We start from the raw sequence: 139,394 nt of genomic DNA, 5'->3' as shown, positions 1-139,394 counted from the left end.
GGTGTACAAATCACCACCTCCACAGGTTGAGGGTGACAAAGTCAGTGTCATCCAGGCAGTGTCCTCTTGATCAGAGAAGGGTGTGAACAGATCCCAGAACCATGGCTCTATTTCTTTCCCAAACCTAAGTGAGACTCTGTAGACCTTTCCTGAACCAGCTCTTCTTCAGGAGTTAGGGGAAGCATTTTCTTCACAGGCCAACTCTCCCCTGAACCTGTCCAGATGCACAGGTCTCTGTGCTCAGTATCCCATCTCGAGGGTTCCTAACAGTGAAGGTACATCATCCTCTCCAGAGTCAGAATGACCCAAGAATTGCAGTGTCTTTCAGAGCTGTGGCTTGTGTGTGTGTGTGTGTGTGTGTGTGTGTGTGTGTGTGTTCATGTCCCCATTTCCTCGTCCCTCACTCTTCACTATGTTTTATCAATGTCCTCTAGGTGGTAAGACCCCTCCCAGACCCTTGTCCAACTCTAGTCTGGCAAGTCCTCTGGAAAAGTCTCTGCTCTTGCCTCCCATGGACACTTACCAAGTTGACAGGGAGCTCACAATCTCTGGATATCTCAGGAGATGAGTGATGGAAGTGCCCTGTACCTCAGCCCTTTTATTCTGATCCTGGGCTCTGTCTCAGCCTGTCAGAGAGTGTGTGAATAGGGGTGGATCTGCCTCATGACACCACATTGTCATGTGACTGGTGATGACCAGATGATCCCAACAGCCTTCCTCCATGGGGCCAAGGCATTCTGCATCTATGGTTTAGGCATGAAGGAAGTAGATTCCTGGATCCCTAAACCTGACATACCCACAGAGTACCTCTGGCTTCCTCCTTTTCTCCTGGTTCTTCATGTGATATCTGCAGCTAATAGCCTAATTGACATAATAAAACCTTGAATGTCAGCTTCCATCCATGTAGTTCCCAACTGTGCCTATATGGGTCCAGTTTAGATACCAACATTATTAAAAGGTGCATAATGCATCTGGTTCAGTACCAACTTATACTGAGGTGTGGTTCTGAAAGTCTATCTGTCCTGCTTCATTTCCCACTTAACTATTGTAGTGGAATGTTAAGGAGAATATTTATAGAGTATTGTGAAAATGAATGAAATATTGGAGCAGTAAAAATGTGGCTCACAGAAATAGAGCATCGTGGTGCACAGCTTACAGCAGACAGATGCTCAAATTGCTAAATACAGGGTGAGGACACTGCTCTCTAGAGACAGAAATGGAGAGATGCTCCTCAGTGCAGAGTGCACACTGCTCTTGTAGAGGATCTGAGTTTGGTTCTCAGCATCTACACTGGACAGCTCACAGCTTCCTGCAGCTCCATCTTCAGGGCTTCTAACATCCTTTTCTTACCTCCAAGGTACAAACACAGGCACACACACATACACACACACACACACACACACACACACACACACACATACACACACATCCTTAAAAATAAAAATGTAATCTTTTAAAACAAAGTATATAGAGATGTACAATTAATGATATGCATAAAAATTTCCCAAGTAAATACAAGACTTGAAATATATTATTCATTAATAATAAAAATGCAGTTGTTGTGACCAGAGAGATTTGGCATCCTCACTTGGTCTGTTTTTTTTTTTAATTTGGCATATAACTTTATATTGGGTATTTCTTGAATTTACAAGTAATCCTGCTTTAGGAATGTGCTACTCTTGTCTTTACCATTTCAAAGTTTCTGGAAACTCTTTAGCAGCCAGCATATCCCTTTCTAGGAACCAGTGTGCTGTTACTGGAGAGGTCAGATGGCTTGCTTGTAAGAAGAAAATCAGGAAAAGGGTTCGCATGAGGTAGAATGAATCATGTCCTTCACCTATTAGAAATAGAAAAGAAGAGCCAGTCTACTCCTTCGTGTGAGATAAAGCATTAGCAGGCTATGTCCCTGACTGAAAGAAGATAGGTTATTTTAAATAAAATCATTGATTAGTAGTTCATAAAAATGTGTTTCTGTGGTCATTAGCACTCTGTCTTCTCTGTGTGCCTCTATTTTCATTCATATTCTACATGTCTATAGATTATATGTGAACAATTATTTTGAATATTTTTATTTTCAGTGTTTAATACAAATAGTTGTTATTCATTATGTAGTAATATGTTTCCAGAGAATCATTAAGATTATGCAAATTCAAAGAGATAAAAGTGTCAATACAAAGAAAATACAGACTAAATTGGCAAAAATCTCTTCTCCTTAAATGCTGGTAGGCTCTGGAAGTCTCAGTCCTTGGAAATAAAATGTACCTGGGACACATGAGCATGTTGAGCACAAATAAAATGCAATAGAGAAATATGAGTATTTATTAATGTATAGTTTCATATAGAGAGATATGTGCTTCTCTACCTCATATTATCTAATTTAATGTATCTATAATCTGCCTGCATGTTTGAATATCATATTCTCTTTCAAATACATCTAGTATTTATAAATACTCAAAGTTCTAACTCAAAATATAACCCCTAAAGCCCCTTGGTCTTCCATTTGCTGTGTTGCATCATGAGACGCATAGAAGACCCTAACCCTCTCAATGATAACTACCACAAAGTCGGTAGCTAAGACTTGTTCAGGACTGTATACCAGTTAACACAAGGAGAATCTTAAGATGTGGAGCCCATAGTGTTACTTTATCTGAGGCTTTTCCCAGCTGTTTTCAAATTTGTTCTTAGGTGAATGATGTCAATTTTTATTCTTTGATTATGATTATTTCTAAATTATATGCCACAAACTTTAGCTGCTGTGATAATGCAACTTAGTTCCACATTTTGATATTTTTGTCCATGATGTTTAATGTAGTCATGATGAAATCTTTAACAACCTTTCTTAGAGTTTTTGTTTTAATCTGCAGTATTTCAACACATTAATCCTGTAGCTACTTGGTGATGTTTAATCCTCTCCCTGATATCTTCATGATGTGTAAGTTAAGAAATAGACACTACTAAACTTGGTTCATCCCATTGGAACCTGAAGTCTGAGGCAGAATTGAGGTATGAGTGTCCACATGACCTTGAGAAACCTTTTCCTGTCTTACATGGTTTTATTTTAGTCTCCTCCTCAGTTGTTCCAGAAGGCTTAGCAATTTGGAGAGGTCAGGACATGATCTCTGATTTCCCAATGATTTCCACATAGCTCACCTTAGGATTCTAGGGTTATGTGGCTGCCATGCCACAGTGCAGGGCAACACCCAGGTCGTCTACTCACCTCCTGTGCATAGGTGTGTGTGTGTGTGTGTGTGTGTGTGTGTGTGTGTGTGTGAGTATACTGCTAGCTGGAACAGTAACATCAGCCTTGAATGTGACCTCTGAAGACTGAGTCAACTGCCTCAAGACAATGTGCATATCATGACTAGCAAACTGTTGGCATTCTGAGGGCTAAGAATACTAGATGTTTCTGCTTTTTAAAGGAACTTTCCCCATCTTCTGGAATATAAGAGATCACTAAGAGCTCTAAAGGAATCCAAATGAAAATGGTCTTTGTACTTGAGAGGTTAAATTGAGAAAATATAATGTTGTTTTAGAGGCATCTGTTGCAAGGAGGGATCTGCTTGTTTGTCCCAGTTGCATGGCTAGCTTCCACCTGAAATAACCACACAGACACTGTATTAATTAAAACACGTCTTGGCCCATTAGCTCTAACTTCTTATTGGCTAACTCTGACATCTCAGTTTAACCCGTTTCTATTAATCTTGTATCACCATGTGGCAGTGGCTTACTGGGAAAGATTTGGCATGTCTGTCTCTGGCGGCCCTATTTTGTCTCTTTCCTATTCTGCCTTTCTTCCTCCCAGCATTCAGTTCTGTCTTCCCCACCAACTTAAGTTATGAGTTATCAACTAGGCCAAGGCAGTTTCTTTATTCATTAAGCAATGAAAACAACACATAAACAGAAGGACCTCCTACACCATTTCCCCTTTTCTGTTTAAACAAAAAGGAAGGCCTTAACATAGTAAAATTACACATAATAAAACAGTTATCAACCAAGAATTGAAGTTACAATACTTATATCTAATTTATCTTAACTATATATAAAACTATAACTATAAGTATAAATTCTTCAACTCCATCAAAGACTCCAGAAGGATATAATATTACCTAAGTAAACAGAAAGTGCATTATATACAACTTCTAAAACTCTAGAATTGATAGAGACATCTGGCTGCCTGGACTGACAAGAAAAGTTCTTCTGTATCCTTGGGGCATCCATCTTCAACCTACAGGCCCATAGTAGTGCTTATGTTCCTTCTCTATGCTGGAAACCATCTGTTTTGACCCTGTGCAGGCCTTGTGTCTACTACCACTGTGTCTGTGAATTCATATGAGTCAGGAGTGGGTTGTTTCTTTTACATCTTCTGTCCCCACTGGCTCATGGACTCTTTCCATGTCCTCTTCAGCATAGCTCCCTGAACCCTGGAGGGAGGAGTTTGATAAAGATATCCCATTGAGGACTCTCAGTGACTTGTTCAGTATGGGTCTCTGCATGATGAACTTTCTCCAATGCTGGGTAACTGAGACACTGATCTATGGAGACCCAAGAATGTCTTTGGGAGTGATTTAGTTGCAGTGTTCCTTTAGTAATATAGTAGTATTTGATTCTATCTAGTTCCATGGCCTATTTAGTCTCAGGCTCATGGCTAACAAAGCAGGGTCATGCACTGGAGCTATCTCATGGACTAGGCCTTAAATTCAGTGAATTAGTCCTTGGATATTTCCACAACCTTTGTGCTACTATTCTCTCAGCATATTTTACAAGCAGATCACCTGGTGGATTAGAGGGTACATCACTGGATGGTGTTTACCTTTTCCTCTGTAGCTTGCAGATTACGTTTCAGGACCATGAACACTATTCAGGAGCAGTGAAGGCTCCAGTTAGGCACCACATGATTTCTCCATCTTCAATGAGATATGAAGGTATTGCCTTTAACAAGAGAGCTTCATCATTAGTTTGTAGACAGCAAGCCACAGATAATCTTAGCAAACAGCTGAATTGCTTAGGAGTTTCACAGGGCTTGTAATCCAAATAAATCAATTATGTCAATTATGTTTAGGCCATTCCTGTCACTGTTAGCTCAAGATGTCTTGTTGGGACTTTGTATTCTCCATTATTGGGTGATTCCATTTAGATTCTTTCACATATATATGAGAAGCTTCTACTCGATCACTTGTATATATGTCCCCTCTATGACCCTTTTGTTCACTGTCCCCCTCCCAATTTTCAATTCCATTTCTTCCCATGCTCATAGACTGATAGAATTAATATTGTAAAAATGATCATTTTAACAAAAGCTTTTAAAAGAGTCAAAGCAAACTCAATCAAAGCCTGTGTCTAGTTTCAATGAAAGTAGAGTTCTTTTTTTTTTTTTAAAAAAAATAGTAACATAGAATTCAAAGGGAACCACAAAAGACCCCATACAGCCAAAATAACACTTAACCAGAGAAAATTCTGAGTATCTTACCATTCCAGATCTTCAGACTACAGAATCGTAGTAATAAGGAGACACTGAATTGACACAACAGGAACACCCAACAATGGAGTAAAACAGAGAATTCTGTTGGGTCCAGGGGGGTTGCGTAAAGATGGGGACAGACCACAGATGTCTAATAAATGAGAAGCAAACTTTATTCCAGAAACCAAAAACCAGAAATCAGAAATAAAAATGAAAATAAAATAAAAAAAATCCATTGGCCAGAACTGCTTATCAGCTAGCTGAAACCACAGCCAGAGATGGTGTTTGTAAGGCTGTGGCAAAGACCGGCTTCTGATCACATCTTTTTATAGTAGGGGCACCAAGTGTTAGGTCTGAACAAAGGAATTATTACAATCTTAAGGAAACACTCAGATAAAGATGGTCTTATTTTATAATCTCTATTAACTATTAACAGAGTTTTTTTGAATTTAAGCTAGTAATCTGTTGTCTTTCTTGGTACTTCCAGGTAGTGTTTACTGAATCCCTGTGCTCTCCCTTGAGATGCTGCCAGTTTCATATAGCAGGGATAACGTGTAACCCAGAGGTAATTTATCTATTTCCTAAAAGTTGATTCAGCTCATATCTGTAGGCTGGCTCTCAGTTTTCAGAGAGATGCTTTGGCCTTATAAATAAAGCTATGGGTTGTAAAGCAAAATAACACACTGTTAATAGTTAATCCTCAAGCTGCTGAGAAAGCTGCTGACAGTCTGTTTTCATTTTCCTAGGCTTACAACTTTATATTTCTTTATTTCTACATTCTTATTTTTGGAATCTACATTTTTATATTCTTATTCTTGGACCCTTCAAATTCAGACATGAGTATATCTAACTTTGGCATTTAACATTTAACACAGATGTTAAAGACATAAGCAGGAGGAAAGAAAGCATCTTTAACAAAAAATAAAACTAGACCCATATATATCACCTTGCAGAAAAATGAACTCTAGATCAAAGTTCTAAATTTCAAACATGGAACACTGAAAAAATAAAGAAGAAAACGTACAGTATAGGAGGAGGAACACTTGTTTATCCTGGCCACCCAGCTAGCTTAGCCTGGAAATAATCACACAGAAACTGTATTAATTAAACCACTGCTTGGCCCATTAGCTCTAGTTTCTTATTGGCTAATTCTTACACCTTAATTTAACCCATTTCTATTAATCTGTGTATGGCTATGTGGCAGTGGCTTACCAGGTAAAATTCCCAGCATCTGTCTCTGGTGGATCCATTGCATCTCCCAGAATTCAGTTCTGTCTTCCCTGCCTACCTAAGTCTGCCCTATCAACAGTCCAAAAGCAATTTTTTTATTAACCAATGAAAGCAACACAAAGACAGAAGTACCTCCTACACCATTTCCTCATTTCTGCTTAAACAAAAAGAAAGGCTTTAACTTTAACATAGTAAAATTGCATATAACAAAACAGTTATCAAGCTAGAATTACAGTTACAATATTCATATCTACTTTATCTTTTATCATAAATAAGGAAAACTATAATTATAACTATATATTCTTCAACTCCATCAAAGACTCCAGAAGGATATAATATTACCTATGTAAACTGGAAGTGCATTGTAAGCAACTTCCAAAACACTAGAATTGACAGAGACATCTAGCTGCCTTGACTGTTACTCAAAGTTCTTCTGTACTGTTGTGGCATCCATCTTCAGCTTACAGGCCTATAGTATCCAGCAGACTTTTACATGAAGTAGGAAATTTCAAAGACTGGTCTGCCTATATTAGCAGTTTGCCCGTCACTTTCTTCTGTATCCTGAAGAATGTCTTGCAGTCCCTTTCATGAAGCAGGAACCCCAAAGGATCATCTCATCTTTAGGTAAGTTCAGCAATCATTTCTCTGTGGGTACTGCATGTCCAGTTAAGAAGTCCAGGCAAGAGCAGTTTTTTGCCTGTGTGCTAGGTTCATCTTTGTCAGCAGCTGGGCAAAGTAATTTTTTGAGTGTGTTCACAGCAACCTTTCATGGGGCATGGTCTACCAAACCTAATTGATCTAGAAGCAATCACAGGTTCTCATCTTCTATGAAAACAAAAGAAGAACCTCTTTTCCAAAGCACCATGTTCTTAGACCCAAATTTGGAAGTTATGATACCTTTATAATATACATGCTGGTTTAGCTTAGCAGCCCATACAATGAAATGTCTCTCTGTACTTATCTCCTTTACAGTCAAAAAATTCAAAGAAAGCACAATAATATACATAATCCAGACTCTCTGTGAAATTTCCATCTTTACATGGATTATTTTTCTTTACTCCCTTTAATCTATGATTATCTGTACACTGTCTCTTTAAAGACTTTACTTTTTTTTAAAAAAGCATTAACTTTATTTTATGACTCTCTATATTCTTTTCCTTCTCTCTCCCAAGCGTACATACATTTATTCAACACTGTGACCCATTTAGAGGTCTTTTATATCTGAATCTGTCCTATTGTGTATCTGCAATTATTTACTGTCCAGGAGCACTTCTTAAAATGCTAAGCACGTCTTAAAAACTTAAGTTGTGCTATTAGTAGGGATATTATGGTAACCGGTTTGCCTGCCCAGTCTAAAATTTAAGCTGCAGTGTTATTATGGTTAATACGGTTGTTCCTGTTAGCTCTGCACAATCCAGCATGGCAGAGCTGCTTGTATCTCTGAGCTGCGCACACTGACCAACTTCCAGACACACAGCTGGTCCAAGTTGCCATCAAGCAAGCCACATGCAGCATGATGCTCACAACCCCCATCCAAGTGCTTGGTCTCCTGAAAGAGCCAGAGTTCACACTGGCAGCATAGCGCAGAAAGCTGGCATTTCAAAACCGCTGCAGCTTTTGTACTGCTATGGCTGAATCAGGAAAAATCTCTTGCGGTGGCAAGTAGCCAACAAATAGCAAGAAGTTGTGTTAAACTCTATTTTTTTTCTAGAATTCATTTTTAAGCCCTCTTAGGTTTTACGTGGAGTTAGTTGGCCACGTTGGGCTGCCAATTATAAATGTTAACTTGATTCATGAAATAGCCAGGCCAGCTTGATGATAAACAAATATATTTTTACTTATTATAAGGGGAAACTCATGCCATGAGAATGGGAAGTCCAGCAGCAGAAAGATATTGGGTAATGGAAAAGTCTTCTGAATTAAATCAACCAGTTTATTTCAAGGACGTGCTGACCTCACAATGGAAGCCAGGAGAGGTGCTGCATTGGGTAAGGGGTTTTGCTCTTGTTTCCACAGGAGAAGAAAAATTATGGACACCATCAAAATTAATAAAGATTCGGTTCGAAGAGGAGAAACCTCTTGAAAAGGAGAAATGACAGCTCATCCACAATGATGGTAACCATACCGATAGTAAGAAAAACATATAGGATGGGGTCAGCGTTCTGTTCTTGTCTTTGCAGGAAAACACTCATCTTCAAAAAATTCAAGGGACCCTGAATGTTTGAATACTGACAGTTGGAAAAATAACTACCCAATAAGGATCATCAAGAAAACTGAATATGTTCCGTAAGAATAGATGTTGAGAATATACATTTATATATACATATATATAATGTATGTATTTATATTTCTAAATATATAGAGCTGGTTTTGGAGTTGGAAACTGGCTTGGTCCCTTCCTAATTCCAAGCATGTTGTTAAGAGAAAAGCCCAGAGTTTCTGTCTCATGTCAGGAGCCATGATATGGGGCAGAAAGAAAAAAGAATTAGAAAAAATCTTTACTTTTCTTCATATCTATTTTTGTCTTTATCATACCTTTCATTGACTATATATGTCTGTATATATAGACAATATATTTTGTATATAGACAATAAATATATATATAGTCTATATAAATAATGCTCAAGTTTTCCACAATGAACAATAAATTTTCCTGCAGTAATTTTTGAAGTTTCCAGGAAGAAGATGCGGCCACACAACAACAACTCCACTGAAGGGTAAGCCTAGCCAATCACTTTGTTTTGTAAGGCGTGTCCCCCTTAGGCTAATATTGACTTATAAAATCTTGCGGGCCTGTGGCCCGCCTGCTCTTTATTTTCCTGCGCTCCTCGCTGGAACCTTGGATCTGTAAGTTCCCTTTTCTTTCCTTTATTAAAACTGAATTATATATATTAAAGCTAGTCTGGTGAATCATAACTGCCGATCAACCACGCACCTTCATTTGGCATCCAACTCGGGGCATTTGGGAGCCTTTAGCTCCGGTTCCAGCACTGCGTGGCAGGGATTCAGCCTTGGGCTCTTGATTGCTTCAGCGCAGTTTCCCAGACTAGCCCGTCCCAGCCCTGCTTGTATGGAGCACAGGACGCATGCAGGTAACTCAGTCCGAGCTTGCTAACCCCTCAGGCAGCACCAGTCCCGGCTGAGTTTGGCCTGGGCCCTGACCTGCCAGAGACTAGCGGTTACTGCCTGTGTCCCAGCATTCGAGCTTGTGCAGCCGCTGGTGAACGAGCGTGACCCCGCTGCCATTACAGAGCACACCAGATCAGCTTCCCGGCTTCCCGGCTTCCTCCGCCGGTACTGCGGACTCGGTTTGGCGAGCGGTTACTGCCCCTGCCACCTACTGGCAGGGAACGGTCATTACAGGTAAAATTTCTTTTGATTAAAAAAAAAGTCTGACCATATCACCGTTGAAAGCTTCTGCAGCCTATTTAATTATACTATGGTAGAAATATTGCAGGATACATATGATATTCCCATAACTTGGATATTTATAGGGCTTGCAATTTTTCTCGTATTTGGTTTCTTCCTTACATGGTTTGAAAATAGAAAAATGATAAAGTTCTTACAGAATGAAACCAGGATTCTTAGGACAGGGGTTGAATGCTTAAGAAAGGGCACAACTGTTTTGAGTGACAACTTTAAGTCAGGTGAGGTATTTGCAAAAACAATTCAGACTGACACCAACCTCCTCAAGACAGAGTTTGAAGTTCTCAAGGAAGGGAATAGGTCTTTGTCTGATATGACTCAGTCAAATGAGCAAAATTTAGAAAAAGTACAGTTTGATATTAAGGAGAGATTCATTGCTGCGGAGGAGAGAACAGCTGATTTGGATCGTAAATTTCAGTCCCTGTCTGAAACATTATCAGAGAGAATTAAAACTGCTGAATGTGAAAATCGGACTTTGTCTAAAGGATATGACAGATTGACTGACAGATTGTCAATACAAGAAGGCACAATTCATGCCATGAAAATTCTATCCAAGGATGAGATATTAACTCTCCTGGACAAACTTCATATTTTGGAACCCTCCATGAAGGCCTTGGAGCATAATTCTGGACAGGAGATCCAGGCCTTACAGAAGGCAATAGTAAGCAGATTAGAAAAGATTGAGGAAATTATAGACTCTGATGAACAGGAACAAACGGTAGAAAGGCGAAATTTAACTCCGTCAATAAGTAAAACTCTCCGGGATAATTTCCATAAAGTTCTACCTGCCTTTCCAATAACATCAGAAAAGGTGACTGGTTCCAAAAACCCTAGGGTCATCAAGGAATATACATGGGAACCCGTCCGTATGAGTGATCTCAAAGAAATTAAACAAGCCATTATGAATTTTGGGCTACATTCGTCCTTTTGTTAGAGAGATGCTCAAAACTTGGTCTATAAGCAATAAGGCAACGCCCCACAATTGGGTACAATTAGTATCAGCTGTTTTAGAGAGTGGATCGCAATTAAATTGGAAATGCATGTTCAGACAAGAGGCTAGACCTTTAGAACAGCAGGAAAGAGCAAAGGGAATTGAGATTTCCCTAGATCAAATTCTAGGTGAAGGACTTTTCTCTGATCCTCTAGAACAAGCTAATTATGATGAACACACCTTATCCATATGTACTACAGCAGCCTTAAAGGCTTGGGACAGAGTTCAAGACCCAGGACAGAGACTGGAATCATATATCAGAGTTAAACAGGGTCAGAGAGACCCCTTTAGTGATTTTTTTACAAAGACTAACTAAAGCTGTACAAATAGGGATATCTGACCCAGAAGCAAGACATATAATAATTGAGTCTTTGGCTTATGAGAATGCCAATGGGGAGTGCAAAAGGATCCTGGGGCCTTTAAAGATGAGATCAGCACCCTTGGACGAATGGGTCTTGCATACAATGAATGTTGAATCATTTGACTATGGCACTGAAGCATGGGTAGAAGAAGCAATTTCTAATGCAAAAAGGAGGCATCAAGTTACCAAATGTTTTAATTGTGGCAAAATGGGACATATTAAAAGGAATTGCAGACAACGGATTTTCAGAAATAATAATAATAATAATAATAATAATAATAATAATAATAATAATAATACCTCTTCTAGAAATAACAGACATAGGAGGACTCAGCCTTCAGGTATATGTAGGAGATGTGGAAAAGGCAGACACTGGACGAATGAGTGCAGGTCAACAAGAGATAGACATGGCAACCCGTTGCCACTGGGAAATGCAATGGGGGGCCTCTCGCAGGCCCCCATGGCGAATGTGGTCCAGTCATTTCCAGTTACTGCAGAGAACATGCCTCGTCAGGAAAATTAGAAAGCCCCATGCCTGCTGTTAAAAGCAAAAACGGCCTGAAAGATGAGTTACGTGTATTTTGGCAGACTTTTATAAATGAACAAAGACCAAAGTTAAGAGTGTGTGTAAATGGCGTTTTTATTACTGGCCTACTGGACACAGGTGCAGATGTAAGTATCATTACTCCAGAATCTTGGCATCCGTATTGGCCTCTTCAGGATGTAAATGTTCAGTTCCTGGAAATTGGAACCCTATCTCAAGTAAGGCAGAGCACGAGATGGGTTGAATGCATAGAGCCAGAAGGACAAATAGGAAAATTAAGGCCATATGTAGCCAATATTGCAGTGAATTTATGGAGCCATGACCTGTTGCAGCAATGGAATACCCAAATTAACATTCCTGCTGCTTCTAGAGCCTATATTACTGAGGAAAATATTAAAAGATATTACAGAAGGCGGAGACCGGCTGTTCGGGCTGTACAAGAACACAAAGCAATTGATGGCCCTTCAGAGATATGAACAGCACTGCCTCTAAAATGGTTGACTGAGAAACCAATATGGACAAAGCAATGGCCTTTAGCTGAGAAAAAGTTGCAGGCTTTAGAACAACTGGTACAAGAGCAATTAGATGCTCGACATATAGAAGAATCTACCAGCCCTTGGAATTCTCCTGTATTTGTTGTTAAGAAAAAAATCTGGTAAATGGAGAATGGTGACAGATCTCAGAGCTACCAATAAGGTTATTCAACCTATGGGCTCTCTGCAATCTGGAATTCCTCTGCCCTCTTTATTACCAAAAGGATGGCCTCTCATAGTTATTGATTTAAAGGATTGTTTCTTCACTATACCTTTACAAGAAAAAGACAGAGAAAAGTTTGCCTTCACAGGGCCTACTTACAATAACTCTCAACCTACCAGGAGATACCAGTGGACCATCCTCCCACAGGGCATGTTGAACTCTCCCACCCTGTGCCAATACTTTGTAAATCAACCATTGCAAATAATACGCAAGCAATTTCCCAAGTCTATAATTTATCATTACATGGATGATATTCTGTTATCTGATTCAAACATGGATACTTTAGAAAGACTGTTTGAAGACGTAAAAATACTTTTACCTAAATGGGGATTGCAGATTTCTCCTGAAAAAATTCAGAGAGGAGATTCTGTTAATTATCTAGGTTATAAAATAGGTTTGCAAAAAATTAAGCACAAAAGGCACAAATTAGGAGAGATTGGTTACAGAGTCTCAATGACTTTCAAAGGTTGTTAGGAGACATTTCCAGCTTACGACCGGCTGTTGGGATAACACCTGATATGATAATTCATTTAAATAAAACCTTGGATGGTGAAAAAGACTTAAACAGTCCCAGAGAATTAACAGCTGAAGCAGAAAAGGAGCTGAGAATGATTGAGGAGAAATTACAAGAGACACATGTGGACAGGGTGAATCCAGAGCTCAGTTGTATTCTCGTCATATTGCCTTCAAAAATTTCTCCTACAGGAATTTTAATGCAGAGAGATGATATTATCTTAGAATGGATCTTTTTAACACATAAACCAAGTAAGAAAATAAAAACTTATGTGGAAAAAGTCTCTGAATTAATTATAAAAGGCAAATTGTGACTTTGTCAACTAGCAGGTATAGACCCAGCAGAAATTATAGTGCCTTTCACTGCTGATGAACTGAAAAAGTTGTGGGAAGATAACGAACCATGGCAAAGAGCTTGTGCTAATTTTTTGGGAGAAATCAGTAACAACTATCCGAAAAGCAAGAGGCTTAACTTTATAAAGAGAACTTCTTGGATTCTTCCTTGAATCATCCGTGATGCTCCGATAACTGGAGCACGTACATTTTATACTGATGCTAATAAATCATGGAAGGCAGGTTACAAATCAGAAGATTTGAGTAAGGTGGAACAAAGTCCTTATGATTCTGTCCAGAAGGCAGAATTATATGCCATTCTTATGGTGGTAAGGGATTTTAAAGAACCTCTTAATATAGTTACTGACTCACAATATGCAGAAAGAGTTATCTTACATATTGAAACTGCTGAATTTATACCTGATGATACAGAACTAACCTCATTGTTTATCCAGGTACAAGACATGATCAGGAACAGGCTTTGCCCTATGTATATAACACACATCTGACCCTATACAGGTCTGCCAGGTCCTCTAGCACAAGGTAATGCAGAAATTGATCAATTGTTGATTGGTAGTGTGTTGCAGGCCTCTGAATTTCATAAAAAAACATCATGTCAATAGCAAAGGCTTGAAGAAAGAATTTTCTATTACATGGCAACAAGCTAAGGAGATTGTAAAGAAATGCCCTACTTGTTCTTTTTATAACCAAACACCACTGCCTGCAGGGGCTAATCCAAAGGGCACCCAAAGGAATGAAATATGGCAGATGGATGTGTTTCACTTTGCAGAATTTGGCAAATTAAAATATGTACACCACACCATTGACACTTATTTAGGTTTTCAATGGTCAACTGCTTTAAGCTCAGAAAAAGCTGATTCAGTAATCACTCATTTATTAGAAGTTATGGCCATCATGGGTATACCTACACAAATAAAGACGGATAATGGTCCAGCTTATGTCTCTAGGAAAATGAAATGGTTTTTTGCTTATTACAATATTAAGCATGTTACAGGTATACCCTACAATCCTACAGGTCAAGCAGTCATAGAAAGATCAAATAGAAATATAAAGGATATGTTAAACAAACAGAAAGGGGTGGAAAATACCCCTAGAAATAGATTACATAGTGCTTTATTAACCTTGAATTTTCTCAGCGCTAATGAGAAGGGGACAACGGCTGCAGAAAGACATTGAATAATGGAAAAGTCTGCTGAATTAAATCAACCAGTTTATTTCAAGGATGTGCTGACCTCGCAATGGAAGCCAGGAGATGTTCTGCGTTGGGGAAGGGGTTTTGCTCTTGTCTCCACAGGAGAGGAAAAATTGTGGATACCGTCAAAATTAATAAAGGTTTGGTTTAAAGAGGAGAAGCCCCTTGGAAAAGAAAAATAATTCACTCACAAGGATGATGATCATACTGATGGTAAGAAAAACAAGTAGGTTGGAGGCAGGGTTCTTTTCTTATCTCCACAGAAAACCACTCATCTTCAAAGAACTTAAGGGACCCTGGATATTTAAATACTGATGGATGGACACTAGTTACAACCCAATATGGATTAACACAGAACCCCAAATAGGTTTAGTAAGTATAAAACATTTTTTACATATATATATATATATACACATTGCTGTGCTTTTATTTATACGTATGTAGAGCTGGTTTTGGAGTTGGACTATGGCTCAGTCCCTCTTCAATTCCAAGCCTGTTAATAAGAGATATCTCAGAGTTTCTGTCTCAGGTCAGGAGCCATGAAATGGGACAGAATAATAATAGTAATAATAATAATAATAATAATGATGATGATGATGATGATGATGATGATGATACTTGATAAACTTTCTTTGCCTTTCCTCATATCTGTGTCTGTCTTTATTATACCTTTCATCGAATATATATGTCTGTATATGTCTTTGTAGATAATGTTTACCTTTTCTGTAACAAACAAATTTTCCTTCAGTAATCTTTGAAGTTTCCAGGATGAAGATGGGGCCCTACAACATCAATTTCACCTGGTTACTATGACGTTATGTTTTTAATAGCGCTAAAATTAGACCTTTTTTTTGGTACCAACTACACAAGGCAGTTTCAAATGGTGCACAATTTTGACAACACTCTGGCCAGACCTCCTCAAAACACTCAGAGGCTAGTTACAATTTCCTCAGCCAAATGTTATTCTGGGAATTTTACCATCATTTGCTTTCACGGGACCCCCTGAGAAGAATGTCGCCCCCATGTCAGCTGGAAGCAATCTTAGAGGACAACGCCTCCTCTCCCAACAGAGTTTGCCCTCAGGTTTAGGGACATCATTTAGTAGTTGGTATAGGGTTGAGGGGATGGGGAGGTATTAAATGGACTCAGGGGTGCTTATGAAAAAAAAGGGGGGATTACCTGGTTTGATGGGATGATTGGTATTTGTGAATTATTGTTTTTAGAAAATTGCATTGGTGTTGATTCTTGTATATTGAACATTGTATGTGAGTATGCTTCTACCTCTGTTTAAAACAATTGTTATATTGAAATATTTATCATATTGCAATGTACAATTCTACCTCTGATATTATTTATGTAATGACATTGTTTACATTTGGGGATATTGTCCTCATTTATTGCACAGTTGTTTATTCTCTTAGTCTCCAAGTTAGATAGGTATCGAGAATTATATATTAATAGTCATATATGTTTGTCATATTTATATATAGGATATTCAAGTTTTTTTAGATACATAGAAATTATATTTAGTATAGATGGTATAATCTTCGACCTCTTTGAAGAGCTGTAGAAAATGGTCTTTAATCTAACCTAGAGTTTTGTACTTATGAGACACAATCACTCCTGGCAACACCGCTCTACTCCCAAGAGAATGTTGAGCACCAAAGGCACTCCATTGGGAGCTTGTCTTCTTCTTGGCAGAACTGGCCTTTGGGCAAAGAAAAGCCCATGCCTCAACTACTGACAGAGATACAGAATATCCATAAGTGGATAAAACAGGATTGTCTTATCTTGCCAAGACAGGGTAGGATAGTTCTACAAAAAGTTCCTTGCCTTTGAAAAATGTTATGTCAGTTGTGTTAGGCCTTAGACAAAGTTGGTTGCCTCAACATTGCAAAACGAGACTTTGGGTGATTGCCCAGGTAGTCAGTTGTCTCTGTCATTTGTTGCACATTTTGGAAGTTTCTCATTTGTACTTCCTGGTTGCTTAAGTAATATTACTTCCCTTCTCAGATATTTGATTGGGTCGAAGATTAGATAATTGTAGTTACCCTCTACATTATTTAGACTTCTTGAAATAGAATGTTTAGTAAAACTTTTGTTATATGTTTCTTGCTTAATATTATTTGTTGTTTGTAATTTTATATTTATTATTTGTTCCTATTGAATATAGTTGTATTTGGTTTGGTTCTGTCTTATTTAGACAAAAGGGGGAGATGAAGGGGAAGCCCAGCCAATTACTTTGTTTTGTAAGGCGTGTCCCCCTTAGGCTAATATTGACTCATAAAATCTTGCGGGCCTGCAGCCCGCCTGCTCTTTGTTTTCCTGCACTCCTCGCTGGAACCATGGATCTGTAAGTTCCCTTTTCTTTCCTTTATTAAAACTGAATTATATATATTAAAGCTAGTCTGGTGAATCATAACTGCCGATCAACCATGCACCTTCACTCCACCTGGTTGATATGACATCATGATGCTGATAGCACTACTACAAGACCTGTTTTGGGTACCAGCTGCACAAGATGGTTCCACTTGGTTAGCTGAAATGGTGCACACTTTTACAATGTTCTGGCCAGAACTTCACAAAATACTCAGAGACTATTTTTTGTTCTTAAGGATGTTAGCTGATCAGCTGCCAGCCCAGTGGGCTGGCGTAGCTGCGCGGGAGACTCACGGAACACGTGTGACCAAGGCGGCAGGTGAACAGGCAGTAGCGGGCGAGTGGACAGCCAAGCGGCAACAGGTTAAAGGCAGGCAGTGGAGGTGGTGTCAGCAGCACAGACACAGAAAATAGGCATAAAGCTTTACTAAAGAGAGAGGGGGAGAGAGAGAGAGAGAGAGAGAGAGAGAGAAGGGAGGAAGAGAAAAAGGCACGTGTGCACACACACAGGGACAGTGAGAAGAGAGAGAGGGAAGAAAAAGAATTCAGGATGACTCTGAGAGACCAGAGGTCGCTGGGAGTGGTCGTGGAAAGGGGCGGGGACCAAAAGAATAACATTCCTGGGTATTTCTTACAATAAAAAGCAAAAAACTAGACACCACAGTTTGAAGGAATTGGGGCGGCGAATTCTGAAGACTGCTTCTGGCTGATTGTGGGAGTCATCTTTGGCGGGAACCCGAGAGAAGGCTGGGTGCTGTTCACATCCTGGTATAGCTGGTCTCTTTGCTTCTGACCGGTGTCTGTGGCATGGAAATGTCTGGTGTCCCTTATCCTGTTTAAGGTATTGGCAGAGCAAAGAACAAAGTTAAATTAAGGAAAAAAATTTTAGGACCAGGGAATCGAGCGGGTATCTGACCTGTTTAAGATGGATTCCTTAATTTGGCTCCCTGGAACTCATGAGAACTCCTTGGGTTTGTGAAAACAGAAGGTTTAGACATATAATGACTGTAGCATAAGAGATAAATTTGATTTGAAATTTGTTTGGTGAGGTGACCTGGTAAAACCTCAACCTGGTAAAACCTCTCAGCTGTCAAACTGTCATAGATCTTTGAGAAGGATAAGATTTTACTTGAGTTACCGGTTAAAAAAATGACAGAAAACTTACTTGGTTGGCATCCAGAGCTACTCTTTCTGGGTCCTCCATGGTCGCTGAAGGTTATACTTGACCTTTGTTATTTAGCGCAGGCCTGCCAGGCTCCAGAAGACCCTGTGGGCTGAGAAATCTGTAAAAAGACAGCCCTGACCTGAGAAGCTAGGCTTGTCGCTTCCAGTGATTCTATACACGTCTGGAGGTCTTTAGATGAAAGCCAGTTTTGCCTAATGGTCAGCGCTTGGCAGTCAAAGCAAACTGCAGGACATTGTTCTGTGCACGTCTGTCTTCTTTGGAGGGAGCAGAGAGCTGCTGCTAGGAGCCAACCTATCTCTTTTTGTTATGAAAAGTTTTTAATAATTAAATATTTAAATATCACATTCCCCAGATCTCTGAACAGTTGAGTGCTGGATTAAATATAGCTGCAGTATATTGGCTCTTAACAGGTAAGATCCAGACTTGTAAAAAGGCAGAAAGAAGAAACTGCTGGCAATGGAAGGTTAATGTCAGAATTGATAATGGTAGAGAACAGCTTAAGGCATTTTTATAAGAGACTTAAAAGTACATACCAGTTTAAAATATAAGACTTAGGATTTTGTAATCTGAAATGAGATGTAATGAACAATTATCATACATAGAGTGACCTGGCTCTCAGCCAAGATGGCAACGAGTCACCTGATCCACCTGGCCCTCAGCCAAGATGGTGGCAGCCATGTGTTGCGGGGAAAAAGTTACAATTTTTGAGCTGTAAGGACTTTAAGTTTAATGAGAGGAACCTAAAGGCATGATCTGCTCTGTTGGTGAGCCACCGTGCCATAACACAAGCCTCAGAGGGGAGCGAAAGTCTGGAACTAAAAAAACCGGACCATCCTACGGCTGGAATTGAAAAAAGCATAGCAGAAACGGATGAGTGTGGCTAACTGGATAGTCTTGGACGGCTTGCTTCCCATAGCTGAGGCCGTAAACACACCCGCAAAAACCATGGCACTTCAAGCCTCACAAGGACCGTTCCCCGTTAGGCGAAATGCATGCAGATGGCACGAACATCCAAGATTCGCAACGAGACGTCTCTCTATTACGAATGGGATGGTAGCCGTCGTCCCGTGACGATGATGCCACACTGTTGTGGCTAAGTAAAAAGACAGAGAGAGAAGGAAGGAGAGAGGAAGGAAAGCTGAAGACCCCGGGCCCTCAGACATGGGTGGAGTGAGAGGCTTTTGCCGTCTCAGGCACGGGCTAAGCCAAGAATGCAAGCCGGATTGAACACTGGCGAAGGGGACCAGAGAAGTTCCCCAACCCTAGGAACACCGAGCAAATTGCTGGGAGCTCAGCGGCAATTAGTGGGTTGGCCAGGGCCGTTTGGCCAGCTGGAAGGGGAAAACTCACGATAAGCCGGTGTACGTGGGTCATTGTAGAGAGGATCCTTGGTCCTGACCCTGCCCTGTGAGGGAGGTTGGAGCCCCGGGCGGCGCCAGAAGCCAGAGCTCCAGGGCTGGCAGGTCATCAGTCATTGAGTGAGCCGGGAAGCTGGTGGCAAGAGTGGAAAAGCAACCTGGTTCAGGGGTCATGTGGCACCAATTTTGTTCTTAAGGATGTTAGCTGATCTCATGTCATCCTTGGGCAGGAGCCATGCTATTATTCTCTGTGTGGCTTCAAATGTAGTGTATGTGCTTTGGAAACCTCCACTAAAATTCATACCCTCATTAAATTTCTTCTCTAGAGCTGAAGGGAAGTTTTGCTTTTCCCCATGCAGAGTTTTTCTTCCATTTCCTTCCTTTCCCCTTCTTTCATCTTTCCTCCTACTCCCTTTTTTCTCCTCTTCCATCCTTTCCCTCTCCTCTCCTCTTTTCTTTTCTTTCCTTCTCTTCCCATCTCATTAACTTTCTTTTTCTAAGCCTTCTCACACTAAGTCCCCTTCCCATCCTATCCCATCCTTCTATAATGCATCTGTGTTTTCTGTGCCTATGTACACGCCTAAGCCTTGGACTGATGTGTGTGGACCTTCTCAGTAATGTCACTAACCTCAAGCTCTTCTGACTGACTGCAGAGTAAAGTGAGCATTACTAGTGAGGAGGGGAACTTCAGTATATTTATTCAGTACATTAGTCCCATAATGATGGGAGGTGGCATTTAGCCACATTCCTAAGGGAAACAAGCAGGTAGATGTTCTAAACAACTAAGGCACTTTTCTTATGTGGTTGGAGCAGACTGTCAGGACCAAACAAACAGATCCTTATCTGTTCAGCCTGTAGGTGGCAGTGTTACTTGATGGTCTGTCTTCAGGAGACTATTCCCTGATGTCTTACAGTTTTGAAGATAATCAGTTTTCTGAGTTTCATATAAAGTTATCCAATTAGACCATGTCTGCAACATTCACTGTAACATGTCATTTACATAAAAAAAGCAATCTGTAGTCTAGATTTGATCTTATGGAAGCATTAATTTACCGTGGGTTGAAGCATGTGAACCATTGTTTCAACTTTAGACTTCTAGTTGTAGTAAAGTATATTAATTTATTAAGGTATTTATTTATTTTATACATGGAGATCTGAGAGATCATCTAAGATTTTTTTTAAAAACTTGTGTGATCACGGTGTCCAGAGTCAGTTTGGCTTGGTAGTACAATGGCCACCTTACCTGCCGTCTTACCACTCGGTCACATCCCTTTCCTGCCTTTCACCGACTAATATTTTAAAACTTCAAATCTGATCATGTCGCCTCTCTAGGAAAACACCTTCTTGTTTCTTTGTATGGGATAATAGAGACAAGACTCTGGGGAGTAGTTTTCAGAGCTAATTTTGATCTGGTTTCTGTGTATTCAGAGCTGTATTGGGCGGTGTCACTCACATGCATCTTATATGTTGGCTGTAAGGAATTACTAACAGTTTTTTGTCTTTCTTATCTTTGGGATTTTATACAAGATGCTTAAGCAAACCTCTTGGATACTCTCCTCCCCAAGTTAACACATTTCCAGACATTTGTAGAGACTGACCACATGCTTCCTAAAGTCGGAAGGTTTAGACTATGTCTTCCAAGTTCAGAGGAAGTGGTCTGGACTATTGTTTCCTACCAATAATATGATCAACTGGTCACACTATACTTTATACCACCAAGAATGCTATGTTCGGCAAGTCCTTGAAAGAATGTCTCTCTCTCCAATCTTTATGACTACAATATCTAGAATAGAATAAAATGATTAAATGCTTAATACTGTTCTTCTAAAGAATAGGATGAAACATGTTATATGGTGAGCCACACAACAACCACATTGCCTAGAGTCTGGCCAATATAGCACACATCCTTAGCTTTCTAATGGAAGATGTGTGGGGTGTGTCTGACATATAGCCAGTGCCCATGGTAGGGAGACAATGTAGGATAAGGGGAGGACCTCTGGTCATGGTGAGATAGTGGCACCATGGCCCTTACACACTGACTAGGCTGCCTAATCCTGGGCATCAGTTACTGTGTCTTGTCCATCGTCTTCCTCTGTGGTAGGCTGGAAATGTACTGGGAAGAAGCTATTCATTCTTGAGAGCAATAAAAACCAATGGAGAGTTAGCTTCACAAAGTGCTAAGGATGATTTTGTTTATTTTCTTATGAAGTTATATATGTAAATTATTTGTTAACTTATAAGCCACTAACTTCTTGCTAATATTGGAACCACACTGATAGTAGTGTACAGTATGACTATAATTTATTCACTTTATTCCCAAATCCTCTACTCGCTTCAATATCTTATTTGTAAGTGGTTATCATGTTGTGAGCCTTTGGGACTCAATCCCCTTATTTATACCCATAAATTACATATATGGTGGTGATCATGTCAGATTATAATAGAACTGAAAATTTCCTGTCACCCAGTGACATTGGATCCATCATAATTTTGTAGCACAATGAATCACTCATGTGCCTGTGATTGTACTAGTACAAATGAGCCTACTGTTCTGGCCAGTTATGCAAAGGTATAGCACAAGGGAGTAAAAGGCCTGTTGTACAAACATGAGGATCTTGATTTGGATCCAAACAACCATGTAAAAGCTGACCATGACAGTGTGGATTTGTTATAGCTCAGGGAAGTGGAGACAGGTGGATTCCTGGGGCTCACTAGACAGCAAGTCTAGTTAGTTGGTGAGCTCTAGCTATCTCAAAAAACTAGTCATTGAGGAAGACACTCAACCACCTTTGGCCTCCAAATACATGTGCACATGAGTTCATATATGCATGTGCATATATCTACATAAGCCTGCATGTATACCATACCTCCAAAAAAGCACATACAATTATATACAGTATATAATTCCTCATAATGATAATAAGTGACTATATTTCTAGTGTATGTATTCCACCTATCACATTTTCATTGTTAGTGTAAAACAGTATGACATACAATGTTGGCAACACCTTATACATTTCATGTTTACTTGATCACCTCAGCAGGCCATGTCAAGTGGTCGATCTCTACCTTTTATGTTTGTGTTATGTACTCTGAGATGTTCATGAAATGGCAGCATTTATTAATGAGAAAATTTTCAAAATATATCTTGTTGCTAATGGATTCCTGATTGTATACTCAATGAAATATTAGTCAACCTTAATATTAAGGGTGGTTTGTGATTTGCCACAATATAGGTGAACTTATAGGGCAAAATTCTAAGTCAGACACAGAGAGATAAATATTGCAAGATTCACATATGTGAAATCTAAAAAAAGTCAAACTCATGAAAACGAAGTGAGTAGAATAGTGCTACCAGGGTAGAGAGTGTAGGGAAAAAAATCTGTTGAACAAAAGATTAAATCCTTCTCTTACCAGAGGAGTGATTACTGGAGACAGTGTACAATGTGTTAGCTATAGTTAATAATTATGTGTTGTGTGTTGAAACTTCTTAAGAGGCTAGATCTCAACGTCACCACATACACATCCAGAAAAGTTAACTATGCGAGGTAATTGATCTATTAAACTTAGCTAGGTATAGTGATTATTTCACATTGGATACATATATCAAAACATTGAATGATATACTCAGAACATGTTATTTTAATTTGCTATTTATTCTTTAGAAATCTGGGGAAGGGAGGTCTAGCCTTGAACTTTGGCTTCCCATCATCTGGCCTTTTATTAATTTTCAGAAGGTAGTTCTTGAAAAATATCTACCCTATCCTCATCCCACATATTGGCAGAGGGAAGCACTCTGATGGCTGTGGATTCACACCACAGATCCACACACAGGGCAACACTCTGATGGATGTAGACTCACACCACAGATTCACACAGGCCAGCACTCTGATGGATGTGGATTCACACCACAGCTGCACACAGGCCATCACTATGATAGATGTGGACTCACACCACAGATTCACACAGGCCAGCACTCTGATAGATGTGGATTCATACCACAGCTTCACACAGGCCAGCACTCTGATAGATGTAGACTCACACCACAGCTCCACACAGGCCAGCACTCTGATGGATGTGGATTCACACCACAGCTCCACACAGGCCAGCACTCTGATGGATGTGGATTCACACCACAGCTCCACACAGGCCAGCACTCTGGTAGATGTGAAAAACCTGAATGATTTGCTTAGGTAGTAGCTTTTTTTTTTTTTTTTTTTTTTTTTTTTTGCTTTCTCATAGGAGTCATTTATATTCATTGTGTCTGGTTCATTGGCAGCCATTCATTCCTAACCTTTCCGATAATTTCTGTGTATCCTGCCGCTTTATAGAAATGGCTCTTCCTAGTATCATAGATTTCAAGATACCAAAGCAATGACTATATTTCATTTTTCTCTTTATTTGATTTTTCTGGTCTCTTTGAATGTTGATAATACTTCTTAGTGATAGAACTATGACTTGAAATACAGAATTAGGTTTGGATGTCTTTGTATTATTATTCTTTTTAATTTGAGGCAAGGTATTATTCATGTATATCCCTGATGGTCTGGAGCTTTGAAATATAGTCCAGACTCACCTTGAACACACTGTCTTTGCTTCTGCCTCCAAAGTACTGGAGTTCCAGGCAAGCACCACTGTGCTTAGCACAAAGATATCATCTTCAGATAAATGTATGTTTTCTTTGTTTTTGCTTTTGTTTCCTGTACAGGGGATTAACGTCAGGGTTTCTACATATCAGGAACTACTACCAAACTCCATGTTTCCAGGTTTCAAATCTTGTACCATATGCTTGTTACTTAACTATGGGCAGACCTTTGATGGCCTATTTTCTCAATATTTTATTCTTCATCTCCTTATTTAATTCATGCCCAAAACTTTGACCCAAATAACAGTTATTGAATACCAGGTCCAATTCTGACTGTTTTCCATGAACCTACTAGGTCTTTGTGATCCTGATAATTTTCTTTGAAGAGTTAGTCAACTGAGAAGAGGGACGACATTTCATGAGGACAAGAGGATAAAACTTATGCTTCTGGTGAGCCTTGTTTCATCTTTTTCAGCAAACTGATTTTATGTTTATGGACAAAAAGGATATTCTGGCAATGTAATCCTTCGAGTAGGCAGGAATACAGAAGAAAGCAATTTCAGCTGACTGTGGCTGTGTCAGAAAATTTAGAGTTTATTTTTGTAGAGAACACATATCTCTGTGTCTCTGTTACATTGTCCATCAACACATCTACCTTGGGCAGTCCAGGTCTGGACTGTTAGCTCATAGCTTTTTACTTCTAGCTCCATATGTAGGCCTCACAAAATGCATGGAAGGGCTGCCTGAAGGAACTGGATAAACTCGGTCTTTCTGTGGTATCATTGCTAAGTTATCAGGTCTGGCAACTTGAGGAATATGCAGTTTTATAGTTTTATATGGGGACAGCATTCCAGGCCTTGTGGATCCAATAGAACATGAAGCAAGACTAAATAGAGCACGGCCCTGCTTGCTGCCTTTGATTTAGTACCTGTCTCCACTAAAGATCATTTCAATTTCGACAGTCAGTCTCACTTCAGCATGGCTCATTTCAGTAAAAGTTCAAGAAAGGTAGTTTTTCTGTATACTGTTTATAAAACCACAAGACTCAGAACTTGGGGACTTGATGTCTGCATATTTGTCTTGAAAGGAGTTATTTGTGTGATAAACTCATCTGCAAATTGAATATGAGTATCTATAGATCTCCCCAGTTTGATATTTTGGGATAAAATCCCAGTCCAGTTTTGATGGAAAGATGTAGTTTTTCATGAAAGAATGTTGTGCATATCTTACCCAGTTCTTTACTCTCCCCTGACCCATATCCTGGTAAAAAAAAAATGACCATATTTCCTACCAGGGCAGAGAGCACTTGTTCTCTTCCTTCCCTCTGGAACTGAACACCGGGACCCTGTCTCGACTCCCATTGGAAGGAAGAACCTTGTTTTTTCTTCAAAGATTCCTGTTTGTGATTTTGGTTTGACATAGATAATTATTATATGGGTAAAAGATTTCCTATTAACAATGCTGTTTTGCTTGGAAAGGTGAAAAATACCAACGGAGTAGTGATTCCATGGGGAAATACATGGGTATATTTAATTTTTTTAGTTCACCAATGCAACACAGATATTTCTATATGGTTATCCAACTTTTTCTATAAAGATCAAAATGTAGTTATGACACACAGAAAAGTCTTTGAATTTATGAAAAGAAAGAATTAAAGAGGCAAACTATATTAGATGGCCAATTATTTATTTTTCATTTATCATACAGGTTACTGTGTTGAGTCAATTTGTCCAATGTTATTTAAACAATTGCTTAAGACAGGATAAATCCAAATGGGTAGATATTTTAAATTCTGATTGCAGGCAGAGAATTAGGGCCTCAAATAGACTGCTCTCAGGTTTTGTTATATTTTGCAAGTTATGAGTAAAAATTAATATCCAGATTTAAAGTACATAAAATAAAACAATTTAGGTAAATAAACTTAATCTCACAACAAATATTCATACTACTAAAATTAAATTTTCCATACCATGAATTTTCTAAATAATAAAACCTGAACTACTTTTCAAATTACTCCAAAAATGAAAAGAAAAAAGTACTGATAAAAAAGTCTAAATGCATAAACCAAAAACCCTATAACCAAACCAAACCAAACCAAACCAACCAACAAACCAGCCAACAAAAAAAGAAAAAAGAAAAGAAAAAGAAAATGAAAAAGCAAAAAGAAAAAAGGAGAGAACTAACCCAAAACTACACAAAAGACAGCTATTCAAAAATGAGATGTTATACTTTGTTCCATTGATTCCACGGCATTGGATCTTTAGTGGTAGTAATAATATCTCTGTGAATAATTAAATTCAAGGTGTTTTGTGGAATGACCTGGATTGTCTCCATCTGGGGCGTGGTCTAAGGATACCCTACGATAGCCTGAATTAGATCTGGTACTCCCCTGCTTCACAGAAGGATGCCTAGGCCCAACTGTGACTTCTGAACGGCCTTCGCTGGCACTGGCTTGGCTGGTGCTGTCCCTCTGTTGTCTCTCCCTCCTTGATGTGGAATGCCTGGGTCCATCTGGTGACTGGTGGCCAGCTGGGGACTGCTGTCTTCCTCGGGAACCTGTTCTTGTGGTGCCCCTGGCAGAGTCAGCATGTCTTTGGGAGGACTCGCTTCTCTGACGGGAGCCGGACTGCCTGGACCTGTCTGTAGACTGTTCATGTCCAGTTGGTTGCCTGCTTGATGGGGCCCTGTGGCCTACCTGACCATGGGAGGAATCACTATCAGTGTGGGAGCCTCTCTGGCCTTGTCTGGATCCTGAGCGTCCAGCGCCATCATGACGGTCTTCGTGGCCCCTTCTGGTGCCAGATCCAGAGGTTGTCTGGTGGTGCTCAGAGCTGTCTCTTGCAGCCTCCCGGTGGGAACCCTGACCCTCTCTAGCACTCTGACCGGTTCTTCCTTGGGAAGATCCAGCCTTCTGGCCAGAGGAGGTCTGTCCTTGGTGAGAGCCTCCAGTCCTGGTGCTGTCCCTTCCTTGTTCTTGGTGGGAGCCCTGGGCAGCTCGGCCACTGGAGCGCTGCTGTGTGTGGCCGGACTCGGAGTGGCCGTGTTCTTCCTCAGAGTAGTAGTACAACTGATAGGGTCCAGAGCTTTTGTGGCCTCGGGAGGATGTCTGCTCTTGCGTATGGCTGGCCCCGGAACGACCACGAGCTCCTACTGCCTGTCCTTCTGAGCCTTCAGAATGGCTTTCGCTGTCACTGGCCTGGCTGGTGCTGTCCCTCTGTTGTCTCTCCCTCCTTGATGTGGAATGCCTGGGTCCATCTGGTGACTGGTGGCCAGCTGGGGACTGCTGTCTTCCTCGGGAACCTGTTCTTGTGGTGCCCCTGGCAGAGTCAGCATGTCTTTGGGAGGACTCGCTTCTCTGACGGGAGCCGGACTGCCTGGACCTGTCTGTAGACTGTTCATGTCCAGTTGGTTGCCTGCTTGATGGGGCCCTGTGGCCTACCTGACCATGGGAGGAATCACTATCAGTGTGGGAGCCTCTCTGGCCTTGTCTGGATCCTGAGCGTCCAGCGCCATCATGACGGTCTTCGTGGCCCCTTCTGGTGCCAGATCCAGAGGTTGTCTGGTGATGCTCAGAGCTGTCTCTTGCAGCCTCCTGGTGGGACCCTTGACCCTCTCTAGCACTCTGTCTGGTTCTTCCTTGGGAAGATCCAGCCTGGTGGCCAGAGGAGGTCTGTCCTTGGTGAGAGCCTCCAGTCCTGGTGCTGTCCCTTCCTTGTTCTTGGTGGGAGCCCTGGGCAGCTCGGCCACTGGAGCGCTGCTGTGTGTGGCCGGACTCGGAGTGGCCGTGTTCTTCCTCAGAGTAGTAGTACAACTGATAGGGTCCAGAGCTTTTGTGGCCTCGGGAGGATGTCTGCTCTTGCGTATGGCTGGCCCCGGAACGACCACGAGCTCCTACTGCCTGTCCTTCTGAGCCTTCAGAATGGCTTTCGCTGTCACTGGCCTGGCTGGTGCTGTCCCTCTGTTGTCTCTCCCTCCTTGATGTGGAATGCCTGGGTCCATCCGGTGAATGGTGGCCAGCTGGGGACTGCTGTCTTCCTCGGGAACCTGTTCTTGTGGTGCCCCTGGCAGAGTCAGCATGTCTTTGGGAGGACTCGCTTCTCTGACGGGAGCCGGACTGCCTGGACCTGTCTGTAGACTGTTCATGTCCAGTTGGTTGCCTGCTTGATGGGGCCCTGTGGCCTACCTGACCATGGGAGGAATCACTATCAGTGTGGGAGCCTCTCTGGCCTTGTCTGGATCCTGAGCGTCCAGCGCCATCATGACGGTCTTCGTGGCCCCTTCTGGTGCCAGATCCAGAGGTTGTCTGGTGGTGCTCAGAGCTGTCTCTTGCAGCCTCCCGGTGGAAACCCTGACCCTCTCTAGCACTCTGTCCGGTTCTTCCTTGGGAAGATCCAGCCTTCTGGCCAGAGGAGGTCTGTCCTTGGTGAGAGCCTCCAGTCCTGGTGCTGTCCCTTCCTTGTTCTTGATGAGAGCCCTGGGCAGCTCGGCCACTGGAGCGCTGCTGTGTGTGGCCGGACTCGGAGTGGCCGTGTTCTTCCTCAGAGTAGTAGTACAACTGATAGGGTCCAGAGCCTTTGTGGCCTCGGGAGGATGTCTGCTGTTGCCTATGGCTGGCCCCGGAACGACCACGAGCTCCTACTGCCTGTCCTTCTGAGCCTTCAGAATGGCTTTCGCTGTCACTGGCCTGGCTGGTGCTGTCCCTCTGTTGTCTCTCCCTCCTTGATGTGGAATGCCTGGGTCCATCTTGTGACTGGTGGCCAGTTGGGGACTGCTGTCTTCCTCGGGAACCTGTTCTTGTGGTGCCCCTGGCAGAGTCAGCATGTCTTTGGGAGGACTCGCTTCTCTGACGGGAGCCGGACTGCCTGGACCTGTCTGTAGACTGTTCATGTCCAGTTGGTTGCCTGCTTGATGGGGCTCTGTGGCCTACCTGACCATGGGAGGAATCACTATCAGTGTGGGAGCCTCTCTGGCCTTGTCTGGATCCTGAGCGTCCAGCGCCATCATGACGGTCTTCGTGGCCCCTTCTGGTGCCAGATCCAGAGGTTGTCTGGTGATGCTCAGAGCTGTCTCTTGCAGCCTCCTGGTGGGACCCTTGACCCTCTCTAGCACTCTGTCTGGTTCTTCCTTGGGAAGATCCAGCCTGGTGGCCAGAGGAGGTCTGTCCTTGGTGAGAGCCTCCAGTCCTGGTGCTGTCCCTTCCTTGTTCTTGGTGGGAGCCCTGGGCAGCTCGGCCACTGGAGCGCTGCTGTGTGTGGCCGGACTCGGAGTGGCCGTGTTCTTCCTCAGAGTAGTAGTACAACTGATAGGGTCCAGAGCTTTTGTGGCCTCGGGAGGATGTCTGCTCTTGCGTATGGCTGGCCCCGGAACGACCACGAGCTCCTACTGCCTGTCCTTCTGAGCCTTCAGAATGGCTTTCGCTGTCACTGGCCTGGCTGGTGCTGTCCCTCTGTTGTCTCTCCCTCCTTGATGTGGAATGCCTGGGTCCATCTGGTGACTGGTGGCCAGCTGGGGACTGCTGTCTTCCTCGGGAACCTGTTCTTGTGGTGCCCCTGGCAGAGTCAGCATGTCTTTGGGAGGACTCGCTTCTCTGACGGGAGCCGGACTGCCTGGACCTGTCTGTAGACTGTTCATGTCCAGTTGGTTGCCTGCTTGATGGGGCCCTGTGGCCTACCTGACCATGGGAGGAATCACTATCAGTGTGGGAGCCTCTCTGGCCTTGTCTGGATCCTGAGCGTCCAGCGCCATCATGACGGTCTTCGTGGCCCCTTCTGGTGCCAGATCCAGAGGTTGTCTGGTGGTGCTCAGAGCTGTCTCTTGCAGCCTCCCGGTGGGACCCCTGACCCTCTCTAGCACTCTGTCCGGTTCTTCCTTGGGAAGATCCAGCCTGGCTGGCCAGAGGAGGTCTGTCCTTGGTGAGAGCCTCCAGTCCTGGTGCTGTCCCTTCCTTGTTCTTGATGGGAGCCCTGGGCAGCTCGGCCACTGGAGCGCTGCTGTGTGTGGCCGGACTCGGAGTGGCCGTGTTCTTCCTCAGAGTAGTAGTACAACTGATAGGGTCCAGAGCCTTTGTGGCCTCGGGAGGATGTCTGCTGTTGCCTATGGCTGGCCCCAGAACGACCACGAGCTCCTACTGCCTGTCCTTCTGAGCCTTCAGAATGGCTTTCGCTTTCACTGGCCTGGCTGGTGCTGTCCCTCTGTTGTCTCTCCCTCCTTGATGTGGAATGCCTGGGTCCATCTGGTGACTGGTGGCCAGTTGGGGACTGCTGTCTTCCTCGGGAACCTGTTCTTGTGGTGCCCCTGGCAGAGTCAGCATGTCTTTGGGAGGACTCGCTTCTCTGACGGGAGCCGGACTGCCTGGACCTGTCTGTAGACTGTTCATGTCCAGTTGGTTGCCTGCTTGATGGGGCTCTGTGGCCTACCTGACCATGGGAGGAATCACTATCAGTGTGGGAGCCTCTCTGGCCTTGTCTGGATCCTGAGCGTCCAGCGCCATCATGACGGTCTTCGTGGCCCCTTCTGGTGCCAGATCCAGAGGTTGTCTGGTGATGCTCAGAGCTGTCTCTTGCAGCCTCCTGGTGGGACCCTTGACCCTCTCTAGCACTCTGTCTGGTTCTTCCTTGGGAAGATCCAGCCTTCTGGCCAGAGGAGGTCTGTCCTTGGTGAGAGCCTCCAGTCCTGGTGCTGTCCCTTCCTTGTTCTTGGTGGGAGCCCTGGGCAGCTCGGCCACTGGAGCGCTGCTGTGTGTGGCCGGACTCGGTGTGGCCGTGTTCTTCCTCAGAGTAGTAGTACAACTGATAGGGTCCAGAGCTTTTGTGGCCTCGGGAGGATGTCTGCTCTTGCGTATGGCTGGCCCCGGAACGACCACGAGCTCCTACTGCCTGTCCTTCTGAGCCTTCAGAATGGCTTTCGCTGTCACTGGCCTGGCTGGTGCTGTCCCTCTGTTGTCTCTCCCTCCTTGATGTGGAATGCCTGGGTCCATCTGGTGACTGGTGGCCAGCTGGGGACTGCTGTCTTCCTCGGGAACCTGTTCTTGTGGTGCCCCTGGCAGAGTCAGCATGTCTTTGGGAGGACTCGCTTCTCTGACGGGAGCCGGACTGCCTGGACCTGTCTGTAGACTGTTCATGTCCAGTTGGTTGCCTGCTTGATGGGGCCCTGTGGCCTACCTGACCATGGGAGGAATCACTATCAGTGTGGGAGCCTCTCTGGCCTTGTCTGGATCCTGAGCGTCCAGCGCCATCATGACGGTCTTCGTGGCCCCTTCTGGTGCCAGATCCAGAGGTTGTCTGGTGGTGCTCAGAGCTGTCTCTTGCAGCCTCCCGGTGGGACCCCTGACCCTCTCTAGCACTCTGTCCGGTTCTTCCTTGGGAAGATCCAGCCTTCTGGCCAGAGGAGGTCTGTCCTTGGTGAGAGCCTCCAGTCCTGGTGCTGTCCCTTCCTTGTTCTTGATGAGAGCCCTGGGCAGCTCGGCCACTGGAGCGCTGCTGTGTGTGGCCGGACTCGGAGTGGCTGTGTTCTTCCTCAGAGTAGTAGTACAACTGATAGGGTCCAGAGCCTTTGTGGCCTCGGGAGGATGTCTGCTGTTGCCTATGGCTGGCCCCGGAACGACCACGAGCTCCTACTGCCTGTCCTTCTGAGCCTTCAGAATGGCTTTCGCTGTCACTGGCCTGGCTGGTGCTGTCCCTCTGTTGTCTCTCCCTCCTTGATGTGGAATGCCTGGGTCCATCTGGTGACTGGTGGCCAGTTGGGGACTGCTGTCTTCCTCGGGAACCTGTTCTTGTGGTGCCCCTGGCAGAGTCAGCATGTCTTTGGGAGGACTCGCTTCTCTGACGGGAGCCGGACTGCCTGGACCTGTCTGTAGACTGTTCATGTCCAGTTGGTTGCCTGCTTGATGGGGCTCTATGGCCTACCTGACCATGGGAGGAATCACTATCAGTGTGGGAGCCTCTCTGGCCTTGTCTGGATCCTGAGCGTCCAGCGCCATCATGACGGTCTTCGTGGCCCCTTCTGGTGCCAGATCCAGAGGTTGTCTGGTGATGCTCAGAGCTGTCTCTTGCAGCCTCCTGGTGGGACCCTTGACCCTCTCTAGCACTCTGTCTGGTTCTTCCTTGGGAAGATCCAGCCTTCTGGCCAGAGGAGGTCTGTCCTTGGTGAGAGCCTCCAGTCCTGGTGCTGTCCCTTCCTTGTTCTTGGTGGGAGCCCTGGGCAGCTCGGCCACTGGAGCGCTGCTGTGTGTGGCCGGACTCGGAGTGGCCGTGTTCTTCCTCAGAGTAGTAGTACAACTGATAGGGTCCAGAGCTTTTGTGGCCTCGGGAGGATGTCTGCTCTTGCGTATGGCTGGCCCCGGAACGACCACGAGCTCCTACTGCCTGTCCTTCTGAGCCTTCAGAATGGCTTTCGCTGTCACTGGCCTGGCTGGTGCTGTCTCTCTGTTGTCTCTCCCTCCTTGATGTGGAATGCCTGGGTCCATCTGGTGACTGGTGGCCAGCTGGGGACTGCTGTCTTCCTCGGGAACCTGTTCTTGTGGTGCCCCTGGCAGAGTCAGCATGTCTTTGGGAGGACTCGCTTCTCTGACGGGAGCCGGACTGCCTGGACCTGTCTGTAGACTGTTCATGTCCAGTTGGTTGCCTGCTTGATGGGGCCCTGTGGCCTACCTGACCATGGGAGGAATCACTATCAGTGTGGGAGCCTCTCTGGCCTTGTCTGGATCCTGAGCGTCCAGCGCCATCATGACGGTCTTCGTGGCCCCTTCTGGTGCCAGATCCAGAGGTTGTCTGGTGGTGCTCAGAGCTGTCTCTTGCAGCCTCCCGGTGGGACCCCTGACCCTCTCTAGCACTCTGTCCGGTTCTTCCTTGGGAAGATCCAGCCTGGTGGCCAGAGGAGGTCTGTCCTTGGTGAGAGCCTCCAGTCCTGGTGCTGTCCCTTCCTTGTTCTTGATGGGAGCCCTGGGCAGCTCGGCCACTGGAGCGCTGCTGTGTGTGGCCGGACTCGGAGTGGCCGTGTTCTTCCTCAGAGTAGTAGTACAACTGATAGGGTCCAGAGCCTTTGTGGCCTTGAGAGGATGTCTGTTGTTGCCTATGGCTGGCCCCGGAATTGCCACGAGCTCCTACTGCCTGTCCTTCTGAGCCTTCAGAATGGCTTTCGCTGTCACTGGCCTGGCTGGTGCTGTCCCTCTGTTGTCTCTCCCTCCTTGATGTGGAATGCCTGGGTCCATCTTGTGACTGGTGGCCAGTTGGGGACTGCTGTCTTCCTCGGGAACCTGTTCTTGTGGTGCCCCTGGCAGAGTCAGCATGTCTTTGGGAGGACTCGCTTCTCTGACGGGAGCCGGACTGCCTGGACCTGTCTGTAGACTGTTCATGTCCAGTTGGTTGCCTGCTTGATGGGGCTCTATGGCCTACCTGACCATGGGAGGAATCACTATCAGTGTGGGAGCCTCTCTGGCCTTGTCTGGATCCTGAGCGTCCAGCGCCATCATGACGGTCTTCGTGGCCCCTTCTGGTGCCAGATCCAGAGGTTGTCTGGTGATGCTCAGAGCTGTCTCTTGCAGCCTCCTGGTGGGACCCTGACCCTCTCTAGCACTCTGTCCGGTTCTTCCTTGGGAAGATCCAGCCTGGTGGCCAGAGGAGGTCTGTCCTTGGTGAGAGCCTCCAGTCCTGGTGCTGTCCCTTCCTTGTTCTTGGTGGGAGCCCTGGGCAGCTCGGCCACTGGAGCGCTGCTGTGTGTGGCCGGACTCGGAGTGGCCGTGTTCTTCCTCAGAGTAGTAGTACAACTGATAGGGTCCAGAGCTTTGTGGCCTCTGAGAGGATGTCTGCTTGTTGCGTATGGCTGGCCCCGGAACTACCACGAGCTCCTACTGCCTGTCCTTCTGAGCCTTCAGAATGGCTTTCGCTGTCACTGGCCTGGCTGGTGCTGTCTCTCTGTTGTCTCTCCCTCCTTGATGTGGAATGCCTGGGTCCATCTGGTGACTGGTGGCCAGCTGGGGACTGCTGTCTTCCTCGGGAACCTGTTCTTGTGGTGCCCCTGGCAGAGTCAGCATGTCTTTGGGAGGACTCGCTTCTCTGACGGGAGCCGGACTGCCTGGACCTGTCTGTAGACTGTTCATGTCCAGTTGGTTGCCTGCTTGATGGGGCCCTGTGGCCTACCTGACCATGGGAGGAATCACTATCAGTGTGGGAGCCTCTCTGGCCTTGTCTGGATCCTGAGCGTCCAGCGCCATCATGACGGTCTTCGTGGCCCCTTCTGGTGCCAGATCCAGAGGTTGTCTGGTGGTGCTCAGAGCTGTCTCTTGCAGCCTCCCGGTGGGACCCCTGACCCTCTCTAGCACTCTGTCCGGTTCTTCCTTGGGAAGATCCAGCCTGGTGGCCAGAGGAGGTCTGTCCTTGGTGAGAGCCTCCAGTCCTGGTGCTGTCCCTTCCTTGTTCTTGATGGGAGCCCTGGGCAGCTCGGCCACTGGAGCGCTGCTGTGTGTGGCCGGACTCGGAGTGGCCGTGTTCTTCCTCAGAGTAGTAGTACAACTGATAGGGTCCAGAGCCTTTGTGGCCTTGAGAGGATGTCTGTTGTTGCCTATGGCTGGCCCCGGAATTACCACGAGCTCCTACTGCCTGTCCTTCTGAGCCTTCAGAATGGCTTTCGCTGTCACTGGCCTGGCTGGTGCTGTCCCTCTGTTGTCTCTCCCTCCTTGATGTGGAATGCCTGGGTCCATCTGGTGACTGGTGGCCAGCTGGGGACTGCTGTCTTCCTCGGGAACCTGTTCTTGTGGTGCCCCTGGCAGAGTCAGCATGTCTTTGGGAGGACTCGCTTCTCTGACGGGAGCCGGACTGCCTGGACCTGTCTGTAGACTGTTCATGTCCAGTTGGTTGCCTGCTTGATGGGGCCCTGTGGCCTACCTGACCATGGGAGGAATCACTATCAGTGTGGGAGCCTCTCTGGCCTTGTCTGGATCCTGAGCGTCCAGCGCCATCATGACGGTCTTCGTGGCCCCTTCTGGTGCCAGATCCAGAGGTTGTCTGGTGGTGCTCAGAGCTGTCTCTTGCAGCCTCCCGGTGGGACCCCTGACCCTCTCTAGCACTCTGTCCGGTTCTTCCTTGGGAAGATCCAGCCTGGTGGCCAGAGGAGGTCTGTCCTTGGTGAGAGCCTCCAGTCCTGGTGCTGTCCCTTCCTTGTTCTTGATGGGAGCCCTGGGCAGCTCGGCCACTGGAGCGCTGCTGTGTGTGGCCGGACTCGGAGTGGCCGTGTTCTTCCTCAGAGTAGTAGTACAACTGATAGGGTCCAGAGCTTTTGTGGCCTCGGGAGGATGTCTGCTGTTGCCTATGGCTGGCCCCGGAACGACCACGAGCTCCTACTGCCTGTCCTTCTGAGCCTTCAGAATGGCTTTCGCTGTCACTGGCCTGGCTGGTGCTGTCCCTCTGTTGTCTCTCCCTCCTTGATGTGGAATGCCTGGGTCCATCTTGTGACTGGTGGCCAGTTGGGGACTGCTGTCTTCCTCGGGAACCTGTTCTTGTGGTGCCCCTGGCAGAGTCAGCATGTCTTTGGGAGGACTCGCTTCTCTGACGGGAGCCGGACTGCCTGGACCTGTCTGTAGACTGTTCATGTCCAGTTGGTTGCCTGCTTGATGGGGCTCTGTGGCCTACCTGACCATGGGAGGAATCACTATCAGTGTGGGAGCCTCTCTGGCCTTGTCTGGATCCTGAGCGTCCAGCGCCATCATGACGGTCTTCGTGGCCCCTTCTGGTGCCAGATCCAGAGGTTGTCTGGTGATGCTCAGAGCTGTCTCTTGCAGCCTCCTGGTGGGACCCTTGACCCTCTCTAGCACTCTGTCTGGTTCTTCCTTGGGAAGATCCAGCCTGGTGGCCAGAGGAGGTCTGTCCTTGGTGAGAGCCTCCAGTCCTGGTGCTGTCCCTTCCTTGTTCTTGGTGGGAGCCCTGGGCAGCTCGGCCACTGGAGCGCTGCTGTGTGTGGCCGGACTCGGAGTGGCCGTGTTCTTCCTCAGAGTAGTAGTACAACTGATAGGGTCCAGAGCTTTTGTGGCCTCGGGAGGATGTCTGCTCTTGCGTATGGCTGGCCCCGGAACGACCACGAGCTCCTACTGCCTGTCCTTCTGAGCCTTCAGAATGGCTTTCGCTGTCACTGGCCTGGCTGGTGCTGTCCCTCTGTTGTCTCTCCCTCCTTGATGTGGAATGCCTGGGTCCATCTGGTGACTGGTGGCCAGCTGGGGACTGCTGTCTTCCTCGGGAACCTGTTCTTGTGGTGCCCCTGGCAGAGTCAGCATGTCTTTGGGAGGACTCGCTTCTCTGACGGGAGCCGGACTGCCTGGACCTGTCTGTAGACTGTTCATGTCCAGTTGGTTGCCTGCTTGATGGGGCCCTGTGGCCTACCTGACCATGGGAGGAATCACTATCAGTGTGGGAGCCTCTCTGGCCTTGTCTGGATCCTGAGCGTCCAGCGCCATCATGACGGTCTTCGTGGCCCCTTCTGGTGCCAGATCCAGAGGTTGTCTGGTGGTGCTCAGAGCTGTCTCTTGCAGCCTCCCGGTGGGACCCCTGACCCTCTCTAGCACTCTGTCCGGTTCTTCCTTGGGAAGATCCAGCCTTCTGGCCAGAGGAGGTCTGTCCTTGGTGAGAGCCTCCAGTCCTGGTGCTGTCCCTTCCTTGTTCTTGATGGGAGCCCTGGGCAGCTCGGCCACTGGAGCGCTGCTGTGTGTGGCCGGACTCGGAGTGGCCGTGTTCTTCCTCAGAGTAGTAGTACAACTGATAGGGTCCAGAGCCTTTGTGGCCTCGGGAGGATGTCTGCTGTTGCCTATGGCTGGCCCCAGAACGACCACGAGCTCCTACTGCCTGTCCTTCTGAGCCTTCAGAATGGCTTTCGCTTTCACTGGCCTGGCTGGTGCTGTCCCTCTGTTGTCTCTCCCTCCTTGATGTGGAATGCCTGGGTCCATCTGGTGACTGGTGGCCAGTTGGGGACTGCTGTCTTCCTCGGGAACCTGTTCTTGTGGTGCCCCTGGCAGAGTCAGCATGTCTTTGGGAGGACTCGCTTCTCTGACGGGAGCCGGACTGCCTGGACCTGTCTGTAGACTGTTCATGTCCAGTTGGTTGCCTGCTTGATGGGGCCTCTGTGGCCTACCTGACCATGGGAGGAATCACTATCAGTGTGGGAGCCTCTCTGGCCTTGTCTGGATCCTGAGCGTCCAGCGCCATCATGACGGTCTTCGTGGCCCCTTCTGGTGCCAGATCCAGAGGTTGTCTGGTGATGCTCAGAGCTGTCTCTTGCAGCCTCCTGGTGGGACCCTTGACCCTCTCTAGCACTCTGTCTGGTTCTTCCTTGGGAAGATCCAGCCTTCTGGCCAGAGGAGGTCTGTCCTTGGTGAGAGCCTCCAGTCCTGGTGCTGTCCCTTCCTTGTTCTTGGTGGGAGCCCTGGGCAGCTCGGCCACTGGAGCGCTGCTGTGTGTGGCCGGACTCGGTGTGGCCGTGTTCTTCCTCAGAGTAGTAGTACAACTGATAGGGTCCAGAGCTTTTGTGGCCTCGGGAGGATGTCTGCTCTTGCGTATGGCTGGCCCCGGAACGACCACGAGCTCCTACTGCCTGTCCTTCTGAGCCTTCAGAATGGCTTTCGCTGTCACTGGCCTGGCTGGTGCTGTCCCTCTGTTGTCTCTCCCTCCTTGATGTGGAATGCCTGGGTCCATCTGGTGACTGGTGGCCAGCTGGGGACTGCTGTCTTCCTCGGGAACCTGTTCTTGTGGTGCCCCTGGCAGAGTCAGCATGTCTTTGGGAGGACTCACTTCTCTGACGGGAGCCGGACTGCCTGGACCTGTCTGTAGACTGTTCATGTCCAGTTGGTTGCCTGCTTGATGGGGCCCTGTGGCCTACCTGACCATGGGAGGAATCACTATCAGTGTGGGAGCCTCTCTGGCCTTGTCTGGATCCTGAGCGTCCAGCGCCATCATGACGGTCTTCGTGGCCCCTTCTGGTGCCAGATCCAGAGGTTGTCTGGTGATGCTCAGAGCTGTCTCTTGCAGCCTCCCGGTGGGACCCCTGACCCTCTCTAGCACTCTGTCCGGTTCTTCCTTGGGAAGATCCAGCCTTCTGGCCAGAGGAGGTCTGTCCTTGGTGAGAGCCTCCAGTCCTGGTGCTGTCCCTTCCTTGTTCTTGATGAGAGCCCTGGGCAGCTCGGCCACTGGAGCGCTGCTGTGTGTGGCCGGACTCGGAGTGGCTGTGTTCTTCCTCAGAGTAGTAGTACAACTGATAGGGTCCAGAGCCTTTGTGGCCTCGGGAGGATGTCTGCTGTTGCCTATGGCTGGCCCCGGAACGACCACGAGCTCCTACTGCCTGTCCTTCTGAGCCTTCAGAATGGCTTTCGCTGTCACTGGCCTGGCTGGTGCTGTCCCTCTGTTGTCTCTCCCTCCTTGATGTGGAATGCCTGGGTCCATCTGGTGACTGGTGGCCAGTTGGGGACTGCTGTCTTCCTCGGGAACCTGTTCTTGTGGTGCCCCTGGCAGAGTCAGCATGTCTTTGGGAGGACTCGCTTCTCTGACGGGAGCCGGACTGCCTGGACCTGTCTGTAGACTGTTCATGTCCAGTTGGTTGCCTGCTTGATGGGGCTCTATGGCCTACCTGACCATGGGAGGAATCACTATCAGTGTGGGAGCCTCTCTGGCCTTGTCTGGATCCTGAGCGTCCAGCGCCATCATGACGGTCTTCGTGGCCCCTTCTGGTGCCAGATCCAGAGGTTGTCTGGTGATGCTCAGAGCTGTCTCTTGCAGCCTCCTGGTGGGACCCTTGACCCTCTCTAGCACTCTGTCTGGTTCTTCCTTGGGAAGATCCAGCCTGCTGGCCAGAGGAGGTCTGTCCTTGGTGAGAGCCTCCAGTCCTGGTGCTGTCCCTTCCTTGTTCTTGGTGGGAGCCCTGGGCAGCTCGGCCACTGGAGCGCTGCTGTGTGTGGCCGGACTCGGAGTGGCCGTGTTCTTCCTCAGAGTAGTAGTACAACTGATAGGGTCCAGAGCTTTTGTGGCCTCGGGAGGATGTCTGCTCTTGCGTATGGCTGGCCCCGGAACGACCACGAGCTCCTACTGCCTGTCCTTCTGAGCCTTCAGAATGGCTTTCGCTGTCACTGGCCTGGCTGGTGCTGTCTCTCTGTTGTCTCTCCCTCCTTGATGTGGAATGCCTGGGTCCATCTGGTGACTGGTGGCCAGCTGGGGACTGCTGTCTTCCTCGGGAACCTGTTCTTGTGGTGCCCCTGGCAGAGTCAGCATGTCTTTGGGAGGACTCGCTTCTCTGACGGGAGCCGGACTGCCTGGACCTGTCTGTAGACTGTTCATGTCCAGTTGGTTGCCTGCTTGATGGGGCCCTGTGGCCTACCTGACCATGGGAGGAATCACTATCAGTGTGGGAGCCTCTCTGGCCTTGTCTGGATCCTGAGCGTCCAGCGCCATCATGACGGTCTTCGTGGCCCCTTCTGGTGCCAGATCCAGAGGTTGTCTGGTGATGCTCAGAGCTGTCTCTTGCAGCCTCCTGGTGGGACCCCTTGACCCTCTCTAGCACTCTGTCTGGTTCTTCCTTGGGAAGATCCAGCCTTCTGGCCAGAGGAGGTCTGTCCTTGGTGAGAGCCTCCAGTCCTGGTGCTGTCCCTTCCTTGTTCTTGATGGGAGCCCTGGGCAGCTCGGCCACTGGAGCGCTGCTGTGTGTGGCCGGACTCGGTAGTGGCCGTGTTCTTCCTCAGAGTAGTAGTACAACTGATAGGGTCCAGAGCCTTTGTGGCCTCGGGAGGATGTCTGCTCTTGCCGTATGGCTGGCCCCAGGAACGACCACGAGCTCCTACTGCCTGTCCTTCTGAGCCTTCAGAATGGCTTTCGCTGTCACTGGCCTGGCTGGTGCTGTCCCTCTGTTGTCTCTCCCTCCTTGATGTGGAATGCCTGGGTCCATCTGGTGACTGGTGGCCAGCTTGGGGACTGCTGTCTTCCTCGGGAACCTGTTCTTGTGGTGCCCCTGGCAGAGTCAGCATGTCTTTGGGAGGACTCACTTCTCTGACGGGAGCCGGACTGCCTGGACCTGTCTGTAGACTGTTCATGTCCAGTTGGTTGCCTGCTTGATGGGGCCCTGTGGCCTACCTGACCATGGGAGGAATCACTATCAGTGTGGGAGCCTCTCTGGCCTTGTCTGGATCCTGAGCGTCCAGCGCCATCATGACGGTCTTCGTGGCCCCTTCTGGTGCCAGATCCAGAGGTTGTCTGGTGATGCTCAGAGCTGTCTCTTGCAGCCTCCGGTGGGACCCCTGACCCTCTCTAGCACTCTGTCCTGGTTCTTCCTTGGGAAGATCCAGCCTTCTGGCCAGAGGAGGTCTGTCCTTGGTGAGAGCCTCCAGTCCTGGTGCTGTCCCTTCCTTGTTCTTGATGGAGAGCCCTGGGCAGCTCGGCCACTGGAGCGCTGCTGTGTGTGGCCGGACTCGGAGTGGCCTGTGTTCTTCCTCAGAGTAGTAGTACAACTGATAGGGTCCAGAGCTTTGTGGCCTCGGGAGGATGTCTGCTCTTGCCTATGGCTGGCCCCGGAACGACCACGAGCTCCTACTGCCTGTCCTTCTGAGCCTTCAGAATGGCTTTCGCTGTCACTGGCCTGGCTGGTGCTGTCCCTCTGTTGTCTCTCCCTCCTTGATGTGGAATGCCTGGGTCCATCTGGTGACTGGTGGCCAGCTGGGGACTGCTGTCTTCCTCGGGAACCTGTTCTTGTGGTGCCCCTGGCAGAGTCAGCATGTCTTTGGGAGGACTCGCTTCTCTGACGGGAGCCGGACTGCCTGGACCTGTCTGTAGACTGTTCATGTCCAGTTGGTTGCCTGCTTGATGGGGCCTCTATGGCCTACCTGACCATGGGAGGAATCACTATCAGTGTGGGAGCCTCTCTGGCCTTGTCTGGATCCTGAGCGTCCAGCGCCATCATGACGGTCTTCGTGGCCCCTTCTGGTGCCAGATCCAGAGGTTGTCTGGTGGTGCTCAGAGCTGTCTCTTGCAGCCTCCCGGTGGGACCCCTGACCCTCTCTAGCACTCTGTCCGGTTCTTCCTTGGGAAGATCCAGCCTTCTGGCCAGAGGAGGTCTGTCCTTGGTGAGAGCCTCCAGTCCTGGTGCTGTCCCTTCCTTGTTCTTGATGAGAGCCCTGGGCAGCTCGGCCACTGGAGCGCTGCTGTGTGTGGCCGGACTCGGAGTGGCTGTGTTCTTCCTCAGAGTAGTAGTACAACTGATAGGGTCCAGAGCCTTTTGTGGCCTCGGGAGGATGTCTGCTCTTGCCTATGGCTGGCCCCGGAACGACCACGAGCTCCTACTGCCTGTCCTTCTGAGCCTTCAGAATGGCTTTCGCTGTCACTGGCCTGGCTGGTGCTGTCCCTCTGTTGTCTCTCCCTCCTTGATGTGGAATGCCTGGGTCCATCTGGTGACTGGTGGCCAGCTTGGGGACTGCTGTCTTCCTCGGGAACCTGTTCTTGTGGTGCCCCTGGCAGAGTCAGCATGTCTTTGGGAGGACTCGCTTCTCTGACGGGAGCCGGACTGCCTGGACCTGTCTGTAGACTGTTCATGTCCAGTTGGTTGCCTGCTTGATGGGGCTCTATGGCCTACCTGACCATGGGAGGAATCACTATCAGTGTGGGAGCCTCTCTGGCCTTGTCTGGATCCTGAGCGTCCAGCGCCATCATGACGGTCTTCGTGGCCCCTTCTGGTGCCAGATCCAGAGGTTGTCTGGTGATGCTCAGAGCTGTCTCTTGCAGCCTCCTGGTGGGACCCTTGACCCCTCTCTAGCACTCTGTCTGGTTCTTCCTTGGGAAGATCCAGCCTTCTGGCCAGAGGAGGTCTGTCCTTGGTGAGAGCCTCCAGTCCTGGTGCTGTCCCTTCCTTGTTCTTGGTGGGAGCCCTGGGCAGCTCGGCCACTGGAGCGCTGCTGTGTGTGGCCGGACTCGGAGTGGCCGTGTTCTTCCTCAGAGTAGTAGTACAACTGATAGGGTCCAGAGCTTTTGTGGCCTCGGGAGGATGTCTGCTCTTGCGTATGGCTGGCCCCGGAACGACCACGAGCTCCTACTGCCTGTCCTTCTGAGCCTTCAGAATGGCTTTCGCTGTCACTGGCCTGGCTGGTGCTGTCCCTCTGTTGTCTCTCCCTCCTTGATGTGGAATGCCTGGGTCCATCTGGTGACTGGTGGCCAGCTGGGGACTGCTGTCTTCCTCGGGAACCTGTTCTTGTGGTGCCCCTGGCAGAGTCAGCATGTCTTTGGGAGGACTCGCTTCTCTGACGGGAGCCGGACTGCCTGGACCTGTCTGTAGACTGTTCATGTCCAGTTGGTTGCCTGCTTGATGGGGCCCTGTGGCCTACCTGACCATGGGAGGAATCACTATCAGTGTGGGAGCCTCTCTGGCCTTGTCTGGATCCTGAGCGTCCAGCGCCATCATGACGGTCTTCGTGGCCCCTTCTGGTGCCAGATCCAGAGGTTGTCTGGTGGTGCTCAGAGCTGTCTCTTGCAGCCTCCCGGTGGGACCCCTGACCCTCTCTAGCACTCTGTCCGGTTCTTCCTTGGGAAGATCCAGCCTGGTGGCCAGAGGAGGTCTGTCCTTGGTGAGAGCCTCCAGTCCTGGTGCTGTCCCTTCCTTGTTCTTGATGGGAGCCCTGGGCAGCTCGGCCACTGGAGCGCTGCTGTGTGTGGCCGGACTCGGAGTGGCCGTGTTCTTCCTCAGAGTAGTAGTACAACTGATAGGGTCCAGAGCCTTTGTGGCCTTGAGAGGATGTCTGTTGTTGCCTATGGCTGGCCCCGGAATTACCACGAGCTCCTACTGCCTGTCCTTCTGAGCCTTCAGAATGGCTTTCGCTGTCACTGGCCTGGCTGGTGCTGTCCCTCTGTTGTCTCTCCCTCCTTGATGTGGAATGCCTGGGTCCATCTTGTGACTGGTGGCCAGTTGGGGACTGCTGTCTTCCTCGGGAACCTGTTCTTGTGGTGCCCCTGGCAGAGTCAGCATGTCTTTGGGAGGACTCGCTTCTCTGACGGGAGCCGGACTGCCTGGACCTGTCTGTAGACTGTTCATGTCCAGTTGGTTGCCTGCTTGATGGGGCTCTATGGCCTACCTGACCATGGGAGGAATCACTATCAGTGTGGGAGCCTCTCTGGCCTTGTCTGGATCCTGAGCGTCCAGCGCCATCATGACGGTCTTCGTGGCCCCTTCTGGTGCCAGATCCAGAGGTTGTCTGGTGATGCTCAGAGCTGTCTCTTGCAGCCTCCTGGTGGGACCCTTGACCCTCTCTAGCACTCTGTCTGGTTCTTCCTTGGGAAGATCCAGCCTTCTGGCCAGAGGAGGTCTGTCCTTGGTGAGAGCCTCCAGTCCTGGTGCTGTCCCTTCCTTGTTCTTGGTGGGAGCCCTGGGCAGCTCGGCCACTGGAGCGCTGCTGTGTGTGGCCGGACTCGGAGTGGCCGTGTTCTTCCTCAGAGTAGTAGTACAACTGATAGGGTCCAGAGCTTTTGTGGCCTCGGGAGGATGTCTGCTCTTGCGTATGGCTGGCCCCGGAACGACCACGAGCTCCTACTGCCTGTCCTTCTGAGCCTTCAGAATGGCTTTCGCTGTCACTGGCCTGGCTGGTGCTGTCTCTCTGTTGTCTCTCCCTCCTTGATGTGGAATGCCTGGGTCCATCTGGTGACTGGTGGCCAGCTGGGGACTGCTGTCTTCCTCGGGAACCTGTTCTTGTGGTGCCCCTGGCAGAGTCAGCATGTCTTTGGGAGGACTCGCTTCTCTGACGGGAGCCGGACTGCCTGGACCTGTCTGTAGACTGTTCATGTCCAGTTGGTTGCCTGCTTGATGGGGCCCTGTGGCCTACCTGACCATGGGAGGAATCACTATCAGTGTGGGAGCCTCTCTGGCCTTGTCTGGATCCTGAGCGTCCAGCGCCATCATGACGGTCTTCGTGGCCCCTTCTGGTGCCAGATCCAGAGGTTGTCTGGTGGTGCTCAGAGCTGTCTCTTGCAGCCTCCCGGTGGGACCCCTGACCCTCTCTAGCACTCTGTCCGGTTCTTCCTTGGGAAGATCCAGCCTGGTGGCCAGAGGAGGTCTGTCCTTGGTGAGAGCCTCCAGTCCTGGTGCTGTCCCTTCCTTGTTCTTGATGGGAGCCCTGGGCAGCTCGGCCACTGGAGCGCTGCTGTGTGTGGCCGGACTCGGAGTGGCCGTGTTCTTCCTCAGAGTAGTAGTACAACTGATAGGGTCCAGAGCCTTTGTGGCCTTGAGAGGATGTCTGTTGTTGCCTATGGCTGGCCCCGGAATTACCACGAGCTCCTACTGCCTGTCCTTCTGAGCCTTCAGAATGGCTTTCGCTGTCACTGGCCTGGCTGGTGCTGTCCCTCTGTTGTCTCTCCCTCCTTGATGTGGAATGCCTGGGTCCATCTGGTGACTGGTGGCCAGCTGGGGACTGCTGTCTTCCTCGGGAACCTGTTCTTGTGGTGCCCCTGGCAGAGTCAGCATGTCTTTGGGAGGACTCGCTTCTCTGACGGGAGCCGGACTGCCTGGACCTGTCTGTAGACTGTTCATGTCCAGTTGGTTGCCTGCTTGATGGGGCCCTGTGGCCTACCTGACCATGGGAGGAATCACTATCAGTGTGGGAGCCTCTCTGGCCTTGTCTGGATCCTGAGCGTCCAGCGCCATCATGACGGTCTTCGTGGCCCCTTCTGGTGCCAGATCCAGAGGTTGTCTGGTGGTGCTCAGAGCTGTCTCTTGCAGCCTCCCGGTGGGACCCCTGACCCTCTCTAGCACTCTGTCCGGTTCTTCCTTGGGAAGATCCAGCCTGGTGGCCAGAGGAGGTCTGTCCTTGGTGAGAGCCTCCAGTCCTGGTGCTGTCCCTTCCTTGTTCTTGATGGGAGCCCTGGGCAGCTCGGCCACTGGAGCGCTGCTGTGTGTGGCCGGACTCGGAGTGGCCGTGTTCTTCCTCAGAGTAGTAGTACAACTGATAGGGTCCAGAGCTTTTGTGGCCTCGGGAGGATGTCTGCTGTTGCCTATGGCTGGCCCCGGAACGACCACGAGCTCCTACTGCCTGTCCTTCTGAGCCTTCAGAATGGCTTTCGCTGTCACTGGCCTGGCTGGTGCTGTCCCTCTGTTGTCTCTCCCTCCTTGATGTGGAATGCCTGGGTCCATCTTGTGACTGGTGGCCAGTTGGGGACTGCTGTCTTCCTCGGGAACCTGTTCTTGTGGTGCCCCTGGCAGAGTCAGCATGTCTTTGGGAGGACTCGCTTCTCTGACGGGAGCCGGACTGCCTGGACCTGTCTGTAGACTGTTCATGTCCAGTTGGTTGCCTGCTTGATGGGGCTCTGTGGCCTACCTGACCATGGGAGGAATCACTATCAGTGTGGGAGCCTCTCTGGCCTTGTCTGGATCCTGAGCGTCCAGCGCCATCATGACGGTCTTCGTGGCCCCTTCTGGTGCCAGATCCAGAGGTTGTCTGGTGATGCTCAGAGCTGTCTCTTGCAGCCTCCTGGTGGGACCCTTGACCCTCTCTAGCACTCTGTCTGGTTCTTCCTTGGGAAGATCCAGCCTGGTGGCCAGAGGAGGTCTGTCCTTGGTGAGAGCCTCCAGTCCTGGTGCTGTCCCTTCCTTGTTCTTGGTGGGAGCCCTGGGCAGCTCGGCCACTGGAGCGCTGCTGTGTGTGGCCGGACTCGGAGTGGCCGTGTTCTTCCTCAGAGTAGTAGTACAACTGATAGGGTCCAGAGCTTTTGTGGCCTCGGGAGGATGTCTGCTCTTGCGTATGGCTGGCCCCGGAACGACCACGAGCTCCTACTGCCTGTCCTTCTGAGCCTTCAGAATGGCTTTCGCTGTCACTGGCCTGGCTGGTGCTGTCCCTCTGTTGTCTCTCCCTCCTTGATGTGGAATGCCTGGGTCCATCTGGTGACTGGTGGCCAGCTGGGGACTGCTGTCTTCCTCGGGAACCTGTTCTTGTGGTGCCCCTGGCAGAGTCAGCATGTCTTTGGGAGGACTCGCTTCTCTGACGGGAGCCGGACTGCCTGGACCTGTCTGTAGACTGTTCATGTCCAGTTGGTTGCCTGCTTGATGGGGCCCTGTGGCCTACCTGACCATGGGAGGAATCACTATCAGTGTGGGAGCCTCTCTGGCCTTGTCTGGATCCTGAGCGTCCAGCGCCATCATGACGGTCTTCGTGGCCCCTTCTGGTGCCAGATCCAGAGGTTGTCTGGTGGTGCTCAGAGCTGTCTCTTGCAGCCTCCCGGTGGGACCCCTGACCCTCTCTAGCACTCTGTCCGGTTCTTCCTTGGGAAGATCCAGCCTTCTGGCCAGAGGAGGTCTGTCCTTGGTGAGAGCCTCCAGTCCTGGTGCTGTCCCTTCCTTGTTCTTGATGGGAGCCCTGGGCAGCTCGGCCACTGGAGCGCTGCTGTGTGTGGCCGGACTCGGAGTGGCCGTGTTCTTCCTCAGAGTAGTAGTACAACTGATAGGGTCCAGAGCCTTTTGTGGCCTCGGGAGGATGTCTGCTGCTTGCCTATGGCTGGCCCCAGGAACGACCACGAGCTCCTACTGCCTGTCCTTCTGAGCCTTCAGAATGGCTTTCGCTTTCACTGGCCTGGCTGGTGCTGTCCCTCTGTTGTCTCTCCCTCCTTGATGTGGAATGCCTGGGTCCATCTGGTGACTGGTGGCCAGTTGGGGACTGCTGTCTTCCTCGGGAACCTGTTCTTGTGGTGCCCCTGGCAGAGTCAGCATGTCTTTGGGAGGACTCGCTTCTCTGACGGGAGCCGGACTGCCTGGACCTGTCTGTAGACTGTTCATGTCCAGTTGGTTGCCTGCTTGATGGGGCTCTGTGGCCTACCTGACCATGGGAGGAATCACTATCAGTGTGGGAGCCTCTCTGGCCTTGTCTGGATCCTGAGCGTCCAGCGCCATCATGACGGTCTTCGTGGCCCCTTCTGGTGCCAGATCCAGAGGTTGTCTGGTGATGCTCAGAGCTGTCTCTTGCAGCCTCCTGGTGGGACCCTTGACCCTCTCTAGCACTCTGTCTGGTTCTTCCTTGGGAAGATCCAGCCTTCTGGCCAGAGGAGGTCTGTCCTTGGTGAGAGCCTCCAGTCCTGGTGCTGTCCCTTCCTTGTTCTTGGTGGGAGCCCTGGGCAGCTCGGCCACTGGAGCGCTGCTGTGTGTGGCCGGACTCGGAGTGGCCGTGTTCTTCCTCAGAGTAGTAGTACAACTGATAGGGTCCAGAGCTTTTGTGGCCTCGGGAGGATGTCTGCTCTTGCGTATGGCTGGCCCCGGAACGACCACGAGCTCCTACTGCCTGTCCTTCTGAGCCTTCAGAATGGCTTTCGCTGTCACTGGCCTGGCTGGTGCTGTCCCTCTGTTGTCTCTCCCTCCTTGATGTGGAATGCCTGGGTCCATCCTGGTGAATGGTGGCCAGCTGGGGACTGCTGTCTTCCTCGGGAACCTGTTCTTGTGGTGCCCCTGGCAGAGTCAGCATGTCTTTGGGAGGACTCACTTCTCTGACGGGAGCCGGACTGCCTGGACCTGTCTGTAGACTGTTCATGTCCAGTTGGTTGCCTGCTTGATGGGGCCCTGTGGCCTACCTGACCATGGGAGGAATCACTATCAGTGTGGGAGCCTCTCTGGCCTTGTCTGGATCCTGAGCGTCCAGCGCCATCATGACGGTCTTCGTGGCCCCTTCTGGTGCCAGATCCAGAGGTTGTCTGGTGGTGCTCAGAGCTGTCTCTTGCAGCCTCCCGGTGGGACCCCTGACCCTCTCTAGCACTCTGTCCGGTTCTTCCTTGGGAAGATCCAGCCTTCTGGCCAGAGGAGGTCTGTCCTTGGTGAGAGCCTCCAGTCCTGGTGCTGTCCCTTCCTTGTTCTTGATGAGAGCCCTGGGCAGCTCGGCCACTGGAGCGCTGCTGTGTGTGGCCGGACTCGGAGTGGCCGTGTTCTTCCTCAGAGTAGTAGTACAACTGATAGGGTCCAGAGCCTTTGTGGCCTCGGGAGGATGTCTGCTGTTGCCTATGGCTGGCCCCGGAACGACCACGAGCTCCTACTGCCTGTCCTTCTGAGCCTTCAGAATGGCTTTCGCTGTCACTGGCCTGGCTGGTGCTGTCCCTCTGTTGTCTCTCCCTCCTTGATGTGGAATGCCTGGGTCCATCTGGTGACTGGTGGCCAGTTGGGGACTGCTGTCTTCCTCGGGAACCTGTTCTTGTGGTGCCCCTGGCAGAGTCAGCATGTCTTTGGGAGGACTCGCTTCTCTGACGGGAGCCGGACTGCCTGGACCTGTCTGTAGACTGTTCATGTCCAGTTGGTTGCCTGCTTGATGGGGCTCTGTGGCCTACCTGACCATGGGAGGAATCACTATCAGTGTGGGAGCCTCTCTGGCCTTGTCTGGATCCTGAGCGTCCAGCGCCATCATGACGGTCTTCGTGGCCCCTTCTGGTGCCAGATCCAGAGGTTGTCTGGTGATGCTCAGAGCTGTCTCTTGCAGCCTCCTGGTGGGACCCTTGACCCTCTCTAGCACTCTGTCTGGTTCTTCCTTGGGAAGATCCAGCCTGCTGGCCAGAGGAGGTCTGTCCTTGGTGAGAGCCTCCAGTCCTGGTGCTGTCCCTTCCTTGTTCTTGGTGGGAGCCCTGGGCAGCTCGGCCACTGGAGCGCTGCTGTGTGTGGCCGGACTCGGAGTGGCCGTGTTCTTCCTCAGAGTAGTAGTACAACTGATAGGGTCCAGAGCTTTTGTGGCCTCGGGAGGATGTCTGCTCTTGCGTATGGCTGGCCCCGGAACGACCACGAGCTCCTACTGCCTGTCCTTCTGAGCCTTCAGAATGGCTTTCGCTGTCACTGGCCTGGCTGGTGCTGTCCCTCTGTTGTCTCTCCCTCCTTGATGTGGAATGCCTGGGTCCATCTGGTGACTGGTGGCCAGCTGGGGACTGCTGTCTTCCTCGGGAACCTGTTCTTGTGGTGCCCCTGGCAGAGTCAGCATGTCTTTGGGAGGACTCGCTTCTCTGACGGGAGCCGGACTGCCTGGACCTGTCTGTAGACTGTTCATGTCCAGTTGGTTGCCTGCTTGATGGGGCCCTGTGGCCTACCTGACCATGGGAGGAATCACTATCAGTGTGGGAGCCTCTCTGGCCTTGTCTGGATCCTGAGCGTCCAGCGCCATCATGACGGTCTTCGTGGCCCCTTCTGGTGCCAGATCCAGAGGTTGTCTGGTGGTGCTCAGAGCTGTCTCTTGCAGCCTCCCTGGTGGGACCCCTGACCCTCTCTAGCACTCTGTCCGGTTCTTCCTTGGGAAGATCCAGCCTGGTGGCCAGAGGAGGTCTGTCCTTGGTGAGAGCCTCCAGTCCTGGTGCTGTCCCTTCCTTGTTCTTGATGGGAGCCCTGGGCAGCTCGGCCACTGGAGCGCTGCTGTGTGTGGCCGGACTCGGAGTGGCCGTGTTCTTCCTCAGAGTAGTAGTACAACTGATAGGGTCCAGAGCCTTTTGTGGCCTCGGGAGGATGTCTGCTGTTGCGTATGGCTGGCCCCAGGAACGACCACGAGCTCCTACTGCCTGTCCTTCTGAGCCTTCAGAATGGCTTTCGCTGTCACTGGCCTGGCTGGTGCTGTCCCTCTGTTGTCTCTCCCTCCTTGATGTGGAATGCCTGGGTCCATCTGGTGACTGGTGGCCAGCTTGGGGACTGCTGTCTTCCTCGGGAACCTGTTCTTGTGGTGCCCCTGGCAGAGTCAGCATGTCTTTGGGAGGACTCACTTCTCTGACGGGAGCCGGACTGCCTGGACCTGTCTGTAGACTGTTCATGTCCAGTTGGTTGCCTGCTTGATGGGGCCCTGTGGCCTACCTGACCATGGGAGGAATCACTATCAGTGTGGGAGCCTCTCTGGCCTTGTCTGGATCCTGAGCGTCCAGCGCCATCATGACGGTCTTCGTGGCCCCTTCTGGTGCCAGATCCAGAGGTTGTCTGGTGATGCTCAGAGCTGTCTCTTGCAGCCTCCTGGTGGGACCCCTGACCCTCTCTAGCACTCTGTCCGGTTCTTCCTTGGGAAGATCCAGCCTTCTGGCCAGAGGAGGTCTGTCCTTGGTGAGAGCCTCCAGTCCTGGTGCTGTCCCTTCCTTGTTCTTGATGAGAGCCCTGGGCAGCTCGGCCACTGGAGCGCTGCTGTGTGTGGCCGGACTCGGAGTGGCCTGTGTTCTTCCTCAGAGTAGTAGTACAACTGATAGGGTCCAGAGCCTTTGTGGCCTCGGGAGGATGTCTGCTGCTTGCCTATGGCTGGCCCCGGAACGACCACGAGCTCCTACTGCCTGTCCTTCTGAGCCTTCAGAATGGCTTTCGCTGTCACTGGCCTGGCTGGTGCTGTCCCTCTGTTGTCTCTCCCTCCTTGATGTGGAATGCCTGGGTCCATCTGGTGACTGGTGGCCAGTTGGGGACTGCTGTCTTCCTCGGGAACCTGTTCTTGTGGTGCCCCTGGCAGAGTCAGCATGTCTTTGGGAGGACTCGCTTCTCTGACGGGAGCCGGACTGCCTGGACCTGTCTGTAGACTGTTCATGTCCAGTTGGTTGCCTGCTTGATGGGGCTCTATGGCCTACCTGACCATGGGAGGAATCACTATCAGTGTGGGAGCCTCTCTGGCCTTGTCTGGATCCTGAGCGTCCAGCGCCATCATGACGGTCTTCGTGGCCCCTTCTGGTGCCAGATCCAGAGGTTGTCTGGTGATGCTCAGAGCTGTCTCTTGCAGCCTCCTGGTGGGACCCTTGACCCTCTCTAGCACTCTGTCCTGGTTCTTCCTTGGGAAGATCCAGCCTTCTGGCCAGAGGAGGTCTGTCCTTGGTGAGAGCCTCCAGTCCTGGTGCTGTCCCTTCCTTGTTCTTGGTGGGAGCCCTGGGCAGCTCGGCCACTGGAGCGCTGCTGTGTGTGGCCGGACTCGGAGTGGCCTGTGTTCTTCCTCAGAGTAGTAGTACAACTGATAGGGTCCAGAGCTTTTGTGGCCTCGGGAGGATGTCTGCTCTTGCGTATGGCTGGCCCCGGAACGACCACGAGCTCCTACTGCCTGTCCTTCTGAGCCTTCAGAATGGCTTTCGCTGTCACTGGCCTGGCTGGTGCTGTCTCTCTGTTGTCTCTCCCTCCTTGATGTGGAATGCCTGGGTCCATCTGGTGACTGGTGGCCAGCTGGGGACTGCTGTCTTCCTCGGGAACCTGTTCTTGTGGTGCCCCTGGCAGAGTCAGCATGTCTTTGGGAGGACTCGCTTCTCTGACGGGAGCCGGACTGCCTGGACCTGTCTGTAGACTGTTCATGTCCAGTTGGTTGCCTGCTTGATGGGGCCCTGTGGCCTACCTGACCATGGGAGGAATCACTATCAGTGTGGGAGCCTCTCTGGCCTTGTCTGGATCCTGAGCGTCCAGCGCCATCATGACGGTCTTCGTGGCCCCTTCTGGTGCCAGATCCAGAGGTTGTCTGGTGGTGCTCAGAGCTGTCTCTTGCAGCCTCCCTGGTGGGACCCTTGACCCTCTCTAGCACTCTGTCCGGTTCTTCCTTGGGAAGATCCAGCCTGGCTGGCCAGAGGAGGTCTGTCCTTGGTGAGAGCCTCCAGTCCTGGTGCTGTCCCTTCCTTGTTCTTGATGGGAGCCCTGGGCAGCTCGGCCACTGGAGCGCTGCTGTGTGTGGCCGGACTCGGAGTGGCCGTGTTCTTCCTCAGAGTAGTAGTACAACTGATAGGGTCCAGAGCCTTTGTGGCCTCTGAGAGGATGTCTGCTTGTTGCCTATGGCTGGCCCCGGAATTACCACGAGCTCCTACTGCCTGTCCTTCTGAGCCTTCAGAATGGCTTTCGCTGTCACTGGCCTGGCTGGTGCTGTCCCTCTGTTGTCTCTCCCTCCTTGATGTGGAATGCCTGGGTCCATCTGGTGACTGGTGGCCAGCTGGGGACTGCTGTCTTCCTCGGGAACCTGTTCTTGTGGTGCCCCTGGCAGAGTCAGCATGTCTTTGGGAGGACTCGCTTCTCTGACGGGAGCCGGACTGCCTGGACCTGTCTGTAGACTGTTCATGTCCAGTTGGTTGCCTGCTTGATGGGGCCCTGTGGCCTACCTGACCATGGGAGGAATCACTATCAGTGTGGGAGCCTCTCTGGCCTTGTCTGGATCCTGAGCGTCCAGCGCCATCATGACGGTCTTCGTGGCCCCTTCTGGTGCCAGATCCAGAGGTTGTCTGGTGGTGCTCAGAGCTGTCTCTTGCAGCCTCCCGGTGGGACCCCTGACCCTCTCTAGCACTCTGTCCGGTTCTTCCTTGGGAAGATCCAGCCTGGTGGCCAGAGGAGGTCTGTCCTTGGTGAGAGCCTCCAGTCCTGGTGCTGTCCCTTCCTTGTTCTTGATGGGAGCCCTGGGCAGCTCGGCCACTGGAGCGCTGCTGTGTGTGGCCGGACTCGGAGTGGCCGTGTTCTTCCTCAGAGTAGTAGTACAACTGATAGGGTCCAGAGCCTTTGTGGCCTTGAGAGGATGTCTGTTGTTGCCTATGGCTGGCCCCGGAATTACCACGAGCTCCTACTGCCTGTCCTTCTGAGCCTTCAGAATGGCTTTCGCTGTCACTGGCCTGGCTGGTGCTGTCCCTCTGTTGTCTCTCCCTCCTTGATGTGGAATGCCTGGGTCCATCTGGTGACTGGTGGCCAGCTGGGGACTGCTGTCTTCCTCGGGAACCTGTTCTTGTGGTGCCCCTGGCAGAGTCAGCATGTCTTTGGGAGGACTCGCTTCTCTGACGGGAGCCGGACTGCCTGGACCTGTCTGTAGACTGTTCATGTCCAGTTGGTTGCCTGCTTGATGGGGCTCTGTGGCCTACCTGACCATGGGAGGAATCACTATCAGTGTGGGAGCCTCTCTGGCCTTGTCTGGATCCTGAGCGTCCAGCGCCATCATGACGGTCTTCGTGGCCCCTTCTGGTGCCAGATCCAGAGGTTGTCTGGTGGTGCTCAGAGCTGTCTCTTGCAGCCTCCCGGTGGGACCCCTGACCCTCTCTAGCACTCTGTCCGGTTCTTCCTTGGGAAGATCCAGCCTGGTGGCCAGAGGAGGTCTGTCCTTGGTGAGAGCCTCCAGTCCTGGTGCTGTCCCTTCCTTGTTCTTGATGGGAGCCCTGGGCAGCTCGGCCACTGGAGCGCTGCTGTGTGTGGCCGGACTCGGAGTGGCCGTGTTCTTCCTCAGAGTAGTAGTACAACTGATAGGGTCCAGAGCCTTTGTGGCCTTGAGAGGATGTCTGTTGTTGCCTATGGCTGGCCCCGGAATTACCACGAGCTCCTACTGCCTGTCCTTCTGAGCCTTCAGAATGGCTTTCGCTGTCACTGGCCTGGCTGGTGCTGTCCCTCTGTTGTCTCTCCCTCCTTGATGTGGAATGCCTGGGTCCATCTGGTGACTGGTGGCCAGCTGGGGACTGCTGTCTTCCTCGGGAACCTGTTCTTGTGGTGCCCCTGGCAGAGTCAGCATGTCTTTGGGAGGACTCGCTTCTCTGACGGGAGCCGGACTGCCTGGACCTGTCCGTAGACTGTTGTCGTCCAATTTTTTTCCTGTTTGAGGTTCTTTCATCTTCATGTTCTCCTTGGTCACTCTCCTTTTCATAATAATAATCACCACTGCCCTTTCCCCTTTCTTCATATTTTGTACTTTCATATTTCATGGCATCATTTTTTATTTCATTTGTTTCCTTTGTTCTTCTATGTTTTTTCCCTTTGCTGTCTCCTCTTTCATTTGATTTAGATCCTCCCCGATGCTTTCTAGTTGAACTGTGATGTTTCCCATGTTTTTCTCTTTCTCTGTGGGTATTTGTGTCCCTCTCCTGTTTTCTACTGCTTGATCCGTGTTTTTTTTCCCCTCGTCCTCTTGGGCTTTTGGATCTTTCATTATTTTTTTTTCCATCATTTCTTCTGTGTCTTTGTCTTCTTTCTTCTCCTTCTCCATCCTCCTCTTCTTCTTTATAATGATCTTTTCTTCTTCTCTTTGATCCAGTTTGCAAACTTTTGTTGCGAGATGATTCATAATATGCTTGAGCTAACTTCAACACCAACAGTAAATACTCAGTGAAGTCTATTTTTTCATTATGATCTACATCCAGGATTTGCATGAAGACATCCGCAATATCTTCATCATCTGGATTCTGTAAGAATTGCAGACACACATTCCTTCATACCAACTATTTTGAACTTTATAATTCAACTGCTATTTAAATTTATGTTTTATACCATCATTTGTGCTATGTCATTTAGATTTTTTCATTTGTAGTGTTTTTATAATCTTTCATTCTTTCACATATATTGGTAATGTATAAATTAATGTTTAAACATCAGTTAGGAATCCTGCCTCATTTTCTGAGGTCAATTATTCTTTTCCTCACTTTGTGAATCTGAATTTATTCACTCTATCACTTAATTTCCTCTCAGTAAATCCCTCTACATTTCTTGATGTTGGGAAACTTATTGTGAAAAGTTAAATTAAATATTGGTATTATTCATTTTTTACATATGGTATCACTACATGAATAATATGTAAGTACATACTTAAGGACAACTAGATAACATTTTGCTCTTCTTACTCAGGGCTCTTTAATTACATAATGTAATTAAATAATGTTTTATACAGTCTTAGCTAGCTTATTTGGGAGGAACAGAAAGTCTGCTTTTCTTGGTTGTTTTTTCTGTTTCTTACCTTCAAAACTGCCCGTAATTCTCCTTCCAGAAGTTCCTTCAGCTCGATTTTGCTCAGTGTTTCTGTTTCCTTATCATTGTATGAGTATTGCTGGAATATGTCAATCATGGAGGTGATGTTTTCCAGGAGAGTGGACATCTTTCAATAGTCTATATGTACCTAGAAAGATGAAACAAAATTTATTTTTTACTTTTATTTTGTAGGTTGTATTTATTACTGTAATGATTATTTATATTTTCAACCTGTAGTTTTCTTTAAGAAGTACACTTTTGAAATGAAACTTCATCATAAACAACTTTTCCCTACTCTCTGCAAAGTAAAAACATTGAGTAAGCTTTTTGGTATCTGACACTGCCTGTTTTGGGGTTTTAAATTCATTCCCAATAGTAGATTCTTAATCTCCTAGACCTCAGTGTGCTCTGTGTATCATAGTCACTCTTAGTGAACTGACTGTTCTTCCTGGAAGGAAGATAAAAAGCTCAGGTGCTTATCTTTTCAGTGACCAGAAAGTAGTAGGCATATCAATAAATGACATAAGTATGTATTATACAGAGGCATTGCAATGATGACTTTTAGACTTACATAACAGGGAACAAAAATTTGTCAAATATGGCTATAGTAATCTGACCTAAAGAATTATGGACCTTGTAGTTTTGGACAAAGTGAAATGTGCTTGCTGATTTTTGTTGTGATGTATTTGAATAGACAGTTTTGCAAGATTATTTTTATCCCCTGAAAGAATTGAATTTGAAACCTTCTGAAGTGTTCCAAATGAAGGGGAAATAAAATCCATTATTCGTGCAGGTTAATGTGAGAGATATAGAGATGAGTCAGGTAGGATGACCTTTAAATAGTCAACACTGATGCATTTCACTCTACATGTGATAAAATATTGATTTTTAATCAGAAAATGATCAAATTGATTGTGTACTAAAATGTTACTTTGTACAATAGTTTATTTGATTGTTTTAGGTTAACCCCTCTTTTGAGAATAGTGATAGCTGGTGTGTGTGTGTGTGTGTGTGTGTGTGTGTGTGTGTGTTACTATGGAGCCATAAAGATCATGATAGTTTATGCTGGTTTATATTTAAACTGGAAAGAAACTCATCATGAGGTAGATACGGGAATGGAAAAATTAAAGGCTAATCCTACTTCAGAACACAGAGAAGCAGAAAAGAATGAGGAATAACTAAAAGAATAAATATACAAGGAAATTTTAGTGTGTATTGACATAATAAAATGGTGATACTAATATCTTTCAGCGTCTATGTAATAGTTTGTGTTATTTAACCTAACAAAACTGGTTGGATTTATTAACTCCATGCCTAGTAGAGCTTGAATGAATGTAGTTTTTTTTTTTTAAAAGAGAGGACAAAAAATTCAGTAACTTAAACATAGTTCTCAAGAAGTTTGAATGAGAACAAAAAATCAAGGCTGATAGTATGCATATTTATACAGGTGTCCACTTGTCTTAGTATTAATCTGGCAAAGTTAAATGCATTCCCACTTACCTTGTTTGGAAGAAGAGTGGATAGAACGCAGCTGAAGGAGCTTGCTGGGTACTGCAGTCTGAGTGAATGGCCTTTTTATACAGTAAGTCCATGCAGGGAGGAGCCACCTTCTGTGGGATGGTCTGATTCATTCTTAACCAAACCCAGAACCACCCATATCTCCACCTCTGTTTCTCCAATGACATGTGTTTACTTCCCAGCTTCCTCACGTACTCATGTGTACTTGTTGTAGCAAGCTCCAAATCTGAATTTACATACTTTACCCAGTAAGCCACAGTCTCGTGGCAATACACAGATTAATGGAGATGGGTTAATTTAAGATATGAGTTAGCCAGAAATATGCTTAAGCTATTGGCCAAACAGTATTGCAAATAATATGGTTTCGGTGTGATTATTTCGGGGCTGAGCAGCTGGGAACAAATAAGTGGCCTCCTACCATACTGTGTTGTTGGTGATTTTCTGAAAGAGACTTTACTAAAGTTTCATGTACGCAGGCCCATACTTATGTTTTTGTAGCTCCCGATTTGACCTGGTAAGTGTACACTGATCCTTTCTTGTTTCTAGAAGTGTGTACATATACATGCATATATAAAAAATTCATTACAACTTCAATGCCTACCTTCATGCCTCTTTTAACCATGAATTTCATCTCTGGCTAATGAGACAACTTGCTATGAGACCAATATTGATTCTATAATAACTGGAGAGAAGACAGTCCTATTAATTTTGATTTTTCAAAATGAAGCAAGAATGTGGGCTCTTGAATTCGAAGTCATGATCACTAGAAATACAAGTTTGTTGGTTAAAATTTATTAGTTTGCCATGTTTTTAAGGTTATTGCAGAGGTATCCTTCCGTGTAACCCACAAGTGGAGCTTGGTAAGAGGTGTGGATAAGTTTGTGTGGAAGACGGGGTGAGCTATTATTCCCGAAAACTATAGGAGACTCCTACCCTGGATCTCTTTTGATTTCTATGCTAGTAGCTAAACCACCTATACTTCCATGTGGATGTCTCCTCAACGTCGCAGTCCATATTGTTGAAAACCATCTCACTATTGATCCCCTACCACAGAGCCCTCTCTTCCAGAAATCTGCACACTGGCTATTATTTTCTTCTTCCTATCTCCCATGCTTAGCCACATAATGTGTATTATTTTTAGATTATATCCTTTATGCAGGCCTATACTACATTTCCTATGTGACAGTTTTGGTTCTGGACTGTAACATCTGTCCATTGGGTATTTGTAGTAAATATCACACCCATCCATTTCTGTTATTCATCTCTCAGCCTACAATGTCATTCTCTGTGATGGCTTTTTGCCTGATAGATTCTAAAGTCCTGTACTTGACATAAAAGTCCCCTCACAATTCTGCGTGCATTCATATTCTTCAAGGTCCTCTTTTAGTCCTCGAGTATTGTGGAAGTCATGTTAGAGAACTCAATCCTACTGGAAATCTATGCATGCTATGCTCTCTGTTTAGAGTCCCTCAGCTTTAGCTTTAGTCTCCCCTAGGGCCCTCCTGAGCCATCACTTTGTGCATAGAACCTTATTTGCCATCTCCAGTTTACCATTTACAAGACTATATTTTTATTTATTTATGTGTCTGTGTCGTATTCTCAATTTTCTGTTTTTTTTTTTATTTTGGCATTAACTATTTGTGAATCCTCTTTCATCACCTTGGGTCCTGTTAACTATGTCTGAAATATGAGCAAAGAAGAGCAAACAAGGGGATTGCCAATATTGTTTAGGTTAAAAAGTACCATATTTTAATGCCTTCATTCCTAATTTCAGTAAATTCCTGGCTCTTTCATTTTGAACTTCAGTTAGAACTCACAGAACACAGGTCTTCTTTTTAAATTTTGGGTGTAATTGTCTTTGTATGTCAGTAGCTATTGTGTCTTAGCATGGTGTAACCATGCTAATCATAATCATAAGACTGATCTCTATTGTGTGCTTGCTGTGTGATAAGAATGTGCTAAGATTTTCAATGCATTGCTTCTCTGCCTCAGAGCAACCCTGTGAGGTCATTATTACCATCCCTGTTTCAGAGATGAGAGGACTGATAGTGATAAGGTGAGCAAGGAGAACTTAAACCCAGGTCACTCAGGCTCCCATTTCTACCACCTTATGCTGCTTAGAATTTCCTTCCTCTTCTCCCAGCTTTAGAGTTCACATTTTTTCAATGAGTTCCCCCAAGTCCTGAGCAAACTTATTTATGGAATTCATTACAAATGCAACTGAAAGATTAGATCATTGTGGATAAGAAAGCAAGGTAAATAAAAGAGTGGTAAAAACAGGCATCCAATGATGTAGCATTTTTGTGGTCAGAAGACCCAAATCTTGTAGATTCATATCATTATGGAGGGGAATCTCTGGTGGTATGTTCCAGGACTGACATTTAAAACTGTGTTATAGTTAGTATGCTTCATTAATAACTTGGATGAATATGTAAAAAGGTGGCAGATATTTTAAAAGTAAAGATCCAAGAAGATTTTTGGCATGAAGTACCAGGGGTTGCAATGTTATAAAATGAACTTTACAGAAACAAAAGTAAAAATCTGACTTTGGTCCCAAATTAAGTTTCACAAGGATATTGCAGATTTACAAGTAAAGAAGTTTTATTGTGATGGTGGCAATGATATGGCAGCCGGCAGCCAGTGCAACGGCAGGCTACTTTAAAAGGAGCAGATTAACCAGGTCCTCTTTATTTGGCACTTATCACATTCTTTTAACTTCTGGTGATCACATTTCAGTAAGGCTATAGACAACTTGATATGTGTTCTAAGGAAACAGATACCATGATTAGGTGGATGTAGTAAAGAGAATAGGCTTAGATGGATTGGTGTATGGTTGGACCATGAATAGATGGCACAGTATCTGTCTTCAGTTATGTGAGTGACTGTCAGAAAAAAAGTTTTACTCAAGCTGCATAGTGCTAGAGTAGGTAGAATTCAAGTACATGAGAGAACTTTGCCTAAGAATTTTTTTCAACATCTGAATTGTTCAAATGTTACAGCAATTATTTTTGGAGATGGTAGTTCCTTATTACTTAGGTGACTTGAACTAGGTGAGACCTTTCTTGGCCATGAGGTAGTCTAGTTCTTTCACACTGTGGGTGAAGACCAGGAGTTCTAGTGTTGTGTGACTGCTAAATACAATAGTAAAGACCCTAATCTGCAACTCCGGACTTTCATCCTACCTCCTCTTTACACTGAGCCAGGATGCATCAATTGCTAAGAAATGAGCCTAAGACAGGGATGGTTTTGAGGGAGTTAAATGCAGGAATTTGGGTACATGTTTGATAAAACCCAGTTTCACCATGGGAGCTATTTTTTTCTGTGTTTCAAGAAAGTATCTTTCTCTGACTTGATTTATCAAAATTCAGATGTTATTTGGTCAGTGTGGTTTAATGACTGCAGGAGTAATAATGTCACTTTGTGATCTGACCAAAAAGTATTTGAATTTCAACTTCTGCCCCAGTTCATTCCAGTGTAGTTGATCCTATTTACAAACTAGCTTTTTAATTTAAGAACCAAAGTATTTTTCCCTTTGAAGTCTTTATTTGTTTATTTATTATGTATACAATATTCTGTCTGTGTGTATGCCTGCACACCAGAAGAGGGGACCAGACCCCATTACAGATGGTTGTGAGCCACCATGTGGTTGCTGGGAATTGAACTCAGGACCTTTGGAAGAGCAGGCAGTGCTCTTAACTTCTGAGCCATCTCTTCAGCCCCCTTTGAAGTCTTTAATAGAGAGGATGTCCTTTCCCCGGACAGTCCCTGTTATTCACTGCAAAGAATGGTTTTAGATGTGTCTTAGGTGGCTATAGTTATATATTTTAGCTGCTAGAATTTGTCAAGGGTGAAGAGAACTCTCCAAAAGGCAAGTGTTATTGACAAATCATAAATTATAGGATTTCAATCACAATCATTCAATTGGTTGTCCCTCCCTTTCCCTATTCAGTAGACTGGAAAGATGTATGTTGCCATATGGCCTCTGGGTTGCTGATGTGGGTCAGGTTGTCACGATTCAAGGGATCAGCCCTTTGAGATGTGTGACTGAGGCTGTAGGAGTGAAGGGGAGTTGGAATTTGTGGTTAAATGATTTCCTACAAGAGCTGTAGTCATCTTCTGGGAGGTGCTCTTTTGGGGTTAGAATTTTTCCAGGTCAATATTCTCTTGGGTTCCTTGGCATAATAGAAGCTGATTTTCCTGCTTTGTAATTCAGTGGTGAAGCAGAAAAGTAACTGAATACATCTCTATTTGAAGCTTTTTTTTGACACTGGTAGGAGAAATTGTTCTCAAACAATATTTTCAAGTTGCGTTCAGTTCTCCCCTCTTCTGTCCTCTCATCTCCTTTCCTCTCCTTCTCTTTTCTGTGTTAAGTGAGTAGTTTTTTTGCAACAAGGACAAAATAAGAGAAAAAGAATGGTCATCCTATGTTGTGCAGTTAAGGAGTGGAACTCTTAGCTTGATTCTTGAATCATAAGATTTTTGAGGTCTTTGGTGACAGTGTCAGCAGTGAGCAGCAGTATCAGTGATGGACAGACCACTAGGTATTCCATTCCACCAAGATGAAGACATTAGAGCTCTTTTCAAGGCCTTACCAATGTTATCTGTTCAGACAGGATCTAGTGTAATTCAGTAATCAGAGGAGAATGTGGAAAGTCAGGGAGGTGGAATTGGAAATATGCTCCCACTCCCCATTTGCCTTTTCCCTTGAACATATTCTGATAATATAGATAGAAAGTAAGAGGAAGAGTAGATAGAAATGGAAGAATATATTTTTGAGAAGAAGTTTCTTCAGGGTACTGAGGGAAAGTCAGATGTAGGTAAGTCATAATATTGGGGGATAATTCACTCTTTCAACAAACACGTGTTGCCAGTTGACAGCTCACCCATCACCATGTTTGTCACAAGACTATAAATGAGAAAGGCATGCTCTCTGTCCTCAGAGAGTTCATAGTTGAATGAGGAAAGCAGACATGTAAGCAGTGTGATATAATAAAGGTATCTGTAGATGACTACAAGAGGCGAGAGGAGGGAATGTGTGACCTTGGGTTAAAAGGATCAGTTTGTGGGATGTTGGAGGGATGACTGAGCGATTAAAAGCACTGACAGCTCTTCCATAGGACTCAGGTTCTAGTAGCAGCGCTCGCATGACAGCTCACAGTCATCAATAACAATGGACCAGGGCATTTGACTCCCTCTTCTTGCCACAGGAAGCACCAGGGACACATGTGATACACAAACATACAAGCAAGCAAAGCATCTACATATATAAAAATAGAATAAAATGAGTAGGGTATAATGGACAACAGGTGGGGATATTTTTAACCTGAAAGGCCATATATAAAACCTCAAAAGCTAGGTCAAATTATATGAATGTTATCCGACATAAGTATTAGCTTATTTATATTGGGTAGCAGTGAAAGCTTTTACAAAGTAGAACAGTGACAAGATCAGATGTTTTCAGTAAAAAATGACTTTTAAGCATGTGGATTGAAGATTAAATTGCAACAGACCATTTAAATGAAAGAGAATAGGTAATAAATTCTCATGTTAAGGCATCGACAGCGGTACGGAAGGAAGAGATGTTTCCAGAAGCAGTTGTTTATGATACATTGGATGCGGAGGATGAGGCAGAGTGAAGAACGAGCAGCAATAGGTTTGTTAAACCCTGCCACACAGCTGGTGTTGGGCAGCTTAGCGAGGGCAGCCCAGTAGTGTCTTTCAGAATTCAGTGAGAGGATAAGAGGTTTAGATAAGCAGGTATTGGGGACTTGATATCAGTTGACATTCCATCAATTAGTAGACGGACATTATTAGGGTTCATCTTTCACATAAGGATTTTAATCTTGAATATAGGCTTTTGAAGAACAAAAGAAAATACCTATCATAAGGACAAGGAATCACAGAGATGGCGTTTTTATGAGTGCAAGGGATCAAAGACGAAGTAGCAGCCCAGGTGATCTAATGCCTTCTCCTGAATTTCAGAAAACTTCTATCTCTAAATTCTTCCTACTCATTCTGAGTGACAGGGGCCTCACTTCACTTCTAGCACCTGAAGCACTATGAATCTTCCCAGCACTTACTTCTGTCAACATGGACTTTATTTTCCCTTTGTTCGTCTCTCAGTTACTCATACATCACATTTCACCACCTACATGTTGTAGAATAGGCAGATGTTTGATTGATAATCTCCATGATTATTGGTGTAGTCAGCCTCAGCCTTTGGTTACACCACACCCCTCTCAACCAGATGCAGTCAGAGCAGGGACCAGAATAGTGTGCATGGCTTAGCTGCTATCCAGATAGGTTGCGCAGTCTGATAGTCTGGGAACTGGATGAGGTCAGGAGGTGAACACCAGAACACTCTGGAGTTATCCAGGCATTTTATGTGTAACCTCTGCTTATAGCAAAAGTTAAAAAAAAAGTCAGGACTCAAACTACCAGGTTTATAGAGAATCCACTGTGACCCAAGGAGCCAGCCTGTAGCATTTGACTTTGTGAGGCTATTGATGATTTGTTTTTGTTGACCTCATAGATTCTGATATTGACGGCGATCGTGTTGTGCAGGTGGACACATCACACCAACATTTCTGCTCCTTGCAGCACTCTCTTTAGATGAAACTTCCTCAGTTTCTTAGAATCTTTGTCTCAAGGGATTTGACTTATTTTAGGATATCCAAACAACTTGGGACAAAATCTAACAGGTCAAATAAATTTTGGTACCGTCTCATAGTGTGGATAACAAAATTATTGTGTCCATTTAAAACTCTCAGGTCTTTTGTCTTAGGATATTTTGGCGGGGGGAGATGATTTTTCTGCCTTTCTGTGGCAAGCAGTACTTGAGAGACTGAGCAAGAGTGGGGGAATGTTTTTCAACATTTGTTTGATCATTGAACTCATCTAGGACGTCCCTTCTTAACACATCTCACTATTTCCTTAACAAGGCATTCAGTTTAATTATTCTAGTAAAGTATAATCTGGAAATGTTTTATATAATATTTATATTTAAAATAATTCATAGAAAACTGCACCAGGTGTGGTGTTCTGTTGTGGAATATTATTTTTAACTATGTAAAGATGTGTTACATTTGCTTATGTTGCGTTTGTTTAATGAAAGATGTGTTGTTTTGCCTACCTAAGGCACCTGATTGGTCCTGTAAAAAGCTGAATGACCAATAGCTAGGAAGGAGAAGGATAGGCAGGGCAGCAGCCAAAGAGAATAAGGAGGGGTAATCTAGGCTAAAGGGGAAGTGAGAAGAAGGGAGATGCCAGGGGCCAGTCAGTCAGGCAGTTACCAGCCAGACAGACATGGAAGAAGGAGGAAAAGCAAGGTAAAAACCGCAAGGAAAAATGTAGATAAAGAAAACAGGTTAAATCAAGTTATAAGAGCTAGCCAGAAATGAGCCTAAGCTAAGGCTGAGCATTCATAGCTAATAGTAAGTCTCCATGTCATGATTTGAGAGATGATTGGTGACCCAAAAGAAAGCCTGCTACAGTGTTCCATGCCCTTAGTCCCAGCACTCTGGAGGTAGAGGCAGGTCAGGTGAATCTCTGTGAATTCAAGGACTGGTCTACTAAGGGAGCTCTAGACTCCCTGGAACACAGAGAAACTCAAAAACAAGCAAACAAACAAACCAAGAAAAAATACAAAAGAAAATTACTTTTGCTTTCACAGTATGGATTTAATAGACCTCAGGTTAGGTAGGATGAAGTTCCTAATTATAAGAACTCTTTAGATGAAGTATGTAAAATCCTCTTCCATGAAACATGAACTGTATTTCTATGTACCACTGTGCTTCCAATATTGGTTTCTCGGTTAGTGTTCATGCTGTGGTGGTGACAACAGTCCCACAGACCTCCCAGCTTTGCATCGGAGTACTGGCTCCTCCAGTTACAAGCTGTGTGACTGAGCAAATGTTTTAACCTCTCCTGATCTGTTTCCTCGTATTCAAACTGAGGATTCTGCTTTGCATGGATCTTGCAGGTATTAAAGGAATTATAAGGCAATGCCATGGCTTTTTGACTGATGTTGTAACAGACAGAAAATGGCCATTGTTAGCATAACTATGATGTCTTACCAAATTGGTAAATTCAACATAAGACACTTTTGATGTTTTTGCATGTCTGAATATGCCTTTCAAGAGTTGGCTGTGAGTCACTGACAGGGATTCTAGGAACCAAACTCAGGTTCTCTGTAAGAGGAACAGGTGGTCTTAAGCACTGAACCATCTCTCCTGCTCCAACAACTGGCTTTTGAAGTTTGGTAGAACTCCTTAGTGATCCAGATGTGATATCTTTTGTTTTCAAGATGGAAAAGTAAGTAAATCTTTAATTATCCTGTTAATACTTAAATACTTCTTGACCCATTGAGTTTATCTGTTTCTTCTTGTACCAGTTTTAGCAATTAATATTTTCTGGAGGAAATTATTCATATTTGTATGATCTACTTTTTTCACTTCTGTTTGTTCTGTGGTCTTTTGCAGATACTGCATTCTTAAATCATTTTATTGTTACTATCCAATCAAAAAGTCTCTTCCATTTCTTTGATTCGCTCATTTGCTTTGTTGAACTTATGTTATTAAGACTTATGTCTTCTGCCCTCGTTCATCTTTACCCCCTGCTGCAGTTTCCCTAAGTTGTTAGCCATTTTCCCTCGGTTAATTGAATAGGTAATCTTTTCTATTATAAAATACAAACTCAAAATGCATAAATAAATTCAAAAATCAGCATTCACCTCTAACTTGTTTATTAGAGATTGACCTGGTTGGTTTTTTTTTTTTTTTTTTCCAGCTTGACAGAGCCTGGGTCTATCTGGAAAGAAGGAATCTCAATTGAGCAAATGCTCCCACTGGATTAGGCTATGAGTAAGCCTGTGGGGCATTTTCTTGATTAATGATCAAAACAGAGGGCCCAACCCTCAATGGGAAGGTGATCACAGAGTGTATAACAAATCAGGCCAAGCAAGCAATGGGGAGCAAGCCAGAAAACAGCCGTCCTCCATGACTTCGCTTCCAGGCTCCTGCCTTGAGTGGACTCTGATGGGTTGTGAGGGGAGTTTACACTGAAATAAACCCTTTTCTCCCCAGGTTGATTTTGGTGTTTTATGACATCAGTAGAACTGCTAACTAAGAAAAAGACATTTCTAAAACAAAGTTGCAAAGGAAAGATAGAAAGAGAGATATGGAAAACCTATCTGAGCAAGCTTTAATTTAATTAATATCAGAAAAATAGAATTGAGGGTTGTTCTAGTTTGCATTCTGTTGTTTTGATAAAACACTGACCAAAACTTTAAGCAAGAAAGGGTTTGTTTGGTTATAGGTTACAGTCCATCACTGAGGAAAGCTGGGACAGGAGCACAAGACCAGGTTTTGAAGACAAGAACTGAATCAGAAACTATGGAGGAATGCTGTTTACAGCCTGCTTTCTTATAGAACCCAGGATTACCGACCAAGTGTATTGCTTGCAGTGTGTTAGGCCCTCACACATTAGTCAAGAAAAATGCCCCCTCATGCTGACAAGCCAATCTGGTATAGACATTTCTTCAGTTAAAGGTCCCTCTTTCCAGGTGACTCTAATTTGTGTCAGCACAAAGGTGGAACACTGAGGATTGAAGATGTAATATTGTGGAGTGGAGAATTCACAAAGAATTACCTGTGAAGAACTTCTAGCACACAATGCCTTGTTGTGGGGTGTATAAATGAAGAACTAAAAAAAATGAAATTGCCCACAAATATGCAGGAATAGCAAGTAAGCCTTACAATTCTGTTAAAAATCAAAATCATCACGTGACAAAAGTATAAAAGAACATTTTTAAGTTACAGTTAATGTGTTTGTGTAGATTAATGAATGTACATTGGCTCTAATTTCAATAGAGAATTTACATTCTTTTCATAGCATAAGCAAAGTTAATAAAAACTTAACCATACATGAGGTTACAAAGGAAGTGTGCATAAAGTAAAAACTCTAGACTCTTAAAGTTATCACAATTAAAACCATAGAAATAAATAATATAGGATGGATAGCGTAAAAGTAAACTTAGATCACATACAGTGAAATGCTAAAATCACACATGCAGAAAATAACACACTGCTATGTGGCTAGAGAGACACAGAGGAGCTAAATAAAGACAAAAATATGTGTAATGGGCAACTAAAGTTCCTTGTTACACTCTAGGAGATATAGGTAAATAATCAGGAAAATTCATCGTAATTACAGTTATTGGCTACAGAGTAGAAAGGTAAGGATATAAACTAAGGTTTCCATGGAAAAGGATGTCAAAGCTTGTCTATGAGAAACAGAAAATCTGTGCTTCTTTGACGAATTATAAATAGTCCTTCAAAATGACAATAATGTAAATAAAGAGAAAACATAAGAATTGCTTTCAACACTAGAATAAAAGTAGCCCAAGTAATAGGTGAACTGATGATGAAACCTGTAATGTCAGTTATAACTCAATAAACCTGCATTAAACACAGAACATTATCAACAGCTAAATCCCACTACTAATGGAAACAACATAAAATGGATTCTTTTCTAAGACCATTTGAACCACTAGTGGATCTATTCATTGCTTTTTTTACTTCAGCTTATCCACCACTAATTCAGACTTGCCAGAGACAGGAGATCTACTTGCTCCATGGATTGTATCTGCTAAAGCTTCAAGAAATCCATAGTTTATACAAATCATTCCAAGAATACAGAAAAGAAGAAAACTTCTCATACAAACTCAATCAGATTAGTAAAATCTTGATATGAAAACCAGATAGTTGAAAGCCCAAGAAAATGAAACTATAAGTTACTTTATACTTTTTATTACAGAAATACAAGTATTCTAATAGAATATTATCATACTGACTCTAATATTATCATACTGAAAATGCCAAATGCACTTCTTTGCTAAAGCTTCTCATAAAATGCAAGAGCAGTTCAATATTTGACAGTTAATTTAGGCAATTAAATGAGAAGAACAAAGGGAAAATCCCTGTCATTTCCACTGAAATGGCAAATTTAAAACTCTGTGTAAACATTCTCATTATGATTAAAAGAATTCTTCCTCAATGTGATGGCAGTTATGTAGCAAAATCCCTAATCAGATGCTTCCATTGCTGAGATATTGCAAGTACGAAACTGATGTCAGAAACAAGACAAAGATGCGAGCTGTTACTGCTAATACTTATAGAGTCCTAGCCTATAAGAAATAACATTTCAATTCCAATTTTGTGCAGAAAAAAATGAAAGCAAGGACTTGAAGAAATATTTGTACATTCATGGTCAATATAAAAGGTAGACAAACTCAACCATATATTTTATGACTGGACAAACAAAATATGGTATATACAATGAAATATTATACAGCTTTCAAAATGAATGAAATTCTAAAACAGGCTGCAAGATCGAACACATTATGTGAAATGAGCCAAATACAAAAGGAAATTTATTATATAATTTCAGTCATGAGATCTATAGGGCTATCAAATTGTAAAGACAGGAAGTAGAAAGATGGCTGGCAACAGCCAGGGCCATGGTGTAGGCTGAGTGAATGTCTGATGAGCATTGAATTTCAGGTGGAGCTAGCTAAAGGTGAGTATCACACAGTGTGGGTGCATTAATCTCAAGGAAGAGTGCACCTAAAGTTGACTACAATGCTAAACCAAGAAGGGAAGTATAAATCTGAAAAGAAAGATAATTCTCTGGACCGCTGAAGACAAAATGAACTCAGGTAGATCAGCTGACACACTAAGAAAATCAGAAAGCACAGTAACATGACTGACACAAATGAACTCTTAGCTTCTTATAGAAAAGGAATCACTGATTCAAACCATAACATTTTCTTTTCATTAGTATCAGAATATAATGTGCCCTAAATAGGTTCAGTAATGCAGTAAAATATTTTTATAAGAATACAACCTTCCCTTGTATACAGTGCAAAATTTACAGAAGGCAATGAAAGGAAGTCTAGGTAGGTTGAGCACTTCTGCATTGTAGATGGCTGGCTTTCATAGTGGAGAGGTAAGCCAATGGAGTCCATTTAGAAAAATCTCTTGGAGGTTTCCCCACGATCAAAAATAAAATTACCACATGATTCAGCATTCACACTGCTTGGCATGCATCTGAAGGTATTGAAGAGACTTGCCATATCAATTCCGGTGCAACTGAAAGCAACCAAGATACAGAAGCAATAAAGTGTCATAACTGAACAGAAAATCATATAGAATATGTGCACAGTATATACCATCCAGTCTTTCAACTAGAAAAGCCTGTGATCCGAAACAGCGTAGCTGGAACTGGAGGGAATTGTGGAAAAAGTAGGAAGGTGGATATTGAAAGCCAAGTGCTGTACAATCTTCATATAGAATGTATAAAAGTCAATGTCGTGGGAACAGGAGGAAATAGTGAGGAGCTACTGAGAGTGGGGTGGGCGGAGGAAGATGGCACCTAAAGAATCCAAAGCTGAGGCTGGAGATCTAGCTCTGCTGGGGTGCTTGCCTAGCATGAGTACTACCCTGGGTGTAGTTCTTGCTGCTGCTAAGGGACACAGACTTTCAGACCGGAAGAATTAGTTTAGTGATCTGTTTCACCCAGGGTGATCACCAGGCTCGATATGGTTCTGCATAGCTCAAAATCCCAATAGATTTTAAAAATTCTTAAAAAAATAACGTGATAGATATGTTAATCAACATGACTGACTTGCTGCAATATATATAGAGACCAGAACTTCATATCATTCTTTATAAATGTCAATCAAAAATAAATTTTCGGAAGCTTATGGCAATATAGTTTGCTTCTAGATAAGATGAAATAAAAGTGAAAGAATAAAAGTCAATTGTTTTATCTCTCAAGAACTTAATTGTCTTACTATTAATCTGGAGATCTAATATGCATGAGTTATTTTAAAATAAAAAATTGATTAGACTTTTTACTTTCTGTAGATCAAAGTCTATGATGAGTTACAACTTATGTGTATTTCAGATAAGATGTTGAACAGCAGTTAAGGGGAAAGAAGCTAATTGTGAAGGCTTGGGGAGAGAAATAAGGCCTGCACAGTGGAGGAAGCTAATCTGGAGCAGAATCTGATGGAGCTTAAAGTCCAGATGTTGTCCTTAAGGTTTTGTGCTGGTTAAAATATTGCTGAGACGCTCATGAAAGAGAAGAAAGCTTGTTTGGATTTAATCCGGTTCCAATAGGTGGAAATATTCTGGGAAGCCCTGGAGGCCATGAGAGTTTGTTTCTGCTTATTGACAAGATGTGGTGGTCACTCTAATGGTGGGCAGTGTCATAGTATAAGTGTAGTCTTGCTATTCAGAGAATCAAACATGAATCCAAATAGACTCATGGAATTGATAAACCCTTCATCTTAGTAAATTGAATTTTCACTTATGATTTTAAAACTCCTGTTGGCTTATTGTTAAAGATGGGGTCTTGCTATGGTTAGCCTATGGCGTTCTCCAACATATCCTCTTGCTTTAGCTTCTGAAAGTACTGGATTTGCATGCATGGATCACCATGGTGTACTGACAATTCAACTTTGACACAGCAACACCGTGTCAGTCATTTTTCTTATCACTGTGGCAAAAGCAGCTTAAGGCAGTATGACTGTTGGTTCACAGTTCAAGTCTACAGTCCATGGCTGTAGAATGAACAGAGGTAGGAGCACAGGCAGCTGCTCACATTGTGCCCACAGTCGGGAAGCAAAGAGACAGGAATGCTGGTGCTCAGCTTGTCTGCAATCCAGGACGCCAGATCATGAAATGATGCTGCCCACATTAAGGCTGTATGCTCCTCCTAAAGAGGAAGAAAGAAAGAAAGGAAGGAAGAAACTTTCTCACAGACATGCCTAGAAGATTGTTCCCTGGGCAGAATTCTGTCAAGTTGGTAACCAATATGAGCCATCACAGACACAAGGGTAAGTACATTGGAATCTTACTATTAGATTATCATCACACTATAGTCCAAGAGATGTACATATGTTCTTAAATTTTTTATTTTATTTGATGTGTGTGCGCATGCGCACATGTGAAGGTCAGAGAAAATTTCAGGAGATGTTTTTCTCCTTCCATAGCTGGTTCCTGGTATTGAACTCATGCTGTCAGTCTTTGTGCCAAGTGCTTTTACCCACTAAGTCATTTTGCTGGCCCAAGATAATGTCTTTTCAAATAAATAAACTCTAGAAAACAATGACCCTATACCTCCAAATTAATACAAAAATATTTAATGGGGGTCCTTCCTAAATCATTGAACTTTCCACAGAGTCTAGCAAAAATGATTCTAAATGGAAATATAAATATGCAATAAAATTCTGTCTATCTTTGGAATAGAAAACAAAGTAGAGAAAGATGGACTCTTGTAAATTTGAATAACTAGAAAAAGCTTTGATTACTAAGCATGTTGTTGTGGGAAGGCAAAGAATAAATATAAGAAAAAGCCTCAAGCAACCATTTTTACATGTGACAACATGCTTTAGAATGTGACAGAGGTAGTACTTTATACAGAATTGCATTGTGCACCTTGCTATTCAAGGTTGCACACAACAGTTTTCTGTCAGCATGTTAATATCAAAGAAATAGATGCCTTGTAGCAAATCCAGTTAGCTCACACAAATGAAGTTCAGATGGGCAGATGACCAACCCAAACCCAAACCAGGGCAAAAGAAAAGTAACCAAATTTAAATTATTTGTGAAGATATAGAAGGATGAAACTATTTTATTAGCATATATTTGCACAAATAATGGGTTTCATTGTGACATTTTCATAATGAACATTGTTGCTCTGACCATATGTATATCTCTATTACGTTCTTTTGTCCCCGCTCCCTCTTAATGGCCCCTCTTCTTTTCTAAAGTAGTTACCTTTTTGCTTTCATGATTTAAAAAATATCTTTAATTAAACTTGTTCTCTGATAATCTCATGCACATATACAATGCATTCGGTTACTCTCGCCCCTACACCCTACACTCTTTATCTCCCTCCCACCCCTGACACTCCACCCTCCGCCCTACAGGTCCTTTCCCCACATTTGTGGTTCCTGTTTTGTTTTGTGGTCCACTATTTTAATCAGTCATCTATGTGGCAATGGGTTTAGAACTATCCATTGGAGTCAGGTAGGCTCACCCGTATGTACACAACCGAAGACAATGCCTGTCCTCACCCCGGAATCCCTCAGCAACTACGAGCTCAGCAGGGCTATGACCCCCTTTCCAATCCACAATTTCCCATGGACATGCCCAGTTTTGTGCAGGCAACTACAGCAGTTGTAAGACTGTGTTTGTAGTGTTGTGCCATTGTCACCTTCTTTTTCTCTTCTGCTATGCTCTCTATGGTATTCCATGACTGTAGAGTGGGTGGTATAAATGTCCTATTTAGGGCTGAGAACTGTCATTCATTCTCAGCACCTCAAGCAGCCATGAGTCTCGGATCTACCATGTAGATCTCCGCATCTACCACTGTTCAGTGCATGAGAGAAGTTTTGGTTAAGGCTGAGAGTTGCATTCATCTGCAGCTACCAACATAAATATTTAGAAAGCTTCTTGGTACCATGTCAGCTGAGCAAAACAGCAGTCGTAATTCTCTCGTAGTGCCTATGAGCTCCCCTGTCCTAGGTTTCTGAGGCATCTCACATCTGGTAATTCTCTCATAGTGCCTATGAGCTCCCCTGTCCTAGGTTTCTGAGGCATCTCACATCTGGTAATTCTCTCATAGTGCCTATGAGCTCCCCTGTCCTAGGTTTCTGAGGCATCTCACATCTGGTAATTCTCTCGTAGTGCCTATGAGCTCCCCTGTCCTAGGTTTCTGAGGCATCTCACATCTGGTAATTCTCTCGTAGTGCCTATGAGCTCCCCTGTCCTATGTTTCTGAGGCATCTCACATCTGGTAACACTGGAGGTTTGGTTTACTATGCAAAGGTTTTGATTTCATGGCATAAAAAATAAGAACAAACCAGCAACAATAATAAAAAACTACTCCAGGGGGCAAGTGAGATGGCTCAGCGGGCAAAGGCAGTTGCCATTCTGTCTAATGACCTCAAGTTGATTCCCTGAAAGGAGATAACAAACTAACAGACTCCATAAGTTGTCCTCAGACCATTACACATGAGCATGGGTTCATGTATGTAAGCAAACACACACACACACAAACACATACACACACAATAAATGTAAAAAATTTTTTTGAAAGTTTAAAAATACTGTAGATTCTGCATATGAGAGAAAGCAGGCCCTACAGTCTTTTAGAATCTGGCTTAATTTATTAGATATGATGACCTCTGGTTTTATTTTTTCTGAAAATTATATCATTTAATTCTTATTTATAGGCTGATAATGCTTCAATATCTGTATACTACATTTTGTTTATTCATGCATTTGTTGGTGGTGGGAACTGTTGTAAATAGTGCCTCAATGAACATGGAGGTACAAGTGTTGCATGCTCACCGATTCCAGGAGGGATATAGAAGAATGATCTGCTAGGTTCATAGGGGCAATAAGATTGAGAGAACAGTTCAGGAAAATATAAATGATAAAAAAATGGTTGGTATTGTTGATGCTCAAGGTTAGCAGAACTTCTAAAGTTGTAATTTGGACTCTGCTGGGGAAAGGCTGCTTTCCTACACCTCTATGGGAGTGTCAATGTTAATTAGAAGACAGTTTGGCAATATCTATTAAGATTAAAATTGCATACACCCTATTGTCAATGATTTCATTTCCAGATACACCCATGACAAACACATGTGTGAACAAGGAAAAATGAGAACAGTATTAGTAGAGCATTGTTTGTAATTCTAAAAATAAACCTGAATGCCCACCAGGGGGTGAGTCACTATATAAAATTTGGCATAACCCTATCATAGAATTCTATAACCAATTGAAATGAAGGAATAAATTAACTTTATTCAGCAAAAACTATAATATGCAGAACATTCTTGTTTATTCAGTAAGACACTCTTGGATAGAAATGCACACAAAATGTTAAATATTTCTCTTTGTGCTTATATTTGTGTATAAAAATATCTGGTAGATACCTGCAAAGAACCAAGCTTTGCCAGGCAGTGGTGGCGCATGCCTTTGACCCCCAGCACTCAGGAGGCAAACACAGGCAGATCTCTGTGGGTTCGAGGCAAGCCTGGTGTACAGAATGATTTTAGGACAGCCAAGGCTACACCAAGAAATCCTGTCTCTTGGGCAGCTGAGGAGAGGGATCATGAAATGGCCCTTTCCTATAGCCATACTGATGAATATCTTGCATATCGCCATAGAAGCTTCATCTGGCGTTGGATGGAGATAGAGACAGAGACCCACATTGGAGCGCAGGACTGAGCTCCCAAGGCCCAAATGAGGAGCTGAAGGAGGGAGAACATGAGCAAGGAAGTCAGGACCGCGAGGTGTGCGCCCACCCACTGAGACAGTGGGGCTGGTCTAATGGGAACTCACCAAGGCCAGCTAGACTGGGACTGAAAATGCATGGGATCAAACCGGACTCTCTGAACGTGGCGGACAATGAGGGCTGACTGAGAAGCCAAGGACAATGGCACTGGGTTTTGATCCTACTGCATGTACTGGCTTTGGGGGAGCCTAGTCTGTTTAGATGCGCACCTTCCTGGACCTGGATGGAGGTGGGAGGACCTTGGACTTCCCGCAGGGCAGAGAACCCTGACTGCTCCTTGGACTGGAGAGGGAGGGGGAGGGAAGTAGAAGGAGGAGGAGGGAAATGGGAGATGGGAGGAGGCAGAAATATTTTTTAATTTTTAATATTAAGAAAAAAAATTAAAAATTAAAAAAAGAAATCCTGCCTCACAAAACAAACAAACAAACAAAGAACTAAGCTTGGCTTTGCAGTGACCATCTCATGGGCAGGAAGAGAAAGCTTAGCTGAGATGGAATCAGAGGAGACTCTACCTTTATCCATAAATATTTTAATTAAAAAGGAAGAATATATTCTTTCATTATTTCAAAACTAATTTAAAAGCATTTTTTGGCTTGGTAGGTATTTGATTAAATAATTTATTACATGAATTAATAATGATGTGAGTAGTAATTGGTATGTATTTCGTTAATATAAGTTAATTTGGTATGAATTTATTTACACAAAGAAACTGGATCATTTTGCTAGATATACATGTTTAAGTAATATGCCTGTAATGAAAAATAAGAAAACATAATAATATTATTTTAAAGGACAGGCTTTTGTGTTTTCCCCTTAAATCTCAGCTTCTACTGAACCAACCTATTTCTCTTTGGCTCTGTTTCCAAAGGACCTCCTTGAGTGATTACAGGACGTGCCTTACTGTTTGACTCACAGAAGACTGAGACCCACTCTCCTAAAACTGAAAATGGAAAGCCCCTGGAATTGTGTGTCCTCCTCGTGAGAGTGGTGCCCACACAGTTCTGGAATAAGGAACTGGCAGAAAGAAGGTTTGGGCTGTCCAATACATGCTCTTAAACTCACTTTCAGTTGTAAAGTTCTATTCAAAGCAATTCGTGAAGGGTGTGTGTGTGTGTGTGTGTGTGTGTGTGTATGAAGCAATCTTTGAAACTTTTATATTGTTCCTCCCTTTTTGAAACATCTAAAACAAACACAAAACCAAAGTTGGCTAATAATTCTCACAATCTGTGGACTAGCTAATTTCCAAAGTCAATACAATGCTCAGTGGAGTAACCCATGTCCAGTCTTCTGCTCCCTCCGATCCAGCACAGCATGCAATATTTAAAGTACCGCCTGGAGTCTAGAATAGAGAAAGAGAGGCCTGCGGTTTTCCAGCATTTTGGAAAACTGTGGTCAATCTTGAAGTAGTTAATAATTAGAGCTGGAAAGCTCTTTGAAATCTCAGAAAAGTAGTTGAAACAAAAATCAATGAAATAACTCTGTCTAAAACCAGGGCAGAGATAGGTATGTAGTATAAGTTTCCTGAAAATCTGCCTTGTGTTTTTCACATTTCTTTTCCCTGCCTCACCAAGAAGTGGTGAAAACCCAATGAATGACAAAGAATAGAGCATCCACTTGAAGGTGCCTACTAAGACTGGGTACAGTCACGTTTCTGGAAATAAGTTCTGGTGGCCCAAGTAGCGACCAAACTACTTCCCCCTAGACTACTATGCTACCTACTACGGTGCTTACCTTTTTACTCTGACCCTCTTACAAGTTCAGTTCGGTTGATCACAAGGGATGTCACACAAACATCACAGAGAGCAGAGTTTTCTTCTGCTAATCCAGACACCAATGAAATCATCAAAAAAGGTGGAACATAGCTACTTTTCTCTCTAGCTTTCAGAAAATGTTTATCTTTTAATAAAAATAAGCCGTGCTAGCATGTAATGCATTTGTTTCTGTGAGACCCAGTCTTGTCATGGAAATCAGGCTGGCATTGACCTCCAGATCGTTCCACTTCAGCCTCCTGAGTACCAGAAGGCACAGATGAACGCTGCAACACTTAGCTGATTTATTATAATTCCTAGAGGAATTAATGGTCCTTAGATTTTTCTCTTCTAATTTCTGATATGGAGAGTAAATAAAGCCCTCTGGGCTCAGAGTAATTCTTAAGTGCAAAGGGGATTTCTGACAGAAAAATCGGAGAATTCTTTCTTGGAGGAAATAACTGCTTACTAAGTGAATAAAAATGTGGCAAAACTGTGGCTTATTTTCACCCTGGAAATAGTTATCAGACTTCATTGTTTGGTTCTATGAAAAACGATTACTTTTCTTTTTTGCTCAGTAATGTAGCTAGGTAATGCTCTTTGTAATCCTGTCCTTCAGTTAGAAGGCAGACAAAAGCCAAGTCCCTATGAGAGAAATGATCCCATCTTTCTGGGTCTGAGTTGTCTCATTAAGGATTTTTTTTTCAATTCCATCTATTTGCTTGCAAATTTCAAGATGCTCTTTTTTTTTTAACCACTGAGTAATACTCCGTTGTATAAATGTACCACATTTTCTTTATCCATTCTTTAGTTGGGGGGCATCTAGGTTGTTTCCAGATTCTGGCTATTATAAACAATGCTGCTAAAAACATAGTTGAGCAAATGTCTTTGTGGTATAATTGTGTATCCTTTGGGTATATGCCCAGAACTGGTATTGAGGTAGATTGATTCCCAGTTTTCTGAGAAACCACCATACTGATTTCCAAAGTGGCTGTACAAGTTTGGACTCCCACCTTCCCCTATAATCAGATTAGTGACTACCCTAATTGTTATCATAAATTTACATCCAGTAACTTATGGAAGCAGATGCAGTGATCCACAGCCAGGCACTGGGCTGAACTCCTGAAGCTTATGTGAAGAGAGAGAGAAGCGATCATATGAACAAGGAGGGTCAAGATCATGACTGGGAAAACCAGAGAGAGAGAGAGCTGACCCTAGCTAGTGGGAGCTCAGGATCCCTGGACTGACAGCTGTAGATCCTGCATGGGGCTGAACTAAGCCCTCTGAATGTGACTGACAGTTATGTGGCTTGATCTGTTGGGGGGTTCCTGGCAGTGGGACCGGGACTTATCCTGGGTACATGAGCTGGCCTTTTGAAGCCCATTCCCCATGGTGGGGTACCTTGCTCAGCCTTGATACAGGGGAGAGGGGCTTGGTCCTGCCTCAACTTGATATATACCAGACTTATTGACTCCCCAAGGGAGGCCTTACCTCTTCTAAGAAGTGGATGGGGCATGGGATGAGGGAATATGGATCACGGGAGAAGGGGAAGGAGGGAGAACTGGGGCCAGTATGTAAAATTTTTTAAAAATTAAATAAAATGAAAGAACCGATCCATTACCAGAATAGTGGCTAGCTCTGTGAGACCACATCTCACAAAATTAGGCCCATCTGGGCTTATTCAGTTCATTATTATTATTATTATTATTATTACACACAAATGCTTGGCTTTCTTCCCACACTGGATCTTTCTGTACCTCTGTGCTTTGCTGACGTTTGACTGCTATCAGCAAAATAATCTAAACTTGAAATACTTTAATAAGTTGGACTCTACTTCCTTCTGCATCTTAGCTCTGTTTTCTTGAGAGGCAGTGCTTTCCCAGAGCCTGGGGGCAGAACTTAGAACAAGTTTCTTGTCTTGTTCCATGTTTCTTTCTTTATGGGAATGGTAACATGTGATTTGTTTTATATTTTAATTATATCTTATGCAGAAAATTCTCAAGCAATACATATAATTATAAAATACAATAAATCACCACTAATTACATATAAATATTCAGTGTTAACTTTTGAAAAATATTATGCATTTCTTTGAATGTATACAGCTGGATGGAAAAATAGAAAAAAATAGAGGAATCACTATTTTTGCAGTTTTAAATAAAATTTTTTTTAATTTATTTTTTTCATTTCTTTTTTTCCTCATTTTTTTAATTAAAGATTTCCATCTCCTCCCCTCCTCCTCCCCCTTCCCTCCCCTCCCTTCCACCCATACCCCCACTCCACCCCTCTCCAAAGACAAAGAGCCATCAGGGTTCCCTTCACTATGTTAAGTCTAAGGTCCTCCCAGCTCCCCCTAAGTCCAGGAAGGTGAGCAACCATACTGACAAGGCTCACAGTAAGCCCGTCCATGCTGTAGAGTTCATGTTCATTGCCATTGTCCTTGGTTTCTCAGTCCTCCTCCACCATCAGCCACATTCAGAGAGTCCGGTTTGGTCCCCTGTTCCGTCAGTCCCATTCCCACTGGACTTGGTGGTCTCCCATTAGATCTGTCCCACCGTCTCAATGGGTAAAAGCACTCCTCGCGGTCCTGGCTTCCTTGCTCATGATCTCCCTCCTTTTGCTCCTCATCAGGACCTTGAGAGCTCAGTCCAGTGCTCCTATGTGGGGCTCTGTCATTTTCTCCATCCAATGCCAGGTGAAGGTTCTATGGTGATGTGCAAGATATTCATGGGTATGGCAATAGGATCTGGACATTTCTGGCACCCTCTCCTCAGCTGCCCAAGGAACTAGCTGGGTGCGTCTTCCTGGACACCTGGGAACCCCTCTAGAGTCAAGTCCCTGCCAACCCTAGAATGGCTCCCTTAATTAAGATATATAATTCCTTGTTCCCATATCCACCCTTCCTATATCCCAACCATCCTATTCCCCCAAGCTCTTCCCATCCTCCACTTCACACTTTTCTCTCCCCATCTCCCCATCCCCCCATCCCACCCCACCCCCATGTTCCCATTTTTTATCTGGCAATCTTGTCTACTTCCAATATCCAGGAGGATAACTATATGTTTTTCTTTGGGATCTTCACAGCTCTTGAGAGGACAATAATCAACTTTATATGGAAGAACAAGAAACCCAGGATAGCCAAAAAAATCTTATACAATAAAGTAACTTCTGGAGGCATTACCATCCCTGACTTCAAACGCTATTACAGAGCTACAGTATTGAAAACAGCTTGGTATTGGCATAAAAATAGAGAAGTCGACCAATGGAATCGAATAGAAGATCCAGATCTTAACCCACAAATCTATGAACACCTGATTTTTGATAAAGGAGCTAAAAGCACACAATGGAAGAAAGAAAGCGTCTTCAACAAATGGTGCTGGCATAACTGGATGTCAACCTGTAGAAGAATGAAAGTAGATCCGTGTCTATCACCATGCACAAAACTCAAGTCCAAATGGATTAAAGACCTCAATATCAGTCTGAACACACTGAACCTGTTAGAGGAGAAAGTGGGAAGTACTCTACAACATTTGGGCACAGGAGACTGCTTCCTACATATAGCCCTAGCAGCACAGACATTAAGGGCAACATTGAATAAATGGGACCTCCTGAAGCTGAGCAGCTTCTGTAAAGCAAAGGACACTGTCACTAAGACAAAAAGGCAGCCTACTGACTGGGAAAAGATCTTCACCAACCCCGCAACAGACAAAGGCCTGATCTCCAAAATATATAAGGAACTCAAGAGACTAGACTTTAAAATGCTAATTAACCCAATTAAAAAATGGGGCACTGAACTGAATAGAGAATTCTCAACAGAAGAAGTTCGAATGGCCAAAAGACACTTAAGGTCCTGCTCAACCTCCTTAGCAATCAGGGAAATGCAAATCAAAGCAACGCTGAGATACCATCTTACACCTGTCAGAATGGCTAAAATCAAAAACACCAATGATAGCCTTTGCTGGAGAGGTTGTGGGGTAGGGAGAACACTCATCCATTGCTGGTGGGAATGCAAACTTGTGCAACCACTTTGGAAAGCAGTGTGGAGGTTTCTCAGGAAATTTGGGATCAACCTACCCCAGGACCCAGTAATCCCACTCTTGGGAATTTACCCAAGAGATGCCCAATCATATTACAAAAGCATCTGCTCAACTATGTTTATAGCAGCATTATTTGTAATAGCCAGAACCTGGAAACAACCTAGATGCCCTTCAGTGGAAGAATGGATGAAGAAAGTGTGGAATATATACATATTAGAGTACTACTCGGCGGTAAAAAACAATGACATCTTGAATTTTGCATGCAAATGGAGGGAAATAGAAAACACCATCCTGAGTGAGGTAACCCAGGCCCAAAAAGATGAACATGGGATGTACTCACTCATAATTGTTTTCTAGCCATAAATAAAGGACATCGAGCCTATAATTCATAAATAAAAATTTAATAGTTTTATAAAATATCTAAAACTTTATTCATATTTCACTTGCTATAAAAATAAAGTTAAAATAGATATTTCCTTGCTATTGTTAATAATGTCTGTAATCCTTTATGAATAAAAGAAAATGAATAATTACTCATAGTAAATTAGTTTGAAAACTTAGATGATCCAATTTTAGACCTGATCAATTGACTCTGCTCAGTCAGTAGAGTGTGAGACTCTTAATCTCAGGGTTGTGGGTTCATGCCCCACATTGGGCACCAAATGCAGGTGAATTCATGAGAGCCTGTTTTGAGGGATATCAAAGATTTATTAGGATGCACTCTCAGATATACAACATGGTAATAGCTGCTGAGGTCTTCTATTCTGCCTGTGGGGTGAATGAAAGCAGCAGCCTAATCTCAGCCACCACATGAGAGAGAGAGAGTGAGTGATTGCCCCTCTCTTTCCTTTAAAGGGGTCATGTCGGCAGAGCAGAAGCAAGGCCTCTATCAGGTCATGGGCTAGGCAGAGCAAATACCTACTGCAACAGTGAGGGTTGAAGATATGAAGCCTATACTTTCCCCTTTTGCATCACCTAGTCCTCCACTCAGTATATTATATTAACTTTGTTGTGTGCTTTAATAAAATTTTATATCCTGAATTTAAAATTCAACCTTTTAATCATATATTTTCCACTTCTGAATTTATTTATTTTGATAAATGTGTGTATTACCTGATTAGTATTGGGGAGTATGTTCTAGTTAAATTTAAAAGTAGTATTATCAGTAATTCAATTTGGTTATTTGGGATATTTTTCTTTTCAGAAAATGGTAAACTCTAGGAATGAGCAATGAGAACACTGTATTCAGATGTTTCCAAAACAAAAAAGACAGTTGTTGATTTTTGTATGTGTACTGGTGATTATCTCACGTTCTCTTCTGAGGACTGCTTCTTTAGATCATTGTGGAAGAATGAAATAAAAACCCTAACAAAATATCCCATCATATGCTAAATTACATGTAAACTCAGGTATTCCAATGCAAGTCCAAATACTCCTAGTTTAATGTTACCATATTAGGACAAATTTGCGATGGATATTGGGAAAGTTTTGAGTAGGCGAATTGGCTAAGCCTTAAATCCACGCTAGTCTAGTAAACTGAAAGCACAGTGACCCGTACCTTGTGTCATAACCGCAAATACACACAAGACGCAGCCTGGGTTGGTTCTGGCGAGTGTTTCCATTAAACAGAAATGTGACCTCAGCTGATCTTAAGGCGTCAGATAGCCTGTGATTATGTGATTAGGTGATTTCCAACAAGAGCTCTGTCAGAGGTAAATAGGGAACCACAGAACAACCATGTATTTTTGCTGCTGCATTTTATCATATCTTTGTTCTGCCCTTTCCTGATCCAAAACATGTTTCTTATTCAAATTATTTGAAAATTTGTTATGCATCAGATTTTTTTCCTTAATGAAAGGAAAATATGCACAAAACAAAAATAACTTGATCAGTCAATCAGTAACTAAAGGAGAAACCTATAAAATCAATGTTTCAAAGGTCTCCTATTTTGTCCAGAAGAATTTGATAGTCTTGGATAATTCACCTCATTTAGATTTGGAATGAATAATGGACATGTTTGTCTATGATTTAGGATAAAGTAGGCTGGTTTCAATGTATCACATGTTCTTAGGAACACCTTAGGAGGCTCTAGGGGAAGGTGAGGGTTTGGGAAAGAGATTGTAAATTACATATGCCTTCCTACTGACTGAGTGAACACAGCTTTGGTGTTGAGGAGACAGTCAAGCGTGGTAAAAACTCAGTATCTAGTCCAAAGTGTGACTGTACTACTCTCATCTGGCCCAGTGTGTCTGTATGTTCTAAGCTCTGTTAAATGATTCGTTTAAGTTAATTCAGTCAACTTATTTCATTAATTTACCAATTTCATTGATTCTTCTAGGAATTCATTGATATGGGGATGAATTCATTCATTCAAGTAAAAAAAATCTAGCTGATTATCTCAGATACCTTCTTTTCTTTCCATTACTATGTACCATATAATCTCAAATCTTTTTTAAAAACATGTCCGACATCCTGCCTCTCATCATGCCTTTCCATTAACCCCTGTAATTTTCCACCCAGATTCTGTGGTAGTCGATAAATTGTCTTCACAAATCTGTTCTTGTCCTTCTGCCATAATTTTTTTTAAAGTGAAAATATGATCATGTGACATCAAAAATCTACCTGACAATTGTTCATTGTTCATAACAGCTTAAGTTCTTAGCAAGGCTTATATGTGAAGCTCATTGTGACCCAATCCTGGCCTAGTGCTCTGACAACTCTTGCGTTGCTGCCATGTAACTTATATCATCATTCTACTGGATTATTTTTATGGTTCTTTCTGTCACTATGAGATTCCTTCTTTTAGGAAGTTATGTGCACTTTAAGAAGTTCTTAGAGCTGTGGAACATGTAGGCCTGGACTGGTCATTTCTAGAGACCAACTGTAAATGTCACTTCTTGGTATTTTTAAAATCCCGTTTCTTCACATTAGTCAAGACTATCTTTGATCAGCTTACAGTGAAGTCTGTTCCTTTAGTGTAGTTATTATAGTGTTCACTGCAGTGTTCATATCTGTTGTTTTATTGCATTTTGGTCTCCTGGATATATGTCAATTTTGAAAGGACAAAGACAGTGTCTTTCTCATATTTGTAACTTCAATACCACAGATAATGCCTGTCAATTAAGTTGTTATTATTTTCTTCCCAATGAATAGATGAGTGAATGAATGACCCTAATGTCACATTGACAACACCCACATTATCTAGATCATCTGGATTCTGTCATCAAAGCAATCAGCGAGAGATTGCTGATCAGCCTAGCCCACATTCTTGGGTTCCTGGTTGAAGGAGAGTTGTAGAAATGAGGACTTTGTCACACATAGGTGGAGCTCAACCACCTGTTCTTTCAGGCTTGGCTAGCTAACCTGACAAAACTGGTCAGGAATGTTTTAGTGAGAACGAAGCAAGGATTTAGAAGGAAACTAACAGCAAAGCTGTTGGAAATCAAGGTTATTGATTATCCCTCTAATCCCCAAATATTCAAATCTAGAATTTGTGTGGTGCATAACCTTTGTACAACCTCTGAAATTACATCAATTAGAAGTAATTTCATGTTGTCATACATTCTTAAATGCTACTTAGTGTAAATTAATTTGAATGAGATGGGATTTTGTTTATTGGTTGATTGGTTCTTAACATATCCATGCAACTTACCAATACAGCAGACAAGATTAGAGCTGACAAAAATCTCATCTTGAGAATCTGAGGAAGAAGGGTTGAACTACTGTCTTATTAAAGCTCTTTTGACAGAAAGGAAAGAGTGTTACTGATAAATGAGGTATGGAGAATATTTTAACATTTTACAATGTAAAACTCTACCAGGTGTCTGTCTGTCTATCTGTCTGTCTGTCTATCTATCTATCTATCTATCTATCTATCTATCTATCTATCTATCTATCTCCATCTATCTATCTATTTAATATTTACATACTAACTTACTTATTGTATTTATGTGTTTTAAAGGTAGACATGTAATGCATAGGGAAAATAAGGTAAGAAAAACCAACAATTAAATTATGCTCCCTGGGTGTTAAACTCCTGTGTTAAGTAGTGTGATGATGTAGAAGACATCTGGGCTTCTGAGTAACTAGGGTGTGTGACTTTAGATTTCTACTTTGTGCTTATGTGGACCAAATTTTAATATTTATGATTCTTAGTTTTGTCTATAGAATATGTACCATATTTGACATGTGAGGTTGTTTTAGAGAAAGTGCCTGAAATAGTGAATGGTGAATAGGCGTTGAGCACATTTTATTTTCATTTCATCCATAGTGGAATAAATAACACAAATATTGAATGTTTTGCCTCAGTCCTAATACTTACAACTGTGTATCAAGACCTGACTTCAGTTATTCCTTAAGGATTTTATCCTATAAATAGTCAGTGGAGCCAGAGACACATTGGAGTGGTTTGGAAACAGAAGGTGATTCCCCCATGCACCCTCGCCTTGATATTTTATTTGTAGGTGGAGGGGCACAGGATTTTGTCTGGTACAATCACAGTGAGTAGACTTTCTGTGTCTTCAGGAAGTATCCCAGCTCCTACCCAGACACTATAATGAGGTAAGCACTCTGAGATGTGGGGAACAACAAAATGGATTTCTTCTTTGATTCTGTCATTCCACATAGGAAAAGTCATTGTCATATCAAATGTCACCACTAGGCTTAAGGTTTAGAACTGTGGGCTGACAATCTGTTTCCAGCATGGATACTTGGATTACACTGATTACATTGCAGCCATGGTTTCGGTGTTATTTTCCTTCCAAACAACTTGAAGGGTTCCCTACTTCCCTTGGCATCACCTTTCTGTGTCCCGTGCTTTAAGGCTGTCTTGTAACTTCTTTTGTGGTTCCCAACACCCTCCTCTTTCTCTCTTCCAGATCATGTCTGTCATTTTTTGCCCTTTTTGATTACATAGAACTCAAATATGGAGCTTCTAGAACATGACTTACCCCAGGATTCCTTTAACTTTTGACTCAATGTCTTTCCTTTGTTGTAATAATAACCTTTCAACATTTAGTGCACCCTGACCTTTACAGAGACAGAAAAAGTTAAGTGCCTTGGACTCCCAAAGCAATGGGCTTTGCTGCTATCTTCTGAAGATAGCTCTTGGGAGCTGCCCAACATTGTAAGCTAGGAAGAAAGAAGCTCCGTGGTGCCAGGGTGCTATGCGGATTCCAGGTCTCCTGTTGGCTTAGACTGCACTTCTGTGTGGTGCCAGTTGTCTTTTCTGAATATCATTCCTTCCTCCTTTCCTCCTTTCCCATTCTCCCTTCCCCTCCTTCCTCCTTTCCTCCCTTCCCTTCCTCCTTTCCTCCCTTCCTTCCTCTCTGAATTTCTAGCTCTGCTTTCTGCAGATACATTATGTGTTTCCAGAATAATTTGGGGATTTTTTTTCTAATTCTATAAAGAGCACCATTGTTATTTTTCTGGGGGATAACATTGAGTCTATATATTATATTGAATAATATTAATACTTTAATAATCTTAACTATACCAATTAATTAATTAATTAATTATTCATGAATATTAGATATATTTTCACATTTTTATTTTTCACAATTTTCTTTTATATTTTAAAAAATTTCTTGTTTCGTTTTGAGACTGCATTTTAATCACAGCGTATCCCTTCCTTTTGCTCCCTCCAAACCCTTCCACACACCTCTTCCTACTCTCTTTCAAACTCATGGCCTCTTTTTAAATATAAACTGTTTTTACATGCATATGTAATAACATGTTTTCATATGCATATATATTCTTAAATATAATCTGTTACGTTTATAAAATGTTACTTTCATGTATGTTTTCAGTGTGGGACCCTTACCCCTTATTCTCAAAGGGGCAAGAAGAAATTTCCTAGCAGAATGATTTCCCAGGAAGATAGTGGCCTTCCCCTCTCCCACCCAGGAGATTCGGAGCACAAGGTCACTTAGCTCAGACCAGCCAGCCACCTGGTACAGGCTGATAAAGATGGCCTAACTCAAGAACAGTGGCCTTGCTCTAAAAACAAGGAAAAAGCTAACTTAGCAGAATGGGAGGGAGCAAAAGTCCTTGTACCCGTGCCAAAGCATCTTCAAAGATTCTCTTTGTAGTTATACCTTTAAAAGCTTACCCCACAGAGGAGATACAACTCCTTTCTACCTTGTTGTAATGGGGATGGAGATGAGTTCCAAACATGTTTGTATTAAGCTGATTAAACTTTGCTTATTACAGTCTGGGCCTCTCTGGTGTTCTCTCTCTGGGGGTTGTAATCTGGGCACAACAGCAGGGCTGGCCATTTGGCACTGGACAAACATTTGGAATGCTCTTTCCTAGGAAAGACCACCTTCCCACTCCTGTGTTACTAAGTTGCTTGTTGTTCTTTGTGTAGGCTGGAGGCCTCTTGGGCTTTCCCCCATCCATTTTGGCATGTTCATTGTCATCCTTCTCGTAAGCTCATATTCAGGCAGTAAGTTGGTGAGACTTTACAGGTACAGTTTTGATGTTGCTAGGAGACACAGTCTCACAGCAATGTCCCAGATCCTCTGACTCTGCCAATCTTCCTGCTTCCTTTTCTGCAAGGTCCTGTGACCTTTACATGGTGGAGTGTTTTGTGATGCAAACAGCTCTGTCTACTGGTCACTTGTGGTGTTCTCTGGTTGTCTCTGTCTGTTGCAAAGAGCAGATTACTTGATGAAGTGTGAGGACTACATTTACCTGTGGGTATAAGGATATCTTTAACTTTAATTTTTTGATAATTTCATACATGAGTGTAATGTATTCTGATTGTATTACCCCTTCTTCCCTCCTCTTAAGTTTGCCCCTAATTTCCTAGTAAAATTCATGGTCTATAATTTTTAACTATTATTGTTATGTTATGTATAATACTAATATATTATGTATATGCATAATATATTAGTGTTGCCTGTCTGGACATGGATATTAAGCTGTTTGCAATTTTAATTTGAGGTATTTCATTTTGTTAATTAATTTTATTCATAGGTATGTTTTGGGTTTCTTAGCAAAAGTTACTGGTGTATAGAAAACCTAATAATCTTTGTATCCTAAACTTACAAATTACTGAATCAATCAATTCTAACAGTCTCTTGGTGAAGTCTAGGTTTGTCCAGTATGTAGAGTCTCACTATCTGCAAACAGTGATCATGTGACTGCTCGCCTTCCTATTCAGATCCCTTTTTTAAAAAAAAATGTTTTAATGACAGTGTCCTTTGCTTTACAGAAGCTTCTCAGTTTCAGGAGATCCCATTTATTCAATGCTGCCCTTAATGCCTGTGCTGCTGGGGTTATACATAGGAAGTGGTCTCCTGTGCCCATGTGTTGTAGAGTACTTCCCACTTTCTCTTCTATCAGGTTCAGTGTGTTCAGACTGATATTGAGGTCTTTAATCCATTTGAACTTGAGTTTTGTGCATGGTGATAGATATGGATCTATTTTCATTCTTCTACAGGCTGACATCCAATTATGCCAGCACCATTTGTTGAAGACGCCCTCTTTCTTCCATTGAATACTTTTAGCTCCTTTGTCGCCCACCCACTGAGACAGTGGGGCTGGTCTAATGGGAGCTCACCAAGGCCAGCTGGACTGAGACTGAAAAAGCATGGGATCAAACCAGACTCTCTGAACATTGTGGACAATGAGGGCTACTGAGAAGCCAAGGACAATGGCACTGGGTTTTGATCCTACTGCATGTACTGGCTTTGGGGGAGCCTAGTCTGTTTAGATGCGCACCTTCCTGGACCTGGATGGAGGGGGGAGGACCTTGGACTTCCCGCAGGGCAAGGAACTCTGACTGCTCCTTGGACTGGAGAGGGAGGGGGAGGGAAGTGGAGGGAGGGGGAGAGAAATGGGAGGTGGGGAGGAGGCGGAAATTTTTAAGAATAATAATAAAAAAATAAATTAAAAAATGTTTAATTTACCTCACTTTCCCCTTTTACATGACTTCATTTTTTGTTTCAGTTAGCCATGCACAGTCCTTTTAGTCTACTTTTACATTTTTATTTTTAATTCCAATTTTCGTACAATATATTTTGATCATCTTCTCCCTTTCCCAATTCTTCCCAGAGTCCCTGCCTCCCTACCCACCCAACTCAATATTGTCTCTCCCTCTTTTGAAAAAGGAAGAAACAAAAACGAAAACAAAACAAGAATCAAAACCAGAAAAATAACAAATAAAAGGATACAGTCAAAAGACAAAAATGTCCAAACAGATAAAAATGAAATAAGTCCACAAAAATACCATTGAGTTCATTTCCTGCTGGCCAACCACTCCTGGACTTGAGGCCTGCCTTGGAATCTAGTTGATAGACCAAGTGACACTCCATTGGAGAAATCTGATTTTCCCTTTATCAGTGGTGATCAGTTCCAGATAGTGTCTTGGTTTATAGGTGGCTGGATCCGTGCAGGTCTTGGGTGTGCTGCTTCAGTCTCTGTGAGTTCATGTGTACACTAGCCAAGTTGTATATGGTAGACACTGTTTCTCTGGAGTCATTTACCACTCACGCTCTTCCTGCTTCTACAGAGATCCCTGAGCCTTGAGGGGAGGGGTTTGACCCAATTTAGGACTGAAGGCTCCATAGTCTCTCACTCCCCGCACATTGTCCAGTTGTGAGTTTCTGGATTAGCAGCCATATACTGCAAAATGCTTCTTTTATGTGGGGTGAGTGAGCAGTGATCTAAATAGCATTTTACTGCTATGCTCGTTTAGCAGAATAATAGTATTAAGTTCTCTCTTAGTCCTCAGACCTATCTATTCTTACTCCAGTCTATCCCAACACTTTACCAGTGTTCCATCTCACACATGTTCCTCAAATCCAATCAAAAAAGTGGTTGAGTCATGATTACATTAGTTTGTCTTGCAGGCATTTTAGTTGTAGGTCATAGTTTAAAGTGGATGATTTTGATGCCTACCTTTCTCCTCTGGTTGTGTGTAGAGACACTAGCAGGGCCCTGAACACTATAATGGTGCTTCTAGTTAGGCACCTACTCAACTTTCCCATATTCAATCAGGTTTTTCATGTTTAATGAGATATTTAAGTGTTGTCTTCAGCAATAGGACTTGACCATCAGATTGTAGTGAGCAACCAATAGCCTTAGCAATAGCTGTGATGTTTGGGGGGCCTCAGTGTGCTCTCTTGGCCAATGACTCAACAAACTGTAAACTATTGCCAGCACTGGAGGCTTTACTTGGTGGATTAATATGTCTAGTTGGAGCAATGTCTCCTCCATTATTTGGTGGCTTCATTTATATTTCTTTCATATATGTATACATTTAGCTAACACCCATAGATCTATGGGGTCTGAGTTACCTCAGGATGATTATTTTTCTAGCTCCACCCATTTGTCTGCAAATTTCATTTTTGGTTTTTTTTTGTGGGTTTTTTTTTTTTTTTTGGATTTTGGTTTTTCAAGACAGGGTTTCTCTGTAGCTTTGGAGCCTGTCCTGGAACTAGCTCTTGTAGACCAAGCTGACCTCTAACTCACAGACATCTGCCTGCCTTTGCCTCCCGAATGCTGGGATTAAAGGTATGCGCCATCACCGCCTGGCACAAATTTTACTTTTTAAACAGCTGAATAATATTCCTTTGCGTAAATGTATATATTTTCATTATACATTCATTAGCTGATGGACATTTAGGCTATTTCTAGCTTTTAGCTATTATGAATAGAGCAGGAGTGAACATGGATGAACAAGCATCTCTGTAGTAAGATGTCAAACTTTCAGGCATATGCCCAAGAGTTGTACAGCAGTATCTTGAGGTAGACCAATTCCCAGTGTCCTGAAGAACTAGCACACTGATTTCCATAGTGGCAGCACCAGTTTGCATGTTGACTCCATGGAGAGCCTACCCTCTCTGAGGAGTGGATGGGGGGGTAGTATGGGGGTAAAGGTGGAAGGAGTGGGAACTGGAATTGGTATGTAAAATTAGAAAAGGTTATTTTTTTTAAAAAAATTAGTTGAAAAAATAATTCCACAGCTAATTTCTTCATAGATTTTATCATGAAGGATTTTGTATTTTTTAATGTTTTTTTCTTCGTTCATTGGAATGATCAGATAACTTTTTATATTTCATTGTGTTTGTGTGTAATGTTACACTATAAATTGTGTGGATTTTAGTTTATTATTTAAATAAAACTCTGTGAGTGTTGTGAAATAGGTAGGATTGCCCACATCTATAGTGGTATAGTTTGCTAGTAATCTTGCTCTTACCCTGCAAATGTTACAACCTACATGTGACTGCAGAAGCCCCCTCCCCTGGAGTAGTGGAGCTATGGGTGGTCGATGCCAGAGCCTGTGGTTTCTCGCTGTGTTTCTGTCCCAGGTCTATGATTCTTACAATGGTTCACTCTCACTTTCTAGTTCCAGTATTCTCCCATGGCCATTCATCTCAGAATATAGCTATATCCACAGTCATTGTTGCATGGAGAGCAGGGGGCCTTTGTTTGACCCAGCCGCCCGGCTAGGTTACACCCGGAATAACCACACAGAAACTGTATTCATTTAAACACTGCCTGGCCGATTAGATCTAACTTCTTATTGGCTAATTCTTATATCTTAATTTAATCCATTTCTATTAATCTGTGTATTGCCAAGTGACTGTGGCTTACCAGCAAGATTCTAACCAGTATCCGTCTCAGGCAGGAGATCCATGGTGTCTGCCATTCTGACCTTCTTCCCAGCATTCAGTTCTTTCTACTCCGCCTACCTAAGTTCTGTCCTATCAACTAGGCCAAGGCAGTTTCTTTATTCATTACCCAATGAAAGCAACACACAAACAGAAGGAACTCCTACACCAGTGGTTCATCCTTACAGAAGAGGGCATGGCATGGTGCCCTCTTCCTCTATTCTGAAATGTCAGGGTTTGTGGTTGTATATGCTCACCCAGGAATTTCTCTTTAGTTTGAATTCCACTAGGAAGGTCAAGAAAAACAGTTTAAATTAGAGACAAAGAGTAGAATGTAAAATTCTGTTTAGAAAATTGTTACTCTTTTACTAAATATGCTTTGGTTGGCCTTTTCTTTGAAACTGCAAACTTGCTAAAAAAAAATAAAGCTCTTAATTAGTTTTGACATTCTGGAAATTATCATTGAAACAACAGTTGTAGTAAACTTTATGCTGAAGCTAATATATTGTATGTATTTCTCTGTTCCCTCTTTTTCTTTACAGTTCATAACAAATTCAATTTTTTTCCTTTTAGTCAGGAACATATTAATACTTTTATTCTACAGGAAATGTAGGGGTCCCTTAATTTTCACTGGCTTGGATATTTCCATTCATGTATTTGATGGAGGAAGCCTATAGCACATAAATCTCATTCCCAGAGCTTGGATTATATTAGGAAATGGCCATTTGGAATTATTTTTATTCTTTTCTGTGTTGATAATAATTAATAAAGTAAATTCAACATAAAGTCTTTGTGTAAATGATTTGAACAGTAATTGAACGGAGGAAAGGATTAGATGTGGTTGCGATTTTTCCTTCTTTTGACTCTGCATTTTTAGCATCTGAGTATTTACTGCTGCTAGTTGCACAGAGGTGAAGGAAAATGTACATCTGACCCCTTGGCAGGGAGTTATGTTTGTAGAGATAAAAAAGAGAAACTATATTCAGATGAAAAGTTTATTGTCAAATTCCAATTCAATATAATGTTTTGATTCTTCTGTCTAGGAAATCATGACAATAAATTTAATAGTAATACAGAGCTCCAGAGGTAACATAAAAGATAAAAATATTCTCAATCTCCACCCAGGAAACAATCAAATTCTTAGTTCAGGATAGGGAGTGTGTTAGAATATTACTAGAGAATTATGACTCCTAAACTAGACCCTGTGCTTCCTGGATAAGTTTTTAATCAAAAATTAAGACAACATGTGGAAAACCCCAATTGTTTTCTCAGGGAAGTTTTAAATATTCATCTTAATTTCCCCAACCAAAACCATACATTTTTAATCTTGTACCTCTGAATATAGTTCCAATACATTTACTTAATTTGCTATCTTCTGTCCAAGAAGCTCAGGGTCTATGGAGTCCTACAAAAAGATCTTGCACCAAAACAACATTAAAATAGTAATACAGTTAATATGAAAGGATATACCACCTACTGGCAAAATAAAGAACCATATTAAATGTGTGATTGTCTCACTATGCATCTACTTTCTTCTTTGGTTTAATTCTTATCTTGGTTGACCATATTTTTTACTCACTTCTCAATAAAAATAATGGTATTTTTGTTCTTGGACATATGTGTATAGTGGAGTGTTGCTATCTATGTAGGCAGAACCTGAATTCATTTCCTCCTTTTCATGGTAACCTCTGGATTCAGAGTCTCTTTTCTCCTTGTCATCTACATATTGGCTATATATTCTGACGGTACCTGATGAAACAGATCCTGGCTCCTGTCCTTGTCTCCCCTCACACAATGTGGTTGCACTTGGTAAATAGTTACACTCTTCAGTTCCCATACAGTATAGGTTCTGAAGAGAGCTATTGAGAGAAGATCTTTGATTTTTATTTTTACTGTAACTTGACAGCTGGTAGCTATCATTTGATTGGCTATGGTTATATACTTGCCTTTTATTAGTGCTGAATCCAGATTGATTTCCTTTTGAACTGGATTCTGAATTGTCCTGAAATAATATATATTGACTATGGCCAAAAACAGATTGGTCGACTGGCTGGTTTTGAATAGTTTCTTGCTTTCCTTTCAGACTGTACTTGTACTTAAAATCACAGTCATTCAAATGCTCAGGTGTTACTCCAGAATGGCCAAGACTAGAGACTAGAGTTCCAGTTGTACTAGATCCAGTCAGATTGCAGTGGTCAACTGGCTGCCCATGATCTGTATCAGATTCTCTATATTTTAACACCAGCTCTCCCATTCCCTCATTTGCTTTGGGTCCCACATGGTGAGAAAGAGAGAGACACTGTCCATACCTTGACACTTGTGTGTTTGTAGTTCTATGTGATGACCTCAAAGGACTAGAATTGCGACTGCTAGTTCTGCTGCCTTCAGAAGGTCCATATCCTGATTGTCCGTAGTCATAGTCTTCACGGCCATAGCTGCCATGTCTCCAACGTTGACTAGAACTATATTGGTTGCCAGTACTACGTGACCTATAATGCCTTGTATCAGACTGGACATGTGCTTTCCTTGATTGCTTGCTTAGACCATCCCGTGACTGCCAGTGAGTACTATGTGATGCAGTATGACTATAACCCAACTCTCCATGTTGTGATAGAGAGTCTCTATGGGACTGAAGCCCACCATGGCCCTTAGTGGATCCTGAATATCGCCTTGATACGACTGAGTGTTCCTCATGCTCACTGGAATCACTGCGAACAGGTGACTCCCTAGGACTTCTGCCAGACCTTGATACTGAAGCTTCATCATGGCCAGACTGAGGCTGTGTACTACTGTTCCTAGATTGGCTATGAGAACCCCTGCTTCTGTGAACTGTGGACCCAGAATCTCCATACTGAAGTCCACCATGACCCTTAGTGGATCCTGAGTACCTCCTAGAAACTACTGTGTGTTCCTCACCTTCATTGGACTCGGAGTGAACAGGTGTCCGTCTTAGACCTTTTGTAGTTCCTGAATGTGAGGTCTCCTCATGCACAGAATGGTGCTGTCTACTGCTGTCCCTAGATTGCCTTTGAGGACCTCCCTGGCTTCCATGACCTGCTGAGCCTGACTCTCCATGCTGATGTCTACCATGACCCTGAGGAGATCCTGAGTGTCTCCTAGAAACTACTGAGTGTTCCTCACCTTCACTGGACTCAGGGTGAACAGGTGTACCTCTTGGACCTTTCGTAGCTCCTGAATGTGAAGGTTGTCCATGGCCAGACTGAGGCTGTCTACTGCTGTCCCTAGCTTGCCTCTGAGAACCTCGCTGGCTTCCATGACCTGCTGACCATGACTCTTCATGCTGATGTTCACCATAACCATAAGGAGATCCTGAGTGTCTCCTTGAAACTACTGAGTGTTGTTCACTATCACTAGACTCTGGATGAACTGGTGCCCCTCTGGGTCTTCTCTGAGAGCCACCATGTGAAGGCTGCTCATGCCCAGACTGTGGCTGTCTACTGCTGTCTCTAGATTGTCTTTGAGAACCTCCCTGGCTTCCATGACTGGCTGAGCCTGATTCTCCATGCTGATGTCCACCATGACCCTGAGATGATTCTGTGTGTCTCCTAGAAACTACAGAGTGTTCCTCACCTTCACTAGACTCGGAGTGAACAGGTGTCCTTCTTGGACTTCTTGAAGGCCCAGAATGTGAGGGCTGTTCATGCCCAGACTGAGGCTGTCTACTGCTGTCCCTAGACTGCCTCTGAGGACCACCCTGGCTTCCATGACCTGCTGACTCCGATTCTCCATGCTGATGTCCACCATGAGCCTGAGGAGATGCCGAGTGTCTCCTTGAAACTACTGAGTGTTCTTCACCTTCACTGGACTCAGGGTGAACAGGTGTCTGTCTTGGTCTTCTTGAATGCCCTGAATGTGAGGGCTGTTCATGCCCAGACTGAGGCTGTCTACTGCTGTCCCTAGATTGTCTCTGAGGACCTCCCTGGCTCCCATGACTGCCTGAGCCTGACTCTCTTTGCTGATGTCCACCATGACCCTGAGAAGATTCTGAGTGTCTTCTAGAAACTACTGAGTGTTCCTCACCCTCACTGGACTCAGGGTGAACTGGTGCTCCTCTGGGTCTTCTCTGAGAGCCACCATGTGAGGGCTGCTCATGCCCAGACTGAGGCTGTCTACGGCTGTCCCTAGATTGCCTCTGAGAACCGCCTTGGCTTCCATGACCTGCTGAGCCCGACTCTCCATGCTGATGTCCACCATGACCCTGAGAAGATTCTGACTGTCTTCTAGAAACGACTGAGTGTTCCTCACCTACACTGGATTCGGGGTGCACAGGTGTCTGTCTTGGTCTTCTTGAAGGCCCTGAATGTGAGGGCTGCTCATGCCCAGATTGAGGCTGTCTACTGCTGTCCTTAGATTGTCTCTGAGGACCTCCCTGGCTTCCATGACCTGCTGAGCCTGACTCTCTATGCTGATGTCCACCATGACCCTGAGGAGATCCTGAGCTTCTTCCTGAAACTACTGAGTGTTCCTCACCCTCACTGGACTCAGGGTGAACTGGTGCCCCTCTGGGTCTTCTCTGAGAGCCACCTTGTGAGCGCTCTTCATGCCTGGACTGAGACTCTCTACTGCTGTCTCTAGATTGCCTTTGAGGACCTCCCTGGCTTCCCTGTCCTGCTGAGCCTGACTCTCCATGCTGGTGTCCACGATTACCCTGAGAAGATTCTGACTGTCTTCTAGAAACTACTGAGTGTTCCTCACCTTCACTGGACTCAGGGTGAACAGGTGTCTGTCTTGGTCTTCTTGAAGGCCCTGAATGTGAGGGCTGTTCATGCCCAGACTGAGGCTGTCTACTGCTGTCCCTAGATTGCCTCTGAGGACCCTCATGGCTTCCATGACCTGCTGAGCCTGATTCTCCATGTTGACCTCCACTATGAGCCTGAGGAGATCCTGAGCTTTTTCCTGAAACTACTGAATGTTCTTCACCTTCACTGGATTCAGGGTGAACTGGTGACCCTCTGGGTCTTCTCTGAGAGCCACCATGTGAGGGCTGCTCATGCCCAGACTGAGGCTGTCTACTGCTGTCTCTAGATTGCCTTTGAGGACCTCCCTGGCTTCCATGACCTGCTGAGCCTGACTCTCCATGCTGATGTCCACCATGACCCTCAGAAGATTCTGAGTGTCTTCTAGAAACTACTGAGTGTTCCTCACCTTCACTGGACTCAGGGTGAACAGATGTCTGTCTTGGTCTTCTTGAAGGCCCTGAATGTGAGGGCTGTTCATGCCCAGACTGAGGCTGTCTACTGCTGTCTCTAGATTGCCTTTGAGGACCTCCCTGGCTTCCATGACCTCCTGAGCCTGACTCTCCATGCTGATGTCCACCATGACCCTGAGAAGATTCTGAGTGTCTCCCAGAAACTACTGAGTGTTCCTCACCCTCACTGGACTCAGGGTGAACTGGTGCCCCTCTGGGTCTTCTCTGAGAGCCACCTTGTGAGCGCTCTTCATGCCTGGACTGAGACTCTCTACTGCTGTCTCTAGATTGCCTTTGAGGACCTCCCTGGCTTCCCTGTCCTGCTGAGCCTGACTCTCCATGCTGGTGTCCACGATTACCCTGAGAAGATTCTGAGTGTCTTCTAGAAACTACTGAGTGTTCCTCACCTTCACTGGACTCAGGGTGAACAGGTGTCTGTCTTGGTCTTCTTGAAGGCCCTGAATGTGAGGGCTGTTCATGCCCAGACTGAGGCTGTCTACTGCTGTCCCTAGATTGCCTCTGAGGACCCTCATGGCTTCCATGACCTGCTGAGCCTGATTCTCCATGTTGACCTCCACTATGAGCCTGAGGAGATCCTGAGCTTTTTCCTGAAACTACTGAATGTTCTTCACCTTCACTGGATTCAGGGTGAACTGGTGCCCCTCTGGGTCTTCTCTGAGAGCCACCATGTGAGGGCTGCTCATGCCCAGACTGAGGCTGTCTACTGCTGTCTCTAGATTGCCTTTGTAGACCTCCCTGGCTTCCATGACCTGCTGAGCCTGACTCTCCATGCTGATGTCCACCATGACCCTGAGAAGATTCTGAGTGTCTTCTAGAAACTACTGAGTGTTCCTCACCTTCACTGGACTCAGGGTGAACAGGTGTCTGTCTTGGTCTTCTTGAAGGCCCTGAATGTGAGGGCTGCTCATGCCCAGATTGAGGCTGTCTACTGCTGTCCTTAGATTGTCTCTGAGGACCTCCCTGGCTTCCATGACCTGCTGAGCCTGACTCTCTATGCTGATGTCCACCATGACCCTGAGGAGATCCTGAGCTTCTTCCTGAAACTACTGAGTGTTCCTCACCCTCACTGGACTCAGGGTGAACTGGTGCCCCTCTGGGTCTTCTCTGAGAGCCACCTTGTGAGCGCTCTTCATGCCTGGACTGAGACTCTCTACTGCTGTCTCTAGATTGCCTTTGAGGACCTCCCTGGCTTCCCTGTCCTGCTGAGCCTGACTCTCCATGCTGGTGTCCACGATTACCCTGAGAAGATTCTGACTGTCTTCTAGAAACTACTGAGTGTTCCTCACCTTCACTGGACTCAGGGTGAACAGGTGTCTGTCTTGGTCTTCTTGAAGGCCCTGAATGTGAGGGCTGTTCATGCCCAGACTGAGGCTGTCTACTGCTGTCCCTAGATTGCCTCTGAGGACCCTCATGGCTTCCATGACCTGCTGAGCCTGATTCTCCATGTTGACCTCCACTATGAGCCTGAGGAGATCCTGAGCTTTTTCCTGAAACTACTGAATGTTCTTCACCTTCACTGGATTCAGGGTGAACTGGTGCCCCTCTGGGTCTTCTCTGAGAGCCACCATGTGAGGGCTGCTCATGCCCAGACTGAGGCTGTCTACTGCTGTCTCTAGATTGCCTTTGTAGACCTCCCTGGCTTCCATGACCTGCTGAGCCTGACTCTCCATGCTGATGTCCACCATGACCCTGAGAAGATTCTGAGTGTCTTCTAGAAACTACTGAGTGTTCCTCACCTTCACTGGATTCAGGGTGAACAGGTGTCTGTCTTGGTCTTCTTGAAGGCCCTGAATGTGAGGGCTGCTCATGCCCAGACTGAGGCTGTCTACTGCTGTCTCTAGATTGCCTTTGAGGACCTCCCTGGCTTCCATGACCTCCTGAGCCTGACTCTCCATGCTGATGTCCACCATGACCCTGAGAAGATTCTGAGTGTCTCCCAGAAACTACTGAGTGTTCCTCACCTTCACTGGACTCAGAGTGAACAGGTGTCCCTCTTGGACTTCTTGAAGGCCCTGAATGTGAGGGCTGCTCATGCCCAGATTGAGGCTGTCTACTGCTGTCCTTAGATTGTCTCTGAGGACCTCCCTGGCTTCCATGACCTGCTGAGCCTGACTCTCTATGCTGATGTCCACCATGACCCTGAGGAGATCCTGAGCTTCTTCCTGAAACTACTGAGTGTTCCTCACCCTCACTGGACTCAGGGTGAACTGGTGCCCCTCTGGGTCTTCTCTGAGAGCCACCACGTGATGGCTGCTCATGCCTAGACTGAGGCTGTCTACTGCTGTCCCTAGATTGTCTCTGAGGACTTTTCTGTCTGCCATGTGCTGCAGACCCAGACTCTCCCTGCTGTTGTCCACCATGACTCTGAGGAGATCCTGACTGTCTTCTAGAAACCACTGTGTGTTCCTCACTTTCACTGGATTCACTGTGGACAGATGTTCTTCTTGGACTTCTTGAAGGCCCTGAATGTGAAGGCTGTTCTTGTCTAGACTGAGGCTGTCTACTGCTGTCCCCAGACTGTCTTTTAGGTGTTCCTTGTCTTCCATGACCTTTTGAACTTGACTCTCCATGATGAACTTCTTCATGTCCATATCTCCCCTGTCCTGATCCAAATGACTTATTAGAGCCAGACCCATTTCTCCCATATCCAGAAGACTGACTTGGGTCAGATGACTGTCCTGAATGAGACCTGTTCTGCCAAGAACTAGATGAGTGACTTGAACCAGATCGATGTTCTCCATACTCAGATGACTCACCTGGGCCAGACTCATACTGCCCAGCACTAGATGACTGCCCTGAACCATGCCCATGCTTCCTATAACCAGTTGACTGACCTGAGTGAGACCCATGCTGCCCAGAGCTAGATGATTGACCATAGTGAGACCCATGCTGCCCAGTGCTAGATGACTGACCATAGTGAGACCCATGCTGCCCAGAGCTAGATGATTGACCATCGTGAGACCCATACTGCCCAGAGCTAGATGACTGACCCGAACCAGACTCTTGTCTCCCATATCCAGAAGACTGACTTGGGTTAGACCCATATGGAGATGACTGACCATATCCAGAGCCTTGCTGTCCAAATCCAGATGACTGTCCTGAATGAGACCTGTTCTGCCAAGAACTAGATGAGTGACTTGAACCAGATCGATGTTCTCCATACTCAGATGACTCACCTGGGCCAGACTCATACTGCCCAGCACTAGATGACTGCCCTGAACCACGCCCATGTTTCCTATAACCAGTTGACTGACCTGAGTGAGACCCATGCTGCCCAGAGCTAGATGACTGACCATAGTGAGACCCATGCTGCCCAGAGCTAGATGATTGACCATCGTGAGACCCATACTGCCCAGAGCTAGATGACTGACCTGAACCAGACTCTTGTCTCCCATATCCAGAAGACTGACTTGGGTTAGACCCATATGGAGATGACTGACCATATCCAGAGCCTTGCTGCCCAAATCCAGATGACTGTCCTGAATGAGACCTGTTCTGCCAAGAACTAGATGAGTGACTTGAACCAGATCGATGTTCTCCATACTCAGATGACTCACCTGGGCCAGACTCATACTGCCCAGCACTAGATGACTGCCCTGAACCACGCCCATGCTTCCTATAACCAGTTGACTGACCTGAGTGAGACCCATGCTGCCCAGAGCTAGATGATTGACCATAGTGAGACCCATGCTGCCCAGAGCTAGATGACTGACCATAGTGAGACCCATGCTGCCCAGAGCTAGATGATTGACCATCATGAGACCCATACTGCCCAGAGCTAGATGACTGACCTGAACCAGACTCTTGTCTCCCATGGCCAGATGACTGACTTGAACCAGATCCATGTTTCCAAGTGCTAGATGACTGACCAGATCCAGATCCCCGTCCCCCATAGCCAGAAGACTGACCTGAGCCAGACTCATGCTGCCCAGAACTAGATAACTGACCAGAACCAGATCCATGGTGCCCAGAGCTAGATGATTGACCAGAACCAGACTTTTGGTCACTGAAACCAGACAACTGACCTGAACCAGATGCATGCTGCCCATGTTGACCACAACCTGAGGATTGACCTGATGCAGTACCATGCTGGCCACAGCAAGACTGACATGATCCATGCCCATGTTGTTTAAAGCCAGAGGACTGTCTTGAATTTGTTCCATGTTGTTCACAGCAGGATGGCTGCCCTGAACCAGACCCATGATGACCACATTTGGAATATTCATTTGAACAACACCCCTTCTGATGAGAGCTTGAAGAGTGTCCACAGCAACTGGTTCCGTGTTGACTATAACCAGATTGGGTTGCTCCAGATCCACAGCATGATGAATGATGTGAGCTCATGCTCTGCTGTCTTCCACAGTGCTCGGACTGACCACATCCATACTCTCTCTGACTAGAAGACTGGCTGCAGGATCTAGGTTCAGTTTGACAACATCTAGAGGACTGACCTCCAGAGACACATCCATAGCCTTGTCCTCTGCTAGTTCCTGATTGACATCTTGACTGCGTAGAACAAGACTGACTTCCTTGCCTCCCAGATGCCTGACAAGAACTTGAAGCACTTTGTGGTCTGCAACATCCACTAGAACTGCTGTGACCACCTGCATGACTTTGTGTTTTACTGTTTCCTGAACTTGCAGAGCTAGGCCCACACTTTTGTTCTCCACTCTTTTTTGACTGAGTAGAATTTGATTCATGTTTGCTCTTCTCCGGTCCATGTGACAATCCACTATGACCTTTCCTTCCCTGACTGTTTAACCTAGATCCAGATTCATATTCTTCCTCAGCTTCTCTAGAGGACCTACCATGTGACTTGTTTCTTTTTTCTTCTAACTCTTCAGAGCTGGAACCCTGTCTCTCTTTGTTACTGCTCCAAGATTGACCAGAGCTTGACCCATGGCGTTTTCTCCTGGGTTCCTCTGAGCTGGATAATTCACTGTGCCTTTCCAACCTCCTAGAGTTGGACCTACGTCGAGGTTTTGCAGTTCCCCGCGAGCTCCCAGAACTATGTCCATACTCCTCTCCCTCACTCCAACTTGAACGTCTGAAACCTGATTTCCGTCTTGGTATCTCTTCTTCCTCTTCTGTTTCACTTTCTTCCTTTTGATGCTGATGACCATGCCTACGCTTCTTTGACCCTGAAGCTTTACAGTATTCTTTTCCAAGAACCTTGTTGCAGGCCATAGCCAGTTTGAACACCATCAGAAGAAATTCAGTAAAGTCTAGTCTTCGATCATGATCTCGATCCAGCATATGCATGATAACATCTACTGTATCTGGATCATCTGGATTCTGAATATGAGAGAAACACCAAGGATAACTTGGTTAGCCCAGCTTCATTTTCAACTAAAATAACCCAGTAGCACCTTGTATATATATTGTGTTATATGATTTTAATTTATCTGAGTATTACTTTAGGTTAATAGGACCTAGAATATACGCAAAGTTAATGGAAAATAAAGACTATTGTGATCTGTGGAAGGAGATGACATTGTTCCTCGTTTGTTAAAATAATCAATTAGTTAATTTCTTAGCACTATTTTATTTATTTGCTTGGAATGGAAAGCCTGAGTAAATGAGAAAGTTGGATTCTTTAAGGTGCAAGGGCACAGGAATGTATTGAAGAAACATTTGTCTTTAAAATATATATTCTGATTTAATAGATTTATGATGTCCTGGCTCAAAAGAATATTACTTGGGTTTTCTCGAAATCAGCCGGGGCTGTACACTTTCCACCAATCTTGGTCCTAGAACATGTACAGACCCCAACAGCCTTCAGACTTGGCACGTACCTTCAGAATTGGGCGAAACTCTTTCTCCAGAAGTTCCTTTAGCTCATCCTTGCTCAGTGTGCCACATTCTCCATCTTGCTTGGTGTATTTGTAGAATATATCAATGACGGTGACAACACTTCTTAAGAGGTCTGTCATCTTCCCCCCAAGGTTAAATGAACCTACGGAGAGAGAAGGAAACATAGATGAGGAAAGAGACATAGAGAACTAATTTTCTTTTCTTTTAATTTATCAATAGATCTTATTTTAATATAATGCAGTGGTTTTCAACCTTTCTCATGCTGAGATCCTTTAGTATAGTTCCTCGTGTTGTAGTAACCATCAAATATGCTTATTTTCATTGCTACTTCATTTCTGTAATTTTGCTACTGTTTTGAATCATAGTATAAATAGTTGTAGGATATCCTATGTGTGACCCCTGTGAAAGGGTCATGACCTATGGGCTGAGAACTGCTGACAAAGTAATTTTTAAAAGCTCTTTTCTTTCATCAACCTCAACATGGCTCAGGATTTTTGTAGCATCAATAAGCACAATGAAAACTTACGATGATCTCAAGTCTCCGTAATATTTATCTTATGAATATGTTCTTTTTATGATATTTCTTTGGGTATTTTTGTGTCCTGGGTATTACTTCCAAAACTCCCAATACCACATAGACACCACAGCCCCAGTCTGTCTAGTCTCTTCTGTTTTCTCCTACCCTTTTCTCTTCCTCTCCATGCCTCTCCTTGCCTATTCTTTTATTTTCTCTCTCTTTTGTTTTTTTTTTTGTTTCTTTCCTGGCATGAGTGTGATACATTTATGTGTTTGCGTGAGTGTGTACACCATTTGTGTTTGAGGACAGATGCGCATATATTTGCGCAAATCATCATTTACATTGTTTATGTCTTTTCTTTATATATGAATGAATTCGTGTGTGTGTGTGTGTGTGTGTGTGTTTGTGTTCATGAAAACAGGCACACATGTACCACAGTGCATGCTTGGAGATCAGAGGACAACCTCAGGTGTTGCTCGTCACTTTCCACATTGTTTGAGTCATGATTTCCTTTTTGCGTGTTGTTCATCACTGTGTTGCTGGACTAGCTATGGAACATTGGGATTTCCCATGTGTACTACTGTGCCCAGCTCTATGTGGGATCTGGGCATTTGAGTTTGGGTCTCCACACTTGTATCATAAGTTCTTTAGACACTGAGCCATTTTCCCAGCCCTCCATCTTATATCCGACACAAGGTCTCTCAATGAACCTGGAGCTCATTAATTTGGCCGGATTGGCTAGCAAATGAGTTCTACAGAGCCACCTGTTTCTGTCCTTATGTCAGCACTGGCTACAAACACATGCTACCATACCCCGCTTTTCCATAGATGCTCTTTGTCTGAACGCAGGTCTTTGTGCTTGTATGACAGGCGCTTTACTTGTTCAGAGCTCAAGCCCTTTTTTTCTTTTCTTTTTTTCTCCTTTCCTTTCCCTTCCTTCTGTCTTTTCTTCAGTCCTTTTTGTTTTCTTTTTGAGGCAGGATCTAATGTAGCTCATTCTGGCCTCAAAAAGTTGCTTTGTAGCCAAGCTTGGCAATTGACTCCTAATCTCCCTTGCTTCCACCATTCCCAGCTGGGGCAAAAGTAACAGATACCTTAACATTTAAATCCTCTTGGTTCATCAGAAAGCAAACTAGACCCCAAAATACTTTGGAGAATTGAAAATGGGCAAAGTGTGTCAATAATACCTTGGTACTGTAGAGCCTAGAGCTAAAATGGCCCTTAGAATGGAAACTGTCAAAACATCAACCCTCAAGGAAACACTGTTCCTTCCAAATGTTACCAGTCCAGGTAAGAAGTTGAAAGTGGAGAACTAGATCTCAACACTCTCCAAACCAAAAGTGAACCACAAAGAAACTACACAATAATACCAGTCTCTTTCACATGCCCCAGAAAGATGGTATGTGGTTAAATTAGGGAGAATATGAGACGGTCTAAAACGGTGGCTCTCAATCTTCCCAGAGCTGTGACCCTTTAATACAGTTCCTCATGTTGCGGTGCCCTCCAGCCACAACATTATTTTTGTCGCTACTCCACAGCTATAATTTTGATGTTGTTATGGATCATAATGTAGATATCTGATATGCAGGATATCTGATATGAGCCCCCCATGAAAAGGTTGTTTGAACCCCCCCCCAAAGGGATCAAGACCCATAGATTGAGAACCTCTGGCTTAGACAAAGACAGACTTCTACTGGATTTATTCTCCTCAGTAAAGACATTGATTTCTAAAGACTCAAGTGTAAACTAAATTAACCAAACAAACAGCAAACCAAAAATAAAAGAAACAACAACAAAAGGAAAAGTAGCAAAATACAGTACTGTCTATGCCCGAGCTCAGGTTCTGCTCACAATATTTGGCCCAAGAACACCAAGTACCATACATTTAAATTCTTCTCACCTGGTTCACCAAAGGAACAAATAGGATAAGGCCTGATGCAGCTTGCAGGGTGTTGATAGATTGGGACAGTGACCCTTATATAGCTTAGATTCTAGAGCTTGGGTGCTGTCTTCTGTGGGATGGGCTGATTCATTTCTAATCAAATTTAACTCCACCCCTTGCATGTTTATCTTCCTTCTTCACATTCTCGCCTGTAAGATGATTGCAGAAAGGGTGATAATGGCCCCACCTTCCACAACAGAGATATGCTCTGGGACACTCTCTTGTAGGGTCGCACACAGTGAAAAGCAGAGCCTTTGTTGGAGAAGACAAGTTTGTGCAATTGGTTTTCTTTATCTAGTGTTCAAAGAAGATAGTAGAGTGAAAATACTTGGCAAGAGCACAGTGAAGTTTTTTTTTTTTTAATTGAAAATAAACCCAGGCCAATAAGCTTGTCCAATTCATGACTGTTGCAGTAATAGTACGCTAGGATTTTTTTTTGAGAATTTACTGTATTCAGATACTGTGTTGTCACATAACATTTGCATGTGTATGTTTTTCCCACATTACAAATGAAGACATAGGTTTAAAAACATTCAAAGTCATAGCTATATGATGGAAAAAAAAACAAGATTTAAACATAATAACTCTTATTGTAGTGCTGTTGCTGTAACCATTTGTTAGTTTACCCTTATTATATAGCCATTATGCAAAAATGAATTTGAGGTTTATACCATCTATATACCATTTGGAGAATGCCAGGTCTACCGAAATGCAACTAATATGAAAGGCTAATGTACGAGATGCTACAAGCCATGAAAAGAAGATCTCTTCTCTGATGCTGTGTGAGCTGTCTGGCTATCTAAGTATAGGGTCCATCAATAAAGGTAATGTTTTCAGAAGATGAATTTAGAGTAAGGCTTCTTCCAGTGCCCTACTATACACTGGTAGTCTGGCATCTTTAGGCCTAGTCTCTGTACATAATGCATATCATGTGTGTTTAAGGGCAGCAAAATAATCCAAAAACTGCATTAGGCATGACGAATCACCTCGTCTGTACTCACCACCAGGCAATGGTGACAGCATTAATTAAGTGATTACTGTCTTCTGTTTTGCCTCCTTTTCTATTTTATATCTCAGGTAAACTTGTAATGTGAATGCTGTTGTCACCCCTTTACAGATCATGTAATGAAAGGATAAATAAATTTTAAACTGTACTAAAATCACAGCAGTATCAGAAGCAAAAGTTACTCACTCTACTGGATGCTTAAGCCTGGCTTTTAGTTGACAATTCACCATGTCTGGGGTCTGTCATCTCCTGCCTGGGTACTGCTTTGGGGGCAGTTATCATCCAGACAGTCCCTAGAGCTTGGCAACCACAGAGAATGAATACCTGTTCACAGACATGCTAATGAATTTGCTCCTGAAAGACTCCACTGCTCCTACAGCCATGGGACTCCTAAACTAATATGGCTGCAGAAAGTTAGGTTTTTTCCCCTTGATATTATAGTCCTTCTCGGTCATGTGACTCTTTTGAAATTGTGTTCCTTTTTGTAAAAGTGGCTACGTCAGGAAGACTTTGGGGCCTCACATCCATACTGGATTAAGCATTTAAAAGCCGGCCTTGCACTGAATTCCAGAATTCACTTAGAACTTGGAAAGTCTTCCGTAGCCTGCTGTATCTCAGAACTTCACCAGTTCATTGTTCTGTATCCTTTGTGTTCAGTCTCTCCTCCTTGTCTTACTTGCTTAGCATGAAATTATAGTCTCTGTAGTCAGAAAGCTGGAGTTCAGCTTTCAGCTCCACCTCTTACTAGCTGTGTTCCTTTTTTTCCCCATGTTTTTTTTATTTAAAAATTTCCATCTCCTCCCCTCCTCCTCCCCCCTCTCCAGGCCAAGGAGCCATCAGGGTTCCCTACTCTATGTTAAGTCCAAGGTCCTCCCAACTCCCCCCAGGTCCAGGAAGTTGATCAACCAAGCTGACAAGGCTCCCACAGAGCCCGTCCATGCAGAAGAATCAAAGCCCAGTGCCATTGTCCTTGGCTTCTCATTCAGCCTCCACCATTGGCCACATTCAGAGAGTCCGGTTTGGTCGCATGTTCCATCAGTCCCAATCAAACTGGAGTTGGTGATCTCCCGTTAGTTCTGTCCCACTGTCTCCATGGGTGAACGCACCCCTCACGGTCCTGACTTTCTTTCTCATGTTCTCTCTCCTTCTGCTCCTCATCAGGACCTTGGGAGCTCAGTCCGGTGCTCCAATGTGGGGCTTAGTCATTTTCTTCATCCATCGCCAGGTGGAGGTTCTTCTTATCTTTTCACGGATCCCGAATTGAGTAACTAAAAATTCTCTTGGCTTCTGCTTCCCAACTTAATCAAAGCACTTGCTCACTGATGGGGATGACATGTGGCTTACAGTAACTACCTAGTTAGCTACACAAGATCATTTGGGTTAAGTATTTCATGCCATTCAATGCATTTTATATACAAGAATTAATTTTTAAAAATGAGGTTGAGGCCAGTAATTGAACCTGGAAAGGTATAAATACTATGCCTTTTTCAAAAGCATTGTACAGAGGGAAAGTCCTGACTTTTAAACATATAACATATCTATTGAGATATACCCTTGGGCAGTCTCCGTGAACTTCCCACTGCTTAAGTTCCCTTTATTGATAACCACCAAATGTTACTACTGTCTTTTTATGAGTGGAAATGTCAGGCCATCAGAGCAACAATCTGGAACAAGCATTGTTCTTACCCAACAAGGACCTAAGTGCCTTCTGACAAGGAACAAATTCTGGTAGTTTTGGGATAAAGGTTGCTGTGGTGATATCTGTGGAGACTTTTGCTTACCAAACTTCAAAAAGTTATAGTCTGAGGAAGCAGAAGCCTGGATCACCAAGCAGGGCAGTCTCCGGTATGCTTTCCTCTGTACCTGGGCCTTCTTCCTTCCCATTTCCTCATCACCCTCTGCTTACCCACCCACATCGACCCTGCTCTGGGTTGTCAGGGGCCATTTGGTGAAGCTCATGTGTTGCTGGCCACTGCATGCATACCTTATACTATTAAAACAAACTTTACATTGTGTAAGTCCCAGTTTTTGGTTTTAGTTTGCTCCCACATGTAATCCTTCCCATGGGATGGCTTTATTAAAATTAAAGTCATCTCTTCTTTTGTCATGTTGCCATGTTCAAATTGAGATCTTGCTATAGGACCCCAGTGAGAATTACCTTATCATGAGAACCAAACTTTCCCAGTCACTACGATCCTCAGCAATGCTCAGTGAATTCAACCGAGAGCTGCACCTGAGACTTCTTCCAGGTCCATTAAATGAATTAACTGTCTCCTCTCTGTGAGCAGTTTAAAGATCTGTTCTTGGAGCTTAGAATGATAGACTGGGTGAGGGTGGAACATCGATTTTTACATCAAGACATTTTTGTATTAGATCTTAACGTGTACTATCAGTAAAATTTGGGAACATCTCCAAATCTGAGTGTTTACACACTTGGGACATGGAGATAATTACACAACTCTGAGGCTAGTTTGGTTTAACACTCAGATAATGCTTAGAATATAACAGGAACTCAACGTATTTTCTTTTCTTCTTCCTGCCAAGTTTAATCTTACAAATGAGTAGAGTTGTTGGTTCCTAGAGATGATTCTTAACTTTGGTCTCCTCTTTGGGCCTGTCTGGGTAAAATCAGACATCAGCATTTGGAATTCGGCTTTCAAAGACACTACAAAATGTCATTATGAAAAGTCCACCATGAAGATGGGAACTACTGGTTACACCGTCTAAGAATTTAATTCTCTCCCAGAGTCCTCTTTCAGTTTTCCACATGAGGATGGCTCTCTGGAGTCCCATGCACCAGTGCAGTAGAATCTCGTGGAGAAGCCCACAAACACACCTAGGCTTCAGGAATGCAGCATGGGGCTTCTGAAACTCGCTTAGTGCAGGTTTAAGTTGCATGTCCCATCTGGAAGTTTCGGGTGCTCACTGCAGTTGACAGAGCTGCACATCCCCAGGCGAGGTCTCAGAAATTCTGATAGTCCTTGCAGCTGCAAAAAAAAAAAAAAAAAAAAAAAAAAAAAAAAAAAAAGTCCTGTGGCAGCAGCACAGAGCTAAATTGCTAAATTGCTTCAGGATAGATTTGGAAACTTACTGAAAGTCAAACCTGACAGAAGGAGACAGAGTCAAATTCGTCTCTAGACGATACTCTAGACTTTGCTAGGTGAGCGAGGGGCTTTATTTTGGCATGTTGAAAGGAACTGCTATTGAGTAAAGCTGTTGATTTTTTTGTAGTTTGTTTAAACAGTCCAGAGTCACTGCAGTCTTTGTGAAGTCACTGGAAGTTGTATGGGCTGAAATGTTAGAGCATTCCAAATACTGTATTTTTAAAAATGTCACTTGGTGGGGAAAATATTGGTCTTTTAATTATGAATGTTATGTTGGGGACATTTGTAAGCATTTGGTACTGGGTTTGTAAGTAAAAAAAATCAAATTAATATTGATTATTACTTTGGGGTATGACAATGCTCCCTTTAAGAAATTAATTGTGTTTTTTTTTTAGCCTAATATAAATAAAGTAATCTACCCACTCACTCATACCTTCTCTCTGGCACTAATTAAACTGAGAGCTGAAGTCTTCTCTGACTGCTCAGCTTCAGTCACCTCTGAATATCCAGACTCTAAGAGGTAGGATAATGTGGTGCGGGCAAAGCTCATCTTCACTGTCTCATTTTCCCTTCAGTGAGACTTTTCTTCCTTTGTGATACGTGTCTTGGAAGAGTTACAGTAGGTCGCTAATTTAGAAAGATAATTGCAAAACTCAGATAGAAAGATTATTTTATGTAAGTATGATAGGGTGACTAATGCCCCAGGGATTCCCTGTGCTCCCTAATCCAACTGCCCCACCTTTTTGTTTGAGTGACTCCTGTAGCTACAGAATCCCTGGCCTACGGAGACCGATACTGAACTTGTAAGATGGTAGAGGTAATGTTTATCCATCTCTGGGGTGGACCTACCTTGATAGGGAGCAATCCACATGGAGGGGGAAGGTGGGCCAATAGGAACAGATTTGTGCCTAGGTGCCCACTAGGCCCACCCTCATACCAGCTTCCTGAATCTGCTCCAACTAGAAGACTTGACTGGTATAGAACTCTTAAATTTGTGATTCTTGGGTTCTGACTAAAGAACCAAAATAAATTCCATTGAAAAATGGTTAAGTCCAGTGATTAAGTGTATTTACATTGAAATCTGTCAGAGTTAAGAAGCCTACTTTGCCCTTTCATTAGCTGGGTAGACTTAGGTTTGTGAATGTCTGACATTTTATCATTGTGTTGTTTTAAAGCCTAAAAATTGAAAGTGTTTAAAACAAAAAAGTAGTTAAAGTACTAGAGAAATTACAATTTTAACTCAAAAGTTAAAAGTGCCGCTTTTTATGTTTTATTAAAATAATTATATTTTCTTTATTTAGTGATAATATTGTTATCATGAAAAGTACAGTTACCAGTTTTATTTTGAGAGCTAAAAATCATATTATAGGAGGTTAATCTTCATCTTACAACATCAATTATTATTAAAAAAATAAAGCAAAACCAGGTTTATAACTGGTCCGCTTCAAGGTAGACTGTATTTCCGGCTTTCTTGACTGATGAGCCTGATATTAAAGATTACTGTTATGCCAGTAATTTTTATAACACTTGTAATGGCTATGGTAATGATTAAAACTTTCCCCCAAAAGAAGATAGATTCCTCAGACCAGAAGCACTTATTTTGTGGGTAGAAGCTGGGGGCATATCCCTGAATTTGTGATACAAAGACTCTATCTTTCTCTTCCACGTGATCTGTACTGACTCACTGGGGCAGGTGGATACGGGGTGACTTATCCTGCCTCTCTAATCTTACACATGTTGGAGCTCTGTCCCCTGAAAGCTCCTTCTGGCAGGTGGTGATCATTGCCCCTCATCCTCTCCATGAAAGGGTACCCATCAAATCTTATATTCAGAGATTCGTCTGTGACTTTCTACATAAAATATTATATATTTTCTCTTCAAAATATAGCCAGATACTCAGTAGCCTCTAATGGACCATAGATTTCTGGATGTCTACTTTCTTCCTCCTGCTTTTCTACCCCATAGGGTTTAGACAATTGAATAATGTTAAGCAGGTCAGATTAGTTTAAGTGGCAGGGAGACATTTCCTGACTAAGGGCTGGGTAGGATTGACTATTTTGCAACCTTTAAGTATTGTTCGATCTAAATATAAATCGACTTATCAAACTTCACTGTTATTTCTCCTGCAAACTACTCGAGCTTGTCAGCCAGAGTGAGGCAAGCTGAGTCAGATACATACCAGCCAGGTTCAGAACCTGCCTCCTGTAGATCTGGTTCGCTGACGCCTTTCTTCCACAACTCAGGATTCTGGAACCTGGGGTTAACCATTTGTCAGGCAGGGTTCTCTGTTTTGAGATGATAGTGAAGGGAGGACCCTTTGGATGGTGATAGATTCTGTTGCTCTTACACCAACAAACATAAACATTGGCATTTCTGGTCCCCACCTCCATCCATTCCATTTCAGAGATGGCCAGTTGAAAAGAGAGTGCCATGCTTCAGTTATTATGCCTAAGAAATTGTCACTAAAGGCTGACGTGCATTGTATCATTGGAATAGACAAGGAAAAGCCTTAAACACATACCTATTGCTTATTTGGTAGGCATAATAAAAGAGTTAATTCATAGAATTATCTCTCTGATACAAAACACTATTGCCAGTAGCCATGTCAGAGGAGCTGTAGTCAGAATTGGAGCTTATGGATTAAAGGCCCGAGTATAAAAAAAGCTACTCTGGATGCATCCAGGAGAGGCAGATCCACTAGAGGATTGTCTCTAGAACACCCCTTGCTTCTGCTGTGCTTCCTTCTGTTTGTTGCTTGCATGTTCCGGCTATGATTGACATGGTGTAGCTGTTAAATGCAGGGATCCCACTGCATCTAGTATAGTGTGATTGTTTCTTGGGAAAATCCTGCTCCTCACTGGGCAATTTACTTGCAGCTCCTAATGAAGACGACTTTTGTATGAGCAATGGTGTATAGATAGGTCTATGATTTAACTGGACTTTCTGAGTCAACGAAGGGATACAGGTGGTTAAGGCAGTGAAGATGATGATTAGGGAAATAGCTTAGGTTGTTCCATCAATTGCTCCAATAAGAGACACAAAACAGATGAAATAGGTTATAAATTAGCTTCCTTTTTGTTAGATATGAGATTTACAGAAAATGAAAATTAAGAACAAGGAAATTTCATGAACTATAGACCCATGAATTCTGCCTGTGGAAAAACAGGCTGATGATTAAAGAAAACAATTATGCTTCCACCTTTTTCCCCCACAGACACTAAAGGCAACAATTAAAAAATGGGACCTCCTGAAATTGAGAAGCTTCTCTAAGGCAAAGGACGCAGTCAATAAAACAAAATGGCAGCCTACAGAATGGGAAAAGAATTACAAATGTCCAAAAGACACTTAAGGAATTGCTCAACGTCCTTAGCCATCAGGGAAATGCAAATCAAAACAACTCTGAGATACCATCTTACACCTGTCAGAATGGCTAAGATAAAAAATTACCAATGATAGATTATTCTAGAGAGGATGTAGAATAAGGGGAACCCTACTCTATTGCTGATAAGAGGACAAATTTGTACAGCCACTTTGGAAATCAGTATGGCAGTTTCTCAAAAATTGGGGATCAGTCTACCTCAAGACCCAGCAATACCACTTTTGGGCATATACACAAACGATGCACACTCATACCACAAGGACATCTGCTCAACTATGTTCACAGCAGCACTATTTGTAATAGCCAGAACCTGGAAACAACTAGGTGCTCTTCAACCAAAGAATGAATAAAGAAAATGTGGTACATTTACACAATGGAGTACTACTCGGCTGTAAAAAACAATGAAATCTTGAAAATTGCGTGTAAATGATGAACTAGAAGAAAAAACTTTCCTGAGTGAGGTAACCCAGACCCAGAGAGACAAACATTGGATGTTCTCACTCATAAGTGGATATTAGATGTAAAGTAAAGGATGATGAGTCTATAATCCATGAACCCAGAGAAGCTAGATAACAAGGAGAACCCTACCAGAAACATACATGGATTCCCCTGGGAAGGGGAATTAGACAAGATCTCCTGAGAAAGTTGGGAGTGTGTGTGTTGGGGAGAAGAGGGAGACAGAGGGTATAAGGGGAAGGGTGAGGAGAACATGAGGGAATGGGATGGTTGACATGGGGGAAGGACAGAGAAGGAGAGGAAGGAAAGGGATATCTTGACTGAGGGAGCCATTATGGGGCTAGCAAGAAACCTGACACTTGGGAAATTCTCAATAATCCATAAGAACAACAACCCCTATCCAAGTTTTGCCCTTTCAGGTGAAGCAGTTTCTTTATTGATTAACCAATGAAAGCAGCACAAATATAGAAGGACCTCCTACACCAAAGATGAACTCTCAGAGTTGTTTTATTTGCATTTCTCTGATGGCTAAGGATGTTGAGCATTTCCTTAAGTGTCTTTCAACCATTTCAACTCTCCGTTGAGAGTTCTCTGTTTAGGCCTGTACTGATGTGGGAAGTCCTTCTGTATATCTGTTACTTTTATTGTTTAAGGAATAAAGAAACTGCTTTGAGCCTATAGTAAGGCAGAACAGAGCTAAGAAGAGAAAACTAAACTGAACGCTGGGAGAAAGAAGGCAGAGTCACTCGATGCCATGTAGCTGCCAGAGGGGCAAGATGTGAGCTGCTATCTGGAACCTTGCCAGGTAAGCCACAAGCCTTGTGGTAAAATATAAAATAATGGAAATGAGTTAACCAAAGATATAAGAGCTAGCTAGAAATATGCTTAAGCTATTGTCCAAGCAGGGTTTTAATTAATATAGTTTCTGTATGATTATTTTGGGAGTCTAGGCAGCCTGGAAATGAACAAACAGCCTCCTACTACACTGTTTCCCTTTCTTTATTGGATTATTTGTTCTTTGGATGACCAATTTCTTGAGTTCTTTATACATTTTGGAGATTAGCCTGCTGTCCAATGTAGGGTTGGTGAAGATCTTTTCCCATTCTGTAGGCTTTTTGTCTTTTTGACTGTGTTCTTTGCTTTACAGAAACTTTTCAGATTCAGGAGGTCCCATTTATTAATTGTTTCTCTCAGTATCAGTGCTATTGGGGTTATACTTAGGAAGTGATCTCCTGTGCCAGTGCATTCAAATGTACTTCCCACTTTCTCTTCTGTGAGGTTCAGTGTGGCTGGCTTTATGTTGAGGTCTTTGGTCTATTTGGACTTGAGTTTTGTGCACAGCAATAGATATGGATCTATTTTCATTATTTTACATGCTGATGTCCAGTTATGCCAGCACCATTTTTGAATATGCTTTATTTTTTCCATTTTATATTTTTTTGTTTCTTTGTCAAAAATCAAGTGTTCATAGGTGTGTGGATTGATATCTAGGTCTTTGATTTGGTTCCCTTGGTCCTCCTGTCTGTTCTTATGCCAATATCAGTCTGTTTTCAGTACTGTAGCTCTGTAATAAAGTTTGAAGTCAGGGATTATGATGCCTCCAGAAGTTCCTTTATTATACAGGATAGTTTCATTATCCTGTTTTTCTTTCTTTCTTTTTTTGCTTTTCCATATGAAGTTGAATATTGTTCTTTCACGGTCTGGGAAGAATGTTGCTGGGACTTTGATGGGCACTGCATTGAATCTGTAGATTGCTTTTGGTAAGATTGCCATTTTTACTATGTTAATTCTACCTACCCAAGAGCATGGGAGATCTTTCCATTTTCTGGTGCCTTCTTCAATTTCTTTCTTCAGAGTTTTTAAAATTATTGTCATACAGGTCTTCCACTTGTTTGGTTAGAGTTACTCCAAGATAGTTTATGTTATTTGTGGCTATTGTGAAGGGTGATGTTTCTGTGATTTCTTTCTCAGTTCATTTATCATATGTGTAAAGGAGGGCTACTGATTTTTTATAGTTAATCTTGTATCTTGCTACATTACTGAACTTATGAGTTGTAGAAGTTTCTTGGTAGAATTTTTGGGATTGCTTATATAAATTATCATATCATCAGCAAATAGTGAGAGTTTGATTTCTTCTTTTCCAATTTGTATCCCCTTGATCTCCTTTTGTTGTCTTATTGCCCTAGCTAGGACCTCAAGAACTATATTAACTAGATATTGAGAGAGTGGACAACCTTGTCTTGTTCCTGATTTCAGTGAGATGACTGTGAGTTTCCCTCCATTTAGTTTGATGTTGGCTGTTGACTTGCTGTATATTGCCTTTATTATGTTTAGGTATGTTCCTTGTATCCCTGCTCTCTCCAAGACCTTTATAATGAAGGGGTGTTGTATTTTATCGAAGGCTTTCTCTTTGGCTTGGAGTTTTTCTTCTAGTACTTTGTAAGTGCTTAGTAAGGCTGGGTTTGTGGTTAGATATTAATTAAATCTGGTTCTGTCATGGAATATTTTGTTTTGTCTGTCTATGGTGATTGAAAGTTTTGCTGGGTATAGTAGTCTGGGCTGGCATCTGTGGTCTCTTAATGTCTGCATAACACTTGACCAGGACCTTCTGGCTTTTATTGTTTCCATTTAGAAGTCTGGTGTCATTCTGATAGGTCTACCTTTATATGTTACTTGGCCTTTTTCTTTTGCAGCTCTTAATATTCTTTCTTTATTTTGTATGTTTAGTGTTTTGGTTATTATGTGATGAGAGGCCCCTTTTTGATTCAGTCTATTTGATATTCTGTAAGTTTCTTGTATCTTCATATGCATATCTTTCTTTAGGTTGGGAAAGTTTTCTTCTATAATTTTGTTGAATATATTTTCTGTGCTTTTGACTTGGACTTCCTCTTCATCTATCCCTATTATTCTTAGGTTTGGTCTTTTCATGGTGTCCCATATTTCCTGAATATTTTGTGTTAAGCTTTTGTTAGATTTAGCATTTTTTGACTGATGAGTCTATTTCCTCTATTGTATCTTCATCACTTGAGATTCTCCCTTCTATCACTTGTATTCTGCTATTTCTGCTTGCATTTGCAGTTTCAGGTCATTTTCCCATAATTTCCATTTTTATAATTCCCTCGGTTTGTATTTTCTTTATTGTCTCTATTTCGGTTTTCAAGTCTTAAATAGTTTCTTTCATCTGTTTGATTGCTTTTTCTTGGTTCTCTTTAAGGGATTTGTTGATTTCTTCCAAATTTGTTTGTATTTTCCTCCATTTCCTTGAGGGAATTTTTTTATTTTCTCTTTAAGGGCCTCAAATATTCTCTTAATGTTATTTTTGGTCATTTTCCTCTGCTTCATCTATATTGGGGTGTTCAAGTTTTGCTGTTGTAGGGACACTAGTTTTTGTTGGTGTTGTGTTGGTCTTTGTGATGTTGAGTGTATTCTTACCTTGTATATTCATCTTTTCCTCTGATTGGTGTAGTTGAGGCTGTGACTCTGGTGATCGATATCCCAGGTGCCAGTGGATCCAAGGCTCAGAAGGTTGTTCCTCATGGTGTAGTCAGGGCCACATTTCCAGTTACTGCACATGTCACTCAACCTTCCTGGAGGTCACTCAGAGCTCCTTGGTGTAGCTCTGTAATTCCAGGAGTCGCTTAGGCCTGATCCCATGGAGGTTGCTTGCTTGGAGCTGCTCTCACTGAGGTCACTGACTTGGACCTGCTCCCTTGAAAGTTGCTGATTCATGCTTGGTTCCACAGAGGTCTCTGACTCAGGCCTGCTCCATCAGCAGAGGCTCTCTTGTACCTGCTCCTGTGGAGGTCCTTGCCTTGGGCCTACTCCAGCAGAGGTCACTGGCTCAAGCCTGATCATGTGGAGGTTGCTGCTTTGGGCATGCTCCAGTGGAGGTCTATGGCTCAGGCTTGTTTTCACAGATGTCCCTAGTTTGGGCCCCATATTGCAGAGGTCTCTGGCTTGGGCCTGCTCCCTTTGGGGTCACTCCTTTGTACATGCTCCTGTAGAGGTCACTGCCTGGGGCCTGATCCAGAGGAGGTTGCTGGCTTAGGTCTGCTTCAGAGGAGGTTGCTGTCTCAGGCATGTTCCCATGGAGTTCCCTGGCTTGGTCCCAGTCCTGCAGAGGTTTCTGTCTTGGCCTGCACTCATTGACTTTTAAAGAAAAGTGTAGCTACCTGATCTCTTACATCCACCTGATCCTGTTCCTTAATTTCCTCATGCATCCTGCTGTCTCTGTATTCCTAAGACTGAGCTGTTCCTGTGAGGAGAGCACAAGGCTAAAAAAGATGAACAAACTCAAGCTAACCTTGTCTTGTAGGTCAGGTTTCAGCTCAGTTTTTCAAACCTTTTTCTTAATTTTTTAAAAGAAAGATTATACAGTTTGTATCTCTTTATATATTGCTTCAATGTATAGTTTATGTTAATCAGTTATTCAATTATCAAAAATTTATATTTATTTGATGTTAATAAATACATACTTTTTAAAATATTATGGGAGTAACCAACTACTTTCTGTTTAGACTTATGATGCCTTGCACAAGAAAACCCATTTTTAGCACCATTTTTGGGCCAGGAACCTGTGACTAGACAATTAACAGGCCCCAGGGAAAACTTTTTACCATTATTCTACTAAATTGATATAGTATTAAATCTACTTCTAATGACTTGTTATACCCATAGATCAGTCATCTCTCAACCCTCATTAGGAAAGCTTCTGTTGCAGTAGATAGTGATTAAGACAGAGACCCACAACTGACCACGGTGCAAAGAATAAGAGTCTATAGGATGTTCAGCTCTAAATGGATCATCTAAACTCCATCCTCTCCTTCCAAGGCTCAGGGATCACTGTGAAATGAGGGCAGAAATGATAATAAGAGCCAGAGATGGTGATGAGAAAAGGAAATGCTGTCCTCCAGGTACAGCAGGGCACACAGTGGTTCTGACATTGTGCATGAGCTTTTGTGCCCAGATTCAGTATCAACGTGGAGAAGGGGGGTGGATAAGAAGTGTCACCCTAGACAGGGGCTATTGGAAATTGATGACTGCTGGGAAGAGGAGAACCATTTCTAAATGTCCCCACTTGTAGGTCAACTACAGTACAAGAGAATACCTAACACATTCAGGAGTATATGCCCCTCCCAAACTGGACAAACAAACAAACAAGAGAGAGGACACAAAGTTGGGCATGGAAGGGGCTGGATCCAAAAGAAGGTGGATCCATATTGCACAAAGTAGACAAATAACTAAAGGGGGAGATGGGGGTGTGTCAATAATGTATCCTTTCAGTCCAAGAAACTAGAAATAAAGGGAAGAACATTGTACATAATGTAAAAATACAAGTACTAATAAAGATAACAATAATTCTTGAAAATAGAAAATAGTGGAGAAAAGAAATAAAACTGGAATTTGGTTCTTGGCAGAGATAAATAAAATTGTAAGACCAGTTAGACTTATTAGGGATAAAAGGAGATGACAAACTTCTAGTATTAAGGATGTGAAAGAGGCATGATGTAATCTATATACTTTAAAAAGATGACAAGGGGGATGACAAAGATAACTTTATGCAATAGTTTTCACAGGTTAGGAGAAATGGATAAATTCCTTGAAAGATGCTAACTGCTAAAGCTTATGCAAAAAGAAAAGACATACACGATACACGATAGAATCAAGTACAAAGAAATTACTAAACTGAACAGCCTCATGTCTATCAAATCAGTTAAATATGTAATTAAAACATACAGTTTTAACAAACTGCCACAAAGAGACATTTAGACCCATAAGGCTTCATTGGTGAACACTGCCAAATATTTAGGGAAGGAAAATACAAATTCTGGCAGGTGTACGGTGGAATCTCAAAACACCTGGCACAAGGGAATCTACAAGGATGACCCCAGCTAAGACTTCTAGCAATAGCGGATATGTAGCCTGAACTGGACATCTCCTGTGACCATATTGGTGCTTATCCCAATTATCATCAGAAAGACTTTATTCAGCAACTGATGGAAACAGATGCAGACCAACAGGCAAATATTAGGCGAAGTTCCAGGATGCCACAGAAGAGGAAGAGAAGGGATTGTAGGATCCAGAGGGGTCAAGGACATCACAAGAAAACTCAAAATCAACTAACCTGGATTCATGGGGGCGCACAGACAGTGAACTGACAATCATGGAGTCTGCAGAGAACTGACCTAGGCCCTCTACATATATGTTACAGTGTATAGCTTGGTCCTCTTATGAGACTCCTAACAATGGGAGCAGGCGCTGTCTCCAAGTCCTTTACTGGCTTTAGGGACCCTACTCCTCATGCTAGGTCACCTTGACCAGCCTTAATACATGGGGGTGGTGTTTAGTCTTACTACAACTTGGTATGTTAAAGTCTCATGTAACTCAGGCTGGCCTCAACTCACTGGGTAGCAAACGTTGGCCTTGAATTCCTGGTCATCCTATTCTACATCCTGAAGGCTAGGATTACAAGTGTGTGCTAGGTGGTGAGGTAACAAAATTCCTAATGAAAGTGTATTAAATCCTATATAATAATGTATTTAGATGTGTTGTGTGTAATGATCAACTAGTTTATTTTTAGAATATTAGGAAGGGTACACATTGCAAATCTATCAAGGTGCTTCATCATATTAAAAAAACTAGTGTAGATTAATAACGTAAAAGAGTCATTGATTAAATTAAACCTCCATGTGTGGTTAAAAAAGTTCTCTAGGCTAAAATGGCATAGAAAGTAACTTTTTCAACCTGAAAGCAGGCATCTACAACATTCCCGTAGCTGGTACCTTACTGAAAGATAAAAGGCTGAGAGTTCTGCCTTTCCACTTGAAAGCATGCATCTCCCTCGTCCATGGCCAGCATCCTCGTGGAGCTGGTAGCCTATGTGGCAAGGCTGTAGGCTAGAAAATCATCTGTTGTGAAAATCACTGCTGTGAAATCCCAAAGATACTATCACACAAAAGCAACCAAAAGACCTCTTAGAACTAATAGTAAGTGAGTTTATCTAAGTCCTGGGATATAAAATCAGCATCTAAAAGTCTATCATATTTCCAAGTACTATCAATAATTGAAATTTTAATTAATTTTAACTGCTTTTTTATTTCTTTAATTTATTTATTTTTAATAAATTTATTTTTTTATTTGTTTTATATGCTGGCTGCAGTTTCCCCTCCTTCTTTTTCTTCTCCCACCCCCCATCCTGTTTTTGTTCCTACCTCCCAATCCATTCCCTTTTCCCTTTCTTTTTTTTAAACAGGCAGGTCTCCAACAAGTATCAACAAAACATGGCATATCAAGTTGATGTCAACCTCTCATTTCCACATATGCACACGCTACATGCATCCAACAAACATGTACAAACAATTAAATTTTAATGATAGAAACAACTCTGGGGGAAATGGGTGAAATTTTTGAATGGACAGATACTTTGCTATAAAAAATACACTAATGGTAAATGAACATGTGAAAAGATGCCTACATTATCAGTCCCCAGGGAAATGTAAGTCAACACCATGAGATGCCATTTATAAACCTACAGAGTAACTTTTAAAATGTTTTATTAATTATTTATTAATATTTTGATACTCACCCCCTACTGCTGTCCCCAATTCTGTCCGTTTCCAACAACACCTCTCTACCTCCCCCCATTTTCCTTCGTCTGCTTTTCTACATAACCCATTGAATCCATCTTTTGCTGCTTATGTGCTTCTGGATGTGTGGGGTACTCTTCTGGAGTGTGACCTACCAGCCAGTGGCTGCACGTTGAAAAAAACTGGCTTTCCTGCCTCCGGAAGCCATCTCCTGTCAATAGCCTCTTAGAGGTGAGGGCTCTGCTCCTGCCATGCTAATATATTGACTGGCTGGAGCTTGTGCCAGAAGCCACAGTTGCTGGGAGTTCATGGGTGTGACAGTTCTGTCATGTCCAGAGACACTGGTTTGTTCCAGCCTTCTCCAACCTTTGGGTCTTACAATCCTTCCACCCGTGCTTCTGGGCTGGATTGTGAGCATTGGGCAGGGGAGGAGAGAATCATTTGTGGTTGAGAATTCTACAGACATTATTTTCTGCCCTTTGACCACTTGTGAGTTTTTTGTTTTTGTTGTTGTTAACGGCCATTCACTGCACAAAGAAACTTCTGATGAGAGCTGTGGATAGAGAGATATGAATTGAAAGAGCAGTTTGATACAATGTCCATTTAACAAAGTAATGGTGGTAGGTTCACTTGTGGGGCCTGTGAGCTCTCTCACCATGGATTCTTGGCCATATTTGCAGTGCCAGGCATGTGCTTCCTCTTATGGAACAGGCCTTAAATCCAATCAGAAAGCGGGTGGTTACTCCCATAATATATGTGTCACTAATATACCCATGGGCATGCAGTTTTGCCAGTCTGATCATTACTGTAGTTCACTAAAAAGAAAGATTAATGCTAATGAACATGTGAAAATATGGCAAACATTATTTACCTCTAGGAAAATGCAAACTAAAACCAAAAGGAGATAACATTTACAAACCTAGAATAACTTTTTAAATTATTACATTAGTAATACCAAGTCCAAAGGAGATGCAGGTGACCTACACTCTGGGAATGAAGAAAGGTGCATCTGTATAAATGGAGACCGTACTTTTGTTTCCTGGCCACCCACACCTGAATAAACACACAAAAACTATATTAATTACAGAATTGTTTGGCCAATGGATTAGGCATATTTCTAGCTAGCTTTTACATCTTAAATTGACCCATTTCTATTTGTCTGTGTATTGCCACAAGGCTACAACTTACTGGTAAGGTTCTGGCATATTTCTCCTTTGGCAGCTACATGGCGTTCCCTGACTCTGCCTTTTTTCTCCCTGTATTCAGTTTAATTTTCCTGCCTACCTACATTCTGTCCTGCTGTAGGCCAAAGCAGCTTCTTTATTAACTGATGGTAATAAAACATATTCGCAGCATACAGAGGGGAATCCCCCATCACTTCCCCTTTTCTGTCTAAATAAATTTAATATAGTAAAATTACATATAACAAAACAGTTATCAAGAAAGAATTACACTTACAATATTTAGACTATTTGTTTCAGAAAGTTTCATATATAATTTATCTTTTATTATAATTAATAAAAACTATAATTATAACTATCAGTCTTCAACTCCATCAAAGACCCCAGAATAATATATTATCTAAGTAAACAGGTAGTATATTGTAAGCAACTTCCAAAAATTAGACTTGACAGAGACATCTTACTGCTTATACAGTCGCCCAAAATTCTTCTGTAAAACATTGGGGCATCCAATCTTCAGCCTACTGGCCCATAGTATCTGGCAGACTTTTCCATGAAGCAGGAAGTTTGAAAGACTGTTTTACCTATATTGGCAGTTTGTCAGTCACTTTTTTCTGTGTCCTTCAGAATGGCTGGCAGACTCTTTCATGAAGCAGGGATGCTGAAGGACTGTCTCACCTTCTTTAGGCAAGTTCAGCAGTCATTTTCTGTGGGTCCTGCATGTCCAGTTTATATAGCATACCAGTAAGAAGTCCACGCAAGAGCAGTTTCTTGCCCAAATGGCTAGCCTTGTCACATTGAAGACAAATTTCATGAGTTTCTTCAATGCCCATCAACTTCTCTGAAGTAACTAGTGTTGCCAGAAGCAGACATGTCTCACTGTTGAGAAAAGTCTAAGTTCTTAAAACATTTTAAATGGCATATTCTGTAGGTCATTGAATGGTTTGAAAAATACCTATCCATCTGAAATATATCTGTGTACTTCTAGAAAACCTAATTAACATGTCTACAGCTTGACTATTTTAGATTACTACCTATTAATCAGTATTTCTTAATTATACATTACATTTGTAAGTGAGCTATATAAACATAATACCTTACAAGACTAGAAATATACATATAACAAAAATGATCTTAAATTTGTATCAATAAACCAAAGTCCATACCTACGTAATGTGTTCATTTCTATATCCTATCCCCTCTTTTTTAAGAAAGAGATTGACTGTGACCATTTAACCATTTATACCCAATCTTTTTTAAATAAAACAAACACTTATAAACAATAATTTTGGGAATTTGGACATAGTTTTTTCTAAACTGCTTCCTGCTGTTTGTTGGGTGAAGTATTTTTAGGATTCATGGAGACCTTTTGGGGAGTTTTGTTCTGTCAAACCACATTAACCTGGAAGGAATCCACAGGTTCTCATCTTCTATGGAAACAAAAACAGAACCTCTTTCCAAAGCAATATATCCTTTTCAAATTTAAAAGTCAAGATACCTTTAAAATATGTAGGTTGGTTTAGCTTAGCATGCATAATCCAGACACTTTGTATATTTTTCATCTTTACATGTCCTTTTTTTGCTCTTTTATTTTTATTTTTTAATTTTTGTTTTTTTGAGATAGGTTTCTCAGTGTGTTGTTGGCCTAGATCTTACTCTGTAGACCCAGCTGGCCTTGAACTCTCAGAGATCTGCCTTCCTCTGCCTCCCAAGTGCTGGGATTAGAGGCATGTGCCACCATACCTGACTACTCTATTTCTTTTTTAAGGACTCTCTCTATATCCTTGTTTGTTGTTGTTGTTGTTGTTGTTGGAATCTGTCTTTGCTGTATGTGTCTATCTTTTTCTGAGCACATGAGTCCTAAATCTGCTAAGCATCATTAGGATTAAAATGTGATTTTGGCGGCTGGTTCCACCCTGTTCCTTCGCTTTCTGAGAGTCTGGCTTCATGGTGGAGGTATTGACAGGAGCCATGTTTCTTGCCTCAACTCTGTAGAGTTTCAAAGTTCCTGTCAGCATGAAAAAGCAAGCCTCTGGCTGTTCATTAACACCATTTAAGTGTTTGGTGGCAGAGCCTCTTAAAAAACCTGCAAGGGTTTTACTGCTAAAGATGAATTGGGAAGCCTCTCTTAAAGGAGCTGCACCTCTGCTCTCTGCCAGAAAACAGAGTCTATCTGGAAATATGTGGCTACCAAGAAGCTCCAGTTGACTTTTGTTTTTGTGAGTCTGGAAGTCCCGTCCCATCTCACCTCCTCCACCCCCTGCCGCTTTTGCTTTCTTAGGCTTTATGTGGCTGTATGTTGCCAGATGTTTGCAGCCATTATGCAAATGGAGACTGTACTTTTGTTTCCTAGCTGCCCAGACCCAAATAATCACACAAAACTACATTAATTACAACACGGTTTGACTGATAGCTTAGACATATTTCTTGCTGCTCTTACATCTTAAATTAACCCTTTTCTATTCATCTGTGTATCACGAGGTTGTGGCTTACCAGTAAGGTTCTGGCATCTTTCTCTTTCGGCAACTACATGGTGTCTCTCTGACTCTGTCTTCTTTCTCCCAGCATTCAGTTTAGTTTTCCCACTTAGCTCTATTCTGCCCTGCCAAATCAGCTTTTTTTTAAATTAATCAATGGTAATGAAACATATTCACAGCATATAGAGGGGAATCCCACATCATAACTGCTTTGGAAAAATTAGTTCTTTCAAAAGTAAATATATGTATGATCTAACTAGAAACAACATGCTAGTTTATCCAGTGAAGGAAAAATTTACATTTAAATGAAGACCTGCATGTAAATGTTTATGGAAGCTTTTCTTATAATAATCAATTACCAGTAAATTTCCTAGTATTCTTCTCCTAGTAAACAAAATGTATAATCTATTATCTGACTATGCAATAAAATGAGTCTCAGATAAATCATGCTAAGTGAAAATCAGGTTCAGAAGATTTTTCTCTGTACAATTTCATGCATATGCCATTCTGGGAAAAGCAACGCCTTATGGACATATCAGAGCTATTGGTTGCCAGAGCCTGGATTTAAGAGTAGAGAAAAAGGTTTTCTGTAAAAGGGCATAGAAACATTTTAGGGTAACCTTTACATAGCTATTCATTTGTCCAAGTTCATGGAACTCTGCAAAAAAAAAAAAGTTTAATGCCAATCTAACTAAGTGTCACATTAGGCAAAAAAAATTTTAATTGAAAACATTGTCTTCATAGGAATACCTTTGACTTAGCATCACATATTCTTTCTAGAATACCAATTTTCTCTAGGCCTTGCTCCATGTTGTTCAAAGCACTCACTAACATATAATATAATTTACATAGTCTGACATTATCTCTACCCTTAACCAGCACGTAGGTTTTATAACCCTCTGCATATTTCATTTGCTGCTATCTTCCAAATACACAGGGCCGTTCTTGACACATTGTAGGCACTAAAGATATTTGTTGAATTAATGAATGAACAAACCAGGGAAATAATTGTTTTGCCTGTGCCCTTTTGAGAGAGTTCTGAATAAATCACACAGCTCCATTCATCTACCTTATCTACAAATGGGGATTTTGCTCATCGTGGAGGAGCAACTATGGGGGTAAAATGGGAACAAACGCCTAAAACTTTTCTATAAAATCAATAGGACTATGTAAATTAGTATCTCTTTGAGAGTCACACAGTCTTTAACTTTTGATGTTTCCCTTTACTCTACTTACATGATAGCATTTACAGCGGCAAACTGTGTTAGTTACATTACTCATTGCTGTGACAAAATATGGGGTAACATACAAACAGATAAATCTGTGGGCTTTAGTCTGCCAGGCCATCTCGGTGGCTCCTGCTGACTCTTATGTGCAGAGGGGACTGAGTGGATGAGATCTGGGGAGAGTACGAAGGAGCCATTGCGATGAGGCAGAAAAGATTGGATTTGTTAAATACCTATTTTAAATATATTTTGCAAATCCCTGTTCTCCAGCTTTGAAAATGTGGTTGTTTACCATATTGCCTGAGTGTGTGACATAGTAGACCCAGGAGCTGAGGAGGTGCTTGGTAATTAGTGGATTTAAAAGATTACATTAAAGGATTAAAAGCTGCTTGCCCTTCCTGAAGAGCCGAAATAAGATCCTCTCATTTAGCTCTTGGGGCCCGTGGGTAGTGATACAACTGGGACCTTTTCCAGCTGGCAGTTTTAGTTGTAAGAGGATCAACCCATGTGACAGCAGTGCATAGGCCTGGGATGCCTCCCTTGTCTCCTGTGATGCCAACGCTAGTCGTGAGCACTTGTTCGAGAACAAAGAGCTAGCCTCCAGCTGCTTGTGTGAGTGTGCTGAGGCTAATCCTGGCTCCAGGATTAACTCTTGGAGTCTGGAGAAATTCAAGTGTGTGGTGTTTTTTGTTTTTTTTTTTTTTTGTTTTTTTGTTTTTTTTTTTTGAGAAAACATACGTTTCCAGAGCAGCAGCGAGATCCTCATTAGAAAAGAGTTGTTCTCAGTGGACCAGGTTTGGGGTCAGTTCCTCAGTGTTACCTGGTTGTGTCCACTCTTGAGAAAAAGAATAACTCTCTCTGACCCCAAATCCCTTCAAACATAAAATTGAAGTTCATTCCATTCATTAATTCACTTGTATAAAATTCACATATTAAGTATGCTCTGGGTGTTGGAGAAGAGGACACACGGGAGGGTTGGAGGGAGATAAGGGAAGATGGAAATGATGTAATTTTGTTTTAATTACAGAAAAACTAAAGTAAAAACAAATACAGTAGAAACCAACTTGTCTCTTCTGACAGGATTTGCCATCTCAAGGATAGTAAGAATAACTCACAGAATTGTTCTAATAACAGATAGTTTTGAGAGTAGCGAATAGTTTGGACCATCTCTAATGATATCTTTCATGAGAGAAAAGACAATGAATGGCTTTCCTCAAGTTCAGTGTTAGTGTGGTTGCCCCGTTAGTCTTAGCTTGGTGTTTCCAGCAGGGAGAGATTAACTCGAGGCACAAGCAGCTGTGTGAACAGCCAGAGCTTCTGGGGATCCCGAAAACATAGCTCATAAGAAAGGGCAGTGAAGCAAGGAGCAGAGGCATAGAGAGGACTCTGATGATGAAGAGCTCCTAATGTCTTAAGCCTTCCTGCCTCCAGCTGTGTTTTAGCCCTGGGGTTTATGACATATCCTGGTGTCTTTCTGTGTGTAGTGGTTCAAACCAGCCCTTACTCCCAAGCAAAATACAACATGAACTATTGCCATAACAACACTCAGTAAATGTCAGCCAATGTCACTTTGCTCTCTCTACTTCTGCCTACTGGCATTGAACTGACTTGCCCAGTTATTCTATGTCCTCAGAGTTATTTATTCTTTATTTCTCTTTCCTCAGTTTCCACATCCAGCCATTCACTAAGCTGTTCAGGTTTTGTTTCTAAATACTTGGTGCACTTCTCCTCGGGACTTGCTCTCCAGTAGGGCTCATCTTTCCTCAGGACTATAGCTACAGAATCATATCAATTTTCTTTCTTCTTGTTGTTTGTTGTTTTTAGTTTGCCCTCCTTATATTAGGTGCAGTGAATTATATAGAAAGTAAGATGGTAAAGTAATCTCTCCCACAGAGCAAACAGCTACCCTGCTTGGATTTTACTTCCCTTTCAGTGGGAATTTCCTGGACCATCCTTGCTACAACCAGGTAACCCCAAGGCAACAGGGAAACGTTACCTATTAATATTAAGCATTTAAATGATTTTCAGTACATCCAGAATCCAGGTTTTTAGCACAGCATGGGAAGCATCTCTCTACCTCTGCTTTCTAACACAATCCCTGCCTCCCTGCTTCACATGGAAACACTAGTATTAAAGCCCCGTGCGATCCTCTAGATATACAGTGCTGTTGCACACCTCTGCCTCTGCCTGGTGTTTTCTACCTAGAATAACCTTAGAATAACTTTTCTTCAATCTTTCTGAGAAGTTATTCGTGTCTGTAGACATTATTCAGGTCTTCACTTGGCTCTGTGAAATCTTTATACTATTTTCTTCCTTAAAGAAGTTGCTCTTTTATCTACTGTCTTAGTACATACACGTGTTGGTTTGGTGATTATGCTATGTAAGGTCTTTAAGATGTGTTCTGATAGTCCTTCGTAAGTGGGAAATACACTTTAAAGTATTTAATACACCTGAACTACTAAGAACCATAGCTTGCAAGGCAGTGCACCGCAGAGTATTTGCAGTATTTGTTCACTCTCTGATGTGCCTGACTTACTACCACCACCCCCAGTCTAATATACCACATAATGCTACTTAGCCAAAGAGCAAAGCTTGAAGTTCAACCTCTACTAAATTAGTATTTTTCTTATACAATCTTAGAGTCAAAAAGTCCTAAGTCAACCTATTATAAGTCAGGGACTATTTAGAAACTGTAAGAATTTTGGCTACAGGTCTTTTAGAACCTTTCTTGACACCGATATTTTAATGTTTACACATGCTAGGAGTGTAATATGAGATAAGGAGATATTTGTTGAGCAGAACCAAATCAAGTTTTGATAGCTTCTGGTTGACAAAGTGTGTTGATATAATTATTTCATTTGGTCTTCGAGATAGCCTTTAGAAGTATTATCTTCATTCTATCTGAGGAAATGGGCTAAAAGAGGCCAGGTGAATTGCCTAAGGTCATATAAACACAGTCTAACCTATGACTTCTGGCTTGAAGTTCCTTGTTATTAGAACTGTATGCTTATTTATCTAAATTAGGTCATTATGGTAGACAGAATAATGGTTTTTCAGAGATGCCTGCTTCCTAATGACTGGAATTTATGAGTTATAGGACTTAGCATGGGTAAAGCAACTATACATGTGCATTAAGAAATCTATAACTATGGAAGTTATGAGGTTGACTGCATGGGCTGGCTGGAATCAAAAGGGACCTTAGAAAAGGTAGAAAAGAGGGTCAAAGTCAGAGAGGAGCTGAGATGATGGGAGCTCTTGGCCAAGGATATGGGTTGCCTCTAAAAGCTGGAGAAGACGAAGAACTGGGCTAGAACCTCCCAGATTGCAGCCCCGATAGCACTGCTCACCTTGTAGAAGTGGTGTAGCATTTACCTATCATGCACAGGGCCAGAGTTTGATTCCTACCTCCTTCCCTTCTCCCCAGCGATTCACACTGTAAAACGCATTCAAAACATCTAACCTTCAAAACAGAAAGAGAAAAAACTGTTGTTTCTAAACCACTAACTTCATGTCAGCTCATTATAGCGGGAATAGGAAGTGCTATTTCACAGTCTGTGTCTGCCAGTGTTTCACGCCTTTAAACACTCCCAGATGGCATGGCTTCTGTCTCTGAAATTAACAGGTGCCATGTCAAGAGCCATGACATGACTATTTTAATCAATTTTAGGGTAGTTTGAGAAACGTCTACAAATGATTTTGCTAATATTGATGCAGACACTATCTATCGGTTGGTGACAGACAATCTATATAGATATGTCTCCAGATTCAGATGCAGCATACCTCCCAGTCTGTGGGCCTTCCTGCTCTCTGAAGAACTACCTGTCATCTTCCACTAGAGAGCTTGAATCACTATGAGGTGGATCATTGTAGGAGTAAAAAAAATAACTTTGTAGAAGGATTTCTAAGGGGCTATATATACAGTTAAGGAAACCTGGACACATGACATTTTGAATCATCCCAGCTCTACCTGCCTGTCAGTATTTTATAACTTTACATCTATATGCAAATTAATGACTTTGTTTTGTTTTCATATGACAGTAATTATTTTGCACTATTTGAGAAGCATGTACTACAACTTTTAAAAATTATATGTGATGTTTTTCAATGAAAGAAGAATCAAGAGTTGAGAGTATAACTCCATGCTAGAACATTTACCTAGTATGTACAAGTCCTTGGTTTGTTCCATAGCAAATCCTCTCTCTCCCTCCCTTCCTCCTTCTCTCCCTCCCTCTCTCCCTCCCTCCCTCTCTCTCTCTCTCTCTTTCTCTGTGTGTATGTGTGTATACATATATATACATATGTATGAGAAAGACACAAATAGAGACACATATATATACATATATACGAGAAAAAGAAAGAATCTTAAGTTTGAAGAACTGTATCTTATTGTAGTGTATTATGAATTATATGGTTGACTTCCTCCCCAGTAAAATTGTAGACAGAGAACTTCCATTAGGGATGGGAATGAGGGGAAATAGACAGAGAACGGATGAGTGTATATATGTTAAGACAGATGGCTGTGGAGTAAATTAAAGCAGGATAAGGATGATGGGGCTGGAGAGAAGGCTATTTTATATGGGGCAGGATCAGGAAAGTTCTAAATGAGAAGGTACTGTCTGAGCAAAAAGACCTCTGGCAGTGAGGGCTCAACAGAAAAAGAAAGCATCAAGGGCCCTATGGTAAGAGCTGTTTGATGCGAGGAAAGGATAACAAGGAATCATTGTAGCTGCAAAGGGGAGAAGTTCTTACGAGGGGCCCCTTGAGCAGGAAAGTTTAGGGATATAAGTCAGTCCAAGGATGACTTTTCTCAAGCACAAGAGAAAGCTGTTTTGTAGTATTTTTGCACATGGAGTAGAGGTCATGGTGGCGAACGCATCTGATAAGCCTAGACTCTCCATTCTGAGAGGAAACAGAATGTCAGTGAGAGAATGACCAAGAATAGAAATTAGACTTTAATACAGAGCTCCTAAAGACATTATTTGAAAGTAGAACTATAAATAGTACTTTAAATATATTATCCTTTTAATCTTCTGTCATCTCTATTTTGCAGGTAGGAGTGTTAGCTTACTCCAAGGTCAACCAATACTTAACTTCTGCTAGTTTGGCCGTAGAGTCTACCTTATTGGCCACAAGAACTGGTTGCTAATGAGAATTCTGAAGCCCAGGTTCTATACAGCCCAGGTAAATCAGGTCCCTACTGTAGAGTTCAGACTAAATAGAGCTTGTCTGCTAAACTAAGTTTTCTGTCTCAATTCTGTCACATCCTACCAATGTGACAAACTTACTCTGTGTGCATAGTTGCCTTGGAACTTGTACCACCTGAGACATGAGATTCCAAGTGCTATAGAAAGAAACTAAGTTGTCTTCTAAACAATGGTTAGGTCATGGTGAACTACAATTTAGGAGGGTACAAACAAGGATACCAGGCCAGTCCTATGATGCACAAGATCCTACCTCCATTGCCTGGTATTCTGGTCAAGAGTGCTGCCAAGAACGCATAGGTTTAGTCTGAGGTGACAGTACCCAATTATGTGGGACACTGTGGGAATGATGACACCCAAGAAGCCAACTCACAAGAATGCAGGAAGCACTGTAGGTGGCAGGACCTAAGAATCCAGAGCTGTAGTGTGTCTGCCAAACAACATTGCCAAGGAAAACAGAGTTGAAAGGCAGTCAGTGTAAACAGACTGTGTTTCTTTATTCTTCAATGTCAACACTAAGGCTGATGTATCAAGTTCAGCCTCAACCAGGAAATGATTAACCACTGGGATAAGTGATTTGATGTAGGAATCAGAGCTCACATGAGTGTAAGGGGAACTGAGATAATGAGACGCAGGTTGGTCTCAGAGCATTTATAGAAAATAATCATTGTGGAGAAGTTCTAGAAGCCACTGTGTCTGGAAAAATAACTTCTCCGCTCCCAACTTCCAACTCGCATGTAAATTCCTTTCATTGGTAAAATATATAGATCCAAACACGGAATAAGATTTAAAAGGAATGGTGAAGGTGTCAACTTTGCCTTAAACAGAGCTGCAGACCTGGTGTAGAATTCCCATGAATCCAATGATCCGAGCAGTAAAGAACCCCAGCATTCCTCTCACTTCTAGCTTGCAGGTTTGTACTGGTACGCCTCACCCTACCCTTGCTACACAGAATCTCCATTTTAAACCTGTGTTAGCATCTACTCCTATTATCTACACCAGAGGAAATTGTTCCACTTTAGCTTCAGCTCAAAGTTTTCCCATCTTTGTGATTTTTCTAAACTATCACCACTTTTCAAAAGTTGTGCCAAGCACCAATTCCACTCCACTTTCAGGGAGAATAATGGTAATTTCTTAGTCACCAATGACACCGCTAGAAGCGTACCCCTTCAGCACATCTTTTCCAGATGCTCTTGCGGTGGGAAGAGGTTACAGCTCTGGCTCAGAGCCTGGCCTTGTGTTTCGGGTCCCATCATCTCCCATATTCTCACTGAAGTTCACTCTGATAGCGTTATTCACAGTTCCATCCTCTCCCTTTGTGCGATGCCACCATCCTCTAACTCGGACATTATTCTCAGAAGGGTATTTTGCACCCCCTCTCCCATTTCTGCACCAAAGACTGTATTTCCTGTGTAGCATCTCAAGTCTTCTATGTTTTTTATTTATAGGCTTCATGCGTAGATTTTATGAGATACTCATTCATGTGCACGGCTTTGACCTTGGCATCATTTGATTATAACAGATAACTCCCCTGCTTTCCTGAACTTTAAACTAATATACTGGACAGACTATATCTCTCCTTGGATATTGTATGAAGTAGGCTAAGTTGCTGTAAAAAAGCACTCTAAAGTTTGACATCATAAAGAAAAATAGCATATTGATCTATCAGGTAAACAAGATAAATGTTTAAGTGAGTGGATAGTTCCAGCATTTGGGGTCCCAGTCTAGTGGAGGCTTTGCCATTATCCAGGTCATATGATTATTACCATTCCAAATAGCCAGGAGTGGTGTTTTCTTAACAAGTCAGAAGTTGCACATTCTCATCTTTGTTGTAGTCTATCCTGGCAAGCCGATGCCCACTCTCCACTGCATAGAAGACTGGGGAATGTAATTACAAAGGAGACCTGGGCAGCCATGGCTTAGCTCTCATGTGGGTGGAGGGGAAGCTGATTCTGACAGATGGCTAGCAGTGTCTTCTATAGGTTTCAATATGTTCAAAGTGGACTGCCCATCCTTTCCCATGTCTGGGCTCTCTTCTTCTTGGCCCATTTCTGTGTTCATTACAGTTCACCGCTGAGCACTGAACAGGAACCTGATAACCACCCTGAAATCCACTCTCCAGTGGAAATTCACAAGCCAACATACCATAAACTCTTGTCAACTTTGTGTCTGAATGCTTTCTTGACCCAAGTCCTCTCTCTTGCCACTCTGAGTTTCTGGAATAAGTAACCTGTACTTGCCTCCAATCTTGTCATTCTTTAAATAAATAATCCAGTGACTACCCTCCAGAATAAGCTTTCTAAAACATGAATTGGCTCAAAGGGCTTTCAAGTCCTCCACTAGTTACTCAATAGTTGGGATTAAACAAAAACTTTAAAAATTAAAAATAATTTTTCATACAATATATTTTGATCATATTTTCCATCCCTCATCATCTCACAAATCCTCCCCACCCTTCCAACTCCCTGATCTCTCTGTCTCTCTCTCTCTTAGATAACAAACAGGCAAACAAAGAAAACAGATAAAAAGCAAACAAAGAAAAAACACAAGAAACACATACAAACACAATCCATAAAACAGAAAATTGGAAACCACAATACACAACCAAGAGACAAATAAGATTTTAAAATAACCCAAACAAAGCAATATGAAACAAAAATATCTCCAAAAAGTACCATTGAGTTCATTTTTGTATTGACTATCTACTACCAGGAGTGGGGCCTGCTCTTTAGTGTGGTTTGTATACTCCAATCAATTGGAGAAAAAATTTTTTTTAGAATGATAGTGATATTTTTATTTAATGACATTTTTTATTAAAAATTTCTGCCTCCTCCCCGCCTCCCATTTACCCCCCTCCCCCCTCCATTCCCCCTCCCTCTCCTGTCCAGAGAGCAGTAAGGGTTGCCTGCCCTGTGGGAAGTCCAAGTTCCTCCCCCCTCCATCCAGGTCTAGGAATGTGAGCATCCACACAGGCCAGCCCCCCCCCCCCCAAAGCCAGTATGTGGAGTGGGAACCAAATCCATGTCATTGTCTTTGGCTTCTCAGCAGCCCTCATTGTCCACCATGTTCAGGGAGACCAGTTTTATCTCATGCTTTTCAGTCCCAGTCCAGCTGGGCTTGGTAAGCTCTGAATAGATCAGCCCCACCATCTCAGTGGATGGGAGCACTCCTCACAGTCCAGACTTCCTTGCTCATGTTTTCCCTCCTTCTGCTCCTCATTTGGACCTTGGGAGCTCAGTCCGGTGCACCAGTGTGTGGCTCTGTCTCTAGCTCCATCCATCGCCAGATCAAGGTTCTATGGTGATATGCAAGATAATCATCAGTATGGCTTTAGGATCTGGCCTTTTCCGACTCCCTCTCCTCAGCTGCCCACGGAACTAGCTGGGGGCATCTCACTGGATACCTGGGAACCCCTCTAGAGTCAAGTCTCTTAATAATCCTAAGATGGCTCCCTTAATTAGGATATATGCTTCCCTGCTCCCATATCCACCCTTCCTATATCCCAAGAATCCCATTCCCCCAAGCTCTCCCTATCCTCCCCTTCATGCTTTTCTCTCCACATCTCCCCATTCCCCCACCCCACCCCACCCTCAAGTTCCCAATTTTTGCCAGGCAAACTTGTCTACTTCCAATATTCAGAAGGATAACTATATGTTTTTCTTTGGTTTCACCTTCTTATTGTCTTCTCAAGGATCACGAATTATAGGTTCGATGTCCTTTATTTATGATTAAAAATCGATTATGAGTGAGTACATCCCATGTTCATCTTTTTGGGTCTGGGTTACCTCACTCAGAATAGTGTTTTCTATTTCCATCCATTTGCATGCAAAATTCAAGATGTCATTGTTTTTTTACCGCTGAGTAGTACTCTAATATGTATATATTCCACACTTTCTTCATCCATTCTTCCACTGAAGGGCATCTAGGTTGTTTCTAGGTTCTGGCTATTACAAATAATGCTGCTATGAACATAGTTGAACAAATGCTTTTGTAGTATGATTGGGCATCTCTTGGGTAAATTCCCAAGAGTGGAATTGCTGGATCCTGGGGTAGGTTGATCCCGAATTTCCTGAGAAACCACCACACTGCTTTCCAAAGTGGTTGCACAAGTGTGCATTCCCACCAGCAATGGATGACAGTACCCCTTACCCCACAACCTCTCCAGCAAAGGCTATCATTGGTGTTTTTGATTTTAGCCCATCTGACAGGTGTAAGATAGTAGCTCAAAGTTGTTTTGATTTGCATTTCCCTGATAGCTAAGGAATTTGAGCATGACCCTAAGTGTCTTTTGGCCATTTGAACTTCTTCTGTTGAGAATTCTCTGTTCAGTTCAGAGCCCCATTTTTTAAATGGGTTAATTAGCATTTTAAAGTCTAGTCTCTTGAGTTCCTTATATATTTTGGAGATCAGGCCTTTGTCTGTTGCGGGGTTGGTGAAGATCTTTTTCCAGTCGGTAGGCTGCCTTTGTGTCTTAGTGACAGTGTCCTTTGCTTTACAGAAGCTGCTCAGCTTAAGGAGGTCCCATTTATTCAATGTTGCCCTTAATGTCTGTGCTGCTGGGGTTATACATAGGAAACGGTCTCCTGTGCCCATATGTTGTAGAGTACTTCTCACTTTCTCCTCTATCAGGCTCAGTGTGTTCCGATTAATATTGAGGTCTTTAATCCATTTGGACTTAAGTTTTGTGCATGGTGATAGATATGGATCTACTTACATTCTTCTACAGATTGACATCCAGTTATGCCAGCACCATTTGTTGAAGATGCTCTCTATCTTCCATTGTGTACTTATGGCTCCTTTATCAAAAATCAGGTGTTCATAGGTTTGTGGTTTAAGATCCAGGTCTTCTGTTCAGTTCCATTGGTCAACTTCTCTGTTTTTATGCCAATACCAAGCTGTTTTCATAATGTAGCTCTGTAATAGAGTTTGAAGTCAGGGATGGTAATGTCTCCAGAAGTTCCTTTATTGTATAAGATTGTTTTGGCTATCCTGGGTTTCTTGCTTTTCCATATAAAGTTGATTATTGTCCTCTCAAAATCTGTGAAGAATTTTGTTGGGACCTTGATGGGGATTGCATTGAGTCTATAGATTGCTTTTGGTAGAATTGCCATTTTTACTATGTTGATCCTCCCAATCCAGGAGCAAGGGAGATCCTTCCATTTTCTGGTATCCTCTACAATTTCTTTCTTCAGAGAATATAAAGTTCTTGTCAAATAGATCCTTCACTTTCTTGGTTAGAGTTACCCCAAGATATTTTATGCTATTTGTGGCTATCGTGAAAGGTGATACTTCTCTGATTTCCCTCTCTGCTTCCTTATCCTTTGTGTATAGGAGGGCAACTGATTTTTTGGAGTTGATCTTGTATCTTGCCACATTACTGAAGGAGTTTATCAGCTGTAGGAGTTCTTTTTTTTTTTTTTTTTTGCTGTAGGAGTTCTTTGGTGGAGTTTTTTGGGTCGCTTATGTACACTATCATATCATCTGCAAATAATGAAAGTTTAACTTCTTCCTTTCCAAATCGAATCCCCTTGATTCCCTTTGTTGTCTTATTGCTATTGCTAGAACCTCAAGCACCATATTGAAGAGATAAGGAGAGAGTGGACAGCCTTGTCGTGTTCCTGAATTTAGTGGCATGGCCTTGAGTTTCTCTCCATTTAATTTGATGTTAGCTGTCGGCTTGCTGTAAATAGCCTTTATTATATTTAGGAATGACCCTTGTATCCCTAATATTTCCAAGACCTTTATCATAAAGGGGTGTTGAATTTTGTCAAATGCTTTTTCAGCATCGAATGAGATGATCATATGGTTTTTATCCTTCAGTTTATTTATATGATGGATTACATTGATAGATTTTCGTATGTTGAACGAGCCCTGCATCTCTGGGATGAAGCCTACTTGATCGTAGTGGATAATTTTTCTAATGTGTTCTTGGATTCAGTTTGCCAGTATTTTATTGAGAATTTTTGCATCAGTGTTCATGAGTGAGATTGGCCTGTAATTCTCTTTCTTGGTTGAGTCTTTGTGTGGTTTAGGTATCAGGGTAACTGTAGCTTTGTAAAAGGAATTTGGCAATGACTCTTCTGTTTCTATATTATGAAATATCTTAAGGAGTATAGGTATTAGGTCTTCTTGGAAGTTCTGGTAGAATTCTGCATTGAAACCATCTGGTCCTGGGCTTTTTTTTGGTAGGGAGGTGCGGCGAGCGAGCCCCGACCAGCGGGGAAAGATCACCACTGACACAGGATTCTTCTCTGATCACACTTTAATGAAGCGCTGCTTGGTTGAGGGAGAGCTGGAAGCAGGGCCCCCCCCCCCCCCCCCCCCCCCGAGCCGGGCTGGGTGGCGGCTTATATACAGGAGGACGGGGCGTGTCTACTGATTAGGTGACGTGGCAGAAAAGGATTGGTGGAAACCTGTTGCTAGGCAGATGTGGCGCGAAAAGTTCGCGCCATATACTTGTTTACTTTAGCCCTCGGCGCCATCTTGTAATGGCGAAATGTAAGTGCGGCCGCCACAGGGAGGTTTTTGATAACAGTTTCTAATTCTTCACGACTAACAGTACTATGTAGATTGTTCACCTGGTCCTGGTTTAACTTTGGTATGTGGTACTTATCTAAAAATATGTCCATTTCTTTTACATTTTCCAATTTTGTGGCACACAGGCTTTTGTAGTAAGATCTAATGATTCTCTGAATTTCCTCTGTGTCTGTGGTTATGTCCCCCTTTTCATTTCTGATCTTATTAATTTGCTTGTTCTCTCTCTGCCATTTGATTAGTTTGGCTAGGGGTTTGTCAATCTTGTTGATTTTCTCCAAGAATCAGCTTTTTGTTTCATTGATTCTTTGGATTGTTTTCTGTGTTTGTATTTTGTTGATTTCAGCCCTCAGTTAGATTATTTCCAGTCTTCTATCCTCCTAGGTGAGTCTGCTTCTTTTTTTTTCTAGAGCTTTCAGGTGTGCTGTTAAGTCTCCAATGAGTGCTTTCTCCGTTTTCTTAGTGCTATGAACTTTCCTCTTAGCACTGCTTTCATTGTGTCCCATAGGTTTGAGTATGTTGTGTCTTTGTTTTCATTAAATTCAAGAAAGACTTTAATTTCTTTCTTTATTTCTTCCTTGACCCAGGTGTGGTTCAGTAGTTGACTGTTCAGTTTCCATGAGTTTGTAGGCTTTCTGGGGGTAGCATTGTTGTTGAATTCTAATTTTAATCCATGGTGATCCGATAAGACACAGGTGGTTACTAATATGTTTTTGTAACTGTGGAAGTTTGCTTTGTTACTGAGTATATGGTCAATTTTTGAAAAGGTTCCGTGAGCGGCAGAGAAGAAGGTATATTCTTTTCTATTTGGGTGGAATGTTCTATACATGTCTGTTAAGTCCATTTGGTTCATTACCTCCATTAAGTCTTTTAATTCTCTTTTAGGTTTCTGTCTGATTGACCTGTCCATTGTTGAGAGAGGAGTGTTGAAGTCTCCTACTATTAGTGTGTGTGGTTTGATGGCTGCCTTGAGTTCTAGTAATGTTTCTTTTACATAAGTGGGTGCTTTTATATTAGGGGCATAGATATTCAGGATTGAGTCTTCATTCTGAAGGATTTTTCCTGTTATGAGTATAAAGTGTCCCTTTCCATCTCTTCTGATTGATTTTAGTTTGAAGTCAACTTTGTTAGAAATTAGTATGGCCACACCTGCTTCTTTCTTAGTCCGTTTGCTTGATAAATCTTTTCCCAACCCTTTACTCTGAGTAGATGTCTGTCTATGTGGTTGAGGTGTGTTTCTTGTAAACAGCAGAATGTTGGATCCTGTTTTCATATCCAATCTCTTAGCCTGTGCATTTTATAGGTGAATTGAGTCCATTGATATTAAGTGATATTAATGACCAGTGGTTGTTAACTCCAGCCTGGATCTTGTCTTCACTTGCTGTCCTCTGTATGCTATCCAAACTGCTGCTTTCACTCCTGCCTGGAGGTTTATGTGTCGTTCCTTTTGTTTCAAAAGACCTGTCCTGCTGGTTGTTGAAATCTTACCTGTTCTCTGAGACGCAGCTCCAGCTTTGTTCCTTTTGTGAAAACGCCCTTGCTCTGCCAGGCAAAAATAACCATTTATTTCCAATTAAGCACCTGCTCTTAGCCACCTTGACTGTAAATTCTTCCAGATGAGGACCCAACTATACCTCTTATGACTGCTGCCCTGTTCCTTTTGAATCTGATGAGCTGTTTTCTCAGTATAAATATCCCTCTTTATTTTGAGCATTCTTATTATAATCTGAGCTATAATCCCATTGGGGTTCTTGTTTAGTCCGAGGCACGGTCCTACTGGAGTCCAGGCTGGACTCCAGTTCCCAACACTGCTGCCTCAATCTCCCAAATGCTGGATGTAATCTTAAAACTTTTAAAATGTGTCAGCCTTAGCTCCGCTTGGTTCTGATGTTCTGGCCTGACTGCATCCTAAGAGAAATAGTGCCCGTTCTCTTACTCCACAGCTAGATTTTCACTTCTCCTGGGCTTGTGTTGAGCTTTTCATCAATTGTCTGATAGTCTGAAACCAAGCTGAATTGTGAATGGGGAACACTAGCCCAGTTCAACCCTGCCCTAGAGTTATTGTTGGTTTGTTTGTTTGGTTTTCGACTCAAAGAACTTTATGTGAGTTCCCTTTAAATCTTCTTGCTTCTCAGTTCATCAAATCAACTTACTGAGAATTTTTAACAAAGTGATTTCTATCTGAAAGCATTTATTATCCTTCCCAGGTTTATATTTTCAGTTATATAATATTTTAATAAGAAAGTATTAACCATAATAGCTGTGGTTTTAACTCTAGCATGGCACTACATGCTTTCTTAAGAACATTGATTCATTAATCAACACCTTTATTTAGTTCAGGCAATTATAATAATTGCTAAGCACTCAACAGTTCTTACCTTTCCACAAGGATATGTAACTTGCCTTTCCTGTCAAAGTTCAATAACGTGCCTATTCAGCGTAATATTGTGTAGGAAATTTAATTTGTGAGTAAGAATACTTCCTTAAAATCCTAATTTATTTGCTTTATGTGTATGAGTGCTTTTTTGGATATATGGGTGAGTACCTGGTTGCCTGAGGGAGCCAGAAGAGGGTGTTGGGTCCATTGCTGGGATTACAGATGGTTATGAGCTGACTTGGGGATGCTAAACCGTGAGCCTGAGTCCTCCAAAGAACAGCTGGTGATCTTAATTAACCAGTAAGTCATTTCTCCAGCCCTGGAATGAGGGCCCTTTTATTTAGAAAAGAGAATGAACAGTGAAGATGGCTTTTGTTCAGGGTGTGATCCAGAAGTTAATTACCAGAAAGCCAGCAGAATAGCTACTGGAAAGCAGGACATGTATTTAAAACTGCAAGTATAGAAATGAGGATGGTGGGTAGTGCCATGAGCAGCTGTAGATGTGACAATGGGAAGAGAGTTCAAAATGAGAATACAGAAAATATAGGAATAAACTGAAGGAAGAGACCTGACGAGTGACGTCACATGTCTTCCTCATGTAGACACTGAAAGAAATTGATTTGGGTATCGAGGCTTGAAGAATAAGTAACTTCTGAAGTCTGAAGTTTGTACCTGAAAATAAAGCATGATTTTAACCTAGATTCCTCAGCTCAAAACCCCTGGAGAGGTTTACCCCTACTAGGTTTTTAGTTTAGCAAGAACATATGTAGGGGAATCCAGAACTTGGACAGAATAAGGAGGAACAGCTTCAGAACGAATCGTCTCTGATTCAGAGGATAAGAAAACTAAGCCTGGAATAGCGCAGGACTAACCTTAAAGAACAAAGCTGGGAAGCCTAAGAAGGTGCTAAGACACACCCAGTCCAGAAGGAAAAGAATGGTCCTTCTAACCTGTGGAGGCTTGGGCCAGAGATGGATGGCTGCCACAGTCCAGTGAGCTAAGAATGTAGGCTGTACTGGAAGAACCTAGATGTCTGTGCTATTGACAAACCCTGGGAAACATCCTGGCCACTGTTTTTACTTACCAAAAAATAAGGGAATAGAAGACAAAGA

At 43.7% G+C, this 139,394-nt stretch overlaps 1 protein-coding gene and 1 non-coding gene across 2 annotated transcripts; both read right to left on the bottom strand.

Moving 5' to 3' along the window:
- Positions 1-19,927: 19,927 nt before the first annotated feature.
- Positions 19,928-20,037, bottom strand: LOC119801569. Its single transcript, XR_005283251.1, has one exon. It is a non-coding gene; the product is annotated as a U6 spliceosomal RNA (small nuclear RNA).
- A 6,690-nt stretch (positions 20,038-26,727) lies between these two features.
- On the bottom strand, positions 26,728-101,415 carry LOC119801176. The gene is given in 50 exon segments (XM_042054125.1): positions 26,728-26,944; positions 27,029-27,400; positions 27,773-27,985; positions 28,517-28,888; positions 29,261-29,473; positions 30,005-30,201; positions 30,755-31,103; positions 31,494-31,865; positions 32,238-32,609; positions 32,982-33,194; positions 33,726-33,878; positions 34,470-34,682; positions 35,214-35,426; positions 35,958-36,170; positions 36,702-37,128; positions 37,252-37,361; positions 37,447-37,796; positions 37,930-38,562; positions 38,683-39,306; positions 39,427-39,846; positions 39,848-40,423; positions 40,597-41,158; positions 41,160-41,545; positions 41,631-41,864; positions 41,920-42,318; positions 42,404-43,286; positions 43,409-43,758; positions 43,892-44,625; positions 44,677-45,518; positions 45,641-45,837; positions 46,124-46,756; positions 46,880-47,792; positions 47,877-48,274; positions 48,360-48,992; positions 49,113-49,529; positions 49,531-49,737; positions 49,824-50,028; positions 50,113-50,456; positions 50,598-51,047; positions 51,049-51,210; positions 51,317-51,802; positions 52,092-52,825; positions 52,877-54,060; positions 56,461-56,704; positions 68,551-68,627; positions 92,199-95,607; positions 95,815-96,507; positions 97,165-99,273; positions 99,313-100,777; positions 101,278-101,415. Coding segments are annotated over 50 exon segments (26,310 nt in total).
- Positions 101,416-139,394: the final 37,979 nt, after the last annotated feature.

Source organism: Arvicola amphibius, chromosome 14 (assembly GCF_903992535.2).
Source record: "Arvicola amphibius chromosome 14, mArvAmp1.2, whole genome shotgun sequence".
NCBI lineage: Eukaryota > Metazoa > Chordata > Mammalia > Rodentia > Cricetidae > Arvicola > Arvicola amphibius.
Note: the sequence above shows the minus strand (reverse complement) of the source record. Positions and strands in the feature narration are given on the sequence as shown.